Raw genomic sequence first — 144179 nt, 5'->3', positions numbered from 1 at the left:
TGGCCCTCTGCCTCCCCACCCCCTCTTCCTGCCACTACGCCACATGAACCTCAGCCACACCAAACCTATTCCAGGTCCCTGAAGTCATTACGTAGCCCACACCATGTGTCCTGCCTGAATGCCTTTCCTCCTCTCATCTACCTACACAACACCATTTTAGGTGTCCTGCCCTCCGGGCAGCCTCTGGGACGACCTGTCTAGGGTCAGCCCCACCCATGCTGATGTCAACACTGTGCTGAGTAACACATCTTCCAACTTCCTGTATCATTGCTGGACCATGAGTATCTAAAAGACAAGGGTCAAGTCTCTGATCTTGTTAACAAGCAAGTCTCAGCCCCAGGCAAGGAATTGTACAGAAATAACAGATGCTCAGGCCTCTCCTTAGACCCAACTCAATCAGATTGTAGCAGCAGAGTGCTAGGCACGCTTGGGGGACCGTGAATGACCAACTGCGGGGATTGATAGGTTTATGTAGGAATATGCTAGAGGAATGACACAATGAAATACGCACTTTAAGATGGTTAGGGTGGTGCAGTATGTGATATGAATGGGGAGGATGAGACCTTATGGGCAGAGGGTTGAGTGAGCATCCGAAGCGTTGTTTCACATTTGTATTTCTGGTGCCTGGTATCCATTTTGCCTGGTACAAAATAGATGCTCAGGAAATGAATGAGTGAATGAATGAACTGAAGTCATGATAGCAGGAATGGAGCAGAAAATTTTGTCCTGAGTGTCATTTCAACTGCACACAGAGAGCTTAAGGGTCAGTGTGAAATTTTCCTCAGCATATTTTAGCATTTTGACTTTTTTTAAACATCCAAGACTATACTGATTACACTCTCGCTCAATAGTGCCCTGACAAGAATGGAACATATGCACGTGTGTGGACACACACACACACACACACACACACACACAACCTCAAGTGTGACTAGTGGTTGTAGCTGAGCTCAGCAGATTTCTGCCCCACTTCCCCTGTGTCTGTGAGTCAACTACAGGGAGGAAGGAGTCATGCCTTTTCCTGGACATATATAATTTTTTTTTTTTTTTTTTAGGTCAGAGAGGAGTTGGAGTGTTAAGGAGTTAGGGGTGTTAAGGCGAGTGCTTCTTGATCTTGGATATGCCCATGAATCCACAGGAGATCTTGTTAGAAGGCTGTTTCTGCTTCAGCACATCTGGGGAGAGCATGAGATCCACATTTGAAATAAGCTTTTGGCTGAAGCTGCTGGTCCCCAACCACTGTTTGATTATCAAGGTCAGGCAGAGCTTTCTAACCGGTATTCCCAGTAAACAAAAGGATCCTGGGCGGATCAAGAGGCCGAGTGTCCTGGCTGCAAGTAGCTTCACCTTGTTTACTATGCTGAACAAGTATCATCTTCTGTGACGGTACAGCATGGAAAAGGTTGAAAAAAGCATGACACAAAATCATTGGTCCTCTAGTTCGGGTAGATACTAGAATCACCTGGGGAACTTGGTAAAACTACAAAGGCCTAGGCCCTATCCGACTTCAAAGAACCTGGGCCTCTAGATGATTCTGATAACACACTGAAGTTTGAGAGTCACTGTACTAATAGATCACTTCAGATGCCCCAGGTGCTGAGCTCTAGCCTATAAGAAAATAGCAAAACAACTAATCTGCTGGTCAGAAACAAGGAGGCTCATTCCCCCCCCCCGGCTTTATTGAGGTATAATTGACAAATCAGATTTAGGGAGGCTCCTTATGGTTCATTCATTCACTCATGCATTCAGCCATTCAACAAACACATACTGAGTACTTACTATGTATGATGCATGATTTTGAATAAGGGAGCATGGGTGTACATAGATTCTGCCCTCAGGAAGTTCACGGTTTAGTAGGGGAGACAGAGGCTAAACAGATCATTGGAGTACTGTTAACAGTACTGGGAGCTCATACTGTGGAACAAATGAGATAAGACATGCATGTTTATCATTCACCAAACCTTCAGGGAACAGCTATTCTGGGTCAATTGCTAAGGTGACAAAAGATGAGCAGGACAGATTCCTGCCCCCTTGAAACCCTTAAGCTATTGGCAAAAAAAAAAAAAAAGGAATATGAAAGGTTAGCATGTTGGGCTTCCCTGGAGTCCTGGGTGATAGAGAACCCATGGATTCTTGGAACTGATGCCTAGCAGGTCACTGTGGAAATAGGATGGGTTCTCATTCAAAGAGGCTAGCTTTCACAAATATTTTGAAGTGCCTTCTTAACACTTTCTCCAACTCCATCCCAGTTACGCCCATCTATGACCATAATCCACCTCCCACAGGAAACTGGAGGGGAGGGTTTTGATGTTTAATCTTTACAGGATTTCACTTTCTTGTGACGTTCTATGGCCCATGATGCCGCCAGGGTTGTCCCCAGCCACTCAAGCTCCAATGCTTGATTATGGATTTCAAATCCAGATAAGTCCTAAGTCCTAAATTACATAGACTTTACACACCAGAGCAAGGAGATGTGCATCTTGCCTTTCCTCATTAGAAGGCTGCAACCTACTTGAAGCAGAAATGAGTCACTTCCTCTGGCTTTCCTCTGCACTGATGTTAAGGACCAGAGCTACATGGCCAAAGTCAGGGTTATAAGAAAAGTTCTGTTGGTGGGACTCTTGGTGTGTGTTCAGCAGCAATCCCTCTTGCGATGAGCCCAGTTGTAAGGTCGTGCACCTGAAAAAGAATGTGTTTAAATCTCAGCCTTTGAATTTTTCACCAAATACAATCAAATGAAAAGAGGAAGTTATCTCCAACCTCAGGAATGAGGAACCAGTGTATATTACACATTCAATAAAGATTTAACACCAAACACTGGTGTATTTGTCATTTTCAAAAAAGAATGAAATCATTTTATATGTGAGATACCAAGCACACCATTTCACGCATTCTTTCTTGTCACATCTTTAATTTTCCCTTGGCTCTATCTGTACAAAATCTCTATCTTCCTCCCTCTTCTCTCATACAAAATTCTCTTTCTCCTCTTACTTTTTCTCTAAAATAATTCATGAAATTATTCTATGTTTTGTCTATGTAGTGATGGGTCAGCAAGTGCTGAAGACAGAGGGAGAAGCTCTGAGGAGGGAAATATTGCTATGTGTCCTTAAGAAGGATGCCTGCCAGTGGAAGAGGCAGGATTTAACACAACTGGAAGGACACTCAACAATGCTGGACTGCTTGTATTTGTAGAAGAGTAAAGTCCCAGTTTATGCATGGGATTATATTGCTTTTTATTTACATTCATGAGAAAATATTAACGTGTTGTTTTCTTATATTGTCTTTATATGGTTTTGGTATAAGGGTAATGCTAGTCTCATAGAATAAGTTGGGAAGTGTTCTCCCTCTTCAATTTTATGAAGGAGTTTGCTAAGAATTGCTGTGATTTTTTCTTTAAATATCTAGTGGAATTGAAGCTATCTGGGGCTAGAGTTATCTTTACGGGGTAGGGGTTAACTACAGTTTCATAGCTATGGGGCTGTTAATTTTATCTGTTTCTTCTTAGGTGATCTTGGTTTGTGTCTTGCAGATAATTTGTTTTATTAAGTGTTTAATTTATTTGTATAAAATTGTTCATAATATTCCCTTATTATCTGTGGGGTCTGTAGCGATATTACCTCTCTCATTCTTGATATTGGTAATTTGTGTCTTCTTTCTTTTTTTCTCTATCAGTCTGGCTAGAGTTTTATTAATCTTACTGATCTTCTCAAAGAACTAGCTTGTCATTGAATTTTTCTCTATATTTTTTGTTTGTTTTCTAGTGCATTGATTTATGCTCTTATCTTACTTATTTTCTTTCCTCTGTTTACTTTGGGTTCAGTTTGTTCAACTTTTTCTAGTTTCTTGAGGTGTAGGCTGAGGTCATTGATTGGAAACCTTTTTTCTTTTCTATTATTGGAGTTTCATGTTATCCATTTCCCTCTAAGCACTCTTTTTGCTGCATCCCACAGATAGATTGCAGTGTAAAGTAAAACAAAAACTAAACAGAAACAAAGAATTGTTATCTTTGAAAATCCTCAGGAAAGGGGCGCCTGGGTGGCTCAGTCGTTAAGCCTCTGCCTTCGGCTCAGGTCATGATCCCAGGGTCCTGGGATCGAGCCCCGCATCGGGCTCCCTGCTCGGCAGGAAGCCTGCTTCTCCCTCTCCCACTCCCCCTGCTTGTGTTCCCTCTCTCGCTGTGTCTCTCTCTCTGTCAAATAAATAAATAAAATCTTAAAAAAAAAAAGAAAAGAAAATCCTCAGGAAGACTAAAAGAAAAACTTTTTTTGTACTCTGCTCACAACACTTCAAATAAAGGAAATCCCTGTTTCCTTTTCTCACAGAATACTTCTCATACCAAATGTGTGGGAGTTTTCCCCACACCAACCAATTCTCCGGTACTCTCTGGACATGAGCTTGGTGTCCTACACCCCAATTCTGACACTACCTGGAGTTAGAGCAGACGCCACAGGTTAAGGGCTCAGTCCATTAGACTGTTTACCCTTCAGATAGATACTAACTGCAAGTTGGGTTCAATAATTTGCTAAAACAGCTCATAAAACTTTGGAAAATGAATTCTTACTAGATTACTGGTTAATTATAAAAGGATACAACTCAGGAACAGCCAGATGAAAGAGATGCATGGGGCAAGGTATGGGGGAAGGGATGTGAAGATTCCATGTCCTCTAGGGATGTGCCACCCTTCCAGCAGCTCAATGTGTTCACCAACTTGGAAGCCCTCTGAACCCCTTTGGTTAGGGTTTTTCAGGAGACTTTCTTAAAAGGCATGATTGATTAGATCATTGGCTATGGGTGACTGAACTCAATCTCTAGCCCCTCTCCCCTCCTAGGAATTAAGGTGTGAAGAGAGGGTAGGTGGAGGGTTGGACAAAAAGTTACAACCTTCTAATCCAGGGAATCATGGTTGGTTCCCTAGCAGTCATCACCCCATCCTTAGAGGCTTCCCAAAAGTCACCTCATTACCATGAACTTGTGTGTGGTTGAAAGGGGTTTGTTATGAATAACAAAAAATGCTCCTTTCAGCTTTATCATTCCTGTGCTATTTCAGGAATTGGGAACAAAAACCAAATGTTAGAACAAGAGATACTTTCTTATCTTTCTTATCACTTAGGAAATTTCGAGGGGTTTAAGATCTCTGGCCAGAAGCCAGGAGGAAGACCAAATATCTACATTCTTACTATATCACAATATTGCAGAAGACAAACTGAACAATATGTTGGTAAATGCAACATAGTCATTCAGGACCTTTGAGAATGATTGTGTGGTTGGCGTTCTGCTGGAAGCTGAGACACAGCTCAGCCTCTGTTCATCAAGCTGAATGCCAACTGTGTCTCCTTAGAAACAGTTTTTTCTTATTTGCCCAAAGGTGCCTCATAGCTGCTCCACCAATATTTTCCTTCACTATTGGAACAGATCTTTTTGATTTTATTTTTTTCAGTTTTGCTTAAAATGAAGTAGTTGGTTTGCTTTGAGGATCTATGTGGGACAAATTAAAGAGGCATCTTTATGTTGAGGTGTTCTTATATGAGGCTGGATAATCTTTGGTCTGTTAAATGTAAAAATTTTCTTCTGCTCAGTTGCCTTTTAAATCGGTTTATTGTGTCTGATGGTCTTCCTTTATTCCCTGATTTTATATTTTAGTTAGTAAGGCCTTCCCTACCCCAAAGGAATAAAAATATTCTTCTATATTTTTTTCTAGTACTTACAGAGTTTTATTTTATACCTTTCTATATTTAAACCATCTGGAAGTTGTTTCTTATATATGGTATGGACAGGTGAACTTTCTTTCTTTCCAATGTATAACCAATTTTCCCAACACCATTTATTGAATAACTCATCCTTTCCTTTCTCAACTGATTTGAAATACCCCTCTGATGATATACTAAGTCCCTATATGCACATGAGTTTGTTCTGACTATTTCTTTTCATTTGCTTGCCTACTTCTGCACCAGTATCCCCCATTTTCATTATTTGTCACGAGCACGGTATAAAGACATAAGTTGTGTCTTTCCACAATGTCAGCTTTATTCAGTCATAAAGTGAGGTTAACATAACTGTAAAGTAGTTTCGGGATTTTGAGCTCCATGACATTTCACTATGCATTTAACTTGGCTTCATACACGTCACACAAAACAAAGCACACTACAAAGTCAAACAAGAACAAAACACAACAAGGGGTAAGAAATTAATGAATAAATATGAAGTCAGCCCATGAAGGAACCATTTAGGTGAGGCCTTGGCCTAGTCTAGGTTGGCTCTAGGTGCCTACAGCTTATGATGTTCAAGCAGTGGAGGGTCTCTGTTATGTTTGGAGATCAGTCAGACAGAGCCTTTGCTTCAGTTGCCTTTTTAATTTTTTTTTTTTTTTTAATTTGAGAGATAGCATAAGGCGGGGAGGGGCAAAGGGAGAGGGAGAAGCAGACTCCTCACCGTGCAGGGAGCCTGACGTGGGGCTCAATCCCAGGACCCTGGAATCACGACCTGAACCGAAGGCAGACACGTAACCAACTAAGCCACCCAGGCGCCCCAGCATTCTCATTTTAAACATGAGGAACTTAAGGTTCAGATAGTTTACATAATTTGTCTGAGACCAAATACTATCAGAAGTAAGCTCTATCAGATACCAATACCTTTTCCATTATACCTCATTATCAGTCTTGTGTTCTTCATTTTAAAAATATTACTCAGATACTTTCCTGAATACTGGCTTTGATCTGGGGAGAGAGAAGAGAATGTGACCTCATCAGAGACTTCAGGAAGGGAGATACATAATTGATGGGGTACAATGAACATTTATTATTTTGGCTTCTTGGTAGGCAACTCTTTGTATTTTTCAGAAATAACTCAGATCCTACTTGAGAAGCCAAAGCAGGGAGAAATGTCCTTTTCTCACTGTCTGACACCTTGTGGATAAGCATGTGATCTAGGCTGAACCATATACTGCCATCTGGACATTTTCATCTGGAGGGAGTGGTGCTTAGGGGGAGCTCAGTGAGCAACGAGTGTTGGGCAGCAGCTGAAGTATTCGTGGCACCAGAATAAGGGATGTGCCTTGGTTTCTGCCCAAGCCTGGATTCTTGTCCCTCCATCGATTATGGCAGCCACTGATGCCCTTTCAATAAAATTCTTTGTTCCTATATCAATTACAGTTGTTGCAACTAAGAACCCTGACTAGTGTAGAAATTAAAGTCTGGAGGGGCACAGGCCAGAGACCCCTTGGGGAAATGGGGAGACTGGGATTGACTTCCTGGCCCAGTTGGGGCCAAAGCTGGTGAAAATCCAGCAGGCATTAAGGTATGGGCATTTGAAACAGCTAACAAAAGTATTGCCTGTGGTCACTGGTAATAAAGTGCTGTTATGTTGTCTGGGATTTATAACACTTTGGTTTTAGACATGTAATGTAGTGGTGTGTTATTTAGCTTTAATCCTTACCCTAGGGGCATCAGTTAACATTTGAAATACCCCAATCAGGAATACACCCTCCTGGGATTAGTTAACTTTGGAAGAATTTAGTTAAGAGCCTTACCCCCAAAAAATTATCCATTTTTCCCCGATGCCACATTTATCATGTATTAAATGATCTTATATTTATGAATCTATTGCTCTATTTTGTATTCTATTCTATTGATATATTTGTCTACTTTTGTACCAATACTACAGTTTCTAAAAAATGACTGGTGTTTTGATATGTAGTAGAAAAATATCCTTGTATTGTTTTAATTTAGGGTGGACTGAACTGGTCTTGGCAATCAGATTCTGGTTCCAGAGTGGGCAGAAGAGAGAAACCACACCTCTTATAAAATATCATCAAAGATTAGTCCTGCAGAGATGTGCTCTATCTAACGATGGCCCCTGGCTTGCATACAGTATTCCAGACATGACCAAGGCAAAGTAGGAGATTTTTTATAAACTCCCATGCCCAGAGTTCTATTGTGTAAATTTCTCTCAGTGTAACTCCTGTCTTTAGGGACCGACTCTTCCTCCATTTAAACATGCACTTTGCAGCCGATGAAGAGTATTGGGTATTTTATGAGCATAAACTGATATAAGGTTAGATCTCCCCCAGCCTGTCCTGTGCAGTTAAAAATCATTAATTTATACTTTATTATAATAACAGATATTAGATGAGAAAAATCACACAACAGCCTAACACAGAGATTACTTTCATTTTTCTGTTTTTGTGCAATTCTTATTAATTCTTGTTCAAAATATTCATAAGCACATCTAACTTTACAACTGTACTCATAGAATAGGAAATAATTAGAACACAGCTTCAAGTGAAGTTAATCTGAGGGGAAGCAAACAGAAAATTGTGGAGGTTTTGGTGGAATGAATCTGAAGCCTGCTGCAGTAAAACACTGAAGGCTTTACAATGTTTTCCTGCATAAAACTCAAACTTTAAGTAGCTGCTTATGAGGCTAGGGAAGGCAGGAGTCTAATGTGTGTCTCAGGATACAGGGCAGCTGTTTGCCCATCAACCTCAACTGTAATTACCAAAGTAGCCCATACAGAGAGCAGAGCAGCCAAGATTGGATTCTGAAGTGATTTGCCGTCATGGAATAAGAAAGAGGTGAGCAACAGAGGAACGTGGCTCAAGAAACTAATCACAGCCAAGTGCCTATGCTTTGTTCCACTGGCTGCGGATTTTATGGAAACCCTCGTACAAATGGCATGTGTTCAGTGTGCTATAAAGAACATCTTCAAAGACAGAATAGTAGTAATGGTAGAATAAGCCCACCTGCAGCTTCTGTCAGTAGTCTGTCTGAAATCTTTACCCATCCAGTGCACAGACGACAGTGTCCCGGATGCCCAGTCACCGCTATACTCCACGTCTGCATCTGTGCAGCCAAGCCCTGTATCAAATCAGTCACTTTTATCAGAATCTGTAGCATCTTCCCAAGTGGACAGTACATCTGTGGACAAAGCAGTACCTGAAACAGAAGACCTGCAAGCTTCAGTATCAGATATGGCACAACAGCCATCTGAAGAGCAAAGCAAGTCTCTTGAAAAACCAAAACAAAAAAAGAATCGCTGTTTCATGTGCAGGAAGAAAGTGGGACTTACTGGGTTTGAATGCCGGTGTGGAAATATTTACTGTGGTGTACACCGTTACTCAGATGTACACAATTGCTCTTACAATTACAAAGCTGATGCTGCTGAGAAAATCAGAAAAGAAAATCCAGCAGTTGTTGGTGAAAAGATCCAGAAGATTTGAACTCCTGCTGGAATACAAAATCCTTTGACCATCTGCAAACTAAAAATTGACTTGAGGTTTTTTTTCCTAGTCATTGGGAATGTAGAGCAATGTATCTTGCATAGACCTTTTAATCATGCATGTCATCAGAAGAATAGATTTTTGTTTTTGTTTTGAAAATGACTCTGAACATTTATTTCCATTGCAGTTTCTGTGGCTGAAAAGACTTAAGTAAACTTTACAAGGATCATCCTTTTAAGATCATTTTAATTTTAGTTGAGTGCAGAGGGCTTTTATAACAAACGTAGAGAAATTTTGGAGGCCCGTGATTTTTCCAGTATTAAACATGCATGCATTGATCTTGCAGTTTATTTTCTCATTGTGTGTGTACATAGCTTTTCTCTGCAGCACGATCTCTGTCGATGGAGCCCCTCAGGGCACAACTAGTTACCAGTCACTGAATGTATCTTCATCCTTACGGCTGCTTCTGGGTTTTCATTAACAAAGGTTCTACATATGTTAGCATATAGTTTCTTTGCACCCACTATTTATGTCTGAATCATTTGTCACAAGAGAGTGTGTGCTGATGAGATTCTAAGTTTGTGTGTTTTTAAATTTTTTTGAGCGAGGGAAGGAAAAGCTGTAAGCATTTCATTGCCGACTGCAGGTTTCTTTCAGATTACGTTCATCGGTCTGTGTGTATACAATATGAAGAATGATCTGAAGTAATTATGCTGTATTTATGTTTACCCACCAGTCTTTGATTAAATAAAAAGGAAAACCATAAAAAAAAAGAATAGGAAATAATTAATCTTGTGTTTTCATCTCATACTGCAAGGTCTTTTCCTGTTGCTCTATTGTCTTTAGAATAACACCCCTTCCTTTGAAAACTTCCTCCCTTTTAAAAGCTGCACAATGTGGTTGATATACATATCAAATTACTAAATATTATTGTTGTTGCACCTTTGTCTCCAGGTTTTTGCTATTATAAGTAGTGCTGTCATGAGCCTCTTTTTGCATTTCGCATTTTCCTCTTTTTTAGATTTTTTTTTTCCAGGATAAAGCCCTAGGAATGGAGTTACTGTGTCAAAGAGGAAAAATAGTTTGAGTGTTGAAACATTTGTCCAGTAATTTTCCAACATTATGCAATTTATGAAATACAAATGGGTCTTGTTTACTGCAAACTTATAAACATTAGCTATTATTATCATTTGACATTTTTGAAAGGTTAGTTCTTACCCCTCTGAAATCCAGGCTATGTATTTATTCCTATTACATTTTATCCTCTTAGTTTTCGCTAGTTATTTCAGGCTGTCAAGGTGTTTTTGAAATCAATCTGTTTCTGTTATTTAATTCATTAGCTCTCATTCCCAACTTTGTGCCAATTGCCACTCCAGTTAAGGTACAGCTTTAATATCTTCATTCAAGTAACTGACAAATCATTGACTGGAACATAGTTCAATGTGATACATTTTAACTTACCCCTAAGGACCTTCTTCAAGGGTAAGATTACCCACTAATCAACTCTTGTTAGAGACCAGTGTTGAACCAGTCTTCATTTCTCCTTTAGGCTATCCCATAGGCTATACTCAATCCAGTCCAATGCAATTAAATCTATTTCTTGTGATTTAAGCTCTAAATGCCAAAATGCGTACTAGGCAGCAGTAAGTCTGCCCAATAACTTGTTGTCTCTGAGGTTCATCAGGCATTCCTGGTTTTACCAATTGAGTAACTTTGTTAAAAAAGGGAAATGTGGTCGGCGTGGCATGAATTGTTGTTAGTGGATTTATGTTGTCCTATAGTGGAAGAGCTGGTTGCTCTGCTAGAGGAGGGGGGTGGCAATAGGCCAAGGGGTTAAGCAAGAACAAAACCAGGGGTGGGCAAGTGGGGTGGAACTGAGAAGCTATTGCTTAAGCACACACAAGAGGGGCTAAACCAGAAGTAGTTCATAAGCATCGTGGACTCATTGCGAGGAAACTTAGGTCAGAGGTTCGGGTGGAAATGAAAAAATAATATTCAAGAAGTTCACAGACTTACAGTCTAATCTTACAGTCTAGCTGTGGGAAAAAGACATAAAAGTAAACAACCAAAAACTTCCAAGAAGATGAAGCAAAAGTATTTTTCCCTATTCCTCCCCCTAAGTATGACCAAAACCCCGATCATCATATATGAAATATAAGATATGATATAAACATAAGGAAACTCTCAGAGGTGAAGAGAAGGCAGGCAAGCTTGAGACTTCAGGACTTGCAAGGAACAATACGGTGGTGAGTACTCTGGCTTTTCTTTGTGTCTCATATATACCTGGGTTCTGGAGAAGCTAGAAACCTGGAAATGACAACAGACAGAGACAAAAAATAACTCCAACAAAAGCTGGCTCTCTCTAGCCAGAGGACTAGAAAGACAAAAAACTTTTAGGACTTTAAATGCTCTACTCCAGCCAAACACCACAGAAAAAGGTGTGGCCCCGACCCCCCCCCCCTTGCTATCAAAGGTTAGTGGGGACCACAGATTTTCACCTTCCACGGGGTTTAATGAGACTGCCCAAACCTCTCCCCTCCTCCCATGGTGGTATTGTGTCAGAGAAGGGCAGCTAGAAAGCAGGGACTATGAAAGCAATAGTTTCTCAGTTCCACCCCACTTGCCCACCCCTAGTTTTGTACCCCACCAGGTGGTAATGAGGCTCATCCCCTCGTCCCTGCAGGGTCAGTGGAGACTATATGAGGAGCCTGGACTTCAACTTCCACCCAGCAGTAAAAAAAAAAAAAAAAAAAAAATCCCTCCCACTCCCCACTCGGGTGGTGTCAGAGGAGAGCTAGTGGGAAGGCAGGACTTTTGTCACCACCCATCAGTAACAAGGTCCCGTGGTAATGTGGTGTCAGTGGAGACTGCATGGGAGAACAGTAATGAGGCACACCCACCCCTCCCATCCAGAATGGTATTAACTGAAACCTGGTAGGAACTCCCAGTTCCACTTAGCAGTATAAGAGCCCCTCTTCCCCCTTCGGTGTCAGTGGAGACCAGGAAAATCTGTACTTCTAGCCCTACCTGACAGTAACAAGGCAGCACTCTTTTCTACCAGAACAGTGTCAAAGGAAGACAACTAAAACAGCGGGTTTAAATAAGACCCAGAGTCTTGTATTATGCTACTTAAAATGTCCAACTTTCATTAGATGGTCACTTGTCATACCACAAACCAGTAAAATCTCAACCTGAAAGAAAAAAATATGATCAATAACTTCCAACACCAAAATGGCAGTGGTGTTAGAGATACAAATATTTATAAGCAGCCATCATATAAAGGCTTCAAGGAGCAATTATGAACACACCTGAAGAGTATCAATAAATCACACATCTAAGCAAAGACATAGAAAGTCTCAGCAAAGAAAGGTGCCTGGGTGGCTCAGTTGGTTAAGCATCTGTCTTTGGCTCAGGTCGTGATCTCGGGGTCCTGGAATCAAGCCCCGCATGGGGCTCCCTGCTCAGCGGGGAGTCTGCTTCTCCCTCTCCCTCTGCCCCTCTGCCCCGCTCATGCTCTCTCTCTTTCTCAAATAAATAAATAAATAAAGTCTTTAAAAATAAAGTCTCAGCAGAGAAATAGAAGATATAGAGAAGAACCACATGACAATTCCAGAACCCAAAAATAAAACAACCACAAAATCTTGTTGGAGGGGCTCAACAGCATAATGGAAGGAATGGAGAAAAAGAAAATCAGTGAACCTGAAGAATGAACAACAGAAATGACCTTTGCTGAACAAAAAAGAGAAAAAAGATTGAGAAAAAAGGATAAAAGAACAGGTCTTCAGGAATTGTGGGGCAAAAAAAAAAAAAAAAAAAAAAATCTAACATTCACAGCATCAGAGTCCCAAAATGTAGGATAGAGGATAAGGCTTAAAACATACTCAAAGAAATGGTGAATAATGGGTGAAAGCTTTATAAATTTGGCAAAAGACCTAGTTAGAAACCCACAGATTCAAGAAGCTGAGAAAATTGCAAACAAGATAAGCCCCCCAAAATCCACACCAAGGCAGATCATTGTCAAACTTCTGAAATTTAAAGACAAAATATCTTGAAAGCAGTTTTGCTTATGAAGGCAAACAATTAGAATGATAGTGAATTTCTCATCAGAAATCATGAAGGCCCCAGTGAGTGGCACGTTTTCAAGTGCTAAAAACAAAAACAAATAACCAAACAACCCCCTATTAATCCAGAATCCTATATCCAGTGGAAATATCCTTCAGGAGTGAAGGAAAAATCAAGACGTATGATGAGAGGAAAGAGAGAGAATTTGTTACCAGCAGACCACAATAAGAGAATGACTAAAGGAAATTCCCTAAACAGAAAGGAAATAATAAAATAAGAAATCTTAGAACATTGAAAAGAGGGCAAGAACAATGAAAAGAATAAAAATATGGGTAAGAACAATACATTTTCCTTCTGATCTTGAGTTTCCTAAATGATGTTTGATGCTCACAGCAGAAACTGTAACACTGTCTGATGTGGTTTGAAATAATATGTAGAGGAAATATTTAAGACAATTTAAATATAAATGGGGAAGGATCAAGGGAAGTAAAAGGAAGTTTCTACACGTCATTTGAACTGGTGAAATGTCAGTACCAGTAAACTGTGCTGTTATGCATATATCATGTAGTAATTAGAATGACCCCCCACACACACACACACAAAACCTACACAAAAAGAGATACCGTCAAAAGCACTATGGCCAAATCAAAGTGGAATTCTAGAAAAATGTACAAATGTCTCACAGAAAGGCAGGATAAGAAAATAGAGAAATGAGAAACAGAAAAGAAAAACAGAAAATAAAAATAAATTGCAGGCATAATGCATTAATAATTATATTAAATGTAAATGGTGCAAATGTACCTATTAAAACACAAAGATAGCCAAGATGGATTAAAAAATATGACCCAGCTATCTGCTCTCCTAAGAATCTCACTTCAAATATAACAATACATGTAGATTGAAAGTAAAAGGATGGAAAAATATACATCATCCAAACATCAGTCAAAAGAAGCAATAATGGCTATCTTGATACCAGTCAAAGCCGAGTTCAGAGAAAGAAAATTAACAAGGACAGAGAGGGACATTAACAGGGACAGAGAGGATGGAACGACAAAAGGGACACTCCACCGAGAATACACAGAAATTGTAAATGTGTATGTACCAAATCAGAGCCACAAAATAAGTGAAGCAAAGACCAAAAGAACTGAAGGAGAAACAGATCTATCCACAGTTATAACTGCAGACTTCAACATCCTTCTCTCAACAATTAATAGAACAACCAGACAAAAAAACAGCAAGGTTATAGATGAACTTAATGACACTATTCACTTACCAGGATCTAACTGATATTTAAAGAACACTCCACTGAACACCTATAGAATTCACATCATTTTTTTTAAGCATCCACAGGGCAAATATGAAGGTAGATAGGTCCTACGCCATAAAACAAACCTCAACAAATGTAAAAGAGTTGAAATAATACAGGATGGGTTCTCAGACCACAGTGAAATCAAAATAGGAAGATAACAGGAAAATCAACAAATATTTGGAAACCAAGCAATACACTTTCACAAAAATCCATGCATCAAAAAGGAAGTCTCAAGGAAAATTAAAAAATACATTAAACTAAAAGAAAAAGTGAACACAACATCTCAAAATCTGTGGGACACTGCTAAAGGAGTGCCAAGAGGGAAATCTATAGCACTAAATGTTTATATTAGAAAAGAGGAGAAATCTCATATCAATTATCTAAGCTCCCACCACAAGAAGCTAGAAAAAGAAGAGCTAAATAAACCCAAAGCAAGAAGAAATAAATAAAAATAAGAGTGGATAGCAAAGAAATTTAAAAGAGAAAAACAATAAAGAAAATCGTTGAGACAAAAGCTAGTTCTTCTAAAAGATCAATACCATTGACAACCTCCAGTAAGACTAACAAAGAGCAAACATAGCACAAACAATTCTACAAACATCAGTTTCATCACTCAGATAAAATTGACCAATTCCTTCAAAAGCACAAACTATTACAATTCACCCACTATGAAATTGATAATTTGAATATCCATATAACTATTAAGGAAATTGAATTAATAATTTAAAAAGTTCCCCTCAAAAGAAATTTCCAGGTCCATATGATTTCCGTGGAGAATTAAAACCGATTCTATGCACTCTGTCAAAAAATAGAAAAGGGGGGAACACTTATAATGTTATATTGCTCGAATTACCTTTATACAAAACCAGAAAAACTCAATACAGTAAAAGGTAACTATAGACCAATATCTCTAAGGATTATAGACTTAAAAACTCTTAATAAAGTATTAAAAATAGAATTCAACAATATTTGAAAACAATTATACATCATGACTAAGTGGGGTTTATTGCAGGGATGCAAATTTGGCTTCATATTTGACAATCAATGTAACCCACTATATTAACAGACTAAAAAAGGAAAAATTACATGACCACATCAATAGATTCAGAAAAGCATTTAACAAAATTCAACATGCATACATGGAAAAAAATCTCAGAAAATCGGGAATAGGGCAAAACTTCCTCAAATGATGAAGAGCTACTACAAAAAACCTACAGTTCGTATCATACTTAGTGGTAAATGGCTTAATGCTTTTCCAGTAAAGTCAGGGACAAAGGCAAGAATGCCCACTTTAACCACTCTTACTCAGAATTGCATTGGATCTTTTGCCCAGTGCAATAAGGCAAGAAAAGGAAATTAAAAATATAAAATATATGGATCCAAAAATAAGAAATAAACTGTCCCTATTTGCTGATGATTTGATTGTCTACATAGGAAATCTCAAGGAACCTACAAAAAAACGCCTAGAAGTAATAATAGTTCAACAAGTTTTCAGGATACCAGATAAGGAAATAAAATGCAATTATGTTTCTATATACTAACAATTGAACGTGTAGACACAAAAATTAAGAGTACAATGCAATTTTACAATTGTTCAAAAATAAAGTATTTAGGCATACATAACAAAACATACACAGGATGCATATGCCAAAAACTATAAAATGCTGATGAAAGAGATTGAAAAAGATCTTCATAAATGAAGAGACTTACTGGGTTCATGGATTAGAAGGCTCAACATAGTAATGACCTCAATTATCCCCAAAATGATACACAGGCTTAATGAAATTCCTTTCAAAATCCCAGTCGGGTTTTTTGTAGATACGAACAAGATTATCCTATACTTTATATGGAAAGATAAAGGAACTAGAAAAGCTATAACGATTTTGAAAATGAAGAATAAAGTGGGAGAAATTAGTCTACTAGATTTCAAGACTTACATCACTATAGTATCAATATTACATGGAATTTACAGAGATATACTCACATAGATAAATGACACAGAATAGAGAATCCAGAAATAGACCCACATAAATCTAGCCAGCTGAATGTTGACAAAGGCACAAAAGCAATTCAATGGAGGAAGAACAAACTTCTCAAAGGAATAATGCTCAAATAGTCCCCCCACAAAAGACCTTTATACCTTATACAAAAATCAACTCAAAATGGATCGTAGACTTAAATGTTAAACACAAAACAATATAGCTTTTATAAAAAAAAAATCTTCGGGATCTAGGGTTAGGCAGAGTTCTTAGACTTGATACCAAAAGCATGATCCATAGAGGTAAAAAATTGATAAACTGAACTTTATATAAATTAAAAACTTTTGGTCTGCAAAAGACTTTCTTAAAAGGGTGAAAAGACAAGTTACAGAGTGGAGAAAATATTTGCAAATCTTATACCCCACAAAGGACTAACATTAGAATATACAAAGAATTCTCAAAACTTGGCAGTAGAAAACCAAACAATCCAACTTTTAAAAGAACAAAAAACATTAACAGACATTTCAGCAAAGAGGATATACAGATGGCAAAAAAGCACATGTTGCTTCCTGTTAAGCCAATGATGAGCTATCACTAAATACCTATCAGATTGGCCAAAATCAAACACTGGTGACATCGTAGAAACAGTGCTCATGCCTCACATTGCTGGTGAAAATGTAAAATTTCATGGCCATCCTAAAAAAATATTCTGGCAGTTTCTCAAAAAATTAAACATTAAAATACTATGTGATGCAAGTATTGAATTTCTAGGCATTTACTCCCAGACAAATGAAAACTTACGGTCATACAAAAGCCTGTACATGAATATTCATAGTGGTTTTACTCGTGATAACAAAAAACTGGAAACCACTCAGAACCTTCAGGGGTTGAATGTAGAAGCACACTGTGGCATATCCATACCGTAGAATACTACTTAGCAGTAAACAGGAATAAACTCCGCTACCACAATATGGATGAATCTCAAGGACATTATGCTGAGTAAAAGAAGCCATTTCAAAAGGTTCCATTCTGATTGACTTCATTTACATAGCATTCTTTAAATCACAAAATTTTAGAAATGGAGTCCTTAGCCTTGGCAAAGGACCATGAGTGAGGGTGGGATAAGGAGGGAAGTAGGTGGGGGTCTAAAAGAGCAACACCAGACCCTTGTGGAGATGGAATTGTCATGTATCTTGACTGTATCTATGTCAATATCCTGGCTGTGAGATTGTATTTGACTCTTCCTTGATGTTACCGTAAAGGAAACAGGGTAAGGGATACGTAAGATCTTTCTGCATTATTTCTTATAACTAACTGCCCATGAATCTACAATTATCTGAAAATAAAAAACTTTAACTTAAAAGAACACAGAAGTAAATGGATGATCGCAATATGTGATTGGGGGCCTGAAAGTAAAGAAGTGCTCCTTATTAGGATAGCAACTGACACAAAGTTGGGGATGATAGTGATTCAAAAAACAGGATTAAAATTAAAAAACCTGTAATAGGCTGGTATAATGGATCAAAATGAATGGGATAAAATATATTGGATTTTAAGGAAAAGCCCTGTTTTTATACACATAAACACTATCTGCTCAAAAGTTGAAGTAACGAAAGTCCTGTTCTCAACCTTGAGAATTTAGGTTTTTAAGTTATCAATTTTAAGTTATCGATTCTAATGAAAATTGTCTAAGAAAAATCAAAATTCAGAAAGTTTCCCTTTCTCTTTCTCTATCAACGCCGCCTCTCAGCAGCTGTAAAAGGCAAAGTTCTGAACCATAAATGTAGTTCAAGAGTCAGTTCTAATAATGTATTAAGTTACAAACATTCACAAGAGTATTGATCCTACCCCTTCATCTGTTAAGAAACAGGGTGAGAAAATTCATTAACTGTGATGACCTTTTACTTGTATCATAAAACGTCATTCTTGCTTTACATTTCTAACTGATTTTCAAGACATCTAGACTTTAGACATTACTATAATTGCTATGAAATGCAGCTTTAAGTATCTAAATGTCTGGTTTGTGAAATTGGTTCTCTCGCTTGATCATCTGTTGCCCTTGGTAATAATATTCAAACTGGCTTTTCTGATTTCGGAAGGTATGAATACTTGTAATGAAAAGGGCACATATAATTTCTTTACGAGCTAGAGGAATGTAGAGGCTAAAAGAAATTAATGACGCAGGTAGATTTATCTTAAAACATTGCACATGGTCGGTTACTGTCATGTCATTATCTTACCTCTGGACCTCTAGTTTCATGAAATAATAACCCTCCTTATTGTGAACCTCTTATTTTTTTAAAAGATTTTGTTTATTTATTTGAGAGAGAGAGATTGAGAGAACGAGTGGGAGGAGGGGCAGAGGGAGAAGCAGACTCCCTGTGGAGCAGAGAGCCAGATATGGGGCTCGATCCCATGACCCTGGGATCATGACCTGAGCCGAAGGCAGACGTTTAATTGACTGAGCCACCCAGGCACCAAAAGCTGTTATTTTGGTTGGCTTTTCTGTTAGTTGTGTCTAAAATTATGCTGCTTCAAATATACTCCTGATGAAATTAATTAATAATTAACTGAAGAAGGCTTTAAAATAACTATATTTAATAGTTCACAACAATATGTCTAGGCATATCTTGAATGGAACCAAAGTATGCCCGACCATATTATTATGAGAACATAGCACATCAACGGTCCAGAGAAACTCTTCCAAGGTGTCAGAGAGAAAAGATGGGTTTTAAGCCAGATGACAAAGGAATAATAGCATCCAAATGTTTACAGAAAATAACTGTCAACCTAGAGTTTTGATACCCAGCTAATTTATCATTCAAGAGTGAAGACAAATTTAAGAGATCTTAAGACATACAAGGATTAAGGAATTTTACTACCTAAAAACAGTAAAAGGACTATCCAATAAAAATCTATTGGTAAATTTAAATGCTGATGGAAGAAAATTTGGTTGTTGTTGATTACAAGTGTAAAACAACATAAAAACAACCCTCAATGCAGTGATTACATAAAAAGGAGGCAATGCTCGAAGAGTGAAAAAAATTGTACAAAAATCTACATTGTGTTTAGGAGGAAAATAAAAATGTTTAATAATTTTAGAATCTGTTGGAAAAATCTGTACTTAAATATGCACATTTAAGGGCACATGGTGGCTCGGTTGGTTGGGCATCTGCCTTCAGCTCAGGTTGTGATCTCGGGGTCCTGGGATCGAGCCTGGCTTCAGGCTCCCTGCTCAGTGGGGAGTCTGCTTCTCCCTCTCCTTCTGGCCCCCCCGTTCATGCTCTCTCTGTCTCTCTCTCAAATAAATACATAAAAATCTTTTAAAAAATATGCACATTTGAAAACATAAGAGGAATTGCAAAGAGAATTAAGTACAATATCTAGCTTCCAAAATAACACAGGAGAAACAAACAAACACTAAAGACAGGGAAAGAGATTTCAGGATGAGCTAAAGGGGAAAAGCTGGTAAACAGAAACAAAATAGGATGGCTAGAGTCAGTCTGATTATATTGGTAATCACAAAAAAAGCTAAAAAGTAAATGGATTGACTTCATTTGTCAAAAGACATAAATTATTGGGCACCGCTTACACAGAACTGTAAGAAAACCACATAGGCTGAAAATAAAGGGTGGGAAAGAGATATTCTGGGAAAAAATGAACCAAAAAAATGCTGAAGTAGAATATCAAAATAGAACTTAAAGCAAAACCCCTAAGAAAAGAAGAAAATTATATAATTTTAAAGGAATGATCTATTAGGAAAGTAATACTCATTTTGTTAGTATCATAGTTATAATAAATGTAAAATTCACAATATTATATCATTAATTAGAAATTATTGTAATTTTATAATTTTATTATTTGACTTTTAAATTTATTTTTATAATTGTATTATAATTATTACAAAATATTAAATATTGGCTTTTTATCAGTTTTACAAATAAGGTATTTTCCCATTTTTTAAATGAGAAATGAGGTTGCCCCTACAGACATAAGCTTTTATGGTATTTTATGCTAGAGACTGCTGGACCCCTTGCAGATCAAGACTTTTGATGACAATAATTTCAAATTCTTGATCATCACCCTCAATGAGAGACTTTATTCATTTGAGCAGGTGATAAAAATTAAAGCCAAACGTTTACAACCATACAAACTTTTGCAACAGTTGACATTATATTCGAGAAATCTAGCAGTTCTTTCGCTTTCATCAACACATGTAATGTTGAAATTTCTTGTCATACTGAAATACGAATGACTATCAGAGGCCACCAAATGTTTTATACTAGAGTTTAAAAAATGCTGCTGCTCTCTTTTACAAGTCATACACACATGATCATAACAGTCACCCCTGTGGTTGGTTTGGATGCCAGTAAAAGGGCACATCAGCCACATATTGGCAGAAGTGACCAAAAATGGAAAAGCAGAGAGTCGGTGCTGTTGCCTAAACCTGTGTCTGCCAGGAGGCCCAGCAGAGCCTCCCTGCCCCCACCAACCTCTACCAACCAGATGCCTCAGTTATGCTCTACCTCCTGGGCCCCTGGCGTATGAACGAACTCTCCTATAATTTCGTAGACCCCTTGTCTTTGATGGGCAGCCATGAGCTCTGCAACGGGCTAGTGACGTGGATGTCCACGGAGGGACGCCTCCTTGCTCAGGCTCAGCCCATGACCCTAAGCACAAAGGCTGCAGGGAGGGCACGTGCTTGCTATGCATGCAGGTTACCCAGTGAGCTTCCTGGATGAGGGGCTGCCTGCCAGGAACCCCAGATGAGGTTGCTTAGGATAAGGCCTCACCCATCTGTCCCGAAGGCTGAAGAAATCCATCTGTTGCGACACACCCACAGCCCATTCAGGGCTACTGGCTGGGAAGTTCTGAAACTGAGAATATATAGGGAACTTTGATAAAAGCTGACTGTGTGCAAGATCATAATAGACTTATTAGCAAATATGAATGAAATGGTATCACACAGACCACATTCCCTGACTTCAACTTATTAAATTAAAAACCACCCTTATATAAATTCTAAAAAACACAAAAAACATGTTTTTGGAAATGGAAAAATACATTTCTAAATGCATTATGAGGGATGCCTGGGTGGCTCAGTTGGTTAAGCATCTGCCTTCAGCTCAGGTCATGATCCCAGGGTCCTGGAATTGAGTCCCATATGGGGCTCCCTGCTCAGCAGGGAGACTGCTTCTCCCTCTGCCTGCCGCTCCCCCTGCTTGTGTGTCCCCCCCCGACAAATAAATAAATCTTAAAAAAAATGTATTATGAGTTAAAAATAAAAGCAGAACAAAAATCACCAAGTAATGAGAGCTGAATGAAAATGAAAGCATTGATCTGTAATCCATGTGGTCTGCAATTCTGAAATCCAAAAGATTCTGAAAACTGAAACTTTAGTTCATAACTCACTTGATGTCAAAATCTGACTTGAGACTATTTGGTCTTCATTTTCCCACCTCTAGCAAGACAACGAAGGAAACAAAGAAACAAACAAACAAACAAGAACAGGCACAAATAAGCAATATTAGCAACCACAACCACAAAATATACAGCTACACAGAACAGAGAATAACCATCCTAAGACAGTAGCTGGCATGAATTTATGCCAATACATTTGGAAATTTGGACAAAATGGATAATTTTCTAGAAAAATACATATTGCCAGAATTAACTCCTGAAAATTATAAAAAAAAAAAAAACCAGAGTAAACCTTTTAAGAAACTGAATTTCCTCTCTACCCCAGCAGATTTCCAGACTAGGAGCTCTAAATGGTCAATAAACATGCAAATATGCTTAATTTCCATCATAATTAAGAAAATATAAACTGAAATGGTATTGGGCCAACATGTCCCACCCGGCTGATTAGTAAAGATGACAAATCTTTCATAAGCAAGTGCTGCAGACGATGTGGAGAGCCAGCCCTCTTCCGTAAGGTGGGCAGGAGTGTAAATGGACAAATCCATTTGTAGAGCAATTTGGTAATATCTAGAAAATGTTCAGATGCTCTGATTCAGCACTTCCATTTTTACGTATATATCTGGCCTGGAGAAATGCAACAGTGGTGCCCCAGGAAGGGCCAGGTAGACCAGAGTAGCTGGCGCAGAGGGGAGCGAGGGGGCGGGTGGCGGGATCCACACTCGGCAGAGGGGCAGTTGGGAGGCTTGTCAAGTGGGGCCTGGCGGTCCTTGGGTGGGGCTGGGGAGCTATTGGAGACTCTGGGTAGTAGAGGGACCAATGTTTTAACGTGACTGCTCTGGCAGCTGCACTGGAGACAGAACGGGAAGAAACAAGTCCCACCCATGGTGGCTTGGCAACCATGGCGACACAGGTGCCAGGAAGAGCTCAGACCCTGGGTGCAGCCCGGCGCCTGCATGACTGATGCTGAGCAGCATAGCCCTGGCCTCACTCCCACACACTGTCCAGTTGCGTGGGTGAGACATTTTCGAATGTCCTCGTGGGACTCCTGTTTCTCCCGGGGCGAGCAGCTTTCCTTTCCTGGCCCCTGTGGAAGCGAGGAGGCCACTACGGTTTCTGTTTGCTTGATTTTGACCGTGTAAGGAGTGGGCGTTTGAGAAGGGTTTCTACGAGTGAAGTGGTCTGACAATTCCTAGTCCCATAAAGCATGGAAGTGTCTTGGAATGACGTAAGAAAGCAAATCCCGAAATGGATCATCAAAATCCGTGAGATTTTGAGAATATTAGTGGCAGAAATAAACAAGATGAAATTTAAAATAATAACAATAGTAGTAGTAAGGAGAGTTTTGACTCCAGCTCTAGAAGCAGAAAGGTGCCTCACCCTAGTTGGTGCTCCTTCCTTAGAGCAGATGTGGTCACTCACAGTGTTCTATCACTTTGTTCAGGCACCAAGATATTGACTCAAAATGGTTGGTTGTATCTCCTGAGTTTGGAACTTTATAAAGAAAATACAGGAATTATTTGAAAAGAGCCCAAGTCATGTTTTTGTTTTTGTTTTTGTTTTAAGTGAATGGGTAGCCAGATAGTTACTTTCCACATACAGACATCAAATTACAAATCTCAAAAGGCAACCCGGCAGTGTTCAGGGCACAACCTGCACAACCGTCCTTGCCCACCCCTCCCCCAATCTACTTCTTGGTAAAACCCTAGGGCTGACAGCCTCCAAAGATTCCTTGGCTTGGGTTCAGTCCGCTTCCTCTTTTATCCTTGTTAATTTTTTTTTTTTTTTTCTGTTTGTCTGCTCACCTCTTTCTGCATCCCACATATGCCACGCTGATCTACCCTAATTCAGACTGGACTTGCCACTTCCTTTTATTAAGGCTGACACATTAACTGCCAAGAGTATTTTCTTTTTGTAGTTTCGCAAAGGTCAGACTTTAAAGTAGATCATTTCCACTGTACTGTCCGCAGTGTTCTAGCTACTTTCCCCTGTGGGATATTTCACAGATCCTTTTAAATCTGAGAACTTAGAAGCTTAGTTTTCTTTTGCTGTGGCTCTGCAAAATACCTGTTCCTTCTCTTCTTCCTCTCATCCTTCCTTTCTTATGAAAGCCTTATGAATATTCTAATTTTGAGGTAGCCATGGGTTTAGGCTTGCTGGGCTTATGAAAAGCTCTTAAATACAATGGTGACATCTGAAGCTTGATAGTGGATGTCGGTTGATGATTTTGATGGGGGATTCCACAAAATGACACTGTAGATGCAACCCTTACACCAAATCCACTGGCTGGTTCTGCGTGGCTCTTAATTACTCACACCGGTCTCACAGGGCTCTGCTCTGATCTACCTTCTCAGTGACTTTTCTCTTTGACCGAGAAAAGTTCCATTTTTCATCATGATGGGTTGAAGCCAGGAGGCCTGAGCTTTGGTCTTGCTTCTGCCAATGAATGCAAGACATAGGCTGTGGCATGTGACCCCTTAGGACCTCAGTTTCCCCAACTGTGCAGAGGGCAAGATCAGTCTCCATTCCAGCTCTGCTGGTCCTTGGCATTGGGAAGTCGGCTCTTGCTATGCACACTGCATTAAAGCAAGAAAAATAAAGGTGAGCCACCCCACTGGATTGTTTTTCTTCTGGTGTCTTTTCTGCCTATTTCACTATGACTTTAAGGAAGTGGGGTGAGAGACAGATGAGGTTATAGAGATGATTCGTCTCTCTGATCAATGGGTTTTCGCACCTTCCCCGAGCCTGCCCTGAGAGCTTCTGGTTCCGTAGGTCTGTGGTGATGGGGCCCCAGACTGCTTTTCTAACAGCATGTGGCCGATACCACTGCTCTGTAGGACTGCGCCCAAAGCTTGTGACTCCTAAATTTCATTCCCTCACCTTGACCTCCCATGCACCTGATTGGCATTCCAAGCAAAGGAGACTCACACTCACTTCCATCCACTTTGGGGGGTTACGGGGGTGAAGGAAGAAAGGCACCTGTGCTCCGATCAAGTGAGCCGCTTCCAGAGTGACTTGTGTGAGAGTTGAGCCTCCGGGTCAGGCCACTCTCTGTGGCAGACACACCCACCCCCTGCCCCCGCCTGTGGAAGGAGACTCAGAGGAAGCTCCTTTGCAGCTGCAGGAGTGGGGGCAGAGGGGGAGGGGGGAGAGAGGAGAGAGGAGGCTCCTGTTGTCTTGAGCTCCCGTCTTGGCTGCCCGTCTTTGAGGTCCTGTTGCTCTTCTGTCCTTGGATCCTCTGAGGAGCCCCTGTATCCTTCAAATATATTCCTCTGTTGGCTGAAACCAGCAGTTTCGAGCTTTAACGCACCTTGGCTTCCCCAGAGGGCTGGTTAAAATGGACTGCGGGGCGCTGTCTCCAGAATTTCTGATTGAGTGGGTCTAGGGTGGGACCCTGAGAATCTGCCTCCCTAACAAGCTCCCAGTTAATAGGGTGCTGCTGGTCTGGGAACCTAACTTTGAGAACGCCTGGCTTAAATAGCCATGTCCTCAGTATTTCTGCTTGTGTGAGAATTAGTTAAGCCTCACGCCATTCCAGGCATCTCTGTGGTGCTTTACATACTGTAACTACTCGATCCCCCTAAGAGCCCCTTGGGAAAAGGGGACATGTCACTGCTATTTTACGGATGACCAAGTCCTGGTTGTGAGAGGTTAGTCACCCGCCTGAGGTTCCTCTCTCCGAGGATGCTCGGAAGCTCGTGTTCTTAACTAGGGCTTAATTTCACTTCCCACTCTGGCCAAACTTGAGTCTGTTGCCACCCTCTGGGCACAGCCCCATCTGGAGTGCTACTCTGCCCTATCATCCTCAGAGCCTGTTCCAAAGTCTCCCTCTCCCATGAAGCGCCTCTGGATTTCCTCATCTCTGCCCACTCACAGTCCAAACCCTGGATAACATCGTCCTCAGAGCATCCCTTACACTTTTGTAAAATTTAAATTCAATTAATTAACATATAGTGTATTGTTAGTTGCAGGGGTGGAATTCAGTGATTCATCAGTTGCCTATGACACCCAGTGCGCATTACACCACATGCCCTCCTTCATGCCCATCACCCGGTTACCCCATCCCCCTACCTACCTCCCTTCCAGCAACCCTATTTGTTTCCTAGAGTTAAGAGTCTCTTATGGTTTGTCTCCCTCTCTGATTTTGTCTTCCTCTCTGATTTCATCTTATTTCATTTTTCCCTCCCTTCCCCACCACCTCACACCAGTCAGAATGGCTAAAATTAACAAGTCAGGAAACGACAGATGTTGGCGAGGATGCAGAGAAAGGAGAACCCTCCTACGCTGCTGGTGGGAATGCAAGCTGGTGCGGCCACTCTGGAAAACAGTATGGAGATTCCTCAAAAAGCTAAAAATAGAGCTACCCTATGACCCAGCATTTGTACTACTGGGTATTTACCCAAAGGATACAAAGCTAGTGATCCAAAGGAGCACCTGCACCCCAATGTTTATAGCAGCAATGTCCACAATAGCCAAACTATGGAAAGAGCCCAGATGTCCATCAACAGAGGAATGAATAAAGAAGATGTGATACACACACACACACACACACACACACACACACACACACAAACAAACACACACTGGAATATTACGCAGCCATCAAAAAGGATGAACTCTTACCATTTGCAATGACATGGATGGAGCTAGAGGGTATTATGCTAAGTGAAATAAGTCAGTCAGAGAAATACAATTATATGATCTCATCCCTTGCACCCTACATTTATCTTACAGTATTTCGTCTTGTATCTTAGCTGCTTGTTTTCCCAGCTCCATTGCATGAGCTTGAGCCCGTGAGCTCCTTGAAGGGTGCTGGTGGTGATGCTGCTTCGTGTTTGTATACAGCACCCACCCCACACTCTCAGCACTGGCTCCAGGCCTCAGATATAACCTGCCTTTGGCAGATGCCTTTTAGGTTGAACTAGAGAAAGAAAGAAGGGGTTTGTTCTTGGTGCGGGCTGTACCCCTGGCAGCCTGCAGGGTGTTTATCAGGAGTGGATGACCCGGGGGGGGGGGGTGCGGGGAGGAAGGACAGGAAGCAGGACTGGGAAGAGGGAGTTGCTGGGCTGCCACAGAGTCTCAGCCTTGCAGATCCACGAAGGGCCAAGACAGTAGAGGTGTGCTGTCCCGGAAGGGGGTGGGACTCTTTTCAGCTAAGGATGTGCCAAGAAGTCTGACAGCTGAGACTGTGTTGGCAGAACTCCCCACACCAGGGGGCATAAACCCTTCAGCCCTGCAGGGAGCTTGGCGTGCAGCATCCCTGGCTGTGTCTCAGCCACCCTCTGGGCCCTGGTGCTCCCCTTCTAGTCCCTGCCATCTGCTTTCTGCATCTTGGACTCATTTGGGCACTTGAGGTGGGTTCCCAGTGTGGCAGAGCACCCCAGCTGACTACCCCAACCCACCTCTCCTTCTTCCTTGCCAACTGTGATGATGTTCAGGACAGCCTCCCTGGCAGCTAGAGGTGGCCCTGGGGTGGCATCCTGGCCCATGAGGACAAAGTGGAGTCCGATGGGGACCCCCCCCGGGAAACTCGTCTCTCTTCCTGTTGTCACCGGCCCATCTACCTCTCGTAGTTGATTTCTTCTTCTTCCTTCCTGCTCAGAATGCAGACATGAGGCTGGCGGTGGGCTGGCCCTCTGCAGCCTATGTGGCAGCCAGGACATGAAAACTTTACTCCAGGGCTGCAGGGCAGAGAGCTGACTGCTGCCAGCAGCTAGGGTGCCTGTATGAGCAAGACAAGGCCATAACTAGTCAAGCCTCCCCCCGCCCCCCGCCTGCCATGGCTGGGATTCTGTTGTGCGCAGGTGGAGAGGCTTGGTGGAATACACTGGAATGCTCTCCCCTGTTGTTCTGGCCTGAGTCTGTGCTGACCACTCAGGACATTGTCCTGGTGCATCCGGTTATCTAGAAACACATGGGCTGCAGCTGTGGGTCACAGATTATGGGTCTTGAACATGGGGAGCTGATGAAAAGTCTTGGAAGATAGGGAAGGGGTTCTACAAGGTGGGTGTGCAGGGGGCTAGGCAGCATTAAACAAGCATAGGGAGAGGGAAAGATTAAGTTCAATCATTGTGGTTCAAGCGTGGTCATTTCCACGGGCTCCACAGAGGACTAGGGAGGGGGCACGGGAGACAGTGGGCCTCAAAGATTTAAGGTGACTTGCAAACAGAGGTAACACCCAGAAAAACATCTCAAGTAAATGAATGAGGAAATGGAGGAGAACAAGCAGACACCAGCGAGTCAGGCCCCAGAGGCTGTGCTCTGAGGCTCCACACACTTGCTGGAGACCCTCCGACAACCTGGGTCCCAGTCCAGCAGCCAATAAAAAGAACCAAACACATCTGGTTTCAGATTCTCGGGACTCACAAAATCAGGCAAGGTGGTACTGGATTCAAGGAGAGAAATGTCTCCACGCATCTTCTTGGAGAAGACATGGGCAATGGGGAAGCCTGTTCTGAAGTATTTTACACAAGAACATCTTTCACAAAGTGGCTAAGTTTGGAAAGCCCCGTCTATCAGAGCTTCTCCTTGGAGAGTCCCACATCAATGCATTAAAGGCTCGGTAAATCTCACAGCAAACAAACTTCCAGAGCTTCTCGAGCAAGGGAGGGGGTACCTCTGGCTTCTTCCTCCTGTCCTTGTTTCTCTGTAGCACCTGCTAATTAGTGCATCATGTCGCACACCTCAGCAACTACGGGGGCAATGTAATCAACGTCCTTAACAAAATCTACGGAGTCCACAGGGCATTGCGCTGGAAGGAGCCATTTTAAAACGAAATGCTCCTCAATATAAGTCAGTGATGACACACGGAAACACAGATCAGGACAGGGCGTTCCAAGTCGGGGAGGCAGGGATGGAGGGCATCACCTGCCTCACACCTGCCTCATTAAAATGTGTGCAGATTAATTTCCCCTTTCTGGACCCAGAGGACAGTCCCCTGCTAAGGGATTAGGGCCATTCTTAGTGTATGAGCTCTTCCTTTCTTTCTGGATTACGTGAGTTGAAATTTGTCATTTGTTGCTTTCCTCAAAGCAAAAGTAACTATCTGAAACACCTTAGTGGAGTGGAAGTATACACTTAGAACCACACACACATTTTTCCCTACAGGAAGGTCCCATGAGTAGGAGAAAGAGAGGCCTCGTGTGGCGGGGTCATTCCCCAGGGCCTCCGGCAGAAACCCTGGGCCCCCTTCTGGAGCGCGGTCAGCAAGGAATGGCAGTCTACAGCCTTGACCTTGGCAGCCCAGCCCGGGTTCTTTGGGTGGGTCAGGTTGGGAGCTTCCACAGAAGCAAGAGGCTTCCTCTCAAAGTTGCCCCACTTTCCAGCTCATTATCTTCCCAGGCTTGGGCTATGAATCTTCTTCCATCCTCAGAGGGTGAGGATGCGGTGGAAGTCATGTGGCCCTCAGGTGGGAGAGAAGCCTGACACGAATCTCCTGGGCGGGGCTCAGTGACCTGTCTCATCCAAGGAATGAACTGCAGATCTCAAACTGTGAAGTATGAAACTCCTGGGGCTCCTGATAAAAAGTCAGATGTCCAGGCTGCACACCAAACCGCTCTGAATCTGAATTTTCAGGGGGAAGATCCTGGGTATCTGTATTTTAACAAGTACCAGGCGGTTCTTGCATCTTTGCCCTCTCTCGAAGCCTCTTTGCCCCTCTCTCAGCCCTGGGCTGCCTCAACTTTGATTCCTGTCTCTAAATCCCCTTACCCCACTTGTTCTTTGCCTTTCTGTCTTAACTTCTATAGCAGGCTTGAAACTAACAACCTTCGATTTTCGGTGCTTCAAGTAATTTCCTTCTTGCAGGTTTTAAATTATCTGTATGACTCATCTCTCCCTCTGCTTTTTGAAAGTCTACCTCTCCCTGTCCCCTGCCCATCCCCACACCCACTCACTCCCGGGATGTGTCACCTTGCTTTGTCATGGCAACCTCTTTTCCAGGGCACAGAGCCTGCTGATGCTTGCCCCATCCACACCTTGTTAACCGCCCCTCTTGGTTGTTTCCACACCCGGCCTCAGCTGTCACTCTCTTCTGTCACTTGGCTGTGCTTTCTGCAGAAGACCACACAACCTCCAGGAGGAAGGGGACAATTCACGGGTCATGGAGTCTCCCCATATGGGCTGGGACCAGAGTGCAGCTTAGAAACTCATGGATTCTTACCATTTCATTGCTGTTCACCTCAGCCCATGTCACCGGGCAGTGTCCAGGTTGTCCTAACTGGCATCTGTGGATCAACCCATAATGGGAGGAAGTGGGGACTGACTTGGAGCAGGGGTCAGGGAAGCGGCTGGGCTGCCCAGTTACACTGGAAGGAATGTGATATGGAGCATCCTACCCAGTGTCCACATGGGTGTCCTGACCCAAGTCCCGGATTCCACCCAAACTCAGTGCAGTGGTTGGTACCTGGTGGCTAAAGTTACAGACACCACCGAAATGTGGAACCCAAACCCACACGATCTGTCCTTTAGGGCCACACTGTGGATCGGGAGTATCAGGAGGGCTGGGGACATCCAGGGCATGGGGAGAGCGTCCTCCATAGCTCAGCAGGATTTCACGGCCCCACATGGATGAACTAGGATTCACAGGGTGTACTCTCAAGCCAAGCCAGAAAACACTGCTCCCGAGAATTAAGGGGTGGGTGCCAGTGTTTCTCTTTTCTCCGCAGTGAGGACAGTCTGGTACAAGAGAAGAGACTAGCATTTGAAGGCATACTATTTCAAGTGTTGTTGGTGGAGTTTGAAAGGAGATACATATGCTTTCCCCTTTATATTATTATTTTCAGTGTTATTTACTATTTGTTATATTACTATTTATTCTTACGTTATTATTATTTTTTAAGTGTGTTGAAAGAGGAGTTGTAATCTGATTGATGATCTAGCACAGTTTGCTTTGCTAGAAGCCACCATTTTGGGGGAAACCTGCTCTCTGTGGTAGAAAGACAAGCTCTTTATCTCATCAAGGTGTGACTTTCGACATGTGTTTTTGTTGGGTTGTTTATACTTTTCTCAAACATGTTTTAGAACTCTCTACGTTGTGGATTTCAACACTTTATTGGACGTGCTAGCTCAAGTGTTTTTTTCTCAAACAATTATGTTTACACTGAGTTTGCGAAGGCCTATTGTATTCTGCAAAAATTTGAAAAATTTATATCATCAGACATATTTATCTTTCTTTTATAACTTCTGAATTCCTGGTCCACTATGGGTAGTCTAAGGAAAGCTATTGATTTTTGGATGTTCCAGAAGTTTCTTTCTCTTGGGTTTTCTAGGTCCTGGACATGCAAAGTTTTACCAATATTTTTTCTTTTTGTACTCATCGTATTTGTTAGACCCTCTAAGATAATATTATATTATAATGATGGTGGCAGGCATCTATATGTGGTTTCTGAACCTCATTGAATTAGTTTTAATATTTTACCATTTGGGGGGATATTTTTTGAGGATTTTTGGTAACATATTTCATCACAAATAGTTCCATGATTTCCCTTATTTTGGAACTAACTGCTGCACTTTTACCAAATAGTTCCTCAATTATTGCAATCATTTGGGTATTGTTCTTTAACTTTTTAAAAGTTTTTACTTATTTATTCATTTAAGCAATCTCTCCACCCAGTGTAGGTCTTGAATTCACAACCCTGTGATCAAGAGTCACATGTTCTCCCAGCTAAGCCAGCCACGTGCCCCTGGTTTCTGTTCTTTAATTTGTCAATCAAATGTATTAAGAGAATGGAGCTTCTAATTTGTTCCACCTTTTAATGTTTACATAATATCACTTGACCATAGATTATTATTCTTTTGATGCACTGCTGAATTTTATTCAGTCGTGTTTGGATTTTTATGAACTTATATAAGTAAGATCCACATATAGTTGATTCTGTCTTTACAACAGGCTGACCTCAAAAAATTAAATAGGAAGTTTTCCATCTTTTTCTGTGAGCTGCAAACATTGAAATATCATAAGAAAAATCTACTCTTAAAAGGTTAGGTAGCACTTCGCTGTGAAAACATCTGGTTCTAGTGGGTTTTTTCGAAGTAGATATTACTTTACCTTCTAATTTTCTATTATTAATTGATCTCTTCATATTTCCCTCTTCTTGGCTGAATTTTGATAATTTAAAATTTTCCAGATAGTCTTCTGCATCTTCAAGATTTTCAAATGTATTGCTGTGATGCTGTATGTAGAATTCACCTGTAATTGTACAATCCCTTCCACATTTATGAGTATGTCTCCTTTCTTATCCCTGATGAACGGCCAGTTCAGAGAAGGGCAAATCAAAATGGCAACCCCCCCCCCCCCACACACACACAAGCACGTGTAAACACACACAGGCATTACATTCAAGGCAAAATACCACTTTATGCCCATCAGACTAACCACAATGGGAAGAGAGGGAATGCCTGGGTAAGGAGTTTGTGAAGCTCAGGCAGAAAGGGGGATCTTTCCTCATACACAGTCTGAGAAAAATGTAAATTATTGTAATGTTTCAGAAAATAATGGGGCAGGGTCCTTCTCTTTTTTTAAAGATTTTATTTATTTATTTGAAAGAGAGAGAATGAGTGAGAGAGAGCACGAGAGGGGGAAGGGTCAGAGGGAGAGGGAGAAGCAGGGAGCCCGATGTGGGGCTCGATCCCAGGACCGCAGGATCATGACCTGAGCCGAAGGCAGCTGCCTGACCAACTGAGCCACCCAGGCGCCCCAGGAAGGGTCTTTCAAACTGAGAACACATATTCTGTGTCCGCCCCAACCCCACTCCTGGCATTGATACCATAGAGATAAAAGTATCAGTGACTGGTGTGTAAGGATATTTAAGTGGGGGGGGGGAGGGAAAAACACCTGGAAAGTGATTAATTCTAAATACTAGAAAGGTTTAATCAATTAGGGCCCATCCACACCCTAGAAGTATTATTATGCCATTAAAAAGAAGGAATTCGAGCTAAACCAGCTGATTTGGGAAAATTTTCTGCAAGGTAGCATTGTTGGGTGAGGAAGTCAGTTGCAAAGAGCTATGTATTATGGGTTGTAAACAATGGCAAAAAAAAAGCAAAAACAAAACAAACAACACTGTGTATGGATGTGGCACATTGGGACAGAGAACGTGGTCCTCCATGAGAAAGGGGACTCGTAGGCAGGATGACAGGGGATGGAGAGACTGGTAGTAAAAAGAGAGAAACAAAAACTATGCTAAAAAGAAAAACATATCCTCACCCGTGCGTGTATAATGTAATACCATAAATGTGTGCAAATGTGTATTTTTTATGAAGAAACTAGGGGAAAGATGGAGAGTTAAGTATCTATCCATTGAATGGTGGGATGCCCATCATTTACAATAAAGTGAAAAACTAGCAAGTTGAAGGGAGTAAGTACCATACAGTTATATATCCATAAAAGCAAGACAAGAGAACTCTGTTTGCGTGGATATGCTCACGTTTCTGTTTGTATGAGCAAGGGCAGGGCGGAAGGAAGAGATGATCACCATTGCTATTAGCATCTTTATCCATCTTTATATTAAGATTTCATTTGCTACAACTTGTATGTATTATTTTGGCGATCTGAAAACCATCAAAAAAGGAAAAGAAAGCACAAAAAGAGAAAGGAAAACTAATCTGTAATTATTATTAACATTTTAAAATATAAGCTTCTGGTTCTGTCTTTATTATAAAAGGCTGTCAGGTACTTACTGAGAAGAGTAGGTTGTCCCCCTTCTTGTGATGTTATCAGCCACCGAAGACTGTTGCCTGCATGTACTGATTGATTATGGGTTACAAAGTGGTGATATTATCATCCTGTTGTTTCTTCTTGATTTATTAGCTGGACTCCTTCTATAAAGAGAAACATCCTCTCCTCTACTATTTGATTGCGATAGTAATTTTTCTTATTTTTGATTTTTTATTATGTTCAGTTAGCCACTGTATAGTACAGTACATAATTAGTTTTTGATGTAGTGCTTATGCTAAGTGAAGTAAGTCAAGCAGAGAAAGACAATTATCATATGGTTTCACTCATATGTGGAACATATGCAATAGTAATTTTAAGGACTCTACTGGTTAGATCATCTTGCTGTGGCAGAAGTCAGTATTTAGTTTTTACACACACACACACACACACACACACACACACACACACACACACACACATACACACAAGCACCCCATTCAACACTTGTTCCTCAGAACGTACACTTCCAAAAATCACTCTAGTCTGAGCACCATGTTGACCATGACCTCGTTTCTTATTCCACAATGATTCTACACTTTCTCTGAATTCACCGTCTCTAATCCAATCCAGTGTCCTCCGCAACCAGATCAAACTTCCTGAAATAACCCACCCTTCATGTCCACATCAGTTACGTTTCTTGCTGACACTTAAGCTTCAGATGGACTTGTTGGAAGGATGCACAGCAAGGTTATGGAATGGAAGCATGAGCTGGGCAGCCTGGCGAAGGGAAGGACAGCGACTGAAAACTCTGGGGGTCTCGGCCGCTGGAATTCATGGACATGCTCTCCAGAGCCTTGAGATAACTCACTTCTACCCACCTTTGGCCCCAGAATGGTTTCATTCAAAGGTTCAAAATGATTTGGTTTGAAATTTTCAAATCTGATCATGTAGCATGGGTCAGCTCCACAGCCAGGGAGCAGAGTTGGGTGACACATCCATGGTCACTGTGGGAATTTCTGGGAGCCGCCCAACACCTTTCTGGAAATTCATCATAGTCCACCTGTTGGCTACATGCAAACATACACTTGACCTTTCTTCCTGATTATCCAGAGGTGACCCTGGATAATAGGTTAACTGCAAAAGCACTCAGCCCCTCCATGGGGGTGGTGGGGAACCGCCTGAAGTTGTCACCCACTGCTGCACCCAGAAATATGTTCTTGAGTTCTCTGCCCATGCTCTCCCAGGGATGCCAATTTCTACTGGAGTTTCACTGTGAGCCTGTTGATAATCTGCAGCCTGGGAACCAAGTGTTAAGTGTAACCATAACCAACATTACTGATACACAATACTGTGAGAAGTAAAAAGGGAAGAGAAGCACAGGCAGAAACAAGACTTATTTTTGCAACTGGTATTTAAGACCCTCCTCCACAACTGTTTCATGTTCCCCTTTCCTTTGGCCACCACCTCCATGGGTGGAGTCCTTTGGAGTGGCCCAATCTGTCATTCCTCAGCCATCTGAGATATCCCCGGAGGGTCTACATAGTACTACAATAGTTTTGGTTAACTCTTATTTTGGGATATAATAATACAAGATGCATAAAATGTTCCCCTAGATTTCACATATGTAATCTTCCAGAATATATATCTTTTGGGGGTGGGGCATTTCTCTAGTTGTGCAAGGAAATGACAGCAAGGTCAGGTGGCATTCTCAGTTTCCAACGAAGGGGAACTTTTTGGGGTCACTTGGGCACTAACACCCTGATACCAGTGGAGCATGGAGGTGTGAGGACAGGAAGTCACATTTATGAGTGGATCATTAGGTAAAAACATGAGATATGTCATCATCTCCTGCTCTGTCCACCCATTTCCACCTGTGGTTCTTGGACCTATGCCTTCTGGCTCTGGTTCAGAGGCTAGGTCATCTCAATCTTCAAGATCCTGTCTCAGCTGCTAACTCAGCTGAATGTTTATACAAGTTAAAAAAAAAAAAAATCCAGTGATTTTTCAGGCATGGTAAGAAAAAGAAGAGCATTCTACCAATGCATCTTTAGGAGTCTCTTAAGACTTCCCGATATATCTATAGTTCTTGAAATAACCACACAGATGTTGCTCTCCTTTTTTCTATTTTAACTCCTTCTGAGTCACAAGAAACAAAACAACACATAGAGATTTTGATGGGTACCCAGGATGGATATAGTTTATGTGAGAATGCAATGCCATTAAAAAATGTGGCTGAGGGGGTGGGTAAAAAGCATGGTTACAAGCATCTAATTTTTACTTCAACTTTGGCCTTAGTCACTGGAAGGGCAAAAATCTAGATGCCTGCCTCAGTGTCATTTTGGGAGTTCTGAACCTATGGCTGCCTGGCGGTCATGTGATCCTGCTGGTTCCCACTGGAGGAATGCATGCAAGAGAAGCACAGGCTCATTGTAAATAATCGGGTACTCACTTCCAATATAAGGAAGCATTTAGGTGTCACTGAGAGTGAAAAATCTCCTTAACCTGCTTTATGTGTTGAAGTCCTATCAACCAATTGAAATATGAATGTATGTTGACTATTGCAAGAGCAAAATGTGGCCAAAACTAATAATAATACCAGCTGTCCCTTTTAGGCACAAAAATTAAGATGTTTCAAATGGTTAAACAAATAGACAAAATAGAATGAAGTTAAAACAAGTAAGAAGAGAGAGTGCAGGGCGCCTGGGTGGCTCGGTCGTTAAGCGTCTGCCATCCGCTCAGATCATGATCCCAGGGTCCTGGGATCGAGTCCCGCGTCGGGCTCCCTGCTCCTTGGGAGCCTGCTTCTCCCTCTGCCTCTCTCTCTCTCTCTCTCTCTCTCTCTCTGTCTTTCATGAATAAATAAATAAAATCTTTGGGAAAAAAAAGAATAAAAAAAAAGAAGAAAGAGTGCATGTCATCTGGACAATATAGTAAGCATGCTGTGTCAGCTTTGGGCAGAGAGATGTATATGAGCATATAAATAACATTAAAAGGCAGGGAAGAAAGAAAAGAGGTCATGGAGATTCAGTGGGATTACAGTGAGTTCCCTTATGCTTTTACTTTATTTGCCTGTCAAGAGATTTCTGGGTCTTCTATGGATAACAAAAAGGGAATCTGAAGGAAAAAAAATATGTATTTAATGGAAAACATTGACCGGTGCCAAGTGTTTTGTAAGTATCACAGAGAACAGAAAACACGGGGTAATGCGATGAGGGGTTTAAGGATCACAGGCATGCTGTGTTTTGTTCACACCTTTCAGAAAGCACCCACAACACAGCACAATGCAGCAGAATTGCTGGGTGTAAGCAAAAAGGTGGAAGGCCACTTGTATTATTTAGTTTTTAGCCGAAGGTAAACTACATGGCATCTCCAAAACAGTGAAACTGCTTGGATACACATTTATTCCAAATGCTCAAACAAATGGCATAGCATCCATGATGTGTTAGGAAGCCTGCTTGATCAAAAGAAGTGGAATCAGGGGTGCCTGGGTGGCTCAGTCACTTAAGTGTCCAACTCTTGATTTCAGCTCAGGTCATGATCTCAGGGTTGTGAGATGGAGCCCCATGTTGGGCTCCATGCTGGGTATGGAGACTGCTTAGGATTCTCTTTCTCCCTCTGCCCCTCCACCCACCCCCATCCCCCACCCCTGCTCTCTCTCAAAAAAAAAAAAAGAAAAAAAAAAGAAAGTGCAATCAAACTCTTGACAGATAACAGTACTGGCATAGAACCTGCTAACAACCAACAGTTGCATGTGGAAAAATAGCTGATTTACTGGAAGCCTTTGAAGAAGTCATCTTGAAAGCACAAGTATTTTGGACTTGACAGGCTGTAAGGTCCTGCTGTCCTTCCACTCCAGAGCTGTGTGTGCAATGAGAGCTGAAATGCAGACAGAATCTGAGACAATTTTTAAAAATATTGAATGCTGATCACACTGCTTCTTGGCACGTTATTAGATTCAAGGTTTAAGAACAAAGTTTTCTCAAGCACTCGTAGGGAACCCCAGCACATGGGGAAATATTAGAAATTTAAAAATGAAAGTGAAGGTGTTAATCATAATCCTGTGCCTTCACTTGGGTTCCCCAGAAGGCAGAGCCTGAGGTCCAGGCCTTTGTGCTAAAGCCTCATCAAGGTATGTGACCTCAGGTGGCAGAGGTGAGGGACGGGGTGGTAAAGCAGGGAGGGAGCAAGGAGTACAAGGGTAAGCTGTGACCACTGTCATGGGTGCTGGAAGCTGAGGCTCTTCTCAGGATTGTCCATCTGGGGGATAGAGGCAGACACATTTCTCCACCAGCTGCTCTCTCCTATTGGTCACTGGACACTGAGTCCCCTGCATTTCCAGCTTGCACATGTGTGAGTGCCTTGTGTGATGGACTCGTCCTGGGATAGGTGATAAAAGGCATGGCCCTGGCCTGGACCAGACACCACCAGGCTGCACCTGTTGTGAGGTGGACTGGAGTCCCCAGCAGAAAAAGCTGAGAAGATTGGAATTGGCTCTTAGAGGTGTTCTGATAGTTGGCTTCTGAGAATTCTGTTCCAAAGGTGTCTTCTTCAAACCGTGCTTGATGCAATTGCATTATTACCAGTGATGGTATTTTTAATTCCAGGAGTTGAGGAAGAGATAAACCTTGGTTGATGACCACAAGAGATAAAGAAAGGAAAGCTTAGTAATTTGGTGATGACAGCCCTTCCATGGGCGCATCCCCAAAATGGCACAGCAAACACAAAACCTTGCTCCTCCACCAACCTTGGTTGGAGGCAGTAACTGTGTAGTATCTTATATGAGCCATGTACTGACCACAAGAGCCACAGAATGCTGATGGTGCAGAGGAGTGATTATCTCTGCACCATGATGTCAAACGTTAAGAATTAGAGCACTCACTTTGAAGAATACAACTGCAGTGATAATTACACATTTTGATTTTTTCTTCAATTTCAGCAATTTTTTTCTTTTGTGGTGCCCATCCATTTGAGTCTTAGATGTGGCCAGGTATTGAGTTTTAGCTAACACTGGACAACTCAGCACTTACCTAAAATGTGCAGTTGGTTGGCCTCTAATTAAATATTATCCTAATATTCTAATAATATTTTAGTGACCATACAGGACACTGTTTGCTCAGTGTTTGGGTTACTGAGAAGCACGTGATCAAGTGTGTTTTCATCTCTGTCAATTGCTGGGGCCTTAGAGTAGGCAATAAGGAATTCTTTTATGGCTTAATCTCACTCTCCTACCTTTATTTTCTTTTTGCTCTTATTTCCTCATCTACTAACATCGAATATTGTGAAGGTACTTTTTGTGAAAGTTGTAACAATGTGCCATTAAGAAATACTTCTCCCCACTCCTGCACACGCCTCCAAGGTGACCACTGGGATTCCTACTGGCCATTTCTTCTGGAGCTTACCTACTTGGTGTATCATAGTGTATCAGTTTTAGACATTTTTGATTGATTTCCTGTTCTTGTAGGTGAGGGTTTTGCTCCCTCACACTTCCTTCCCCTCCCTGCATCTTCTCAGTAGAGTTATTTTCCAGTTTCTGGTTGAGTTGATACTTAGTGTTCATGTTATTTTGACTACATTAATATTATTCACTGTGGAGCCAAATGTGTTGTGTTCCTGGAATTGGTAGTATATTCTTCCCCACTCCCTCCCCGAGCTGATAAGGGTTTTTTTTTTTTTTTTTGTGGGCCTATCATCAATTTTCCAAAATGCTCCAATTTGATCTGTCGATTATTGCCTAGCAATAAATTTTCAGAATGCTCAAACCCCACAAGTTCTATGTTCTTTCTCAAGACTGGTATGGATTGCTCACTCCAGGGGTCCTGAAGTTCCTTTTGTTGCTCTCCTATGTTGAACCCTGTTTCCAGGATCCTGGGACCCCCTCTTTCTTGCTTACTCCCTCATTTTGCCAAAGCATATGTGTTGTCTCTTCTTGAGAAAGGGTAAACTGGAGGCAAATGTCAAATTCCTTACATGTCTCAAAGTATCCGTTCTCTCCCTTCATACTTCATCTTTACTTGGGCTCCAAATAGATTTCCAGATTGAACACAACATTGTCTCAAAACTGCTCAGTCACTGCCCCACCATCTTTCATCACACAGCATTGTTGAGGGTCTGACTCTAGGTCCATTTCAGTTCCTTTTTATTGCCCATTTGTCTCTCCTTGAAAGCGCTCAATGGACTTGTCTACCCCTGCTGTTCTAGAAGTTGGTAAGGGTGTGCTTCACAGAGAGTCCATGTCCATTTATTGAGCTGGGCACCTGGTGCCCCCTCATTCAAGAGAGTGCCGTACTTCCATTCTGGGAACTTCTCCTGGCTCACTACTACCAAGATGACAAGATAATACACTTTCCAGCATTTTTTTTCCTCTTCTATTCCAAACTCCTTTGGTCAAATTTTGGACACCATCCTACATGCCGCCCCCACTTCTTTCCTATGACCAACCTCTGATTTTTCCCTTTTCTCTCCCATGGCACAGTGGCTACTTGTGTGGTCTCTAAAGCCAGGTCTTTGTTCTGGTTATTACTATTGACTGTTCAAGGTTCATTTTTCTACGCAGCTTTATCCTCAAGCCTTTTGTTAACTTTTCTTATACAATTTCTGATATTATAGTTTTAATTTCCAAGAATGTTTTCTAATTTTTTTAAGATTTATTTATTATTTATCTGAGAGTGAGAGAGCATGAACACGTGCAGAGGGGGAAGGGACAGAGGGAGAGGGAGAGAATCCCAAGCAGACTCCACGCTGAGTGCAGAGCCCAGGCCCAAGAGGGGCTCCATGTCATGACCCCAAGATCATGACCTGAGCTGAAACCAAGAGGCGGAGGCTTAACCGACTGAGCCACCCATGCGCCCCATGTTTTCCAATTTCTACTTACCTGCCTACCTATTTATCTCTCTCTCCCCCTCTTTTCTCTTTGCTTCAAAATTCATGTCCCTCTTTTGTTTCTCTGAGAAAGTATACTATGTGGTTTTGTTTTTGTTTTTGTTTTTATGCCCTCATATTTCTCTCTCCTCTGAGTTCCTTTTCTCCCAAATGTTATTCTAGTCACTATCTCCCATGTAGGCAGTTGTCCTCAAATGTCTGGCAATGCTTGGTGTTCCATTTGTATTTAAGATGATGCACGACCGTGGATTGGAAGCACTGAGTGGGTGGGGCTTGTCCCCAGCTGGTCTTTACCCTGGGTGATAGGGAGCTGATCTTTATGTTGGGGGACCCTTTGAGTATCAGTACTTGTAGGTGTCTTTCTCTGGGGTCATTTGTTTCCGCAGAGAACAGTCCTCTAATCTCCTCATTGAGGGACTGTTGTTTGACTGCAGAGTTTTTGAAGGTAGGGCTGAAGAAGGGGGCTGGCAGTCTCAATATTTGGCACAAGGTCCATTTGGGAAAGGCTGGGGCGGAGTGGCAATATTGTAAAGCTCTTCCTCCAAGATATGTGGTTTCAAGAGGCCCTGGTTTTATGAAATAACTCACTTCTGAGAATTTGGAGAGGCCATATTCTCTACTAAAGCAACTCAAGATTGGTCTGCCTTTTTTTTTTTTTTTTCCCAGAACTGAAAATTTCTTGAGTAAAACATGATTTAATTTCTGGGGTTCCCATGATAAATGAACCCTTCAGTCCTAATTACCACCCTTTTCAGACAGCTTTTGTGTTGGCAAGACCTATTGTTTCTGGCAGATAGAACATACAGGCTTTGTATGCTCTCTACCTCAAGGTCAAAGGTTATATTTCAATTATAGCCCCTCCCACTACCATTCTGATGACACTCCATCTCTAATCTTGTATTCTGTGCTCTAGAGAGAACCAGAGTGAGGTAGATTGGCCAGAACCCACATGGTGGAGGTGGTATGTTCTAGTCTTCCTCTAGGTTATTCCAAGCGATCCCTGACCTTTCACCCTCACCTAGCATGGACCAGTATTGGGTCTAAGTCTGTATTAGTCCAATCAGTAAACTCTTAGAACCCTAGACATTGAATTCAGAGTTTTTATAATTAAACAAACAATTTCTGTAATTTCTTCTGGAATTTTCTTCCCTACTCTGATTCTGCATTTTATTTTCCGGCCTATGTGAAATTAAAATCCTACAGTGCACAACCATGAGGAGTGGGCCATGGGGCAAACTGTTAACTTTATCGTGTTAAGGAAAAATGGTTTCCTGAGGGGACACAGGTGTAGAAGGTGGTGTGCTAGAGGGCAGTGGAGGATCAGGGTTTCCCAGGTCCTCTGCATCCTTCCGGATATCCCCATTCCCACAGGGGGATCTGTCTGTCTCAATTCATACTCTAATAGTCACACATGCTTTTTGGCAAATGTGTGTATTCAACTCATAATTAAGACACCTTTCAATTTAGGCTCTGAACTGGTTTCCAACATTCTTAACCTGGCAGCTGCAAGTAATAAAGAGTTTCTTTCCAACATGGTCACAGAAAAGCTCTAAGTTTTACTCGAACTTGAAGATAAAAATTTCAGTATTTGGGTCCCCCCCCCTTATTTAAGGGGCTCGGTGCCTTCAGAAACACCCATCCTACTTTCTGGTTCTGCCAGGCTTCATCCTCTTTGGACTGGTGAATAACGGCATCTTCCTGCCCCCCATCATCCACTGCTGGCCGGGCTCTATCATTAGTGGACGACTAATTGTTTCATTACCAGATCACATGGGCTGCCATCTTCCCGCTCTGGGACATGGGTGTGAACCTCACCTCCATGAAAGTCTGTGTCTGCAACCTGCTCCCTGGCATTCACTTCCATTTCAGTTAATTTTCTTGATTTATAACCAGTCCCAGCTTCAGCTAAGAATGACTGCATGGGTGTGGTCTGGAGAGCTCCCAGAACGGAAGAAGGAAGGGAAGGAAGGGCCACCTGGCCTCAGGAGATCATGCAGCCTCTCTCTGGGCCACAGCCATGATAGGATCAATGCCTTCTGCCCATCTCTGCGTGTCTTCATTTGAGTTTTCGAAATCCAAGTGGCCTCACTTACGTCAGGCTAGGGTCAAAAGCCCTTGAATCAAGCAAGTCAAGAGGACCTGAGAGGGGCCTGGTGACAGTCGTCATGAGCCAGGCAAACCTCCCAGGTTGTGTCTGGAGCAGCGTTGCTGCTGACAGGGCACATTCAAACCTGTGGCTTTAAGATTCTTAATTCAGGCCTCACAGTGTCCTTGCTTCCAGACCTCTCACTCCTAATCTTCCCAATTTCTCCATTCCACAACCACTGTTAGTCTCTGCTCCCGGAACATTCCCCCTCATCCCAAGGCTGCCTTGTTTAGCCCCTTCCCCCAGCTCTCCTCAGGGGGTAGCTTCCTGCCTTTAAGATCCAGCCTCCTGCCTCCTTCTCCAGGAAGTCCTCCCAGAATGCTTAGTTGACACCCTATTTTTTCTCTTTTTGTCAGCTTCTTTTCCTGTGCTATATATCGTCTCCTCGTGTCACTCAGGGTCCCTATGGGAAACAGTCGACACACTCAAATTGGGCAATTTGAGGAGAGTTTAATAAAGAGGCCATTTACAAAGGTGATAGCAGGGTAAGAGGAGACTGCATCCCCCCCTGAGTAAGATGAGTAGCAGTGGGGCTCGTTAGCAGATGTAAAGGGGTCAGGGGTGAGGGACACAATATGGAGAGGTCCACCGAGGCTGGTTGGGGTGCACCCGGCCCCCAGTGCTGCCTCAGGAGGGGCTGGGGTCAGACCTCGCTCTCCCCCTCTCTTCCAACCTCCTGCAGGGGCTCTCTATGGGCTCAATCCAGAGAGCAAGCTAGAATGCTGGCCACCTCCATTCAGGGCAGCTTCTTGGGCGCAGGGCAGAGTGGACAAGGGCACAGGGTGGATCCGAGCACATTGGCCACGATGTCCTAAACACACTTTGACTAGGTAACGCATCATCTTCTTGTGGCCAGCAACCAAGGCTTTGTTTTATCTTCCCTTTCACTGCCCCTGCCACCCCCACACTCCATAAAGGCTAGGACCATGTAGATGTTCAGTAAATGTGACCAGCCAGGGTTTGACAGATGAACAGCCTCCAGACTGAACAACATAGGACGCGCTCCGTCCATTCTCCCTCGTCCTGGGCCAGAGGAGTTGCCGTTCTGATCGTCAGATTTCCGAACACAGACAGGGCCGCACCCACTAGCAGCCGGGGCCTCTGGGTATTAAGAGACCCCACGCATGCACTAGCAACTGTCTGTTTTCACCCCGCAAGCAGCTGTATGTTGAATCGGGGTGTTTCTCACAGGGGCAGGTTCTGCTCTTCTGCTTTTCTCTGTTCTCTTCTATTCACGCGCATTTTTTGGCATACGCATTGCTTTGGGCTCGGGCTTGGGCATGGCCCTCTGGAATAAGATTTGAATTTTGGTTTAGGAAGAGGTAGTGGAATTTCATAAGCCTTGAACTATAACCAGTTTACCAACATCCTACATCAAGGAACTGGGAATTAGCCCAGATCCTAATAAATCGGACCCGGGTTTCCTTCCTTCTGTTCCTCCTTCTGGGGCACTCACAGCATTGCACAATTCCTAGGGACATAAATGGCATCCCCTAAAGTTTTGCCACACAGTTGGACCACATCAGATATAGGCATTCTTGAGTTTCTTGCTGCCATATCAAGACCTCACCTCCCGCCTAGCACACGGGCATATTCTCCACTTACTGAACGAACGACCACCGGACGCTCTCTGCGCCTCCGGCATGGGCGGACGCCCCCTAGTGTCCACATTTCCCACTGCAACTGTGACCGAAGCTGGTGTTAGCGAGTAAAGCACGAGCTTCAGCTTATCGGGGTGAATTTGCCAGGACCTCAAACTAAACCAGGAAAAATTTTGTCCTCTCTGAAAACTGAGAGGCTTTCCTCAGTTCCAAAAGTCTAGAATGCAAGAGGCAGCCATTCTTTGGATGGCATGGGGCAGCGGCCGTCTTAGTACATAGTGTTAGCCTTTTGCATTGGAGACCAGCATTTGGCTGCTAGACCCCCTAACCCTATGTTGTGTATTTTGAACTGCTTCCAGGGTCAAGGTAAGACTAGCCTGGGCACTTATGCAGCTTGTCTACAGCCCTCACATTCCAAGTTCTCCTCTACAATCTAGTCTCCCTTGTTGTGGCATTGCCTGTCAGAGCCCCAGATCCTGTGCAGTGGCATGGATGATAAGGGGTCAGGAAACTTCTTCTGTAAAGGACAAGAAGATAAATATTTTAGGATCTGGAGGCAGTACAGTCTCTGCAAAAGCAGCCACAGACGATTTATAAACATAAGAGCGTGGCTGTGTTCCAGCGAAACTTTATTTACAGAGCGGGCAGTGGGCCGTTTTTGGCTCGTGCGTCACAATTCACGGACCCCTGGAAGAGATCAGTGGATGGAGAAAGATGACCCTGACTATGCTGGGGACTTAACCTGGGCAGAAATGGAAGAAAATCCCAGTGAAGTTCTTGCAAGCCCACAGCTATGGAGGACAGGAACCTGCTTTGTTAAGCATTGGACTTTAGAATTTTAGCTCTGGAATTTGAAGGAAATCTCAGAAACTCAAGCTGGAAAAGGATCATCTTCTTTAAACTAGCAGAGTGTGACGCTCAACACAGAGGACGAGGAGGACCAGGGAAGTCAGCACTGAGTCGTGTTCAAGACCACCTGCCATTGTCAAGGTCACTCCAGGCTTGCCGCAGAAAGTTCTCCCTGCTGCACCTCTGTGCCTTTGTGCCTTCCCACAAATTGACCCACCTGCCTGGACACCCCTCTCACGCCCACCCGTGGCGTCATGGAAAAGTTGTTCACAAACCTGTTCAAATATGCAGCCAATGTGTTCTCCCTCAAGCCTTCACTGAGTGTGCCCAGCTGGCTTCCGACATCCAGTATCCATGTTGCGACGCCTGGGAGCTTTTCCGCAAAGCTGGACGGGCCTCTCTGCCAGAGCCAGTCATGCCAGAAGTGCCCGGAGAATTAACATCCCCCAGGAGCCACCATCAGCCAATGACTCACAGGGGCACAATGCAAATATCCCATCCTCCTTCCCCCTCCAGTGGGATTGCTGAGTGTGATTACACTGTCGCCAGGAGTTTCCTAGTGGTGTTGAGCTCCGGTCACCCCCAGTGGAAGGTACTTCATAATGAACCCTTTGCTGGCATCTTCCCGTTCCTGTCTGACTTCCCTGTTCCCTACTGGAGTTGCCTGCACTTTCCAAATTAAATTCTTGGCTCTCAAATCCTTGCTCAGGATCTGCTCTTGGGGGAAGCCAATCTAAGCAGAATGTGACTTTCTCTGGGTACTTTTCTTCAATTCTCCCTCTGTTTCCTACTGCAGGAGAAAGCACCCATCGTGTTTCATTATAGTCATTGGCTTCCGGTTGAGTCTCTTCCACTGAACAGCGAGTGAGTTTTCTAGAAGTGGGTCTTATTCATCTTTGCATCACTGGTATGTTCCCTAGTCTGTCGTGCAGTGTTCAAATGTGTGTTTGCTGGCTACCAGAAGCTTGATGTGTAGGTAGAATAGATGCAAAGGGGCAAGGTGGCGGGGGTCCGTGCTTCATTGCTGACCCCATGTAGCTGCTACTAGCAGCTATTGTGGCTACTTCAATTAAAATTGAATACAAATTAAAAATCCAGTTCCTCACTCCAGTAGCCACATTTCAAGGGCTGCATGTGGCTAGCAGGGATCCTATTGGACAATACAGGTAGAGAACATTTCTATCCCTGTAGTTAGTTCTATTGGACAGCGTGGGGCTGGAAGGCCAAACGAGCACACTGAATCCATGATTTGGTTATGTGCCATTCTGTGTGGGTCACAAAGCTCCTAAAAGCTTTCAGGCACCTGGGTATATGACCCAGTACCAATATCCAGCACTTGTGCTCACCTAAGGACAGACACTGCTTCACAAGACAAGAGAAAACCAGTAGGTATAGTTAAGTCTTCAGATGATTGCTTTATTTACATTTTGACTGAACCACAAAAAAGACAAAAGGTACTTCAGGGTTTCCAATGCCCTTATGGCTGGTAGAATGGATACCACATCAGAAGAGCAGCCTAGCTTCTTTTTTAAAATATATAATTCTAAAGTTTTGTTTATGTTTTTAATTGATAACATGTTCCCACAGTTCAAAAGCCAAAAGGCACAAAGGTATTCAGAGAAAAGTCACACTTGTCCTACCCTCCACCCTTAACCCTCTCTAAAGATAACCAAACGCTACTGTTTTCTTTCCTAACCTTTAAGGGATGGGCAATGCACCCAAGCACAGTGAATAATCTGTGTTTATCTCTTTTTTATTTATTTTTTTAGCATAGGATACATCCTGTTTTGTCTTTTTTTTTTTTTTCAGTCAATTCCATATCGTTCCCTGGACTTTGACTCTTCCTTCAACGCTGTCTCTTGGTTCTTCCAGCACCTCTTTTATTAGCCATTGATCTCTCCTTGCCTCACACGTGCCTTTCTCTTTTAACTAACTCCCTGCATGGTTCTGGGGTCTCTACTCCATCCTGTGTTACCGGATTTATCTTCCTAATGCACCATGGTGATTATTCTTCTCCCCTGCTCTAGACCCTTCAGTAGCTCCCTTTGCCTCCCCAAAAAAGCCCAAGATGCTTGCCTCAATTCCATGGCCCATCCCAACCTGCCCACCCCACCCTCCTATCCACACATGTTCATGCCCTACCCCCTCACCTTTGTACTGGGCATTCCACTGGCTTCATGTGCTTCCCCCAAGTCCCCTCCCTTTCCAAATCCTGCCTTTTTTTTTTTCCAAAGACCTGCTCAAAAGCCACTTCCTCCACGAAGTCTTCCTCCTTCAGATTCCAGCTACAAATGGTCTCTCCCTTCCTGGCCCAGGCAGAGCATTGAGTATGTTTCTCTTTGTTCTGGAGTTACCTGTTTCTGTCTCACACCCCCTACCAGATGGGAGGTTTTACAGGGCAAGGATTATGTTTATCTTACACACTTTGTGCATCCTTCACTTAACTTAAATCAATGTTGGTGCATCCTGTCTGTATCATCTAATACACAGTTGTTGGATGAATGCTGAGCCTGGTATTTAAGAGGACAGTGTTTGCACATTTCAGGGCTCCAAAAAGTTTCTGCAAACAAGGCCTTTATTCTCTCTCCTGAAAATACCAAATTACTCTTCTTCTATTGAGTTGCTCATACGAAATCTGATCATTTGGTGTAAACAGGAAATCCATTCACTAATAAGCATACTTGGCGGTGGGGGGGGGGGGCACCTGGCTGGCTCAGTAGGTGGAGCATGCAACTCTTGATCTCCGGGTTGTGAGTTCAGGCCCCACGTTGGGTGTGGAGATTACTTAAAAATAAAATCCTTTAAAAAAAAAAAGAAAAGAATTCTCGGAACAAGGGTGACATGCCATTATGCTGCTTGGGAGTACATAGACACTGGGGGAAAAAAAGCGCCTTTTCATCAAGCAAGGAGAGAGCTAGGCACGTTAAAAGCATTGTGATTGATATATTGTATTTTGTGAAATATGTTTCATTTATGCAATAGCTGCCTGACGTTAAGGTTTAAATTTAAAAGGATTTACCTGTTAGTAGCTGCGTGTAGTAACTATCTAACATTCGGGGACATTACAATGTATGTAACTCTTCAGAGAACCAAGCAAAGCTCTGTCTTTCGAGGTCGACAGTAAGTGAACTGACTGGCCAGCGACCCCTGGTAATGCCTGGGCCACCCACATATACTGACACCATTGTGTATATATTTTAATGTCTTTAAGAGTTTCAGCATTGAGCCAGAAGTTTAAAGGGCCGGCGTTGAGGACAATGTGATTGACGTAATGCGTTTGCTTCATGGGTCCAGCACGTCGGTCTTAAAATACAAATGACAATTCCTGCTCCCCTGTTGATGGGGATACCGAGCTGGCTCTCTCTGACTTCTCGCTGGGAAAGAATGGGATGTATTTGCCCAGGTAGGTGGCCACGTGCCTGCGGAAGAAGTGGCAGAGGTGCTTCCGGAACCTCTCCCCCACGAAGGCGTAGATGATGGGGTTGACGCAGCAGTGCGTGTAGGCGATCACCTCCGTCACCTGCATGGCCACGTCCAGCTGTTTGCTCTGCTCACAGCTGGTTTCAAAGAAGATCGTTTGAAAAGCCGTGAGGAAGAGGACCAGGTTGTAGGGTGTCCAGAAAATGAAAAAGACCACCATGATGACAAAAATGAGCCGGATGGCCTTGTACTTTTTCTTACTGGGGCATCTCAGCAGGGTTTTAATAATTCCAGAGTAGCAGACAACCATGATGAGCAGAGGCAGAGTGAGACCCAGGATATTCATTCTCAGAGCATGGAAACGCTTCCATCTGTCTTCTTGGTTTTTTGGGTAAATAGGCAAGCAGACAAACTGTTGGACGTCTTCTTGGGACTCATGGAAGATAAATTCAGGGAGGGCTGCTAGCCCCGCCAGGCCCCAGGTGAGAACACTCATGATGACACCAAAAGTGACAGTCCGGGCTCGAAGGGCAAACACGGCATGGACGATGGCCAGGTACCGGTCTATGGTCAGCAGGCTGATGAAAAAGATCTCACTGTATAAGCCCATGTAATAAAGCCCGGAGAGGAGCTTACACATGGAAGAGCCAAAAACCCATTCATTCCACCCAGCATAGTGAATCCAGAACACCAGGGTGAATAGAAAGAGCAAGTCAGAAATGGCCAAATTGAGCAGGAAGATGTTGGTCATAATCCAGAGCCTCTTGTATTTCATGAGGATCACCACCACCACCACATTGCCCAGCAGACCAACCACAAACACCAGGGAATACAGCGGGGGCAAGAACTGGGCTCCCAGCTGCTGGATGTTGACTTTTATACACGGCAGTGAATACTCATAGTCGAACACTGTGGTCTCAACAGACTCATCCATGGTCTTCATCACGGCCGTGAAGGCCTCCATTATTTTGTCCCTGTGATAGAAAAACAACAAACACCAACCACACAATTAGGCACAATCACTCTTGGTGAGCCACACCCATTGATTTATCCTTTTACCCACAAAACCGCATGTGATTCAACAGCCTAGACATTTAAAGTTTCTTCAGCATGTATTTCAAAGGTTATGTCGGAGATGCTGGGGTGGAGAGAGGTGTCAGGGACAAAAGACGTGAAGTTCTGAAAGCGCAATTCACGATGGGAAAAGAAACAGAGATGTGACGGATGGTGGTGAAGAATGGGGATGTTGGTTTCTGCAAGCATTTGAAGGAGGAAGTACAGGGCAGAAAGAGCAGGCTGGGGAATGAGAACAATAATATTATGCTGATCATTATTGCTGTATCTTTCCAGGCATTTTGGATTTTATGTTTTATAGTTTATATATGACTTTCAAAATCAGCTTCCCTATTTAAAAACCAAATGCTTATAATAATAATAATAATAGTGATCGTTGTTATTACAAATAACTTCCCCTCTCTGTGGCCCCTTAACAAGGTTCTGTCCGTCATAGCTGATGGGGAGATTGAACCTTGGAGAAATTTAGTAATTGACCCCAAATCCTCTAACAAGTAGATATAAAAGTTCAGGCTAGGTCTTCAGTGTCTATGAACAACTTTTTTTCTCAGTAGATTCTAATGCAGTGATTTTCAAGTTTAACTTTTGAAGACTTCACCATCATAATTATCATTAACTAGTGTGACACTTACAGTTCTAAGCTGTTGCCCTTTACCGGCTCCTGATAATGTTGAGATAAGCCAGCCCTGTGCCAACAGCAAACCCCTTGGAGTTCTTACTTCATAAAGGGACTGGGGGGAGGGATAGGCCAATGGAATTTCTTCGCAGATTTGGTATTTTTTAAACTAGGACCCCTAGGGCCAGTGGCTGCTTTTCTTAAGAATACAGGCTTCACTGGAAAAGAAGGAGTTCCACGGAGGACAGTGAATCCCGGCACTGTTTCCTTGGAAGAAGTCCTACTGACTTTCTCCTTTCTCTGAGGAAGGGACAAGTGTGAAGACATGCATATAGGTCAATGGGCATTTCTCAAGGTAGGTCTTAGTAAAGCAATTGTTGGAGCCAATGGTAAGACATTATCTTTGATTCTTAATCGAATACTGGGACCCCAGTGGTCAGCACCTGTCAGGGTCTTGTGTAGTCAGAGAATGGATGTGGGCTGGAGCCATTCCCAGCCATTCTTCTCACCAGCTGTAGGACTTGGGCAAGAACTTAGCTTTGAGCCTTGTTTACTCATCCCCAAATGAGGATCATGAGACCACTTGAAGTTATGTTCAGGATCAAATGAGATTTAAAAAAAAAAAACAAAACTTTAAAACTGGTAGGAAGTGGGACTGAAAGATAAAGCAACGAGAAGCCATTTCATATAAAATTAGAGAGGAAGTTGGGTCTCTTGGATAGAACTTGGTCTATTTCCGTGACTCTGCCCTAGTACATCCCACTGATCAATAACACATCTAGGCCTTTGAGGTGGAAGATGGGACTGAAAACAACTGATTTGTATGATCTTATCAGCATTTTAATTCCTAATGGCATAATTCACAGTCGCTGAGAAAAAAAATGCCTATTATTTTGTCTGTTACATATTCACAATCACAGAAAACATCCCTCTCTAAATTTTAGTGGTTAAAGCAAAAAAAAAAAAAGAAAGAAAGAAAGAAAGAAAAAGAACAGAGCTGCTTGCTCCAGAGAGCAAAAGTATAGTAGCCTCCACTTAATTATTCCATTATCTTTCCTTTTATCTGAGATGGATCTAAAAACAAGTCAAAGTAAAAAAAAAAAATCACTAAGGTTTTGTTCGACTTGATGATCATGTCTTTAATTCATGTGTCACTTTCAACATGACCATGATAAAATTATAGAATCTTTTTGGGGACTCTAGAGTGCAACACACAGGGAAACATGCAGGTTCTCTGGCGTCAGAAGCCAAGTCCTTGACTACTAGTTACATGGGTCCAAGATATGAAAACTGAAATGGTTTTCGGTCCAAATCAAAATGAATATTTCAGTCTGCAATAGTCAAGAGGTTTGAATTAGGCTCTTAAAAATGTCTTTTTGCATTTTGGAAATATGGTACAATAAGAGTAAGCAGACAAACAGGCAAACCAATAATAAAGAAAGGCAAAAAACCTAAAAGTAAAAACCACCCCAAATTCCCCCATGCAGTTTACCACTAGTAATGTTTCTCTACAGATATGCAGACATGGATACAAGTTTTACCAAGAAAATGAGTTCACATTCTTTTAGCTGGTCCACTAAAATTGCTCACAGTACAACTCAGCTGTACCACACAATGAAGTTCCTTTAGTCTCCAAAACAATTTAGATCTTGCCAACTTTCCCCTGGGAAGCAGGGAAACGGATTCACAAATTTTAGTCCAAAGTTGTTTAATCTTAGCCTGACCCATTCATTTGAAGGATGACTTTAGTTTTGCTCATCCTGTTTACGTTCCCAGCTTCTTAATTTGGGTTTCTTATCTTCTCTCATTGGTCCTTTTTTTTTAAATAATTTTCTTCTTTATTGATTTTTTAAATATTTTATTTATTTTACCTCACAGAAAGACACAGCGAGAGAGGGAACACAAGCAGGGGGAGTGGGAGAGGGAGAAGCAGGCTTCCCGCGGAGCAGGGAGCCCGACGCGGGGCTCGATCCCAGGACCCTGGGACCATGACCCAAGCCAAAGGCAGATGCTTAACTGACTGAGCCACCCAGGCGCCCCCTCATTGGTCCTTTCTAAGATGGTAGTGGAGATATGAGGGAGGGACTGGCATGGGCAGAGGAGGAAGAGGGTCTCCTGTTGGTCCTATTTATGTGGCTGGTGTCTGCTGAGGAGGGACAACGCAGTCCCAACCCCGAACTTTTGGCTAGCATCTGTTGCTTTGTAGCTAACAGCCTCACGATCAACTCATTCTTAGTCGTGCCTGGGCATAGTGACCTCTCCAGCTCTGGCTGGAATGGAGGACCCTCTCTGTTCCTGCCACATCATCAGGCTTAGGGCCCAGGCTAAGCATCTTCTCCAGAACTGGCAGGCACCTAGACAGACATACTGCTCCTTGACTCCGTGTCCACGCCAGGTACAAACTAAGGGAACTTCAAGGGTACAAACTAAATTATTTTTCTGCCTGACCACCAGCTTAACCATGCTGGCCATCCATGAGAATAAGGAAGTGACTTGCAGAGAGACATCCTCTCGGAGGGCCCCCCTCAGTCTATCAAACAGCCCTTCACACCCCCCAACTCTGGTCAAAGCCTGGGTGGGGAAGATAGGAACCTATATGCATGACTCCTTCCTTCTGTGACCTCTGGCTCTTCTCTCACAATTCCTGGAGTCAGAAGGAGAGGAGCCCACCCCCTTCCCCCCAAATCTTCAATTTTTACTGTGTAATATGTAATGGATACCTCTCCATGGGGAAAAAGCAGAGTTCTACATTCACCAATTTAAAATTTTAATGAATGTTGCAAGGCTGAATTGAGAATAAACATCTAGAATTAGAAATAATTCTCTCTCTCTTTTTAAAGATTTTATTTATTTATTTGAGAGAGAGAACGAGCAGAGAGGAGGGGCAGAGGGAGAGAGAGAGAGAGAAGCAGACTCCCTGCTGATCAGGAAGCCCGACATGGGGCTCGATTCCAGGACCTGAGTTGAAACCCAGAGTCCGACCCTTAGCTGACTGAGCCACCCAGGCACCCCTAGAGATGCTTCTTTAGAAAACAGATTGAAGTTTGGAATGCCATTGTAATCATCAAAAAAAAAAAAAAAAAAAGTAAATGATGCCCCCCCAGTGCTGGTGAGGTTGGAGTGACCCCGAAGCAATTATGCATTCCTGATGCAACATAACTTGGTTCCGTAAGTTTAGGAAATCTCGTACAGAACAAGAACCAATAAGATACACATGGCTTTGATCCAGGGGTTCTAGAGCAGAGGAATTTACCCAAAGGGGAAGAAATCCACCAAACCAAAACAGGATGTTTATTGTGGCCTCATTTTCATGATGGAAAGAAACAACAAAAAGGCAACAGCTTAAATGTTTGACAAGTGAAGGAGACTTTGGATAAATTGTAGCCCACTTACGACAATAGATTATTATGTAGTCATTAATAAAACTAGTTTTGGGGGGGTGCCTGGGTGGCTCAGTCAGTTAAGCATCTGTCTTCGGCTCAGGTCCTGATCCCAGGGTCCTGGAATGGAGCCCCATGTCAGGCTCTCTGCTCAGCGGGGAGTCTGCTTCTCCCTCCATCTGCCTCTCCCCGCTGCTCATGCTCTCTCACGTGCGTGCTCGCTCTCTCTCTCTCAAATAAATAAGATCTTAAAAAAAAAAAAAAAGCTAGTTTTGGAGGGGCACCTGGGTGGCTCAGTCCATTAAGCTTAAGTGGCAGACTCTTGATTTCAGCTCAGGTCATGATTTTAGGGTCCTGAGATTGAGCCCAGTGTTGAGCTCCGTGCTAGGTGTGGAGTCTGCTTAAAATTCCCTCTCTTCCTCTCCCTCTGCTCCACTTTCTCCCTCTCTAAGAAAAAGAAGGGGGGTGCAAATAATGAAAACAGTTGTAGGAAGGAAGTGGATGATCATGTTTAAAGTTGCAAGATATGGAATTTTTAAATATTTGCTTAGCCATTAAACTGTAATGAAAAGCCAGTGCCTTCTAGCAGGTACTGCTGGAGATTTGGCAAACACATTTTCTCAAGGTAACTGGGTTGAAAACGTGGGCAAATTGCAAGCTGAAGAGTTTAGTCATCAGAACCTGAAACCGCAAACTGAGATCTAAGAAACTCAGAGTGGAAGTCACACTGGGTAGAACATTTGAATTTTGTTTTAAAGATCTTAATGTTTGGTTCTTGTCGATCCTGAGTGGAGTTAACGTGAAACCACCAGACTGGGGGAGGGGAGATTTCTCTTAGAAATTTCTCTTTAGGTCTTGAGACCTGAACTGGCCAGCCTCCATGGAACAGTGAGAAGCCCTTCAGATGACCTGGCGCGCACCTGCATGTGGATATGTGGGCTGTGTAGACACTGGCTCCCAGAATGTTTCCAAATTATCTGGTGTGTGACACTGTCACCCCCACACTTTCCTTCTTCTTACTCTGTGAGTCTCAGTGCTTTTGGTAGATGCTGAAGTTGCAGGATAACCACGGGGCCCTGCTCTTCTCTTGCTGCCCCAGACATTTCAACCTCTGTGACTGGACTCTGCGTTTAGATGTCCCTGAGTAAACATGGGTTTACAATAATTCACACCTCTTTGCCTTTGAAGAAGTGGAGACTACTTCCCTGCACCCTTGAACACCTCCCCAGATGCAAGCTGGAGCTTCTCCTAATGAGTCAACTCAGAGACGCTTGTTAAACTCCAAAGACATCCCAAATAAAACCAGTGAGCTGTGACCCCAATTCCTTCATCTCGAGCACCAGCCCACACAGTGCCTCTGAATGGAAGAAATACTCATTTTCAGCCTGGATCAAATAATGCATGATACGGACAAACTCTTTGATGCATTTTTTTTCCTTATTGTCGACAACCACCTGCGAAGATACAAAATAGTGGGAAGAAAATGGTCTCTGAGTTCAGGAAGTTTACTTTCTTTACACATAACCGATGTGAGATAAGAGTCAATGATAATTGAGTCTTCCTTAGGCCAAGCACCTTGCATATGTTTGCTTGATCTCACAAGTTTGCAAGGTAGGTTTGTATATCCCCGGATTTTATAGATGAGCAGACAGAGGCTTGGCAAGGCTCGGTCACTCACCTGAGGCTATTCTGTGCATGGCAGAGCTGAGACTTGATCCTGTGTCCTTTTGCCCTAAAGCCCACACTGTCATTGCCTTGGGCTTCCATTTAGTGAGGACCTCCACACCCCAAGATTGCATGAATGTTTATATATAGTCTGGTATTTTGTGGCTCAATATTTCCTACGTATAAATCTCTAATCCATTTTTTAAAGATTTTATTTATTTATTTGACAGAGACAGCGAAAGAGGGAACACAAGCAGGGGGAGTGGGAGAGGGAGAAGCAGGCTCTCTGCTGAGCAGGGAGCCCGATGCGGGGCTCGATCCCGGGACCCTGGGATCATGACCTGAGCCGAAGGCAGACGCTTAACCGACTGAGCCACCCAGGCGCCCCTCTAACCCACTTTTAATTGAGTTTGATCGATGGCACGAAAGGCATTTCCATTTTCCTTCTCTATAAATGGGTGAATAACCACCGTGTCCTCCTCAGGCTCAAAACATCACCTTTGTTATATATTTAATATTCCTGATTCTGTTTGTGTACTTTACATTCCACTCCTCTGATCTCTGATTTTGGTGCCAGAAACACTCTTTTCATTATTTGGATGTATTAGGTCTTTTATGTAGATCGTCTGATTATGCGGCTCTCTTTCATTATTTCATTTCCGAATGTGTCTTGTCTGTTAGAGCTTCCTGTCCTATTAGATAAACCTTAGGATCATTTGGTTAATTACTTATAAAGATATAATTTTGAGTGGAATTGTATTACATTTATAAATAAATTTAGGAAGAATTGGTAACTTTACAATATCAAGTTTTTGTATCTGGGAACATGATATGTGTACTTACTGTACTCACTACAGTTCTTTTAGTTATCAGTCTTGCACATTTCTTATTGTTTTTATCTGTCTGGTTTCGATTTTTTACTGAGGTTACTACGACTGAGATAGTATTTTCCCTAATGAGTTTTCTAATCAATGGTTAATATGTAGGAAAGAAAATTACTTTTTTTAAAAAAGCTTATCACCTTACTGATTTTTAAAAATAATTTCCTTTAGGACTTTTAGATAGATAATCACATTAGCTGTGAAACAGGGCTGACATTAATTATAACCTCCCCGTTCATATTCCTCCTTTGTTTTTCTCACCTTGTTGCTTTGGATGAAATTTACACAACGATGTTAAGTAACAGTGGTTCCTGATTTTAATGGGACATGATCCCCCCCCCAAATCTTTCAAAGACCCTGAAGCACAGACTAATTAACAGCCCCTTCACTGTCCTCTAAGATGGTCTAATGTTGATCAAAGCTCTTAAGAATTTCAGTAAGGCTCTCCAAGAGTGGATGGCAATTTAAAAACTCAATCGTTGGACATAAGCCTGAAAAAAAGTAAAAACAGGAGGCTTTCTGAATACTTGGGGTCTTTAGGGGATGAGAAAATTAACATTTCTTTTGAATTATACCTGTTTAATATTTTTCCCAGAAACTTATTTCATATGATTTACTTATCACGGCAGCTGTGGGAGGTAGATGTTTTTATTATTCTTATTTTATGGCTGAAAAAAAAAAAACTGAGTTCAGGAAAAAGAAAAACTGAGCTCAGAGCAATTCCATAACTTACAATCACACAGAGAGCAAATGGCTAAGTTGGGACTTAAGCCCAGGTGCTCCTGACGCAAAGAAACCTAGGCTCTCTGCAGCCACACCTGCCTGTCAGCATCCACCCACTGGGTGAGGACCTTCGGTGTGACAGTGAACACCTTTCTCAGTTTCGGCATCACTTCCTCACTGTGGACGTTTACTGTATGTGGAAGTCATGACCCCCCAAGTCCCACATCCCTGTAGCATCGATGCTACAGCCTGGGGTCTGTCTATGGCAGCCAAAGACAGAGATACTCTGAGCTGATCGTTGGCAATATTTCTCAGGCTTGTCTGATGCTTTTAGAAGTAAATGTCAACAAGCTCTAGTCAGGTGGGTGAAAAAAGATACTGCTAATTTAAGATCCATTTTATAACAAAACTCCACTAGTTGCAATCCGTTATGCTGCTAATGGAGAGTACCGATCCTTGAGAGTAGGGGGAGTTCGGTTAAAACCAGGCATGTCTGATAGAAAACCACAGGCCGAATGATATCGCAGTTTAGTGAAGTCACTAATCTGGATTGTGCGTGCGTGTGTATGTGTGAGTGCTTTGTCTCTTTGAGGGGATCAGCCTCTCAGGGGAACTTGATAAATCATCCAAAGAATATAGAGAAGAGAGCAGATGTAAAGTCACTGCCTGCCACTCTGACTCTACCTGCCCATCAGGAAGAGCCCTGCCCACAGGTGACTCCTAGTAGTGATCATTCCTGCAAGAACCACGTGGTGTTAAGATCAAGCCCTGTGCCCAAGACCCTAGATACTCTTGACTTCATTGGTGTCTGGTGCCAAGGGAATCCATAACTATAAGATTTCCTTTCCTGTGTACCCCTTGTCCTCCTCAGTGTAGGATAATGATTCATTACTGTGTCTGAAGAAATGACTATGTGACCTAGAACAAGCAACCTCTCCATGCCTCAGAATTCTTATGTGCAACATGGTGATGAGAAGAGTTACTGCTTCATGGGGCTCCTCAGCCGTTCATACTAGCACCTGTGATAGGCGAGGGGACACAGGAAACGTCAGGGAACAGAACAGACCAAACTTCCTGACTTCATGGAACTTATTTTCTAGTTGGGGACACAGAGAATAAATAACTAAAAACTACAGGGTCTCAGATGGCCATGAGCGCTACAGAGAGATAAAGTAGGAGATGGGGAAAGGGAATAAGGTGGGGTTGGAGGTGGGCACTTTTCAATTGGAAGGGGGTCAGTAAGGAGCCCACTGAGGTGACATTTGAGAAAAGACTTGGGGGAAGTGAGAGAATGAATTGGGGAGGTCTCTGGGGGATGAGAGCCCCAGGCAGAGAAATAGCAAGTACAAATGTCCTGAGATGGCAGAGTGCCTGGATATGTTCTTAGAAGAGCAAGAAGCCTAGTTGGTCAGAGTAGTGAGGGGTGAGTATCCAGAGAAAGTGTCAGAGAGATGTGGGTGAGGGGTGGGCAGGGGTTCAGTGTAGCTGTGCAGCCACTGAAGAATTTTGGCTTTTCTCTGAATGGGGTGGGGACCAATGGAGAGTTTCCATTAAAGGTGTGACATGATCCAATTTATATTTTATAAACACTGCTCTGGCTGGAGTGGAGAATAGACTATGGAGAATAGTCTATGGAGGAGAATAGACTATGGAATTAAGTTTGGAAACAGGGGACCAGTAAGGAGCTTGCCGTGATAATCTAGGCAAGATGTGACGCTAGATTGGACATGGTAATAGGAGTAGAAAGGCAAGAAGTAGACAGATACAGCATAAATGCAGAAGGTAGCACCAAAGGATGTGTTGACAGATTGGATGTGAGTGAGAAATGGTCAAGGCTTAGAGGCTCCAAGAGTCTTGACCTGCACAACTGGAAGGATGGAGTTGCCATCAGCTGGGATAAAGAAGGCTGGGGCATGTCAAGTCCGAGATGCCTGTGGGCCATCCCAGCAGAAATGTCTAGCAAGTAGGCAGATGATATATGGCTCCAGGGGAGAGCTCTTGGCTAAAGATCTAAAGTTGAGAGTTGGTGTCCTATCGATGGTGTTTAAAGTCATGAAGTGCGTGTGGATAGTAAAGGGTGTCTTTCTCAGGCATATCAAAAATCAGAGGTCAGAGGAACAAGGAGGACACAGCAAGAGAGGCTCAGAAGGAGTGGACGGTAGGAGAAAAACCAAAAGAACTGGTGTCTCAGAAACCAAGCAAAGAAGGTGTCAGGGAGGGAAGGGTGGTGTGAGGATAACATGAACTAACACATGCGAGAGCATCTAGAACAGAGACAGGCAAGTGTATGTCGGTTCCTCTCCCACGCCCACCCATTGACCTTCTGTATCTTTCAAGTTCTCAGGCCTTTCCAAAATTTCTTAGGTTCTTGTCCAAGGTAACATAATATGACTTCAGAGGAACAAGTGTCTCTTCCACCTAAACAGAAATGCTTGTCTTTGCACAAATATCTCATCGGTAGCCCATTGCCCAAGGTCCTAGGAAACCTACAAAGATTTGGCATCCGATAATTTGTTTGAACCAGGCTTTTCAGCCTTCATTAAAATCTTTAGTTACTCTAAATGAGGAGTTCGAATTTTTACAAGCAAGTTTGGATCTCAACCAAAATAAAGAACCTAATGGGAACTCCGAATTATATTAATCCATTTACTCACTGACATGTCCGATGGAAAGATAATCAGAGGTCGGATTATCTTTCACAAAGATGACAGGTAGTGATAGGCAGAGATAGATAGATAATAGATAGATGGATGAATTCCCAGAAAACTGAGGACAACCAGGAATCAGGGGGAGTTCTACTGGGCGCTTCATTCTGACCCCCTCAGGATGCTGAGAAATGATCACTTCCCGTAATCTGCATACAACACTTCCATTAACTTAATCTATATTTATAGGAAAGAAATTGTTTTCTTCACAAGAATAACATTTTTATTTCAAATTACATGCTATTTATGATTGAGTAGGTAATACACACAATCAAAGGGTTCAAAACATAATACGCAGAGAAGATACACAGTAAAAAGTCTCATCCCACTTCATCCCTGTACATCTCTTCCATGTCAAGAACTGTGAAGGGTCTAAGACCTTACCCTATCTGCAAGCTAACAAGCAAGACTGCCACTTTTTCACAGATACCAGAGGAAGGCACATGACAATTAGATAAGGACAAAGGACTTATAATGGCACAGCAGGCATGGGGCTGGATGTCCTCATTGGTTCTCCATGCTGCCAAGTTGCAGGGGGGCCATGTGCAGTGGCCCGCGGGGCCACTGCACACAGCAGGCTTGCCTCACAGCGGAGGAATCTGAGTGTAGGAACCCCCAATCTTTTACATTGGGTTGACCACAAGCCCGCCCACTCTTTGCCTGGGAGGGAAACATTTCCATATGCAACTATAATCGAATATAAATATATTTTCTAATCTTACCCTGTGGGTTGCATAAGAACAGAACATTACATTCATCATCATGCACCTTGCTTTATCCACCTCACAACATAAGCTTTTCTTATTCTTTGTTACTGCTGTCGAGAATCCATTGTGTGGATAGACCAGTTTATTTAGCTAATCCTCTATAAACAGATACTCTTTGTTATTTCAAATAATGCTGCAATTCATGATCTTACACAGGAAGTTTTTTTAAAAAAAGAAAACCCAAGGGCACCTGAGTGGTGCTGTAGGTTAAGCGTCCAGCTCTTGGTTTCAGCTCAGGTCGTGATTTCAGTGTTAATGAGCCCTGTGTCGGGCTCCACACTCATCTCAGGGTCTGCTTGAGATTCTCTCTCCCTCTCCCTCTGCCTCTCCCACTTGTGCTTTCTCTCTCTCTCTAAAATAAATAAATAAATCTTTAAAAAATACATAAAAATTTAAAAACCCCATTCCATGCTATCTTTATGGTCAACTAGAATTACAGGTTAGCACGTGATGGGATTTTCAAGTGGTCTGAGACTACATCCAGAGCACTGTGCTAGGTCCCAGTCAAGACATTTAATGTGAACGTTGCCTGACTGAAATGTAGGGGAGAGGAAACCCTACCCAATAAAGATGAGTTGAAGGAGCCAGAGGTGTCCATCCACCCAAGAGAAAAGACACTGCAGGTAGGAAAGAGAGCAAGATACTGGTGTGTAGATGAGAATCAGAATGTGATTCACATCAGTGCCCTCCAGAACCCACAAGAGGTCATTCCAAGAGGCAAGTTCAAACACTACATAAGAAAGAGCATGAACAGGATTACCCAAAATGAAATGGGTGCCTTGTGAGGTGCTAAGCAAACTGTGCCTGGAGGCATCCAAGCAGAAGCTGGGTGGCTGCCTGGTAGGGATACTGCAGAAGGAGATTTCCACGGTGAGAAGAAGTTTGACTCCAGTGGCGGTTATCAGCCAGGACCGCACATGGGAACCATGGGGGAGGTTTTGAAATCCCAATGCTAGGCTGTACCCCTGAGCAGTTAAATCAGAATTTCTGGAGGTGGCATCCAGGCCACAGTGATTCTTAAAGCTCCCCCACTCTTGGATGAAGTGACATGAAGTCTCTCCTAGATTTTATGAATCTGTTTTCTGTCTCTTGAGTTACATACCCTCCAAACTCCTTAAGCTTCGGGGAGAAGAACAGGGGGAATTTAGGGCTAGACTAAAGATTGTCAACACTGTGACACAGCAAGCTAATTCAGTTTTAGTCTGTATTAGTAGATCATCCAGAACAAGAGAAATCTACCTACTTGATTCTCCATCCACTTCTCTACCCAGCCCCCCTTCATTTATCCATCCAATTACCTATCCAACTAGCTACTCAAATTGCTTCCCACCTATACAGTTAAGCCAGGCCTCCCTCCCTTTTCACTTCGTTTTTGTTTTGTTTTGTTTTACAGAGAACCTGGAGTAGTCAGAAAAAAAATAATTATCTGGCACAGCGCTATCCAATAGAACTCCTCAGCAGTGATGGAAATGTTCTGTATCTGTGTTGTCCAACAAGGCACTACTAGCCAAGTGGCTGTTGGGCGTTTGAAATGTGGCTAGTGCTATTGAGAAACTGAACCTTTCATCTTATTGAAATTTAGTGAATTTAAATTTAAGTAGCCACATGGGGCAGGTAGTCACCATACTGGAGGGTGTGGAACCAGTGACTAGTGTCTACATAATGCCTGACAATTAAGAGGTGCTTAATAAAGACTTCTGAAAGGGAACAGAAGGATGGACCAGAATAATTTTCACTCTGCTTTTTACTGTGCAGACTGCACATTGGAAATACGATGTTTTGTCCCAGGCACCCCATTTTAAGAGGGTTAGTGTCCATCTTGAGCACGGGACAGCCTAAGATGATAAAGGTCCAGGAACATCTGAACATCAGCTATAGTTGACAGAACTCAGAATGTTTTGTATGAAAAATACAAGTCTTCTAATTCTCAGATTACTTTTAGTTCCTCTTTTTTGTTTTTGTTTTTGTTTTTGTTTGCCAGTATTTGTATCTCTTTGGTCTGGACCAGAGTTTTATGATCTTCTTCTGTTTTTAAAAGATTTAATTTCTTTATTTGACAGAGACAGAACGTGCGCACAAGCAGGTGGAGCGGCAAGCAGAGGGAGAGGGAGAAGCAGGCTCCCCGCTGAGCAAAGAGCCCAACTGGGGCTCGATTCCAGGATCCTGGGATCATGACCTGAGCCAAAGGCAGACGCTTAATGACTGAGCCACCCAGGTGCCCCTCCTTATGATTTTCTTTTTCTTTTTCTTTTTTTTTAAGATTTTATTTATTTGACAGAGAGAGACACAGTGAGAGAGGGAACACAAGCAGGGGGAGTCGGAAAGGGAAAAGCAGGCTTCCCGCCAAGCAGGGAGCCAGATGTGGGGCTCAATCCCAGGACCCTAGGATCGTGACCCGAGCCGAAGGCAGACACCCAACTGACTGAGCCACCCAGGCACCTGTCTAATCTTTTTAATTCAATTTAATTAACCTTTGAATTAGGCAATGTTTTAGGTCCCTTTGAGATGGAAGAGTCCCTTTGAGATAGACTGATGTGATAGCTTTTCCTGCAGAAGAGGAGGTAGACTCCCGCGAGCACAGCAATCTGACAGCATTGGAGGAGACCACATTCATATGCGGAAGGACTTGCCAGGAGCTACCAGGTTCAGAATGGGCTGCCTGGTGAGCCAGGAAGCTCCCTCCCTGGCAACATACAAGAACCTCCCAAGCTTGAAATCATGAATAAATGCAATCTTCGTGCTAGCTGCAGACACATGCCAGCGCTGTATATTAGGGCAGCAGGTAGACTTCCACAATGGCCCATCATTATCATGAGTTACTAGAGCAAAGGCTACACCCCATTCTTGGAATGTGGTCATTTCGTTTTAAGTGACTTGGTTATATCCATCTGCCAAATGATTTTGGATATTTTTACCAACTTCCTTGTAAAAGATTAGATTTACTCCTTATATTTCAACATCAGGTGTTTCAAATGTGATTGAATTTTCGTTGGATACAGGCTGACATGTTATTTAGTTGAAAGAGATGATTGTGAAGAGTGTTTTCATAGGGAAGGCATGACTATGTGGTCAAAATAACGTGGTTGGGGGGTGTTCAGCATGACTGGAGGGCTCAGCTTCCTGGCCACTGGTACTACCATCCCTACCTGGGTCGTGGAGAAAGAACAACCGACTCTGCCTCCTTTCTAGGTACCATGTTTGTTAGAATGGATATCACACTTTTATATCATTTTTTTGTATTCTGGTATTTTCAGTTGTATATTCTGCACCTTGTTCCATGTGGTTAATAATTGTTGGAAAATGTAATTTGTAGGGGCGCCTGGGTGGCGTCCAACTCTTAACTCTTGGTTTCGGCTCAGGTCATGATCTCAGGGTCCTGGGCTCCATGCTCAGCATGGAGTCTGCTTGAGATTCTCTCTCCCTCTCCCTCTACCCCTCTCACTCATGCTCTCGCTCTCCCAAATAAATAAATATTTTTAAAAATGTATAATTTGTAAAGACTCCAAAATATTGTATAGATATTCATGGTTATATAATCATTGCCTTATCATTGTGTGACCAAGTCGTTCCAGACATACACTTTTATAAATAATGCTGCAATGAACATCTTTATTATTTTTTTAAAATTATTTCCTTAAAGTAGATTTCCCAAAGCACAATTTCTACCTGTGATCATATTTCTAAGTCTGTTGATGCATTTTTGCCATATTGCTTCCAGAGAGTGGGTAACACTGTATATATTCTTGGCACTCATAGATGATGGTGTGGGTCTCAGCAAGCATCCATCAACACCAAGAAGACAGAAGAGAAAAAAAAAAAAAATTGGCCGATTATATGGGCAAACGAGATGTCATTATTTTGTAACTAATATTTATTTAATTACTGAGCAATTTTTTTAACTGTAATTAGTAGTCATTCGTATTTCCTTTTCTGTGAACTCTCGGTTTGTGCCCTTTACCCATTTCATTCCACTGGGTACATCTGCTTTTTTCTTATTGAGTCATACAATTCTTCCCCCAGGAGAAATAACTCAACCCACACGGTTCAATGTCATCCTTACCACCTTCTGAAAAGAGTGACAGACTAATACCCCTACCCCTCCCACATACCAAAGACGCCATTCTCTCATCACCCTTCCTGGAGACACTTGTCAAACAACAGTTAACTTCCATCCCCATCAGTCCAAGCTTTCCCAAAAGATTAGGAGGGATTTCTATCCCTGTCCTCTAGTTACAGGTCCAGGAAAAACAGTCAACCTTGTAAATCCAGACACAAAGACCAAATCCATTGATTAACTGGTTCATCTCATAGCCTTAGAGGGGATTTTCAACGAACACTTTAAAAATACACACACTCAAATTATATACAAATGTAATATATAAATGCATATGCACGCACGTACATATGTAAATTCTATCTTCACTGACTGTTTCTTACAAGGCAATATCCATAAACACAAAACTACTAAGTGTAATCCTTTTGGAGTGGTCACCTTCTCAACAGTTGAGAACTCATGAAAGCACAGGGAACACACCGGGGGCACAGCCATGGGCATGTTGGAAAGAGGTATAAGGGGCCAAGTTGGGATGACAGGGAGAAGCAAGCATATCATGGTAATGGGTGGGAGAAAGGAAAGGAAAATGGGAGAAAAGCAAGAAGAAAATGGACATATGTCACAACAAACTCTCCCACTTTGGCCCCACACTACCTACTAAATTGCAGTTGGGCCCCTCTCCTCAATCCAAGAGCACTCCTGGGAGGTACTGCTCCCCCCTGCCTAGACCCCTCTCTCCAACTCCTTGGTCCTAGAAACCTGATGGTTTACCCGGAAATAACATCTAAACTAACAACATCTATTGCATTTAATAAGTTCTTGCCCAGATGAGAACAGAAAGAAGACAAGCAGTACCTGCTACTTTAGCAAAGTCCGTTATGCATCCAGTGACAGCTAAGGTCTCACCACTCATGAAATGAAGACACCATCTATCTGATCAGAGACATTAATAAAGTAGGAAACAATACAGCTTCCTCTTTTAAACAGACTAGCTGCTCAGTTTTGCAAGTTTTCAGAAGATATCAAGTTTGGAACAGTTCTTCTTTTCTACCATTGACATGACATTCTAAAGCGCTTGGTTGAGTAATCCTTGAGATGAACGCTGTTGATGTTCAACAGATATTTCAAGGGTTCTGCATTCTCTTGGTATTGTTCTTTTTTTTTTTTTTTTCAGAAGGTGGAGATAGTTCTCAAATAAGCATTGCCTTGACCCAGGGAGGCAAGGTAAAAAGTAAAATCAATCAAATGACAGATGGTGACTACTCTGACAGACGGTGGTGAGCATTATAACGTATAGAATTGTTGAATCAGTATGTTGTGCACCTGAAACGAATAGTATGTCAATTGCTCTTCAATACTAAAAGGAATTTTTTTTTAAGATTTTATTTATTTATTTGAGAAAGGGAGCAGGGAGAGGAGCAGAGGGAGAGGGAGAAGCAGACCCCCTGCTGAACAGTGAACCTGACGCAGGGCTCGATCCTGGCACTCCAGGATCACAACCTGAACTGAGAGCAGATGCCCAGTCAACTGAGGCACCCAGGCACCCCAATACTAAAGGATTTTTTTTAACGAAATCAGAATTTTCCCGTGAAAGGAACCATGTAGACTGCGGGATAACCAAATTATTCTACAGAACTCAACAGGAGACTTCGATGAGTCAAGGTGGAGATGACCCAAGAAGACCCAAGAAGACCTTTCAGCTGTGGCCCCCACAGCAGCATAACTTTGCGTTCACCATTAGGTCTTGCTGGACCTCAGCCTTCTGATCTGTAAATCATAGGGTAGACATGGAAACAACTTGAATATGGGAAAAGGTTCTGTGGAATATATAGGGCTAAGCAAACATAAGCTCTGGGTAGAATACCACTGTGACACATGCCTGCTCTGTGTGCTGATGTGTCCAGGGGACCTGTTCTGATGCTGGGCACAGAGCACACATCACCCAACATTTGTGGGAAGAGCTCTGATAAACTGGCTAAGTGGACGTGTCAATGAAGTTCACCAAGTGTTTATCACATATCGGCTATGTAGGCAGGGCTGTGCTACATGCTTCAAAGGATAAAGATAGGGGGAAAAAGCAAGGACTCTGCCAAAGAGGGCTCGCGGGCATCCTGGAGGTTGGAGTCTGAGGGAGCTTGAGAGCCAGCATTCAGTGTCAGGTGGGTCCTAGAAGCCCTGCCAGAGACGAGTTAGAGGAACTGGAAGCTTCTAGTCTGAAGAAGAAGATAGGAAGTTGTTTTACATTACAATGGAGTTGGCCTTTCCTCCGGCTCTCTGGGGCCAAGGTGGAGAGGCTTCTAGGAGGCAGATTTCTGCCCCAGAGAACTAGAAGTCTCTGCAGGGTGTCCTGCCAGGGGGGCCCATCCTAGGAGCCCCCTGCAGGAGCTGGGGACACATAACCTGGGTCCCTGGAACCGGGGACCAGGCCCACCCACTTCTTGCCCTGCCCCCCCCTCACCTGCACACCAACGGCCTGGGTGAATACCCATTGAACAAGTCAAAAAGTGAAGGAAGGACCTCATTTTTGTAAATGTTCTGGGAAAAAGATTCACAACAGCTGTGTTTTCGGTTTTGAAAAAGAAAGAAAACTGTATTATTATTATTATAGAAACCTAATAGAAGCAGAAGAGGAAAAGAATCTACACATAGATGAAGGGAATAGCAGGTAATAAATGTTACATCAAATCGGTACTTACTACATCTCACCTCATCAGCTGAGGAAGCCACGTGGAGACAGCCAGGCTGGAGTCCAGATAGAGAGGCTTGGGCGGAGCATTCTCCCCTCAGGTGAGACTTCCCAGTGACCATCCCCAGAAGGTCCATATTTATAGGGCAAATGACAGGGTTTGAAGTTAAACATTTGTTGGCCTACCTGCAGTTTGGAGAGAGCTGCCTTTCTATGTTATCATGTTTTTCTAGTTTCAAGGCACCTGGTCTCTGTGTGTCTGTACCCCACTCTTGGATTCCATTCTGGGTGTGGGGGGGGGGCAGCCCAGCCTGGAGCAGGAGGGGATATGAGACCAGATTTGTAGTTCTTGGCGTCCAGAACAGAAGAGCCAGTTATGACCTGGAGGCCAGATAATATATTTTAAATAACCAGGCCCCCAAGGTCAGTGACATAGCACGAGTCTCATAAACAACATTTCTCAGCCTGCTTGTGTACGTGCAAGGCCAGGTGGTCGGTTATGCGGGACAAATCACAGAAACAGCCACCCATGTAGAACAGTCATGCAAATTTTATTTGAGAATAAGGACAACTCTCTCTGCGGGTGGGAAGCTGGATTGGAAAATGCCAGGGTTTACAGAGGTGCTTCTCAGGTCTTTCTGCCCCCCAAATCTCCCATTCAAGCCCCCTGGGGGACTCAGACCTGCCTGAGGCAGTCCCGCCCTCTCTCCCCTCTGCTGGTCTGCACCCACTCTTGCAGTCAAGGTCCAGCTCCCCTAGGAGGATGTCCCTTTCTGCTTAGAAAGCCTGGACTCGGAGTCCAGGTGGTTGGCATTGTGCTTGGCTTCCTCGTCTGCAAACAGCACACGTGGACGGGAGCTTCAGGCGAGGTGGCCCATGAAAGTGCCTTGCACGGTGCCCGCTTGTGGGAAAGGCCCAACAAGTGCTGACCAGGACTATAGTGTCTCACCCCATAGCACGTGCTTGGTCCTCGCCTCCTCCAATGAACTTCTGTGGCATTTATGGCCGACCTAGTTTTCTGGTGCTCAGCATCATCTGAAGAGAAGTCAGCACCCCTGCACTCCCCACCTGTCCCCTTTACTCTCTGGTTCTGAGCAAGTGAAGACATCGAGGGGCCACAGATGACCCTGTTCCCCAAACCGCAGAGCTGGATGCTTTATCTACTGAGGCAAAGGCAACACCAGGAGCCACGGAGCTGAGCCAAGGCCTCCCTGCTGTTCTTCCAAACTTTCCAAATTCAAAAGTCACTGCACCTCCTGCACAGGGAGGATGGAAGCTGGGTGTTCACCCAAGTGTCCCTCAGGAGGGTGGCAGGGATAGGGCTGGGTAGGGAGTGGACCCTCTGTCCAGCACGTGGCCAACTGCCCCTGAGCTCCATCTTCCCCCTTCCTTCACTGTGGACTTAGAATTCTTCTGGAATGATTTAAGCAACTGAAGAACTTCCTTCCCTTGTGGAACAAGCCGAGTGCTGGCAATGGTGGTAGAGGAAAGCCGACAGGAAGAGGTCTAAACAGTTTGGGGGGCATTGCTGGGGTGTGTGGAATCCAGCAGTGGCTTGGATCCTCCGGGGGGTGGACCCCGCAGCGTGCTCCATGGGCAAGAGACGAATCATGGGAGCCCTTCCACTGGGGGCTCTCATCAGGGGACTCTTTCCTCATCAACTGAGAGATTAAGCTTTAGAGAAAGTTATGATGGGGGCTAATTTATGTGAGGACAAACACAACCACATATGATGTTGATGGAAACAGGACTTGGGAGCCTGTGTGGGCTGTGGAAGGGCACGCGGTGACACTGGGAGATCTCGGTCAGATTCTTCACACATCAAGGATTCTCCTGGGCTTGTTTTGGTACCAAGAACCTCAGGTCCTACAAGTTGTAGCTCCTCATCACCCATCTGCTGGTTAAACTAACTAATCTCTCTCGATGTGTTTGATGTCTCCTACGATCCGGCATTAGCGTGAGAGCTGGCCCCAAATCTGACACCTATGTCCTCCAGGAATCGCTGTGTTATCTCATACGGCATTTCCACTAGAGGGTGTTGTGTGGGACCCCACGGGTTCCCACATAAAGAAGATCCTCTCATACACTATTGGAAAACACTCACGGAGAGCCACAGTACATGGAAGTCTCTGAGAAATCCTCTAGTGCAGAACCAGTCTAAATTTTGTTAACCGAGCATTTCCCAAACCTATTTTTAATGTAGAAAAAAAATTTTCTTTCAAATAACACCTGTTCACATTCTTCAAGACTGGGACTCCTTGGAGCTCTGGGAGATGCTGGTCTGATGATTGTTCAGCACAAGGACACAGCACGGAGCAGCTAGCTGCAAACTGCTTTCTGGCCCATTCTATCATTTTGACAGGGAGTCTCCAGAGCAGCCCATAAGGTTGGCAGGGATGCTCTTGTTACCCCACGTTGTAGACGAGAAAACTGAAAGACGTCAAGGGATTTGGCAAAAGCCACAGGGAAGGTGAAGGGCAGAGCCAGTCTCCACCCTAGAGTGTAGACTACCCGCTGAGTACTCTCTCTTCCTGCAGTCCCACCATCTGAAGGACAGGTGCCCACTGCACTTCAGCTGACCACAAGGATGACATTGTGACCAAATGTACAGGCAGAACCCAAGGAGGTTTCCCTGAGGTCTACAGGGGCTTGCTCTGTCTTGACTCTTCCCAGGAAGGGCAAGAGACTTTTGGTGCTTCCTTCAGGCCACTCAAGGCACTACACTCACAGGAAAACCTGACCCCAAACACTAATGCCCTGTGGTCATCCAGATTCTCAGTGCCACATAAACTAAAGCAGAAACATTTCAGAGGAAAAACAATCCAAACCACCACCCCCACCATAACAAACCCAACAGAGGACAGCTTAGGAGTATAGAAGCAAGGGCAGGAGAAACAAACCAACCAAGAACCTTCAGAAGCGAGGAGAGGGCCAGAAGTCTCTTGCAGGAGAGGTCAGGTCAACCTCAGCTGGGAAAGGAAGTGATTGCCAGAGCAGCAGAGAGCATGAGTTTCCTTGAATTTCACCCAGCTTCTGGTCACCAGCTCCTGGGTACAGGGTCTCGGGGCCCACCTGGGGCACAGAGGCTGAGCTCGGACCATGCACCTCTTGTCGCCAACATTTTCCCAGTGGGGTTAGTGGAAGGGCTGAGGTAGGCGGCTCGCTGGTGGCCCAGTGTTATCTCCGAGTTCCCTCCATCCACAGCACACCGCCCTTCTGTGAAGCTCAAAAATCTACCAAAGCGAGCCTTCACAGACATGACCTGCCCCTCCTAGACAGTTCCCAAGAAAGACTGGAGGGAGCGCATGGGAGCTGTAATTTGGGGAGGCAGTGGACTTGGCGGGTTGTGCAGAAAACAGAAAAGCAGAGTCTAGCCTCAGCATTGACCTCCAACTCAAGTCCAGAATTAAAGCAAAGCTGGAGCAAACCCCACCCCGATGCGGTGGCTGTGAGCATGCCCCTGGCGCACCTCCGGCTGGGGAATTGACCACGGCCGCCGGCTAGGCTCCGAAGCCAGCGCTGTGCTTGCCCCAAGGCCCCACGTCCCATGGTCCCCATCTGCCCCTGACCTAGGGCCCTGGGGATGCTGAGGCAGGCCCATTCCTGGGACACCTTTCTCCTCTGCTGGCTGACTTCAGAATAAGGGCTCCCCAGTGGGATGTTTACGTGATGGCCAGAGCGCTTCTACCATCCTGCGGGGGGACCTGAGAGCTCTCCCAGCCACCCACCCCCCAGTTCCCCTCATGGCGCCTCCCCTCACAAACCCTAACAGGTATAAAACCTCCTTGGTGTCCGCTTTTCAGGGATCTGGACTAGCACTACCTGCGTATTCAGATTAGCCTGAAAACAGACCCCGGGGCGCCGACAGGCCATTCCTGTGAAGCTCTGGGGTGCCGCTACTGTCCCTCTAACCATTTTGTGTGTTTTGCTCTGTTCTTTTTCATTCATCCGTGTAAACATCAAAACTCTAATGTGAAAATGAGTAAATAAATAGGATGGCGAAGAAACAAAGCATGCAATGATTCAGAAATGGTGCAGAAAATACAGTTTTCTCCCCCCCGGGGTATCGGCTACAGTACACCCCTGAATAAGCAGGAGCAAACTTGCATAATGTCAGTGGAGTAGAAAGTGAAGTCCTTTCTTCCATGTTCCCTTATACCCTGCGATGGGCTGCCCTTGGATCTGTGAGCGGGGGAGGGGAAGGGGAAGAAGGAGGAGGAGAAGGAGGGAGAAAATAGATAAAATGGACAAGGGAGGCAGGAGTTAGAAGGGATGGTAGATTATAGGTCCTCGTGCTCATTTCTTTCTCCCAACAGCAGCAGGAAATGCTTCTCGCATTCGAGAAAAGTTCACTGCTGCTTTGTTCACGACCCAGGAGTATGGCGTCGGGGGGTGTCTAGGCACCCCAGGGGCTGGAAGGACACCGAAGTGGGACATCACGGTGGAGAGGACTGATGGTTCGCTTTCACAGAACAAGATTTACCTGGATCTGTTTCTTAAACGTGTTGAGCTTCTGTTTGGCAAGGTGCGAATCCTGCCCGAGTTAAAAAATGTGCCCGAGTCTCTGCTCTGGAAAAGATAAAAGAGCCAGTGTGGGGGTTGGAGGAAGGGCCCGCCAGTCAGGAATGCAAGAGGACATAAGGGGCTCACGGCGGCCATGAGTGATAGGGCTGGGGAGCTGTTGTTCCCGGTGGGGAAGTTGGGGGAGGGGAGGAGGGGCGGAGAAATGATGGTTTAATAATAAAAACAGCTTTTCCTACAAAAGAAGAAGAAGAGAGCAGGAGGGGAAGAATGAAGGGGAATAAGTCAGAGGGGGAGACGAACCATGAGAGACGATGGACCCTGAGAAACAAACTGAGGGTTCTAGAGGGGAGGGGGGTGGGGAGATGGGTTAGCCTGCTGATGGGTATTAAAGAGGGCACCTACTGCGTGGAGCCCTGGGTGTTATGCGCAAACAGTGAATCATGGAACACTACATCAAAAACTAATGATATAATGTATGGTGATTAACATAACAACAAAAAATTAAAAAAAAAAACAGCTTTTCCTGAGCATCTGTGTCACACCAGGGCCTCTGCGAAGGGCTTCACGTGTTTGGTCGTGAGTAAAAGGTCTCTCCTTCAGCCTGTGAGGTAAGTGAGTTTTTTTTTAACATTTCTCAGAGGAGAACTGAGGCGAGTTGGTTAAGCAATGAGCCCAAGGTCACACAGCCAGAACACAGTGGGGCCGGGCCTTGACCCCACCCCTGCACCGGATCCCAGCCCCACCCGTGCCCCCCCAACACTACCCTCCCTGCCCGCAGTCGCTGCCTCCCTGGAGGTCAGGGTGTGGCACAGGGCTGGGCTGGCGGAGTGGGCACCTGGCCTGGACTCCCAGCCCACTCCAGCAGCCCATGCCCAAGATCCGGCCGCTGACTTTTATATCCGAACACCTATGCTTTAATTCTATATTCCTTAAAAAACAATCGGAAGAAAATGTGCACATTACGCACATGGGGTGGAGGGGGTGCTTTGCCTGCGGTCACTCGTGCTGACTTCCTCCTGACCAGTCCTGCTGTCTCACTCCCTTGCTTTCTGGTTGCTTCTGAGAGTGCTCAGAGAACAAGCTGAGGGTTGATGGAGGGAGGCGGGTGGGGGTGGGCTAGGTGGGTGATGGGGATTAAGGAGGGCACTTGTTATGGTGAGCACTGGGTGTTATATGTAAGTGATGAATCACTGAATTCTACTCCTGAAACCAATATTGCACTCCATGTTCACTAGAACTTAAATTAAAAAAAAAAAATTACTCACATGTGAATCCTCACCTCAAGGGTCTGGGAACCTGATAGAAGATAGGGAATTTACCATAGATGGCAGTTGCTTTTTTGCATCGACTTATTAAGATACCATTTTTGGACAATAAACTGCATCCGTCTGTTGAATTTTGACCCTCGTATATATCTGGGAAGCAACTGCCACAGTCAAGATATGGAACATTTGCAATCACCCCCAAGACATTCCTTGTGCCCCTCTGCTGTCCATCCCCCCCTGCCCCCAACTCCAAGCCAGCACATCTTTCCAGTTTTTAAGATCATATTCTCTGCAGCCCACCGCCTGAACATGAAGCCAATACTACATATTTGAGGTATTTGAACGACACTACTTCAAGGTACCAATTTCTACATCAGTTAAGAAAATGCTAATTAGGGGCGCCTGGGTGGCTCAGTCGGCTAAGCGGCTGCCTTCGGCTCCGGTCATGATCCCAGGGTCCTGGGATCTGGACCCACATTGGGCTCCCTGCTCAGTGGAGAGCCTGCTTCTCCCTCTCCCGCTGCCTACTGCTCTGCCTACTTGTGCTCTCTCACTATCTCTGTTAAATAAATAAATACAAATCTTAAAAAAAAAAAAAAGAAAATGCTAGCTACTCACAAACACATTCCAAAATGCGTAATGAGCTTAAACATGGATTTCTGGATCATGTGTGGCTAATCGGGATCACTCATTGGTGGCGGTCTGCCTCCAATCATTAATTCAGGGAGCGAGGCACCTTACATATCACTCTAGTTGGCACCAAGGTCACCATGTATACAGCCACCTCACCCAAGAGGTAGGGGAAAGAGTATGAAAGGGTTTTGTGAACAGGCCTAGAAGTTGCTCACATCGTGTTTGTCCAATTCCATGGGCTAGAACTCAGTGATACAACCACACGTAAATGCAAGAGAGGCTAGACGGGTATATCGGTGTGCCCAGGAGTTACTAACATTCTCGGGCCTGCATAGAGCTCTCTGAAGGTGAAAGGAAAGCGAGGAAGAAGAAGGAGCAAGAGGTACTGACATAAGGTGTGACAGCAACACCATCACACCTAAATAACACACGATGAGAAGAACTATCCTCTTTTGAACAGTCTCATGCCAAGTGTTTACCATGGTTTGTCAGGTTCTCATCACGATTTAGAGGTGTCCAAGTTACAGGTGAGGATGAAAGCCATGTGAGATTACATGACCCACTGTGGCAGCACAGCCATCCAGTGGCAGAGAATAGGTTTGTGCCCTGATCCTTCTGGACTCCTAAGCCTCTGCTGTTAGCATGAGGAGAACAAGTCAACAACAGCCTTTTCCCACTCCTGTGGGAGCTATGAAATAGCAGCAGCAGGTTTCAAAATAACCCAGATCATCAAGAATATCAAGATTCTATTGTTGTTCAAAGATTCTAGAAGGATTCTAGACTCTAGAATAAGCATCCCTCAGCTTAGACCTCAGGGCAAGTGGTCAAGAAGACAAGCGCACCACAGCCCCAGAGGTGGGGAGTTTTATTCGCTACTTACAGTCCCCTCTGCATTCTAAGGAGGATGAGTCACAAAGAAGGTTCTTAATGAGATGATGGGGGCAAGGAGGGCACGCATTTTTTAATTTGAGAGAGGAAAGATTTCTGTAGGTAAGAGAAGGATCGAGTGGCACGGGGAGTGGGTGTGATGGGAGGTCTGGGAAGAAAGATGCGGCTTGACACCCGGGGGATTGGCAAGGCCTTGTGGAGCCCAAAGGGAAGACACTCAGCAATGGGACAGCAGATTGAGAAGGAGTTTGGGAAAAGAAGACAGAAAGTGCAAAGGGGATTTCAGGAGGGATTGCTGTGTGGTGCGGGATAGAACCATCCTATATCGGTCAGGCTTTGCTCGTGAAAAAGGCCTCTGCAGGTAACTTTGGCCAGGAAGGGAATTAATATAGGATTTCAATGCCTTCACAATTAGTCAATATTTTCCAGTGCCCATGGAACATTTCCCGAGATAAACCACATCCAGGGCCTCAGAATTTTTTTAAAAAAAGATTGAAATAACACGGAATACATTCTCAGACCAAAATGGAATCAACTAAAAATGAATCACAGGAACGTTTCTAAACATTTGAAAATTTAAAAATGCACTTCTAAATCATCCATGGGTCAAAGAGGAAGTCTTAAAAGAAAGAAAAAAAAATACATAGAACTAGATGAAAACAAAAATATAATGAGTCGAGATCAGCAGGGTGCAGCTGAGACAGCCCTGAGGGGCCAACACGCAGCACAAAATGCTTAGGTTAGAAAAGAACGGTCTCAAATCGGTAATCTAAGTTTCTTTCTCAAGAAAGTAGAAAAAGGGCAAAAAAACCCCAAGGAAGTAGGAAGAAGGACAAAACAAATTGATAAAACTGAAAACAGAAACAACACACAAAATCAACAAAACAAAAAGCTGTTTTTCCCCCAAAAAATCATTAGAAGTGGTAAACCTCTAGCAAGACATGAAAGACAGAGAGAGAGAGAAAACACCAATCACGAATCCATGTCAGGACTGAAGAGGGGGTATCACTACAGATTTTTCAGCCAAAAAGGGGATCAAGAGAGAACACTATGAACAACCTTATGCTCATAAATGCAAAATCTTACAAGAAATGGGTAGTAACATTTGCCGAGTAGTAACACAGAGAAAACTTTTGACAAAATCGTTCACCCATTCATGGTAAACAGTGAACTATGAATATAAACTTCCTTGACATGATAAACAGCAACTACAGAGAGCAAGTGACTACACCACACTTGTTGGTGAGAGGCTGAATGCTTCCTTCTAGCATCGGGAACGAGCCGAGATGCCCATTCTCACCACTCCTACCCAACCACAGATCCTAGCCAGCGATAAGGAAGAGAAAGAAATAAGAGGTGCATCAACTGAAAAGGAGAAAATAAAACGTAGTCCCTGTTTGAAGGTGACATGGTCATCTGCAGAGACAATTCTGAAGAACCTACCAAAAAACTCAGAACTAGTAACAGAGTTTAGCTAAGTTGCGGGGGTGGGGGGAGCCCTAACAAACAAAAATCAATCACATTTTTATATATTAATGGTCACTTGGAAGCCAAAACTGAAAACACGATACCATTTACAGTTGCTCCAAAAGGCTTTTAGATTATACCTAGGTATCATTCTAACAACACATCTGCAGGACTTGGTGCTGGGAAGTGTAAAACGCTGGTGGAGAAAACCAAAGACCTAAATAAATGGAGAGAGACAGACTACGTTCATGGTTTGGGAGACTCAACATAGTAAAGAGGTCAATTTCCCGCCCCCCATTGATCTATAGGTTTAAACCAATTTAGATTAAAACCCCATCAAGGTCTTTTTGTAGAAAAAGACATAGATAAGCTGACTATTCTTACATTTACATGCCAAGTCACAGGACTTCGAACCGCTAAAAACAATTTTGGAAAATGAGGACTAAAGCCAGAGGAATCACTTTATCTGATTTTGGGGTGTCATATAGAGCTACAGTAATCCAGGCCGCGTGGTTTTCACAGAGGGACAGATAGATCAATGGAATAAAACACAAAATGTAGAATTGGACTCACAGAGATGCCCAACTGCTTTTTGACGAAGGCGCCAAGACAGCCTTTCCAACAAATGGCGCTGAAGCAAGTAGATATCCAAGGGCAGGAAGAAAATAATAAGCCTCAGCCTCAACCTCACATCTTACACAAAAATTAATTCAAGTCTATCACAGCCTTCACTGTAAAATGTAAAACTAGAAGACTCCAGAGATGACAAAAGAGAAATCTCTGGCGTCTGGGCCAAGGTCAAGCGTTCCTAGACTCAACGCCCAAAGTGCCAACCGTAAAAAGAAAAACTGATAAAATTAGCCTTCATCAAGATGAAAACCTTTCCTCTGTGAAAGACTCTATGCAGCAGATGAAAATATAAGCTCCAGACTCAGAGAAAATATCTGTAAACAACGTACCCAGCAAACTATTTGTATCTAAAATGTACAGCACTCTTAAAACTCAAAAGCAAAAAAATCCAGTTGGAAAACAGGCAAAGACATGAATGGGCATTTCTAGGAAGAAGACATACAGATGGCAACTCAGTGCATGAACACATCTTCAATATCATTAGGCATTAGAAAAATGTAAATGGGGGGTGCCTGGGTGGCTCAGTTGGCTAAGCGTCTGCCTTCAGCTCGGGTCATGATCTCAGGGTCCTGGGATCGAGCCCCGCATCGGGCTCCCTGCTCGGCGGGAAGCCTGCTTCTCCCTCTCCCACTCCCCCTGCTTGTACTCCCTCTCTTACTGCCTCTCTCTCTGTCAAATAAGGTCTTAAAAAAAAAGAAAAAGAAAAAGAAAAATGTAAATGAAAACTACCGCGAGCTATTACCACACACCTGTCAGAATGCCCGAAATAAAACACAGTGACAAAACCAGATGCTGGATCACCCACACATTGCTTTTGTGGATATAAAATAACACAGCCACTCTGGAAAAGAGGATGCAGTTTCTTACAAAACTAAAAACATGTGCTTACAGTGCAGCCCAGCAGTCACATTCTGGGTGATTTATCTCAAAATAAAAATTTAAAGATTTTTACATTGAAATGCAGGATGCATCTAGTAAAATGCCTGAAGCACACTAATCTTAGTTTTTTGCAGACGTATACACCCTTGTAACCAGCAGTCAGGACGTTGCCAGAAGCCAGAATGTTCCTTGAGTGGGTACTTCCCAGTCAGTACCCACGGAGGTAGTTGCTATTTTATTTATTTTATTTCTATCACCATGGATTAGTTTGGACTGCTCTTGAACTCAATAGAAAGGTAATATAGTATAGAGTAGCAACAGATTATTCTTTTATATTGTTGTGTAGCATTTCATCGTATGAATATACCACAATTTACCCATTTTATTGTTGATAGGAATTTGGGATTTTCGGTTTGGGACTGCTCTGAATAAAGTTACTAGCAATACTCTTGTGCATATATTTTGGGTTCATATGCACGTCTTTCTTTGGGGTATATAGCTTTCAGTAGCATTCCTGGCTCAAAGAGAAGCCCTATGTTTCCCTTTACGTACTGCTAAACAGTCTCCTAGGTGGTTGTACCGATTTGTCCTTTAGCCAGCAGTGCGTGAGAGTTCTGGTTGACCCACATTCTCGCGAACACTTGGTATTGACGGTTAGGAATCCTTCTCTCCTTCCCTCCTTCCTTCCTTCTTTACTTAGTCATCCCAGTGGGTATGTGCTGCTATCTCTAACCTACTTATCTAAAACTGTGCTTTTAATTTGCATTTCTCAAATGATTAGTGATATTGAGTACCTTTTCACGTATGTGTTGGTTAATTGGATATCCTCGTCTATGAAGTCTTTTGCCTATCTAAAAGAAAATTAGGTGATCATTTCCATACTGACTCTTAGGAGTCTGTAATTTATTCTGTCTCTGAGTCCCTCCTCTAAGAGAGGTATCTCAGCCTGTTTCTGGCTATGGGCATCCCTGCCCTTTTCTACCCAAAGGGTAGTCACACTTGACGCTGATTCTAGTTGCAACACTGCCCAGGCTGAAGCTTCTGGGCCCTGCTAGGGACACCAGTCATTCTCCAATACCTCTGCTAGGGTCTCAGCCTCGTGCCCACCCCTGCCCAGACAGATTCTGGGCCAGCCACGGGACACAAGTCTCTCCCATCTGTTCCTTCTCCCCTCACCCTCTTTCTCAGGAGCAGGAAGATTTCTCACTCCTGACACTGAGGCAGGATGAAAAGGGAAAATGAATTTATTCAAGCAGATGCCTGACAATGTCACTCTGAACAAGAGATGTCAAACTCCACCCTCAGCTGTGGTCTCGTGCACACATAAAAGCCTCCATCTTAATGAGCAGGTCTGGATCTCTAGCACCTGGGTGGGCGAGGTAGAGGGGAGTTGATGGGGGTGTCATGGGGACAGATGGTCTTCTAGCCCGGTTGGGCACATGAGGGATCCGGCATTCCAGCCTGGGATGTGACAGGGAGAGGGACTGACAGCCTGGCTGTGTTGCTTTCCTCTCATTGGTCTCTCTTGTGTGTGCAACTGGGTGCTGGGCACCGTGGAAAACCCACGCGGAAGGAAGGAGCATGGGTCCAGCTGCCGAGAAGCTTACAATCTAGTCGGAAAGAAAAGACGTAATACAGGCTCCATGATATAATAAAATCATGTGTCTTGGTCAATACATAAATAAGTTCAGAATCCAAGTTTTGAAACAAGGCATGCACCGCCATTAATGGTAATTTGGGCTGATGCAGGAGGGAAGTTTTTAAGGTACTTCCTTGAGATACTCTCTCCTTCCCCTTTTCGGCATGGAGGTGGGGGGAAGGGGGCCTTTGGATGGTTTTTTTGCACACAGGAGACACTCCGCCCACGTTTGCTGGTTTGATTGAGGCTTGGGTTGAAGACATAGAGAGCTACATAACTCCCATCGGCTGAACACCCACCAAGTGCCAGGCACATAGTAAATCACATTTAATTCTTGCAACAACCCAGAGAAAGAAATACTATTATCCCTGTTTTACAGATGGGGAAACTGAGGCTTGGACAAGTGGTAAAGAAAATTGCCCACAATCACACAGTTGAAATCTGATAAAGCCATCATTCGAATCCAAGTCTGGGATGCTGGGGTGCTTATTGCTTGCTGGGAGATGCTTGGACAATGAGGGGAGGCAGGAACAACGTGCAGTCAGAAGGTAGAACCCAGGCCCCGGGGAGCCAGTTCTCTGAGGCAGGGGCCCAGGAGAGGGGTACCCTGGAGACTTTTCTCCTGAGCTCTCCACCAGCAGCCTGGTAGCACCCTTCGAGGGGAAGCCTAAGGCTGCCTGACTGGTGCTCTGGATGGCAAGGCAGCAGCAAGAGACACAAATGAGATGAGAGCAACACAGCCAGGCTGTCAGTCCCTCTCCCTGTCACATCCCAGGCTGGAACGCCGGATCCCTCATGTGCCCAACCGGGCTAGAAGTCCATCTGTCCCCGTGACACCCCCATCAACTCCCCTCTACCTTGCCCACCCAGGAATGCCTGGGGCCACGCTTTGGGGCTATGGGGAGGGGGCGGGGCTGCTGCGTTGATGGGGATCCGTGGTGATGGCCCGGCACACAGTCCGGTCCTGGTTCCTCCAACCTCACCATTCTGAAACAGGAATTCTCCTGCCCAGACCTCAGGAGGACCTTCAATGTCAGGGCGCTGGAGGAAGCCTCTGCCAGAGTCCAAGATTGCTCTTGAAAGGACTGGGTCATGGCGGGCCCGGGAGGTCATGGCCCTTCAAGCCAGAGCCACTGTCCTCTCTACTCTTGAAGGAGGTTTGGAGGTCTTTGCCCCTTCTCCCGGGGAAAGTCCCTCCCCAGTGCTCCGGGTAACTGAGACCACTGAAATGAAAGCCCAGGGTAGAAAGGCCCAACGGGCCTCAAGTTCACCCAACCTGGGGAGGCCCCCCAACAGCCATCTTGTAAAGGCCTTTGAAGGGACTCTGGGTCCTCCTTATAGAGACATCATGAAACAGGCCTGACTGGAAACATCAGAAAGAGGAGAGGATGCTCCAAGTGGGAATTAAAGATGAGAGAGTAGCGCTGTGAAGTGGGGAGGGGGAGGCCCTGGAGCAGGAGGTGGGGGCATGCTGGGGGGGAAGGAGGCCCTGGAGCAGGAGGTGGGGGCATGCCGGGGGGGAAGGAGGCCCTGGAGCAGGAGGTGGGGGCATGCCGGGGTGGGGGAGGAGGCTCTGGAGCAGGAGGTGGGGGCATGCCGGGGGGGAAGGAGGCCCTGGAGCAGGAGGTGGGGGCATGCTGGGGAGGGAGGAGGCCCTGGAGCAGGAGGTGGGGGCATGCCGGGGCGGGGGGGGGAAGGAGGCCCTGGAGCAGGAGGTGGGGGCATGCCGGGGGGGGGGGGTGGAGGAGGCCCTGGAGCAGGAGGTGGGGGCATGCCGGGGGGGGGGGGGAAGGAGGCCCTGGAGCAGGAGGTGGGGGCATGCTGGGGAGGGAGGAGGCCCTGGAGCAGGAGGTGGGGGCCTGCTGGGGGAGGGGAGGAGGCCCTGGAGCAGGAGGTGGGGGCATGCTGGGGGGGAAGGAGGCCCTGGAGCAGGAGGTGGGGGCATGCCGGGGGGCGGGGAAGGAGGCCCTGGAGCAGGAGGTGGGGGCATGCTGGGGAGGGAGGAGGCCCTGGAGCAGGAGGTGGGGGCGTGCTGGGGCGGGGGAGGAGGCCCTGGAGCAGGAGGTGGGGGCATGCCGGGGGGGAAGGAGGCCCTGGAGCAGGAGGTGGGGGCATGCCGGGGGGGGGGGGGGGGAAGGAGGCCCTGGAGCAGGAGGTGGGGGCATGCTGGGGAGGGAGGAGGCCCTGGAGCAGGAGGTGGGGGCATGCCGGGGGGGGGGGGGGGGAAGGAGGCCCTGGAGCAGGAGGTGGGGGCATGCTGGGGCGGTGGGGGAAGGAGGCCCTGGAGCAGGGGGTGGGGGCATGCTGGGTTGGGGGAGGAGGCCCTGGAGTAGGAGGTGGGGGCATGCTCAGGGGGAGGGGGGCGGAGGCCCTGGAGCTGGGGCTGAGGGGCACCCTGGGGCCACTCTGGGAGAGGAAATGCTGGTGCGGGACAAAGGAGGCCAGAAGATGCTTCCCTTCATGGGATCTTCCCCTCGGCCGCCCTTGGGGACCTTGGGGAGGCGTGGTCTGTAAGGGGTGAAAGAACACAAGATTCTCAGATGAAAAAACTTAAACATGCTCTTCAATGATAGGGAAGCTGGCAGCTGGTGCCAGTGGGCAGAGTAAATACCAAAAATGAAGGCCAGAAAACAGAACCAAACAGCGCCATCCCTCCTCACTCCCCCACAAAACCCACAGAAGGAAAAGGAAGACAGGAGGGAAACTAGAAAGTGCAGAAAAGGGAAGTCCAGCGTGGGTACAAGATATTTTGACCAGAGGCACAAACCCCGGGCTAGAACTTCTGCGTGTGTGACATGACCCAGAGCCCCTCCCCACCCCGCACAGGGCAGTGGGCAAGGCCAGGGCCTCCCTCCATGCAGATGACCGGGCTGATGAGTGGCAGTCTTGTGGTGTGGGTGGGTGCACCTCCAATCGAGGGAATCCCCCTGCGATTAGGGAACTGGGCCCCAGCTAGTTGTGCAAGGGGCAGACATTCAAATAAAAGCTAGTTTCTGCCCAGACCAAAGGTCTGTATGCTCTGATACAAAATTTCTAATTAGGTCCCTATGTGCTCAAAGAGGTATAATTAAAGCCGTGCAAACATTCCCCCCCCTCCCCACCCCGTATGTGCATGGCTTGTCCTTGCCCTGCAGTGGTGAGCTGGTTCCGTATCAGCTCTCTGGCAGGGAAGAATGTAAAAGGCATTGACGTTGTAGTGTTGGCCAATTTCCAGTGTGAAGTCTTCGGTGGGGCCAAGGTCAAGCTGCCACCTTAATGTCACTGAAAGTGCAGTTGAGTAGCCTGAGTCGGCTGCAGGGTTTAGGGCCCCGTCATAACAGTGTTTTTTGAGTATATACCATGTGCTAAATACTTTATGTGCATCATCTTATTAAGGCACTCAGAGCAAGGCTCAGAAAAATAGTTAACTTGCCCTGGGTCCCTAACTACTAATGGGTGGAGTCAAGCATTTAGAAGAACATAACTGTACGGGTCTGCCCCGCACCTGCACCGGGGTTCTGTCTCAGGAATGTGTACGCTCTCCAGTGATTGCAGATACCAAAGAGCTTTTTGTTTACACGGATTATTAATATTTACTGTCACAGTAATCAAAACTGAGAACTTAAAAAGTTTTTAGTAATTCGCTTAAAATAACAGGAATGAAAACTGTTACATAATAACATAAATAATACTCTCATGAAAATAATTATATTTTCCCAGACCAAAAAAAAAATGTCAGTGGGAAGTGTGGCTGGATCCCCAAAGCTGCTTCGGCCCCCTTCTGTTGGGATTGCTTCGGCTGAAGTCTGTGGAGGAAAACCTGCCGCACACAGCTACATAGCTGGAAAAAGGAAAGCGTTAGGGGCCCCTTGGATGGGTTTGGGAGACCCTTAGGGGTCTTTGGACCACTTTTTGAGAGATGCAAGCCAAGGGGTACAAAATAACGTCCAGTGAAAACGAAGCTTCGTCTCTCCCCACGTCACCTGTTTCCCTCACCAGAGACCAGGAATATTAGCGGTTCTTTGTGCTTCCTTCCGGACACATGGCACCTGCCCCCACTGGCAGCATCCTGCACGCGACCTGCGCTGGGTCCCTCCAGCCTGGGAGCATTTTGTACCAACACAGAAGTTTGCACAATATTCCTGAACCAGCCCCCAGGGAACATCCTTGTCACCTGTGTCTTCTGCCACCAGTGTAAATATTTGTAAGATAAATCCCTACAAGTGGAATTAGAATGAAAGATGCACACATTTCAGTTCTGATAGACATGGCCAAACATCCCTCCCTGGAGGGGTACCCGATTTATACTCCCGCCAGCAATGGGTAGGCATGCTTCCTTCCTCGAACTCACCAACACAGTGTAGGGACCAGATGTGAGGTCAGGACCCAGGGGGTCCCCGCTAAGCCTCCGGGTGGAGCTCGGAAGTCGTGTCTATCTGGGCAGCCCAGCTGGTGTGTGTTCCTTCTGTGCGTCAAGCCGTCACCCAATGTTTACTGAGCGTCTACACCTTGAGGGTCATCCTTCATCCATCTCCTGTCCCTGGTTCTGCAACAGACTCATTTCTCTAGCCTGGATGAGGTGTAAACGTCTCTGTAGGATGCTTTTAATTCCATCCCCCTTCCTCTGAGCATCTCTTCAACCCTACACAGATATCCCACTGGACCGTGACGTCCTAGAACCAGGGTGTCTCACACCGTGATGTGCAAACAAATCCCTGGGGGGATCTGGTGAAAATGCAGTTTCTCCTTCAGTGGGCCTGTGGTCTGCATTTTCGGATGTGGGTTCAGGTCTTGCCATCACACATTAATCAGCAAGTGTCCAGCAACGATTCTCAAACTCCAACATGAATAAGACGCCCCGGAGGACTTACAGCTTCCTGGGCCCAACACCCGATCCTGGGGATTCTGATTCGGCAGGTCTGGGGTGGGGTCTGAGAATTTTTGTTCTTAACCAGCTCCCAGACCTCCCCTGGAGTGAACACGAGTTCCAGGCCCTGCCTCACTCACCCGGGGCCCCTAACCGCCCCGGGCATGATAGAGACAGAGGGCACGTCATGGGTGGGGCATAGATGAAGGCGGGAGGGAACCGGTGCCCGCAGGAGCCCACCACGGGGTTCAGCTTTCAGACGAGATAGAAGAGGCGACAGGTACACACACCTCACTGCAGCTTCAATCTGAGGTACGAAGGGTTATGATCACCTTCTTCATGCACCCCCTGCCTCCCGACATTGAGTTACTACTCAGTTCTCCTGGGCGCCGAGCCCTGCGACCTGCCGTGGTCTGGTCAGCAGCTTCTGCAGGCCCAGCGGCCAGGCTCCGGGGGCTCTTCACCAGCCTCCTCTCCCCCGGGGACCTGGCCATCGGGTGGGCGGGAAGGGGCGAGGAAAGAGGCTGGGTGGGGGATCATGGGCTCTTCCTTCCCATTGTTGGGTGGTTCTAAGCTCTCAAACCCTGCCCTCCAGTGTCTGCTTCCTGCTAAGCATCGCCCTGTGACAGAACAGCGAGGAGGTGCTCTCCCTCTTGTGGCCTGTGTCACCCAGGCCCTGCCTGGAAAAGGCCAAGGGAAGGGCTGCCCCTGGTTGCCCGGGAGAGATTCGACCTCTCCAGGGGCTGCTTTCTCACAGAACTCGTCGGAGCTTCCTTTCTCTTCTAAACTGACAAAAGGAAGAGGTTGCCCTGTCTTCTGGTAGAGGTCATGATGCCTGGAGGGGGCACCAGCAGCCCTCTCCGGGCCGGGAGCAGAGCTGGTCTGAGCACGTCAGAAAGTTATAGCGCCACCGTACTGTCCACGGGTGACCGTGGGCCCTCCCGTGGGGCCAGTCATTCCTTTAGCACGGTCCCAGGCAGGATGCCTGCGGGGTTCCCTCCGGCCGCGTTCAACTTTGCGGGTGGGGGTGCGGAGCTGGCTCTGCCCGGGCCTGGATTTTGGGGGGGTGGACACCACAGGGTCAGAAAGGAGCCCAGGACAGGAGGGGAGGCAGGGACTATAATGACACACAGCAAGGACAGGGGGAGGCAGACGGTCTGTGGAAAGCTGACAACCCACTGGGGTCCAGGAACCACCGGTGCCGAGTGGCGGGAGGGAGGAAAGACGGGAGTGGAGTCAGAGGCTGGGCTGCTGGGGACCGAGGTATGAAGGGCCGCGGATGGTGTGGTGGTGAGAGCCCGGAGTTAGGATCGCGGGGGTGAGCGGCTGGGGAACGTGGAAGACATGGCCGAGGGCGGAGGAGTTCAAGGAACCCGTTGGCCCCAGAGCTGGAGGAAACCCGCACTTCGGTAGAAGGTAAAATAGGGCTTCCAGGCCCTCCTGGTCCTGGGGCACGCACGGCCTTCTACAGTGTGACCCGACGACTCCAGCTGAAACAGTCTTTCCCTTCCCCGATTCCTTGGCTGCGGCTGGGCTCTGTGACTTGCTGTGACTGGCGGGTGCCTGCCGAGGGGACATCAGGTAACTTCTGATGCTGTGCCTGAAGACGCTCAGCAGTCCCTGCATATGCCTGAGACCTCCCCGCCCGCCCCCCCATGCAAGGAAGGGAGGCTGCGTGGAAAACTGGGGCACCCTCATGGAGCACCAGCACCTACTGCCACAAGGGGACACCCATGAGACCCACAGATTCACACCACAATGTCATCGTGATGTTTAGCCCCTACGTGTGAGGCGGTCGGGCTGCAGACAGAGACGTGTGGATTGTGAAATCATCGACAGTTATTACAAGGGAATGTTAGAGACTAATAATAAATCAGAGCTAAGATTTAGGTTTGTGAGAAAAGAATAGTTTCTATTCTTTTTTTAAATTTTTTTGAGCTACTTTGAGTGGACTGCCTTGCTGTTTATGGTCAAAAGTATCCAACATATGCAATTAGGTGTAAATAAAGGGACCTCCACTGCCCCCCCACGAAAAAACATAAAACTCTCAGAGCTCGAGCATCTGCCCCTTCTGGATGACTTCTTGCTGCAGAGTGGGAAGGCTTCAGGGAGGAGGTGACGTCTTAGATGACTCAGGCAGGACGAGAAGGGTCATGGGTGTGCCCAACACCCTCGTTGGCATTGGGACATGACCCAGCACAAGAGGGCAGCCAAGCAGAACAGAGGGGAGAGAAGACGAAGACGACACATTGTGCAGCAGAGAGAGCTCCGTGGTCCTGGCACTGCCATTCCCTCGTGGAAATTCACCTATGGATGTAGCACTTGGAACCTGAAGGGTGAGCCTCCATGAGAACCAGGCTCCACGCAGTCAGGGAGCCTGGCCTTGCCCTGTCTTGATTAAACAAAGCATGAGATTTCTGGGATACTGAGGTTGAGACAGGAAGGGAGCGGCAGGAACGGCCTGGTCAGCATCAGATGTCAAAATTCCACACAATGGAAGTGTGCGAGATGAAAGAAGAGGGTCGGCAGGCTAGGTCAGGGGTTGACACCAATTAAGGGGGTGCCAAATGAAGGGATCAGAGACCTAGGCGAAGTCAAGGTTAGAATCTTGGGGTGTGCGCCTTACTAATACTTCCACCTGCCCCACTACATCTAGGGCTACGGCCACTGCCTGAATGGCCAGCCCTGTACGTGGGTGGAGAAGGAGCTCCTGGGGATGATATTCAGGGACACAAGCCAGCGAGAAGCAGCCCTCCGCCAGTGGTGGGCAGATAGAGATTTGACACATACATGCCCGGTGCGCTCACCTCTGGCCCCACAGTGGGGGTGTCTCTGGGGGGCTCCCTGAGCTCCCTAGTAGGCCCGGGTGCCACTTGCCTTCTTCAGTGCGCCCCTCATCACCACACTTCCTTCCCTGGCCCACTTTCCCCTCCCCGGCAGTGCTTCCTGGGATCCCCTGTAAATACACTCCTTGCATCTGCATTCCACTCCAGGGTTTGCCCCTGACGGGGAAACCCAAATCAAGGCAAGCATCGATAATGTCTCAAGCACTCCACCAAATCCTTCATTCACAGGCATGTACATATCTTCCTTTAATCCTCTATAAAGTTGGCATCATTAGCGTCGTTTTACAGAAGAGGAAAGAGACGATCAAAAGCGTAAGTAATACACCCAAATTTACCAAGAGGTGGACCCAGGACGTGAGACAGGACTGTCTGATTTGCTGGGCTCATCACAGCGCTCTCCTCGCGCCCTGCTCTCTGCACAAAAGCAGCAACTTCTTAGGCCCTTATCCTTCGTTGTCGGTCTGGTCGCCTTTGGCCTCCCTCTTCCCCCAACTCTCTGTGGAGACCCGAGCCCAGAAAACTCGTGGGATGTTCCTTTGAAGACTTTGTCTAAAGTCTTCACTTTACGGATGAGGAAACAGCCTTGAAGGCACAAGTGACATTTCCAAAGCACATGGGCATTCCTTTCTGAAACGGTGCTTTGCACCATCTGTGAAGAAGGCTAGCGGGGTCCCATGTTAGGGAGAAGAGGTGGAATCCGAGGGAGGGGTAGGCAAGTGGCAGAGCAGGTGTGGGCGGCCGTAGGGAGAGTCGCAGGAAGCATCCTTTATCAGACAATTTCCCTTGGGCCAGGTGCTCTGTGACACACTTCACCTACAAGCTGACCTTGGGCATACGAGCGAAAGTGTTCAGCATTCTATGGGGCGCCTGGGTGGCTCAGTCGTTAGGCATCTGCCTTCGGCTCAGGTCATGATCCTGGGGTCCTGGGATCGAGCCCCACATCGGGCTCCCTGCTCCGCGGGAAGCCTGCTTCTCCCTCTCCCACTCCCCCTGCTTGTGTTCCCTCTCTCGCTGTGTCTCTCTCTGTCAAATAAATAAATAAAATTTTTTAAAAAAAGTGTTCAACATTCTCATTTGTTGGAGTGGGAGCCAAGACTTATGAGGTGTACTGATCTGCTCTTATCTCCAGGACAGAGCTGGGATTTGGCCATGGCCAAAGACTTATGAGGTGTAGTGATCTGCTCTTATCTCCAGGACAGAGCTGGGATTTGGCCATGGCCCCTAGTTGGACCAGCGCATAGAACAGGAACCTGTGATCAGAAAGGAATGGCTGGAGTGGTGGGGGGGTGGGAGGGATGGGGTGGCTGGGTGATAGACATTGGGGAGGGTATGTGCTATGGTGAGTGCTGTGAATTGTGCAAGACTGTTGAATCACAGATCTGTACCCCTGAAACAAATAATACATTATATGTTAAAAAAAAAAAAAAAGAAGAAGAAAAAGATAGCAGGAAGGGAAGAATGAAGGGGGGAAACTGGAGGGGGAGACGAACCATGAGAGACGATGGACTCTGAAAAACAAACTGAGGGTTCTAGAGGGGAGGGGGGAGGGGGGATGGGTTAGCCCGGTGGTGGGTATTAAGGAGGGCACGTTCTGCGTGGAGCACTGGGTGTTATGCACAAACAATGAATCATGGAACACTACATCAAAAACTAATGATGTCATGTATGGTGATTAACATAACAATAAAAAATTTAAAAAAAAAAAAAAGAAAGAAAGGAATGGCCGAAACCCAACCCAGAGACCTGGGCTCACTCCAGGCTGGAGGTTCCTTGAGGTGAAACTGTTCAGTGGCGTTTGGTGCGGCAGAGAACGGGGTGCAGAGAGGGACAGCAAATGGTCAAAGGTGAAAGACTTAGGGGGCGCCAAAGAGAAAATGTCGCCTCTCTTGGGCTATCAGCCAGCTCATTTTGAGGAACAGGATCTGGGGTTCTGGTTTAAACCCTTTCATTTGCAAGCTTTAAGAAAAAAAGGCTACTCACTGACCACGGTACCTCCATGCCCCGCCTTCCCTCAACCCTCAACACCCATGCATAATCTCAGCCTTCGATTGCTTCACAAATTCTGGGAACAGTTCATACCACCTCTCCCCCGCTCAGCTCCACCCAACCCCACCCACCCCAGTCCCCTTAAGGCAGAGCTCCCCAGGGAGCAGCACAGCTGAGTGAGCAGAGAAAATCCTTCGAGCAAACCCAGCCTTGAGGAACAGCCACTGGAGGGTGTCGTGGCCACTCATGGACACCCAACTAGATACAAAACGAAGAACTTTGTCCCCTTCTTGTCATTCTGAAAGACTGTGAACCCTGGAGTCCTCAATCATCACACAGGAAGCTGAGGACTTGCTGATCAATCAGGACGTTGAACCTTGAATTCATAAAGATTCTAAAAGCTCCAAAAACAAAGACTTCGTGGACAAAATCCCTAGGGACCAGAGTAAGTGGCACTTGTCTTTTCTGTCTTGTTAGTGACTATGAGGGCAAGCTGGTTTGCAGACATACATGCAGCCAGGTGGGACTGTGGTCCTCATGTTGTAGGACATTCTTTACTTGTCTGTCTCCTCAAAGGTGAAGAATTCTTCAAGGCCCAAGCAAACACCTAAGTACCCCATCGATGCATCTATAAGGCAATTAATTGTATAGCAATACTGACAAGGGGTGAATTTATAAGACTGGGTGCTCAGATGTAAAATGGGTTTTTTGGCTAAAAAGGGGAAGCTTTCCTGAATGACTGGTTGTTGGTGACTGGTTGAGAAAATCAGCCTTTCTAAAGTCAGTTAAGAAACAAGAGGATCTCTGTGAAAAACCGTTCAAGAGGAAATCACTTACCAAACTGCCCTGTGTAAACAAAAACCAAACATGGTGTATGAAGAAATTATAGCAAAAGGGAAATATTAATTAGAAAAAACGTTGCAGATGCCAGGATGATTTGATACTGGACCAATTTCTTGAGAAGACTAGAACCAAAGAGCCTCACAATCAGGCCTGATGATTTGTCTTTGGAGGAGGCAGGATTTTACCCTCCCGAAAGCAGGGAGATGTCCTCTTGGGATGCAAACATTCTGTTCTACTAACAAAGAGGCAGGTCAGAATTTGCTCTGAAGACAGAGGGGCATGCGGGCTACTTGGAGGTATCTATTTCAACTGTTCCTCCATAAACTCTGGAGTGGCCCAGATTTTCAGAGTTAGAAACTCACAGAAATTTGCATAGCTTGTCACCAGGCTGTGTACCACTCTCTCGCCCTTAAGTCCCCACTCTGACTAGCAGGATAGCTCTAGGCTATGCAGACTGTGGGGAGTGAAGGGCCAATAAATGTTTAACAACTGGCTCTGTTGGAAAAAAAAAAAAAAAAAAGAGCCCTGATTTCTAGTGTTTGTAGATTTCTATGGTGTAAATATCCGCACTATGGTTGATTTCAAGCTACTTGCCCCCTGAATGCAGAGTTGGGGAGAGATGCATACGATTGGTCTCTATGAACCAGGATAAACCAGCCCCTGTACACCACCAGGCTTGGGTGTCTTATTACTGCAGACTGTGCTTTTTCTGCTCAAAGACTTCACCAGCTCCCAGGCTAGAGGTTGCTGCCACTGCAAGGTTCTGGGGGGCGCCAGGGCTCCAGCTGACCGATGCCCAGTGGCCTTGGGGCAGACTTTGCAGCAGATTTCAGCGGGGCTAGGTGGCAACAGGGTCCTTCTGTCTCCCTCCGTGGCCCCATGCCAGGCCATCTCTCTCCCAGAGTTGTTGCGTGGTGCCTGGCAAGTTGGGAAAATAGTCAATGGAGTTGGAGGTGGACGGGGGGAGGGGGCTGGTGAAGGCGAGTCTCTATTCAAATGGCACGAGCAATGCTGACTGAGTTTGCCTTCACCTTTGCCAAAATTCCCCAGAAACCGGGCTCCTGGGCTCAGTCGTGCACCAGGTGCTCTTTGTGCTTCCAAGCTGCTTGGAGCTTCTGCTATAAACCTGCCAGCCTATCCAAAAATGCTGTCTGCCAAGCCGACCCATCCACACCGGCAGCGGCAGAGGAAATCAGAAATGGTCCACACAGTTTGGTTAAGTAACTGCCAGCCTGGGTTCCTGCACAAGGAGGGCTGGGGGGCTAGAGGCAAGTCCGGAGCTGGAGGAGTCAGCCACAGGGATGGACTTGACTGGAAATGACAGTCCCCCAGCCAGGGTGTTTGACCCTGTCCCCCTCCCCCACCCTGGGTGCCTTACTTTCCAACGGTCACTGCAGAAATGTGAATTTTGTAGGAAGGAAACATTCATTAAGCAATTTAGAAGGAAGAGTGCTAGAGACTCCAGACTCAGGGTGGGAATTATGATGTAGGTACCGGCTACTTTTCTGACTGGTGGCAACCTACTGAAAATTTCAAAAGTGCAGTTCTCATGGAAGCGACTGTCCCGGTCCACCACTGGGGAGCAGAATTCATTCGCCAGATTAACTATAGAAAGAACTGGTGGGGGGGACTTGAGGGAGCAGGTACATCAGCCGGAATAGGATCAGAGCCAGGGACTGGCCTCAGAGAAGGGTCAGTGCAGGGAAGGAGGAACCCCAATATTTACTGAGGGCCCAGTAGGTACTAGGGGGTGGCTTTTCTCATATATTACAGTAGCCCTGCAAGGTGTTACTTTCTCACATTACAGATGAGAAACTGAGGCTCAGAGAGGTAGGTTAACTCATCCATAGTCACACAGCTAGTAGATTGCATGAAAGCCCACGCTCCCTTTGGGGAGGTGTCTGTAGTAAGTGGAAAGGATTGAAAGGGAGTGCTGAAAATCGGGGGCTCGGGAAGTCCTATGAAGGCAAGCTCTCTAGTGGTTCTTTTTTGTTTTTCTTTGTTTCAAGGCAACTCTGGTTAAAAATATCTAAGAGCATATCTCAGCAGAACTCCAGCTGCCGCCTGGTTGCTTCACAATACCTCATGGCTCGAGGCTGTCCCAAGCTCTTCCCCTTCCCCCCATCCCTTCTTCTTCCCATCAGGTCACCCCATTCCTCCCAGACCGTACTGTCCTCTGAATCCTCCTCATGGCCCTCACAGGAGGCCTACTGAATGACCTGTGGATCCACGTGTATGGCATGAGCCAAGCTGACCCACTCTGGTGCCCTCAGGGTCCTCATCTACTAAGGGATGGGGCTAGCCTTCTAGAATTTCACTATGACAGCACTATGGGTCTCTGCGGGTAAGATAATTTTTGCATTACAGGACATCCTTGGCCCTGCTTACTGAATGACCTGAGAGTAGCATCCCCTAGTCTCTATGGCAACCAAAAAAATAAAAAAATAAAATAAAATAACCCTACACATTTACATGTGCCCCCACCATGCTACATCATCCCTGGCTAAGAACCTTTTTAGCTCCCCTAGCCCTGAAGATCCATTTGTAAGTTTTGGACTCTCAGCTTCCTTCTGGAGACCCCACAGTGCAAAATCATTGCTCCGTGATTGGAGACAGGGATGCACATGAAAAGAAACTCCAGCTCTCATTCTCAAAGATATGTGTCCTTACCATATACTCCCGCATCATCACCTCTAAACTGGGGAACAGCAGTGGCACCCCCTCTGTGGCGGGGGGGCGGGGGGAGTTGTCTAGCACTAAGTCCAATGTGAAGACCGTGGGCAGGACTGGTTTGGAGCAGTGTGGTGAGGTCTCCCTCCGTCTGTGCTCTGCAGCCAGTGGACTTTTCCTTCATGACAGTTAGTGCCAAGGTAATTGAGTTAACGATCGGTGGGCTCATGTGCTTACTGCCTATGCCTGCTGTTAAACTACAGGGTCCATGAGGGCAGAGAGGACCCCAGATCCCCCTTGCTCAAGGTTGCGTCCCAGGGCCTGGTACACAGTTGGTACTCGGTAGACAGTTGTCAGGTGGTTGAGGACCTATAATCACTGCCTCATCTTTGTTGTCTGCAGCCCACTGCCTTTCCTGGCAAAGTACACAGAAACCATCTTCCTTGACTCATGCAAGAAGCCAGGATGGAAACCTCAGCCCCCACAAAGGACTATGACATGACAACAGAATATGACTATGAGGGCATAACCCCATGCCAGAAGGGAGAGGTGAGGGCCTTTGGAGCTCAGCTGCTGCCCCCCTTGTACTCGCTGGTGTTCATCATTGGCCTGGTGGGCAACATCCTGGTGCTCCTGGTCCTCATGCAGTACAAGAGGCTCAAGAGCATGACCAGCATCTACCTCCTCAATCTGGCCATTTCAGACCTGCTCTTCCTCTTCACGCTGCCCTTCTGGATCGACTACAAGCTAAAGGATGACTGGATTTTCAGTGATGGCACCTGTAAGTTGCTCTCGGGGCTTTATTACACAGGCTTGTATAGCGAGATCTTTTTCATCATCCTGCTGACCTTCGACAGGTACCTGGCCATCGTCCACGCCGTGTTTGCCCTGAGGGCTCGGACTGTCATCTTTGGGATCATCACCAGCATTGGCGCCTGGGGCCTGGCCATCTTGGCCTCCATCCCAGGCTTCTACTATTCCAAGATCCAGCGGGAGTTCTCCCATAGCACCTGCAGCCTCCACTTCCCTCACGGAAGCCTCAAAGCCTGGAAACAGTTCCAGGCTCTGAAACTGAACATGTTGGGGCTGGTTCTGCCTCTGTTGGTCATGATCATCTGCTACACAGAGATCATACAGATTCTGCTCAAACGACCCAACGAGAAGAAAGCCAAAGCCGTCCGTCTGATCTTTGTCATCATGATCGTCTTCTTTCTCTTCTGGACCCCCTACAACCTGGCAGTGCTGGTCTCTGCTTTCCAAGACAGCCTCTTCACCGATGAGTGCAGGCAGAGCAAACAGCTGGACCTGGCCTTGCAGGTGACGGAGGTGATCGCCTACACGCACTGCTGCGCCAACCCCGTCATCTACGCCTTCGTCGGGGAGAGGTTCCGCAGGTACCTGCGCCAGCTGTTCAGCCGGCTGCTGTCCGCGCGCCTGCTTAAATGGCTCCCCTTCCTCTCCACTGATAGGCTCGAGAGGGCCAGCTCCGTGTCCCCCTCCACCGCGGAGCATGAACTCTCCGCTGGGTTCTGACTCGGGTCCCTGGAGGCCGGTCCGGGACCCAGCAAGGGCGACCTACCCGGCACGCTGACCCAAGCCGAGGCACGTTGGGACACCTGGCGCAGCACAGAATTGCAGACGCGTGGGGGTGAGGAAGTTTAATGGCGGTCTAGACGGAATAATTTCCGGGGCGACTGAGTCCTCTCCAAGAACTCCTCCGTGGTAGAAAGGAGGTGAAGGAGCGGAATGGGACATTCCAGAAGACCGGGACGGAGGGTGTCAGGGAAGAGCTTGGGCCCAAAGGGGAGTTCAGACTTGTGAGCATCACCATTTGTAAATAGAGCCACTGAGCATCCCGGGGCCCCTGACCCTCCCCCCGCCACCAGTACACTTGGAAGTAGTGATTTCCTGCGGACTGGATTCTGATCGGGGAGCCATCAGGAGCCAGCAGCCTCCTCCCCAACCTCACCTACCCCCACCCCACGGCAGGGTTTAGGCTCTTGGAAACCCCGAGGAACCGAGAACTCTATGATGGAACGACTCGAGCCCTAGAGGGAAATAGGATTAGGGAACTGCCCTGGGCAGTGGAACGGAGAAGGCCCTTGGGGAGAATTTTTATATTTGCAAAAATCAAAACAATTCGGGCAGTGGGCTAGACACAGATCGCCCGCATAATACGTTTGACTTCTTGAAATAGCCACAGAGGGGAGGGAGTCTTTATTTCCATCTACCAGTTTCTTCTTTCTGAGTATTTTCCAGAATCTCCCTTCCTTGTAAGTTGGATGAGGCGGGAGTACATTCTGATGGCTTTATTGCAGAAATTAATATCAGGCAAAAGGAGACAGGGTCAGCTTCCCTGCTCTGCTTCCCCACTGAAGCCTTCTGGTTTCACGGATCAGAGTTCTGGCTGTTACGTTGGACCCATCCGCAGGAAAAATGACCTGGTGTGCAAGCTGACAGTGTCTGAGGCTGAGAGGGAGGGGGGCGGTGAGGTGGGAACTCACCCACCTTGATGCGGAAGGTTGAGAGGACCCTTAAGTAAAAGAAACATATTTCCCCTAAATGTCCTTAACACTTGATCTCTCACCAGGGACCTCCTGGTCATCACGTCTTTCTTCCCTTTTCCCTAGGATGTGTATTTCTTTAAAATCATTTTCCCAGTAACAAAAACACAGCTTAAAAACTCAAAGGGAAAAAGAGAACACCCAAAGCACCCAATTCTCACTACCCAAAGACAACGACTGTGCGCTCTTCTATGTATTCTCTTTTAATTTCGTGTCTGTTTTCTCCTGTGGGTATTTACAACGACGACAAAGACGGACTTCGACTGTACTCTTGTAGTTTTTGTTTTTGAGTAGAAGTATGTTGGGGGTCTCTTTCCCAGGTGAATAAATCATATTAAGGCACTGTTTCTGAAGGCTGCGCTGAATTACACCCTCATTTATTCTACCCATTTCCCCATTATTGCTTGCACAATTCAAGCAATTCAATTCAATTGATTGATTCACAAATCAATTCAATCTAGCAGTGACCAGTGTCGACCTCTCTGAGTTCTCTGAGCCCTGGGAGGCACACAAGCATAGGGACGCACAGAGACCCCAGGCGGGATGGATGGAACTGCAGTGGAGCCTGTGGCCCTGGGCAGCAAAGGGGAGGAAGGACCCCATCAGTCAGAAAGTACCCTTAGTGAGTGGGTGTCCCATCTTACAACACAGGGACATCATTGGGCTGGCTGTTCTCTTTTTGGACCCTAGAATTGTGCTTTTATCCAGCCACCCTCCCCTTCAGTCAGGGACCTCCTATGTGTGCATGCTTTCTTTGTGTAAAGAGGCTGGTATCGTGAAGGTTTAGACAGTTTTTGTCTGGGGAAGGAGGCGGTCACACTGCCCTGGGCTTACATTTCCACACAGAACATGGGGACAAATCCAGACTTCGGGAGTCAAGGGGGAGGTTTCAGCTTTCCATTCAAACACCTGCCAGTTCATCTCTGCAGTGTGGCGAAAAGGCATAATGGAATTAAGAAATATTTGTCTACCACTTTGGTCAAATAAGACTGCATCAAGAAACACTGTTTGATCCCCAAAAATATCCTAATGAGAAAGATTGTCATTATAATATCCTCCGGGTCCATTTTTGAAATAATGATTATGTTTTAACTTGTCACAAAGGCAATAATGTTCACCATAAAAAAAAAAAACCAAAAAACAAAAAACTGAAAACAGATAAAAAGGCCAAAGAAGAAACTGGAAGCATTTGTAGTCACTAGCCACTACCCTCATGCAGCCTCTCTTAGCACACTAATGTCGCCATGCATCTCCTTCCCGTGTGCATTACACACACACGTCTGCAATCACACTTAACATTTTTTGTGTAGCCGTGGTAAAACTGGACTGCAGTAAGCACTTAGTAAATGCTGGTTGAATGGATGAAACTCTGAGCCCCCAATTTCTTTATAAAGTGAGGATAAGAAAAGTATCTACCCCTGTGGGGCAGATTTAACCTGAGGATTAAATGAAGCAAAGCAAGGAAAGTGGGTTATTACATTTTTATTTTAAGTCCAGTCAGTTAACAGACAGTGTAATATTAGTTTCAGGTGTACGACAGAGGGATCCCACACCTTCATACAGCACCCGGTGCTCGCCCCAACGAGTGCCCTCCTTCATCCCCCATCACCTATTTCATCCATCCCCCACCCACCCTCCCCAGCAGTGTGTTCTCTGTAGTTAAGTCTGTTTCTTGGGTGATCTTCCTCCAAGTCTATCAGATAAGAGATCTGACGGCCCCTGACAATGCCTCTCCTCAGTTACACCTCTGGCCCTTCCTGAGCTGCCTTCCTGCCTCCAGCTCCGCTCCTTGCTCCTGTGTATGCGAGTCACGCCACGCCTCCTTGTTATTGCTGGTTCTAGCATTTCATCCTTCAGAAAGGTTGCCAGAAGAGCCCAAAGAACTTCCATATCTCATCCAGACTCCCCAGCTGTCAGCATCTTACCACATTTGCTCTAAGTCATCATTCTCTCTCTCCTTCCCTTTCTGTCCCAAAAGATAGACGGGCAGACAGATGGTTATAAGTCTACCATTTTTCTCCAGGACCACTTGAGAGCAGGGTGCAAATACGATGTCTCATCAGCCTTTTGTAGTTCAGAATGACTCAGTAGCAACAAGGATGCTCTCCCTCCTAATCAAAGCAGAAACTGACACAATATCACCAGGTTATCTGTAGCCTTCTTTCCAACTTTGCCCACTTGGCAAATAATGTCCTTCATAGTCCCAAGACCTAGACTCGTTTACTTAGTTGTGATGCCTTCCTTTCAATCAGGAACACTTCTTCAGACTTTTCTTGTGCTTCCTGACCTCAACATCTTGAATGCCACAGTTACCCGGCGGATGGTTCCCTGTTGTGGGCTTCCTGATGTTTCCTGATGACTAGGGTCAGGTTATGCAACTAGGAGCAGGAATCTCACAGAAGTGATGCTGTGTTGTTCTCAGTGCATCATGTGGGGAGGCACTTGGTGCCAACCTGTCCCATCATGAATGGTGTTAAACTTTATTGCTTGCTTTAGAAAGTCTCCACCAGGTTTCTCCACTGTAAAGCATATTGTACTTATAAATTTATAAGTGCCCACTATTAGTGGGCATTTCACTGTATGATAAAAGCATCTTTTCTCCTTCACTTATGTATTTATTCATTTATTTATTTATATCATCATGACCTCATAGATTCCCTTTTTACTTAATGGGATAGAATCTAATACTATTTTTACTGCTTTGATGCACAAATTGTCCCAGATTTATCTAGTGGGAGCCCTTCAAGCTGGATCCTATGTCCTTTTGCTGTTCTTTCTACCAGTTTTTGAGTCCTTTCTTACTTTTCGGCACATAAGGTACTAGGTTCTGCATAGCGCAAGGAAACATCAACAAAATGAAAAGGCCACCTATAGAGTGGGAGAAAATATTTGTAAACCACATATCCGTAAGGGGTTAATATCCAACATATACAAGGAACGCATACAACTCAAAAGTAAAAAACCAAATAACCCAATTTAAAAATAAGCAAAGAACCTGAATAGACATTTTTCCAAAGAAGACATACAAATAGCCAACAGATACATGAAAAGGTGCTCAACATCACTCAGGGAACATCATCATCAGGGAAATGCAAGTCAAAGCCACAGTAAAATATCACCTCACACCCATTAGAATGTCTGTTATCAAAAAGACAAGAGATAACAAGTGTTGGTGAGCATGTGGAAAAAAGGGAACCCTGTGTACTGTGGGTGGGAATGTCAGTTGGTACAGCCACTATAAAAAACAGAATGAAGGTTCCTCGAGAAATTAAAAATAGAGCTACCATATGATCCAGCAATTCCACTTCTGGATATATATCCAAAGGAAACAAAATCCTTATCTCAAAGAGACATCTGTATTCCCCTGTTCCCTGCAGCATCATTCACAATAGCCAAGGCATGGAAACAGCAGAAGTCTCCATCAACAGATGAGCGAAGAAAAGGGAACGACCCAAAGCAGAAGTCCCATTCTAATGTTTTTTCCCCCCAGTTTTATTGAGAAATAATTGATATATAATCACTGTATATGTTTAAGGCACACAGCACGATGGTTTGATTTATGTATATTGTGAGACGATGACCACAATAGGTTTGGCCAACATCTACCTTCTCATACAGATACAGTTTTAAAAAAAGAAGAAGAAAAGAGGGAAAAATTTTCTCCTTGTGATGAGAACTCTCAGGATCTACTCTCTTAACACCTTTCCTATATATCCTACAGTAGTGTTATCTATGGTCATTATGTCATACATCACATCCCTAGGACTCATTAATCCCTTACCTGCAAGTTTGTACTTTTTGACCCCCTTCCTCCGATTCCCTCTTCTCCACCCTCTGCCTCTGGTGACCACAAGTCTCATCTCTTTTTCCATGAATTTGTTGTTGCTGTTGTTTTTAGATACCACATATAGGTGAGATCATGCAGTATCTATCTTTCCCTGTCTGACTTATTTCACTTATTGTGATGCCTTCAAGGTCTATCTTTGTTGTCACACATGGTAGGATTTCCTTGTTTTTAATGGCTGAAATATATATATCACAATTCTTGATCCATTCATCCACTGATGGACACTTAGGTTGTCTCCATGCCTTGGCCATTATAAATAATGCTGCTACGACCATGGGGGTGCACATATCTTTTTGAGCTAGTGTTTTCATTTCCTTTGGATATATTCCGAGAAGTGGAATTGCTGGATCATATGACAGTTCTATTTTAATTTTTTGAGGAAATTCCATGCTGTTTTCCATAGTGGCTGTTTCCATTTACAATCCCAACAGTGCACAAATGTCTTTTCTCCACATCCACACTAGCATTTGTTAACTCTTGTCGTTTTGATGATGGTTTTTAAAACAGGTGTGAGGTGATATCTCATTGTTATTTTAATTTGCATCTCCCTGATGACTAGTGATGTTGAACATCTTTTCATACACCTGTTGGCCTCGCATACATCTGTTTTGGAGAAATATCTATTCAAGTACTTTGCCCATTTTTTAATTGGGTTGTTTTTGGTTTTTTTCTTGTTTTGTTTTGTTTGTGATTGAGTTCCATGAGTTCTCTATAGATTTTGGATATTAACCCCTAATCAGACATATGGTTTGCAAATATTTTTTTCCATTCTGTAGCTTGTCTTTTCACTTTGTCGATGGTTTCTTTTGCTGTGCAGAATCTTTTTAGTTTGATGTGGACCCACTTGTTTATTTTTTATTTTGTTGCTTATGCTTAGGTATCATATTAAAAAAAATCACTACCAAGACCCATGTCGAGAAGCTTTATTCCAGTGTTTTCTGTTCCATGGTTCAGGTCTTATATTTAAGTCTTTAATCCATTTTGAGTAAATTTTTGTGAGTGGTGTAAGATAGAAATTCTGTTTCATCCTTTTAGGTGTGATATCCAATAAGTTCTGGTATGTTGTTTTCATTTTTGTCTCAGGAAACTTTTTTATCTCTCCCTTTAATTTCTTCCTTGATCCATCGGATGTTCAGGACAGTGCTGTTTAATTTCCATATGTTTGTGAATTTTGCAGTTTTCCTCTTGTTGCTGATTTCTAGTTCCATGCCATTGTGGTCAGAGAAAATATTTGGTATGATTTTAATCTCCTCTCATTTGCTAAGACTTGTTTGTGTCCTAACACATGGTCTGTCCTGGAAAATGTTTCATGTACACCTGTATTCTGTTGTTGCTGGATGGAATGTCCTGTATATATGTCTGTTAGGTCCATTTGGTCTACAGTGTCGTTCAAGTCGGCTGTTCCCTTATTGATTCTGTCTGGATGATCTATCCATTTTTCAGAGTAGGGCAACAAAATCCCCAACTATTACTGTATTCCTGTTTATTTCTCCTTTTAGCTCTGTTAATGTTTGCTTTACATAATTAGGTGTTCTGATGTTGGGCACAAAAATATGTACAATTGTTTTATCTTATTGATGTATTGACCGCTTTGTAATTATATAATGACCTTCTTGTCTCTTTTTGACATTTTTAGTTTAAGATCTATTTTGTGTGATAGAAGGATAGCTACTCCTGCTTTTTTTTTTTTTTTTTTTTGGTTACCATTTGTTTGAATGTCTTTTTCTGTGCCTTTACTCTCAGTCTGTGAATGTCTTTAAGGCTAAAGTGAGTTTCTTGTAGGCTGTATATTGTTCAATCTTGTTTTTTTATACATTCAGCCATTCTATGTCTCTTAATTGGAGAATTTAATCCATTTAAATTTAAAGTAATTATTGATAGGTACGGACTTGCTATTGCCACTTTGTTTTCTGGGTTTTTTTTTATAGATCCATTGTTCCTTGTTTCTTATACTGCTGTCTTTTTTTGTGGTTTAATGTCCTTGAGTATCAGTATCTTTGATTTCTTTATTGTGTTCTTCTGTGTAATTACTTTAGGATTTTCCCTAGGGATTACCATAAGGCTTACATAAAACATCTTAACCTAACAACACCCCATTTTAAACTGATGACAACTTAACTTCAATAGAATTCATAAACATTGCACTTTTACTTCTTCTCCCCCTCACATTATAGGTTACTGCTGTTAAAATTTACATGAATTTACATGCTTTTTGTATTGTATAACTAAAAACAAATTATTGTAGTTATAGTTTTTTCCCTACACTTTTTTTAACTTTTGTAGGTGAGTTATGCACCACTATTACCATATTGCAGAATCTAATTATATCTTTACCATTACCATGAAATTTATGTTACCTTTTTATGTTTTTATGATGTCAATTAGCATTCTTTTACTTCACCAAAAGAACTTCTTTTAGTATTTCTTATAAGGTAGGTCTGGTGGTAAAGTTTTTAGTATGTATCATTTTCTTTTCTTCCCCATTTAAAAAATTGTGGTAAAATACACATAAAACTTACCATCTTAACCATTTTTAAGTGTACAGTTCACTGGTATTAAATATACTCATAATGTTGTGTTAGCAATCACTACCATCCATCCCCAGAACTCTTTTCATTTTGTAAAAATGAAACTCCAAACCCATTAAACAACAACATCCTATTCTTCCCTACCCCCAAACCCTCATATATCTGGAATCATGCTGTATTTTGTGTTTTTTGTGATTGGCTACTTCACTCAGCATGATGTCCTCAAGATTCATCCATGTTGTAGCCTGGGTCAGAATTTCCTTCCTTTTTAAGGCTGAATAATATTCCCCTGTATGGATGGATTTCTTTTGCTTATCCATTCTTTTTTTTTTTTTTTAAGATTTTATTTATTTATTTGACAGAGAGAGACACAGCGAGAGAGGGAACACAAGCAGGGGGAGCGGGAGAGGGAGAAGCAGGCTTCCCGCTGAGCAGGGAGCCCAATGTGGGGCTCGATCCCAGGACCCCGGGATCATGACCTGAGCCAAAGGCAGAGACTTAACGACTGAGCCGCCCAGGCGCCCCTCCATTCATTTGTTGACAGACACTTGAGTTGCCGCCACACTTTGTTGTGAATAATGCTGCTATGAACACAAATGCACAAATATCACTTCGAGACCCTGCTTTCAATTCTTTCAGCTATATACTCTGAAGTTGAAATGTTGGTAATTCTGTGTCATTTTTTTTCTTTTTATGTATTAAGAATGGGTATTTTTGGTTTTTATGTACAATTTTTAACTTAGGCAAATGATATGTTTATCGTTTTTCAACATAGTATGTGGTTTGCAAGTTCATCTATGTTGCTATGTAGAATATCCAGTCCATTTCTTTCACCTGCTGCACAGTTCTCCACAGAGTGTAACTTGCATGTTTTACTGATCTACCCTCCTAGGGATGGGTGCCAAGATTGCCTCCAACTCAGTGCTCTCACAAATAAAGCTGCAGTATCCTCATACAGACTTGGACTTGAAATGCTGGATCATAAGGAGACATAAAAGAGTTTGGTCTACATTGCTACTCCCTGTGCCTGAAAGTTCCTCTCCCCACATCCTTACCAACACTGTGTTATACTGCTTTCTAATCTTTCCTAGTCTGAGTAATGGGACACGCACAGTTGTTTCATTTTACATTTCTCCAGTCATTGATGAATTAGAATATCTCTTTATATGTTTGCTAAGCTTTTGAGTTTCTTCTGTAAATTCCTTGTTTTTATCATTTTTTCAATTGGGTTTGCTGTCATTTCTTGTTGATTTGCAAAAGTTCTTCGTATATTCTGGATTTTAATTTCTTATGCTTTAGACTTTGCAAATGACTCCTATCATTGTCTCAGCTGTATTACTTTATGTATGGCATCCTCCATTGAATAGATATTCTTAATCTTGATGTAATAAAAATCCATGAAATTTTGTCTTCTGGTTTATGCCATTTACATGTAGTTTAAGAACTCCTTCTCTCCCCTTAAGTACCAATGTTTTTCTGTTTTGTCCTATATATTTTTTCCTTCTAGCATAATAGCATAATATATTCCTTTAGCATAATATATCTTTTCCTTTTAGCATGATAGCTAAAATCCTTTTAGCATAAAGACCTTATTTAGGTCTTTAATCAGATGTGTGACTATGGCAAGTTGCTTAATGTCTCAGAGACTCCACCTTTGAAATGGAGATAATAGTCGTATCTAGCTAATAGGGTAGTAATGAGGATTAAATGGGTCAATGCATTTGAAGTGCTTAGAAGAGTACCTGTCACATAGTACCATATAAGGGATGGCTATTATAATGAAAATACATTTATTTATTTATTTATTTATTTATTTATTTATTTGCCACATTTAGTAAGTTATTCAACATGTGAAAATGTAGTAAAAAATTTAAAAGGTGATTCTAATAACTAAGTGTTGGTGAGAAACACCAACAAGATGGAATACATTTTGATTTTTTCCATATGTAGAGGACAAAGTATTTGCAGGGGCAAATAGAAACCCTGATATTGGCTGATTTTACATTTCTCTCCCTGTCACACTCACTCCTCCTCTTAATGAGGCACCCCAAACTTAGTGCAATAACTAACACCTTCCACCATGAAATTCTCTGGATAAGATTTTGAAAAAAGAAAACGGATTTTTAAGTCCATAGCTGTCACTCTGTTCAGACATAGTTCAGTGCAATCAGATTTCTGTCATGCAAGAATCTGGACAGAGCAGGGTTTTCCTGCTCTGAAGTTGTCTGATCTTTATTTGTCCTTCATTTCGCATTCCCACTTTCTGTGGTAGGAGCTGAGAAATGGTGTAAAGACTGATACCTGGATGGCAGTAAAGGAACAAGGGGTCATGACTGTCTAAGGAGATCCAGTAGAGCTTCCATTCTGTCCCCACTCCTGGGCACTGTGCTTCTTGGAAGAAGGAAGGGGTTATTCAGGTTCAATCCCTGGAATAGGGCATTGAACGGGGAAAAGAAGGTCTACCAGTAAATCTCATTTATCCATTTATGTGTTTATTCATTCATCCAAATGCCACTACTCATACATGCATTCATTCATCCCTTCGTTCAGTACAAGCTCCTTGAGCCAGACCCCTAGGGTACATAGACCACTGGAAGAAGCACCTGCCACCCCCACAGGCACTGGAGCCTTCTGTGTACCAGGATGGGACAGGAGCTGCATGATGTGGTCAGTTCAACAGGGGGAAAACAGGCCCAGTGAAATGATTTTGACTAGAGACTTGGAAAGCCAGCACCAAATTACTTTGTAGCTTTTGTTCAACCTCCAGAGCATTTTGTCTTGGTTCTTGATTTAACTAATCTAAAATTCACTTGGAGATACAAGGTGTGAGACAGTCTAAGTAAATTTCAAAAAAGAGAAGTATTTTACTGAGGGAGAAATGTGCCTGCTTGTAGAATGACACACAATGCAAAGCATGTGATACAAAGATGTTATGCAAAAATCAAAAACAAAAACAAACCCACCAAAACTAAAAATTAAGACAAAGATGCCAAAGGTCAAAACCCCTAACACATAAGGCAATCTTACAAAATCAATAAGAAAACCACTGAGATTTTCCTATCACATAATTACTCCATATACCCAACTGTTTTTGAAATGAACAGAGATATAAATAGAAAGGTCATAGAGGAAATTCAATAGCCATTAATATAAAAATACTAATCACAATAGTAACAAGAGAAATGTTAATGAAAATGAGATATTTCTTTTGCCTGATAAGGCAGTGGAGAGAATTTATTTCATTCCGTTAAGTGAAAATACCCAGTGCAGGTAAGGATGTGGCAAACGATGTTTAACAATCATCTATGAAAGACACCTGCCCCAGAGCGTCCCCTTCTTTTCTTTGCACTTCTTACAAGTTTTCCTCAGAAGGAAGTCTTGGTGCATTTTCTCTGAAACGATGTCACACTCCAGTGATTTCCTCCTGTCACTTTGATGCCTGAGACACCTTCAGGAAGCTGCCTGAGCACTGTGGCGTTCACACTTGACCTCACCCTGGTACCTTGTCAAGACAACTCTTTCACCCTGCAGCAAATAAAGCAAATGCTTTATTTGGTTCCCAAAAGGGAGAAAAAAAAGGAGAAGTCACTCCCATAATTTAAATTTTGAACATGTGTCTTTATAAAATTGCAGAAGTTCAAGCAGCTTCGTACTTCTTCTGTTTTGTCAAAATTCAGTTTTCTTTATCTTCACCAGGAAGCAAGGCTCAGAGTTGTCCTGAAAGTAAATATAATGGGCATCACTAAATGTGACCACAGAAAAACTGCAAGGATGTTGTCCACAGCTGTGCTCATCATGAGGGAGAACTAGAAACTCCCTGGAGGGCCAGCATTCATTTATAGCAGTGAATAAAATAGACTGCTTCTACCTGCTTTTGGGGGGCACCTTTTGTATATTGATGGTAAACAAGGGGACAAACAAGAAGCAAACAAAAATGGAAACCAAAAAACCCACCCCATAATGTGCTGTAAGTCAGCTTGTAACCGTTCACAAGAACCAACTGCGCGATCTCTTCCCAATTCCATGATGAGTTATGTAACATCAGTACCTTGAAATCAGACATGGTTGGAGCACTTACACCAGGGAAATTGGCAAATGCTACAAATCAGGACTTACTTTGAAAGCCAGTTGTTAAACACTTCCTAGGCCCCCAGTGTTTGTAGTATGTTTGTGAAATGGAATATTAAGCTGATACCGATATTCACATCATGAGAAAAAAAAGTCTCATCATAAAACAGTATGTGCATGCAAAAAAAAAAAAAATGAACTTAGACCCTCACCTCACACCATACACAAAGATTAATTCAAAATGAATCATAAGACTTAGATGCAAGAGCTAAAATAATAAACTTGTAGAAGAAAACACAGAAGGAAATCTTCAGACTTTGGGCTAGGCCAAGGAAATAATCCCATTTACAATAGCATCAAAAAAGAATGAAATACTTAGGAATAAATTTAACCAAGGAGGTAAAAGATCTGTACATTGAAAAGCACAAGAAACTAAAGACACAAATAAATGGAAAGATATCTTGTGTTCATGGATCAGAAGAATTACTAATATTAAAATATTCATTCTGCCCAAAGTCATCTACAGATTGATCAAATCAAGCCCTATCAAAATCCCAATGGCATTGCTTACTGAAATAGAAAAAAATTTTTTTTAATTTGTACAGAACCGTAAAAAACCTTGAATAGCCAAAGCAATCCTGAGAAAGCAGAATAAAGCTGGAGGCTTCACAATTACTGATTTCAAACTTTATTACAGAGCGATAGTAACCAAAACAGTATGGTATTGGCAAAAAAACAGATACACAGACCAAGAGGACAGAATAGAGAGCTCAGAAATAAACCCACATATATGATCAACTAATATTTGACAAGGGAGTTAAGAACAGTCAATACTTTAATAAGTAGTGCTGGGAAAACTGGATATTCACGTGCAAAAGAATGAAACTGGATCCCTACCTTACACCACTCACAAAAATCAACTTGAAATGGATTAAAGACTTAAACGTCAGACCTGACACTGTAAAACCACTAGAAGAAAACATAGGGAAAAATTTCCTTGACGTTGACCTTGGAAAAATGTTTTGGATGACGTGAAAAGCACAAGCAGCAAAGCAAAATCAACAAGTGGAACTACATCAAACTAAACAGCTTCTGCACAGCAAAAGAAGTAGTCAGCAAAATGAAAAGGCAACCTACTGAATGGGAGAAAATATTTGCAAATCATCTAACTGACAAGAGGTTAGTATCTGAAATGTACAAGGAACTCATATAAGTCAATAGCACATGAATATTCATATGTAAGCCGTATCTGCTCAGGTTATTGACAGGAGCCTTTAGTTAAAAGTGTGGAGCCCTTTGCTTCTTATTCTATCCTGCTGCCTCCCTTTCTGAGAAGGATGCATCTCACCTGCCCTTTCTGAGAAGGATGCATCTCACCTGAGCTGGGGGTCCACGTGTCCCCTTCCTCCCTTGACTGATTTGGATTTACCCACATCAATTTTCATGCCTCTACTTCCCCTTCTCCTTGAGTTGATCTCTCTGCAGAGGATCTCAGAGTTGCAGAGGCTCCTCCTCTCCTTCATTCTACAGGACCTGAAAAAAACCAGACTCCTTTCCAAAGACTATTACATACCAGAACACAAGGAAACAGCAGATAAAATTAACATTGTGGATGACGAGCTGATAAATAAAACGTGGTATGTCTATACAAAGCTATATTATTCAGCAATCAAAAATGAAGTTCTGATACATGAAACCTTGAAATATGCTAGGTGAAAGAAGCCAGTCAGAAAAGACTACTTATCGTATGATTCCATTTATGCTAAATGTCCAGAATAATTGGCCAATCTATAGGGACAGCAAGTAGACAAGTGATTGCCTAAGGCTTGGGCAGGGGTGGAGGGTTGTTGGTGAGAGAGGAGGTGCTAATAGGTACAGGGCTTCTCTTTGGGATGATGAGCATGTTCTAAAATTGTGGAAATGGTGGCACAACACTGAATATACTAAAAGCCACTGAGCTTTATACTTTATATGGATGAATTATATGGCTGTGAGTCATATATCAATAAAGCTGTTATATGGAAGGAAGGGAGGGAGGGAGGGAGGAAGAAAGGAAGGAAGGAAGGAGGGAAGGAAGGAAGGAGGGAAGGAAGGGAGGGAGGAAGGAGGGAAGGGAGGAAGGGAGGAAGGGAGGAAGGAAGGAAGGAAGGAAGGAAGGAAGGAAGGAAGGAAGGGAGGAAGGGAGGGAGGGAGGGAGGGAGGAAGGAAGGGAGGGAGGGAGGGAGGAAGGGAGGGAGGGAGGAAGGGAGGAAGGGAGGGAGGAAAGAAGGAAGGAAGGGAGGAAGGGAGGGAGGGAGGAAGGAAAAGGCACCAGCTGGCAGGAGCTGAGATTAAAGAAGAACATGGCAGTAAGTGGGGTGGAGTGAAGGATGTGTCAGTCACATCAGCAGATGCAAAGACTTGGAAGTGAGAGGGAGCTTGGCTCATTTCAGGAACTAGAAGTAGCAAACAAAGACAGAAGCACACAGTGGAATGGGATGAGCCAGGAGAGAGAGGGGACCAGGGGTCCAGCAGGAGCCTGACCACCAAAGCCTTGTAGACCAACTGAAGGTTAGGACCTTACCCAGTCAGCAAGTGAGTCTTAAGCTTGGGAGTGCCTTGAGCAGATTTGCATTTTAGAAAGACATTTTGGTTATAAAAGGATTAAGAGAGGGTAAGACAGGGGATGGGAACTCTTTATCAAGAGGAGGTTGTGGTTCCCAAGGGATGAAATGATGGTGGTCTGACACAGGGAAGTGGCACTGAGGACAGAGCCAGATAGATAGGAATTTAGGAGGAAGGATCAGCAACAGAGTGCTGATGAGGCGGGTGTGAAGGGCAGGGAACCCCAGGTGTCTGTTTCTAGTGGAGGGTGTTGCCATTTGCTGAGACTGTGAACCCAGCTGGCGGGGGGGGGGAGGGGGTTGTACTGATGAATTGAGTTCTGGATGGACACGTTTCCAGTGGCTGCAAGATGCTCTAGGGGATACCTGAAGACAGACGCTCCCAGATCTTCTAAATGTCAGCATCTGGTAACCAAAAGATTTCAAACAAAAACTGGATTTCTGGCTTCTCTGGAAAATCAGAAGGTCTAGCCACCATGGGCTTGCATTCACTCTTTACCAGGGCTCAGCAAACTACAATCTGCACACCAAATCCGACCTTGGCTTGTGTTCGTATGACTTGTAGAGCTAAGATTTTTTTGTATATATAGGGTTGTTAAAACAAAGAACAGTGACAGAGGTGACACGTGGCCCACACAGCCTACAGTACTTGCTCTCTGGCCCTTTAGAAACATGTCTGCCTACCCTGCTCTTGACAGTCATCTGCTCATGCTGAGTTGCTGACACCAGCTTCCCAAGGCTCTCGGGCTCCCCGATTGCCCCGGTCCCCACTGCTCCCTATCACTCCCATCCAGCCTGACTCACTCGTGTACGGTTTCTTCCTGGCCCCCGGCTGGACCCTGACTAAGGTATTGTGACAAGTGAGAATAGGGCCAGAAGCCAAGGCAAACAACTTTCCAGAAGTAGGCAGGGAGAAGCCTGAAGAACAGAGAGGTCAGAGGAACACGAGGAGGGTTTCCTAGGTAAGAAGTTAGAGCATTTCAGGACACGAGTGGCAGACAGGGTGTCGGGTCAGCGGAGAAGCTGGGCTGGGGGAGGCTTGTGGAGGGAGTGTGGGGCCATGAGCTTCTCTGGGATGGGGAAAACTGGGAATGCAGATGTCAGATTGGACTGGGCTGGGGAACAGGTGGCTTGAAGTGTAGCTGTGAAGAAGAGGGCAGGAGATGGGGCAGCACCTGGAGGGATCGAGGGAAAGACTTCATCAAATGGGACAGGCTTGAGCCCAGAGAGGGAGAGGCAGAAGGTGGGGGGCAAAGCTGATGGGGCGGAGTCTGGAGAGGGGACAGGGACAGGCAGGACTCGCCCTCACCACGAGCCTGGTGAGAACAAGGCTGGGCGGGGTGAAGGTGCAGGTGAAGTGGGCGGATTTCTAGCAAAAGTTAAAAGAGTGTTTTATCCTGATGGCCTCTAATTTCTTGGTGAAATAAATGATGGGGCCACCTGCTGATGAGGGCAGGGGGACAGCTGGAGAATTCTAGACTGAGAAGGTTTGAGACACACGTGCCCCAGAATGGGGAAACTGAGAAGCGTTGCTGGATGGCTCTGAGAAATCCACCAAGCCTGGAGGCTGTGGCTCATGGGGACTCCAACTCTTCTGGCCTTCTCTATGTTCCCCTGTGCCCAGGGAGCAGCCTGGGCATGGTGGACAGGAACCTGAGAGTCACCGAGGCATGACCGTCTTCCCCTCCAGGGACACTGTATGCGTGAACCGACAGGAAGTCAGAATTCTTGGCCAACACAAACATTTGAATCACGTACTCCAACCAGAATTTTCAGCAGAACAGGAGATAGAAGTTCTTTCTTTGAAATGTGCTATGTTTAACACTTAAAAAGCAGAAGAAAAGAAAAGCAGAAGGAGCCCTTTCTTAAAATCTTGCCTTAAAACCAATGCAATTAAACATGAGTTCCAATTTATCATTTGCCAAGTAGCTCAACATTTTTCTTCAGTTTGCTGTATATCTTTTAAATTGGTCTTCCTATGTACAAATGGTTGCTTGTATTTATTTATCTGTAATTCAAGTATAATTGATATACAGTATTATATCGGTTTCCAATGCACAGATAGTGATTCAACATTACATACATTAGGAAATGCTCATCACGGTAAGTGTACCTACCATTTGTCACCATGCAAAGTTATTACAGTAGTATTCATTATATTCCCTACTCTGTACTTTACACCCCTGGGACTTAATTTATTTTATAACTGGAAGATTACAGCTCTTAATTCCCTTCCCCTATTTTGCCCATTCCCCCCAAAACCCTCCCCTCTGGCAACCACCAGATTGTTCTGTCTGTGAGTCTGTTTCTGTTTTGTTTTGCTTATTCATTTATTTTTAGATTCCACGCATAAGTGAAATCGTACAGTATTTGTTTTTGTCTGACTTATTTCACTGAGCATAACGCCCTCTAGGGCCACGCAGATTGTCACAAAGGGCAAGATTTCATTCTTGTTTATGGTTGAGTAATATTCTGTGGTGTATATACCACATCTCCCTCACCCACTCATCCATCGATGGACACTCAGGCTGCTTCCATAATTTGGCTACTGCAGATAATGCTGCAATGAACATGGGGGTGCAGATAGCTCTTTGGGTTAGTGTTTTCATTTTCTTGGCATAGATGCCCAGAAGTGAAACTGATGGTATTTCTCTCTTTTTCGAGGAGCCTCCATGATCTCTTTGCTTTAATGACAGTGGTCACACTTACTGACAATCACACAGATCTTGTAGCAACGACTTTCCCATGTCACCTCACAATGGCATTGTAAGGCAGAGAAGGTGGGGGCGGGGGGCACAGGTGGAAGGGGTGTGTAAATGCCACAAGTGATATGCCGCAGCCAGCTATGTTACGCTTCAGATAAACCCAAGTTATCCCAAGCTACCCTGTGAAATCAGAATTCTGAACCGCCCCACCCCCCCCCCCCCCCCCCCCCGCTTCTTGTGACATAGGAAAAGACGGGCGGGTGCCGTCGGCACTGGGAATCCCAAGGTCAAATTCCAGCTCCACTTTCTTAACTGTGTGACCTTGGTCTGAGCCTGGGTTTCCTCATCTGGGAGGTGGGTATTGACTGCGGGGTATTGACTACAGAGCGTACAGGGAGGTTCAAAGATCCTGGAGTGCACAACGTGTGGCAGTCAATAATAGGACTGATGTTTCGGATTATGATATGGAGACAGGAAAGGGGGACTTCAGAAGGCCTGGCCCTCATGTAGCTTTAACACCAGCTTTGTGACCTGAGGGGGTCCTTTTCCTGCCCTGGGCCCCCGTTTCTTCATTTACAAGAGGGAGCCGCTGGACCCAGCACTGACACCGGTGGGTCTCTGAGCCCCAGGTTCGGGAAGCTGCAGATGAGGGAACAGAGATCAGGGGTGTCCTGAGCCCTTGCAGGTAAGTAAACTGGTGCAATCTGTCACCGAGCCTTAAGTGGCTCTTGCTGACCTCTTCAGTTAGGCTTCTTTACGTTCTCTGTCTCACTCACCGGACCCACTTACAGTATGTGCTGTCAGTCGCTGTGCTAAAACAACAACAACAACAAAAAACCCCTAAAACTTCATGGCTTAAAATAACCAAACTATTATCTGTCCGGATCCTGCAGGTGGCCGAGGGTTTCTTCTGCTTCGTGAGGTACCAGCCAGGGTATGGGGATGGCTGGAAGGTCCAAACTGGCCTCCCTCACATAGCTGGCAAGTTGGTGCTGGCTGTCCACCAGGAGGTCGGTCCCCCGCGTGGCCTCCCTGTGCGGCTAGCTTGGGCTTCTCACAGCAGGGCACTGGCTTCCAGAGGTAGCAACTAAGAGCAAGTGTTCTAGGAAGACGAAAGCAGAAGTTGCCAGACCTGCAACCCAGGGCCCAGAAGTCCCACCACATTTGACCAAAGCAGCCACAGGGCCAGCCTGTGTGTGAGGCAGGGGAAATACGCTCCATGCCCTTGATGCGTGCGGGGAAGGACATACTGACCTCCTTTGAGGATGAACCGCCACCTGGGACATATGCATTTCCCCCATTAATAGTCAAGAAGACTCAGACACGGCGTCTCCTGTCTGAGGCTCCCCCTCGGATCAGGCACAAACTCTGAGGACTTGAAAGGCTTTCGTCCTTCTTCCGAACCCAGGCTGGGAGAGAGCTGAAAGGGTCACACTGGCCGCACCGCATCTCTGTTCTAGAGATACCCCACAGGTCACTGTGGGAGCCCGATGGGCTCAGCCCCGGGAGAGCTGCCTGTCCATGAAGGGATGTCCCGACTGCTCTGGGTCCATCTAGACCACTGTACAGGGGCCACACACTGGCCTCCAAGACTGTGGCTCCTTCCACTCACATGTGCTCAGCCATCATTCCCAACACATGACGCTGTCACCATGCCGCAGTCACCGGTCCCCAGGGCCGCTAGTCTCAGCGGCATGCTATTCCAGAATCATACACCACACACACACACACACACACACACACACACACCAGAGCCTTAGGCTCTTGCATTAACCTCCGATCTCCTTCCCCCTGGTGAATTTGCCTTTGACCTTGGAGCTTTTGTCTCAGCGGCATGTTATTCCAGAATCATACACACCACACACACACACACACACACACACACACACACACACACACACACACACACACACACACACACACACACACACACACACACACACACACACACACACACACACACCAGAGCCTTAGGCTCTTGCATTAACCTCCGATCTCCTTCCCCCTGGTGAATTTGCCTTTGACCTTGGAGCTTTTGTCCTTTCCTGTCATCCTGGGCCACTCTGCCAGATCTTCTCAACCTTCAAAATCTGCAATTCGTCCCCTCCCAGGACTAATGGCCCCTTATGTGTACTCCCTACAGCTCCAGGCACCAAGGAGTCCCAGAACAGGCTGCTTTCATCAAGGCCTACAAAGCACATGTATGTTGCACCTTCTCCAAAAGCAATGCTCCTTGTGGGCATAAGTTTGCCCGACTAAACAGGGACACTCCAGAAAAACTGCTCCCAGTTCATCATTCTGGAAGCCTCTGGTCAAAAACTAATACATAACGTAAACTCTGTTAAAACGATAGCATAAACAAAACTACATGGTAGTCAGTAATTATTAATATCTGCAGAATACATTTATGTTTTTAGTTTTATTATGTTATGTTAGTCACCATACATCACCAGTTTCCGATGCAGAATATATTTAAGTTGATCTTCTACAGAGGAGGATTTTTAAGAAAACAAAGCAAAAACAAAACAAAACAAAAAACCCAGCACTGGTTCTGTCGTCCCCTCATAAATTTAGCTTATTCTCAGCTAAGTTTGAAGCCCCAGCCATAAACAACCCAACCCCAAGCCTTGCTTTGTTTCTTCATAACTTTTACACTTGATGTAATTTCACATTTACACCCAAATTGCAAGAATAGTTAAAAAAAACACTCATGTTTAAAGAACACTTGGTCCAGATCCACCAATTGTTAACATTTTGCCTCCCTTTGTGTGTTCACTCTCCTCCTCCTCCTCCCTGTTGGATAGGCATAGGATTTTCCTGGACTGTTTGAGAGGAAGTTGCACACGTCGTGTCCCCAAAGACTTTCTACCCACTCCAGTGTGTAGTTTCGAAGAGCAAGGACATTCTCTTACGTAGGCACAGCTCATGATTAAAATCGGGCAATTTAACATTCATCCCATGTGGCTTTCCAACCCATAGTCCATATTCACATTTTGCCAGTTGCCCTAAAACACTCCTTTGTGACGGGCATCTCCCCACTATCCAGATTTGATCTGGGACCATGCTTGCATCAAGCTGCCCTGTCTCTGCAGCTAATGTCCATCTGGAAGAGCCCTGAGCCTCTCTTGGCTCACACCTTGTCTTAGGCAGGTGGGTTTCTGTGCTCAGAGCCCCTCACCTTCCTGCCACACCTGCGGCTGACCCCAGTTAGAGCTGATGCACCTTCTTGGTCCCCTAATCTTTCGTGGGGCATGGCAGGAAATCCACCTAGCAGGCTCCCCTTGGGGTGAGAGGAGAGATACAGACCCAAGTGTTCTGCATTTTGCTATGACTTTTTTCCAGCCAGGAACATGTGATTTTGGTAACCCTATGCTTGTTCCTTTTTTACTTTAACCACATTTTGTTGTAAAAACAATGAGCTGGCCATGATGAAGGAAACTTCCTGAAAAGGAAAGAGAACATAATCCTCCTTTATCAACCGGTCTTGCATTTTACATAGTTGGTCCCTGTGCTTCTTCATTGTTGTTGTTGTTGTCTGCTTTTTTACATTTCCTAAAATGTACATTGCTCCCTGTTCCTCCCTCCACACCCAACACTCAGGCTAAGGTGCTGACATGACCTAGGTGGCTTGCGACAGCCGGTCCTCATCCTCCAGCACGTGGCTCCTGCGCAGGGCACAGCCCACAGAGGCGCTGGGACTGAATGGTACAGATGTGAGGTCCAGTCCCAGTACCACCCTGATTTCACTTCCCAGCACTGCTTACAAACGCGCCTCACTTTTGAGAATCTCCATCGGCCTGTGCCTCCCTCCCCTGCTCTCCATCATTGCCACCTGCTCTTCATCTTCACCCTTCGACAGCTTTTCCTGGATTCCCAGTGGGGTTTAAATCTGACAAAGACTCTCTCTCTGCTTGACCGGATTTTGCCAGGCTCCTGGACTTCCTCCTAGGCCCATCTGTGCCCTTCCTTGTAAGATCCAGTTTGAGCAAGAACTGCAAAGTCATTTGAGTAAAGACCTCCACCCTCCCACAACTGATTGAGCCCCTCTGCTGCATCGTTCCCCGGGTGGCATCTGATCACCTTGAACTGCCTCAGCAAGAACCCCTGCCCCTGATGCTTCCTGTTCGTAACTTTCCACTCACCCGCCCCTGCCCTGCTCCTCCACTCTAAACTCCCACTTGCCCATGCTGTATTTGGACTTGAGCCCTATCTTTCTCCCTCACCGCAAAATTCCATCGCCTCTCTCTGGATAGCCTCCCCTGGAGTAAAGTCGGCCTCACTATGCTCAAATAAGGGTCATCGAGTATTCTTTATCCTCTCCAGCAAACCCCATCTCTCCCAGTGAGTGGCTGTGTTGTCTTGGGCAGGTGACTTTGCCTTTCACCCTTGAGCTTCTTGACCTCAAATCCTGTGCCTCCCCCACACTCAGCCACCCACACTCTTAAAACCTTGTCACCTCCAGGATCTGCCTTACCAAGAAATCTTTAACTTAACCTCTTCTCTAACCACAACTTCCTATGGTTCCTGTTCTCTCATACACGTACCCTTACCCTCCCACTTATTTCCTACGCCATCAGGAGTTCTGGCCGTTCGGACCCGCCATCTTCCTTATTATCATCCCCTCACTGTCTCGACTTAATTCTTGATCCAACCAGGACACACAATCACTACCTCAGTCCATCTCTTCGCAATATCCTCTGCACACTGTCCTTCTGACACATCTGCCTGGAAGAACCCCAACCTGGACTCTGTCTAGCAATTCCACTTCTGTTTTTATGCCCAGCCTCCTAGAGAAATTCACCCAGGTGTGAGGACACCACAGCTTCATGGTGTCTAATGTCAGCTGGGCCCTCAGCACCCAAGGGAACTGGGTCTATAATTAGAAACCATGTGGTCAAGTCCAGGCTCGGCCATTTCAGGCCATGAAATGCTTGTTACCTCATCTCTGTAGGGCTTGGTTTCCTGACCGCCAAGGGGGAATCCCCCAGACGTGCTCCTCTCTGGATCAGGGCCTGGCACACAGCCCACCTTTGGTGATGCCAGCATCCGTGACACCGTGATCACCGTGTCTGGCCAGCCTGCTACATGTGAGCAAGCAGAGGTCTCCTTGAAACTCGTCACAGCTGTTTCAAAGCTTCATCATTGTTCCTCAGGCCCTCAGCCCATCTCTGCCTTCATCCTCCACCATCAGCCTCTGCCTTCATGGAGGAGACAGAGCCACTAAAGCAAGGTTTGGCAATCTGTCTCGTTCCTGTTTCCCTGCACCCTCTGCCCATTCTTATTTCCACCTTCAGGGTTTATCCTTCCCCTGCCCAAGGTTAATCCCTTCTCACGGTCTGCAGATCCAACCTGCCCATTTCCCCCGGCATCGGCTCCAGCAGCAGACTCCCTAGTGTCTTGTGCCTTCAAGCTCTCCCTCTAGGACACGCAGTGGGCTCACATCTCTCCTAACAAAAAGCAAACACCTAAAGAGATTTCCACGTCTATGAAGATGGAGTCAATATACTTTTTCCTATTCTCTTTTCTAAGTACAATGGAAAGCCCAGGGCGTGGTATATAAGACAGACATAAGATTCTGGAAGGTGTAGAGAAGAAGGCAGACTGACCAGGGAGGCCAGGACTCCAGGAATGACATGGTGGGGTGAGCTCTTGGGTTTTCTCTTTGACTCATATATCCCCAGATTAAAGCTGAAGAAGCTGGCAACCAGGAAACACCAACAGGCAAGGAGGAAAAAAAAAAAAAAGCCCCGGCCAAAGTCTGCTCTCCCTAACTCCCCTACCGGGGTGGGGTCAGAGGAGGCCAAGCACGGAGCAGAGGCTCTCATCCCACTGGGCTGTCATATGAGATGCCCCCCCCCCCTTAGGTGTCAGTGGAGACCGTGTGGGGATCCTGGAATTCCACCCCACCTGACAGGATCCAGGTGGCCTTTCCACTCCCCACCATCCTGACAAAGGGAGCCTCCTGGAGAGTCAGGACTTTCATCATTGCCCAGGGGTAAGGAGGCTACCACCCCATCCTCCCTGCTGTCGGTGGAGGCCACATGGGGCAATAAGGAGGCACTTCTATTCCTCTGGGCCAGGGGTATCAGTGGAAGCCTCTCAGAGGGCTGGAACTTCCACCTCTGCCCACTAATGAGGAGCCTCACCCCCTCTGGTATCCACAGAGGCCTACCAAGTGGTGAGGTTCCTAGAATAGTCATTTTCATAGAGACAGGAAAGTAGAATGCTGGGTGCCAGGGGCTGGTCATGGGAACTTTTAAAGTTATGTTATGTTAGTCACCATACATCACCAGTTTCCGATGCAGAATATATTTAAGTTGATCTTCTACAGAGGAGGATTTTTAAGATTTTTAAGATTAAGATTTTTAAGAAAACAAAGCAAAAACAAAACAAAACAAAACAAAACAAAAAACCCAGCACTGGTTCTGTCGTCCCCTCTTGGTAGAAACCAGGCTGTGTCCTCCTTCCCCCTGCCAAAGCCAGCTCATACAGAAGGTTCAAATAAGTTCCAAAGTCTCCTAACATAACGCCCCAAGTTTTCAGGTTTTAGAAATATATAAGACTTACCACTTGACTATTTTTATGTGTAGAGTTCAGTGGCATTAAGTACCTTCACATGATTCTACAACCATCACCACCATCCATCCCCAGAGCTTGTTCATCTTCCTGATGAACTATATACCCATTAAACACTAATGAGTAAAACTTTAAAAGTTCCCATGACCAGCCCCTGGCACCCAGCATTCTACTTTCCTGTCTCTATGAAAATGACTATTCTAGGAACCTCACATAAATGGAATCAAATGGTATTTGTTTTTTGTGGTCAGACTTAATTTCATTCAGCATAATATTTTCAAGTTTCAACTATGTTGTAGCCTGGGTCAGAATTTCCTTCCTTTTTAAGGTTGAATGATATCCCATCGTATGTATATACCACATTTCATTTATCCATTCATCCATCTGTGGACATTTGGGTTTTTTCTACTTCGGCAATTACGAATAATGCTGCTATGAAGATGGCTGTACAAATCTGAGCCCCTGCTTTCAATTCTTTTGGACAGAAGTAGAATTTCTGGGTCACAGGGTGTTGCACACCCCTCCCCCTCAACCTTCCCACGAATCTTCCTCTTCCTGTAAAGGACACCAGTCATGTTGGATTAAGGGCCCACTTTAAAGACTTTCATGTTAACTTGATCACTTCTTTAAAGACTTTCTTTCCGAATATAAAGTTACCTTCTGAGGTACAGGGTGGGGGGGGGCAGTTAGGACTTCAACATATGAATTTGGAGGGGCTAGAACTCGACACTCTTGTTGAAAAGTCTTTGTGAGAATTTAATCTTAGGTTCTCTACTCTATTCAACTGATCTATACAGCTGTCTTTATGCCATTATGGTCCTGTTTTGATTATTGTAGACTTACAGTGAGTTTTGAAATCAGGAAGTGTGGGACTTCCAACTTTGTTCTCCTTTTTCTTCAAAATTGTTTGGCTATTCAAGGTCCCTTTAGATTCCATATGAATTTTAGAGTAAAATATTCTGCTTATGCAAAAGAAGTCTTTGGGATTTCTACAGGGCTTATACTGAATCTGTAGATCATCTTGGGTAGTACTGATATGTTAACAAAATTAACTATTCCAATCCATGACCATGGGATGTCTTTCCATTTTTTTGTATCTTCTTTAACTTCTTGCAGCGATGTTTGTAGTTTTTAGTGTGTAAGTCTTTCGCCTCCTTAGTTAATTCCTAAGTGCCTTATTCTTCTTGATGCTATTGTTAAGGCAGCTGTATTCTTAATTTCATTTTCAGGTTGTTCATTGTTAGTGTGTAGAAGTGCAACTAATTTGGAGGCGTTGATTTTATAACCTGCAACTTTGCTGAATTCATTTATTAGTTCTTACAGTTTTTGTGTGTGTGGGATCTTTAGAGTTTTCTACATATAAGATTATGTCATCTGCAACAGATAATTTTAATTTTTTCCAGTTTGGATGGCTTTTCTTTCTTTCTTTGTCGTGCCTATTTGCTCTGGTGAGGACTTCCAGGACCATGTTAAAATGAAGTAGCAAAGGCAAGCATCCTTGTCTTGTCCCTGATCTTTGAGAAAAAACTTTTTTTCATCACTGAGTCTGATGTTAGCTGTGAATTTTCATACATGGCCTCTGTTATGTTGAGGTACTTCCATTTCTAGTTTCTTGGGTATTTTTATAATGAAAAGGTGTTAAATTTTGTCAAATGTTTTTTCTGCACCAATTGAGATGATTGTGTAGGCTCTTTACTTCATTCTGTTAATGTGATATATTATTATTGATTGAGTTTTGTATCTTGAGCCATCCTTGCATTCCAGGAATAAATCCCACTTGGCCGTGGTATATAATCTTTTTAATATGCTGCTGAATTGAGTTTGCTAGCATTTTGTTGAGGATTTTCACAACATAGATACACAGGATATTGGTCTATAGTTTTCTTGTCTCTTCTTCTGGCTTTGATATTGGGATGATGCTGGCCTCATAGATATGAGTTAAGAACCATTCCTTCCTTGGGCTCCTGGGTGGCTCAGTTGGTTAAGCGACTGCCTTCGGCTCAGGTCATGATCCTGAAGTCCCGGGATCGAGTCCCACGTCGGGCTTCCTGCTCAGCAGGGAATCTGCTTCTCTCTCTGACCGTCTTTCCCTCTCGTGCTTTCTATCTCTCATTCTCTCTCTCTCTCAAATAAATAAATAAAATATTAAAAAAAAGAACCATTCCTTCCTCTTTAGTTATTTTTAAATTTCAAGAAGGATTGGTGTTACTTCTTCTTTAAATGTTTGGTAGAATTAACCAGTTAAGCCATCTGGTCCAGGGCTTTTCTTCATTGAGAGGCTTTTGATGACTAATTCAATCTCCTAACTAGTTATAGTCTATTCACATTTTCTATTTTTCCATGATTCAGTTTTGGTACTTTGTGTGTCTTTAGGAATTTATCCATTTCATCTAGGTTATCCAATTTGCTGGCATGCAGTTGTTTAGAGTACATTCTTATAATCCTTGTATTTCTGTAAAATCGGTAATAATGTCCCCACTTTTTTGTCTGATTTTAGTTTTTGAGCTTGTTGTCTTTTTTTCTTGTCAATGTATTAAAGATTTGTCAATTTTGATTTTTTTTTAAAGAACTAAATCTTGGTTTTGTTGATATTCTCTATTGTTTTTCTATTCTCTTTTTAAAAAATTTATCTTTACCCTAATCTTTATTATTTCCTTCCTTCTACTAGCTTTAGGTTTAGTTTGTTCTGTTTTTTCTAGTTCCTTAAGGTATAAAATTAGGTTGTTGATGTGAGATCTTTCATCTATAGCTATCAAAACTTGTAGGTTTTAATTAAAAATCACTGATCCTACCAAGGACCAGGGAGATCTGAAACTGAATTTTTAAAGAGATATTACAATTATCTGACAATGATTTCAAGCAGCTATCATAAAAATGCTTCAACAAGCAATTATGAGCACCCTGGAAAAGAAGAAAAAAGAAAGTCTCAGCAAAGAAATAGAAAACATAAGAACCACATGGAAATTTTAGAACTGAAAAATACAATAACCAAAATTTAAAAAAAAACAAACCTCAGAGGTTGAGTTCAACAGTAGACTGGTGGATATCAAAGAAAAATTGCCAGAGATAGAAGCAAGAAAGATTTTATTCAAGACAATTCTGCCAGAGATCAAAACTTTTGCACTAGGGAAGATTGAACTCAACTCTATTGAAACAAAAAGCAGGTGAGTTTTTAAGTGCTGGAGTGAGACAGTGAAAAAGTACTGGAGGATGTAAGTTGGGTGACTGGTCAATGGGATTAAGACCATCTATGTTTGCAATTGGTGCTTATCAAGGTTAGGTTCCTCCCCTCCCACAGAGACTGGGAGATGGGTGCCTTGTCTTTCTTGATGATAACATTTCAAAGGGATGGCTCCCAAGTCCTCGAGACAGACATTCCTGGTTTATAAAACACATGAGGCTGGGAGAAGATTTATACAAGAAAGTTTGTCTATGTAGTTTGTTTCAGCATATTTCTGTTGTTGACGTACTCATTGAATCATGTGTTGAGACTTAACAATGCAAGAAAGCAGGCATCAATGGGGGGGGTGGTTTCTATGGAAAGAAAAAGAAGATTAATGATTGGAGCAGTATAAACCCAGTTTCTGGGTTCAGAGGACAGTCAGTTGAGGAGATTTTTGGACACTGGACTCAAACAATCTTCGGACAGTTGAATGAGGGGGGCAATGTGACAGATTTCCCTATTTGCAGCTTGAATGCTTTTGGTGATGCCATTGACATTACAGGAGTTTTGATAAGATTGTCCAGAGTCATGAGTATTTCCTGGCACAGAGCATGGATGAGATGGGAGGTGACCTTCTTGAGTGGCACACAGAGCAGCAGATCCAGGCCCAAAGACTATCCACAGGATCTGCTGTGGTGATGAGTCCTATATCAAGCCATCCAGCTTCAGCTCGTGGGGCTTCTTTAGATCCTGAGGGGAAAGTCCAGCTACAAGGCAATCGAGACTCCCAGTAAAGATCTGGGCAGTCATGTTTGAGTTCTCATCAACACCAATTCAGGAGGATGGGAGAAAAACTGGAAACATTAGTTTGGACAGCTGTATCCAGACACTGAAGTATAGCAGAAGAATTGAGAATTTGGTAATGACTGACAAAATGTCTAAGATAAGAGGCTCCAGTCCAATTTACAGGGAGGTAACAAAGCCACTTAGTTTACAAAGAGGTAAAATATAGCTCAAAGACAATGAACAGGATGAGGCTCTGATAACCCATAGAGTGTGCTATAGTTTTCTATTAAAACACAACATTTTTATGGTCACTTCCCCTTTGGATCAGATAATCAACATAAGATTATTCCTGTTTACAAGAAATATGTACGGTCTCATTAGATAGCCTGATTATTTACAAAAGTGCAGAAAGAAAGTTATTGACCACATAGGCTTTTTAAAGCTTGTTTTGCTATGAGAAATCTCAGATTGAACTTTTAAAAGCCTCTGAAGGCTAAAACATTAATCCAAGAACTCGACACTAGACTTCACCTGCCACACCTACAGATTTAGGTGAATTCGTCACTTCTTGGGCCCCCAAAATATCCTGGGCCTACGAGGAAGTGACCTTTTTCTCACTCATATGGCTTGAGAACACTGTAAGCCAAGTTTTCCCAAGGAAGTTTTGTAAACCAAGACTGTTTTCTCAAGAGGGCTTTGTAAACATGGATTCCATAAAGTCATCCTTCGTTCCTTAAAACCGTCAGGTCATATCTGATTCTAGCCATCCTTCTTAAATATGGCATTCCAGTCCAAGTCTTGGCTGTACATTCATTTTTTTCCCCAATGATGACAAGGAAGACAGATTCTTATTGAACCTATGCAAATAATTGTATTGCTATGAAAATAAGAATACTCAATAAGAGTTTCTGAATTCTGGTAAGGAGAAAAAGATACATGTTTCATTTCTGCTTACAAAAGTATAATCTACTAAATGGTCATGAGCTATAGGCAGTTTAAGAAAAAAGAGAAAGGAATTCTTTATATCCAGAAAATAGAACACTTAAAGCATCGCTGATATTCCAAACAAAAGTGGGAGATCATCCTTTATCAGTTAATTTAGTCTTATGTTATTAATTCTTGCTATGCTTGATCTTCAGTTAGCAGGTTCATGAAACCATCAGTTTCTGTTTGAGAGTTCTAGAAATCCTGATTCAGTCCAATGGTACGGGTCAAAGTTATTTAAGTAACCATCAGAAGCCTGTGCCCCGGAGTACCTTACATAGTTCTTTCCATGTGTTTCTGAAATGAGACAGTTCCTTTTGGCTGATGACAAGCACTTTGGCCTATAGTTGATTGTAAATGTTCTTAGGGAAGCATCAGAGTAAAATAAAAACTGTCTGTAGATAACAGAAGACTTAAAATGATGTGATTAAAGATCTGATTAGTGTTCCTTTGGCAAAGAAATATGGTTGTTTCTGTGGCATTCAACTTTTAAAAATAAAAGCCGTAATTATGACTGGCAACTGTTGTCTAATATCAGACAAAGCAGCCCATGGATGTATCATGGACTGAGAGGGCACTGACAAATTTCTAGGAACTTCAGACCATTTATACTATATATATATATATCTTAAGATTTTATTTATTCATTATTCATTTGAGAGAGAGAGCACAAGTGGAGGGGAAAGGCAGAGGGAGAGAGAGAAGCAGACTCCCCACTGAGCAGTAAGCCTAGCATGGGGCCCAATCCCAGGACCTAGAGATCATGACCTGAGCTAAAGACAGACATTCAACCATCTGAGCCACCCAGGTGCCCCCAATATTTATATTAATAATATTTTACCCATATAAATATAACCTAGTGAAGTTTAAACATTTCTTATTTGACAATGCTTCCCATGCAACTCAACATATCAAATAAATCTAATTATTTTTAACATCTCTCTTTTTACAAAGTGAAAGAACAAATTCTTTTTGATTTCCCAGGGACCCTCTAGGAAATCTCAAGGTCAGTTTGAACCAAGATTTCATTTAGGACTTGATTTGGGAAAGCAAAATATCAAAAGTTGCAAAAATATAAAAAAAGTTTGAATACTTGGAAACTAGGATCATGGGTCACTAAGAAACTACCCGGCTATCTATTTAATCAACTTGATGATATAAAATTTCAACATCCGATAAAATTCAACACTTGTTCATGGTAAAAATTCTTAGGACAATAGTAATAGAGGGAATTTTCAACTTTATAAGAGCATCCATGAAAAACCTACAGCTAACATTATACTTAATGGTGAGAGATTGACTGCTTTCCCTAGAAGTTTGAGAAAAAGGCAAAAATGTCCACTCTCACCACTTTTAGCCAACATAGTACAGGAAATGCTACCTGTGGACTAAGCCAAGCAAAGGAAATAAAATGCACATATATTTGACCGAAAGAAATAGAACAGTCTCTACTTGTAGATGACATGATTGTCTATATACCCAAGGAATCTACCAAAAAACAAACACCTCTAAAACTAATAAGTGACTTCAGCAATGTCACAGGAATCAAGACAAATATACATAAATAAGTTCTATTTGTGCATATTAGCAATAGCAATGGACCCCAGAATTAAAAATACAATACCATTTATAATCACTCAAAAACAAAAAAAAAAACCAGCAAATACTTAGGAGCAAACCTAATAGAACCTGTATCGGATGAGTATACTGAACACTACAAAATACTGAGGAAAGAAATCAAAGATTTAAATAAATGGAGAGACTTACCATGTTCATGGATTGGCAGACTCAACATAGTAAAGGTGTCAATTCTCCCCAAATTGATATATAAGTTTAACATAATTCCTTTCAAAATCCCAGAAAGATTTTTACAGATACAGACAAGATTGTTCTACAATTTATATGTAAAGCAAAGGAACTAGAATAGCTACAATATTTTTTGGGGAAAAAAAAACCAAATGAGAGGAATCACTCCACCCTATTTCGGGACTTATTATGTAAGTACAGTAATCAAGATCGTGTGGGACTGGCAAGAGAGACACATAGGATAATGTAAGAGAGTAAAGAACTCAGAAAGAACCCACCCAAGTATAGCCAACTGACTTTGACAAAGGTGTCAAGGCAATCATTAGAAGAAGGACTGTCTTTTCAACAGACTGAGGTTGAGTAATTATATATCTATAGGCAAAACACTAACTTCAACCTAACCTCACATTTATTTAAAAAATAACTCAAAATGGATCCCAGATTTAATGTAAAACATAAAACTATAAAACTTTTAGAAAATAACATAAAAGAAAATCTTTGAAACCTATGACTTGTTAAGAGTTCTCGGGCATGACATCAAAGCATAATTCATAAAATGAAAAACTGAAAGGCTGGGTTTCATCCAAATGAAAAAACTCTTATTCTTCAAAAGACCCTGTTATGAGGATGAAAAGTCAAGCTACAAACTGGGAGAAAATCGGCAAACCACATATCTGATAAAATTCCTATCTCCAATATATAAAGCTCTCTCACAACTCAACATTAAAAAAAAATCCAATTCGAAAATGGGCAGAGACATGAAGACACAGTTCACTGAAGAGGGCACAGAGAGAGCAAATAAGCACATGAGAAGATATTCAACATCACTAGCCATTAGGGAAATACAATTCGGACCACGAGGAAATATCCCCATACCTCCTGCTGGCCAGGATGGGCAGAGAAACTGGATTACTCGTATAATGCTTGTGAGAGTGTAAATGTTGCAACCACCCTGAAAAAGAGTTTGTTAGTTTCCTTAAAAACAAAATATGCAACCACCTTACGGCATAGCAATGGAAATACTTGGCATTTATCCCAGAGACATAAAAACTTATGTCCACACAAAAACCTATATATGATTGTTAATAGCAGTTTTATTTGTAATAGCCCCAGATTAGAAAATGAATGAATGGTTAAACTGTGGTCCGTCCACACCATGGGGTGCTACTTAGCAATTACTAGAAATGGGCCACTGATACATACAACTTGGATATATATCTCAAGGGCAGTATGCTGAGGGGGGAAAAAAAAATCTCAAAACATTCTACGCTCTATGATTGCACTTGTATAACTTTCTTGAAATGAGAAAATTATACAGATGGAAAACAAATTAGTGGTTGCCAGGGGTTAAGGGTAGAGAGAGGGATGGAGGGAGGGGGGCTCAGTGTGATTATCAAGGAGTAGCCATTTTGTGGTTTGTGGTGATGGAACAGTTCTGTATCTTGATTGTGATGGTGATTTCAAGAATCCACACAAGCAATGAAAATGACATAAAAATGTTACATAATTTAAAAAATGAATATAGGGTTGTACCAGAATCAGATTCCTGTTATTGCTATTATACAATTATGTACTATGTAACCACTGGAGAAACTGAGTGAAGGGTCCTTGGACTTCTCAGTACTTACTATTCATTATCTGGGAATCTATCATTATCTTGAAATAAGAAGGTTTTAAAAAACTCTTTTAAAAAGAATAGTTTTGGAATCAGGTAGACCTAATTTAAAAAAAAAAAAATCACCTTTCTTTTCCCCTAAGTTGCAGCACAAACTTTGCTTTCAGTGTTTCTAAAAGACTTGCCCACATTCTGCCTCCACTTCATGACCCACCGACTTTTCCACTCTCATACTCAACATTTCACCGGCAACTTCCTTATTGCAAAATGGGACTGAGACTGCTTGGTACTTGTTGCACCCAACTGGTACAGTAAGAGAAAAGAAGAAGCAAGCCAGGGAGAACTGTCTAGAGTGCAAATGCAACTGTTTCTCTCCAAACTAGAATCTCTTCAATGGATCGTCTTTATGACAAAATTCACCCTTTTGTTCAACAAATTTTTATCAGGCACCTACTATGCATCAGACAGTGTTGTAGGCACAGGGAATAGACTATTTGGTAGACTTTATTTGGTTGAACAATGAAAAAGCAAAAGCCCCTATCTTCGTGGAGCTCCCGTTCTAGTAGATGGTAGGCATGGGAGACAGAAAAGAAACAAGAAAATTAAAGCAGGTTTAGAGGACAAAGAACAGTAGGGTAGGGGGCTAGAGTGGCAAGCTATCTGATATGCTTGTCAGAGGAAGTGTCTCTGCTTAGGCGATGACATTTGGGACAGAGGTCTGAGGGAAGTGAGGAAGAAAGCCTTACATCTCCCTGGGGGAAGAGCATTCTGGGCAGAGAGAAGAGCAAGTGCAGAGGTCGGGATGGAAGTGTGCTTGCAGAATAGCAGAGACACCAAGGCGGCTAGAGAGGGCTTTGGGGGGTGGGGGGGGGTGGTGCACGGTGGCTGAGGAGGGATGGGCTCAGAAATGTGGCGGGACCAGATCAGGTAGGGCCTGGAAAGGATACAGGGGAAGCCACCGGAAGCTTCTCGTGACCCAGCCTCTTCCAGCAAGCTCTCCACCTTATACCCTGCAGTCTGGCTGTCCTGTAGTTACCTCAAACACCTGTTCCACTCTTGCCTGGCCAAGCCATACTTAAAGATCCACCTGGACATGCACTCTTCTAGGAGGCTGTCCCTGATGCCCATGCTATGTGGGGCACCCTTCCGTGTGCTTTCTTAGTCTCCTACAGTTGGATCCTATAAGAGCTCTCATCTCTGTGACTTGGAAGTTTCTCTCTAGGCTAGTAACTTTTGTGTTCCCAGCCTCTGGTGCAGTGATGGCTAATAACAGACACTGATATGTTTGAATGAGTGACCATTTGGCCCCTCTGGCCTCTCCTGAGCAGAGAGGCAGATGCCCCAGTGCGTTCCTTTTTTGCCCTGAGCAATGGCTCTGTCGGAATCCTTCCTATGTCCCAAACATCCATGCCTGGCTCTTGATTCAGACTACGTGTAGCAGGGTGTTGCTCCGGGCAGGAATAGCCTCTATGTACTGGTGCAATTTTTTGTTTGTTTGTTTGTCAAATAAATCGAAGAGGAGGAACTGAAGCTGCTATGTTAACAAATTACTACAGGCTTTTCCTCTAGCTATGTGCTTCTTCCAAATTCTGTGTTCTCATTAGCATGTGATCCGTTCTGACTCAATGAATCATCTGAGATTGAATTATTCCTTTATTTCAGCAAAAGCATGAGGATGAAGCATGGGGCTGAATGGATCTATTCATGCACAGCTGGTGGAGGCAGATGGCAACTGGTATGCTCTCTCTAGATAGTGTCTTTCTCTGAACTGCACTTTAGATCTTAAAATTGTTCATACCTTTTGACCCCAAAACTTCGTTTCTAGATATGATCCTAAAGAACTAATCAGAAATATTTGTACAAGACTACTTAGTGCTGTGGGGCGCCTGGGAGGCTCAGTCAGTTAACATCCAGCTCTTGGTTTCAGCTCAGGTCATGATCTCGGGGGCTGTGAGATCGAGCCCCGGGCCAGGCTCTGTGCTCAGCGAGGAATCTTCTTGAGATTCTCTCTCTCCTTCTCCCTCTGCCCCTCCCCCCACGCGCACGTGTGCACTCTCTCTCTCAAATAAATAAATAAAATCTTAAAAAAAAAGAATACTGCTGTAGTAGCATTCATACTGAAAAGTAGGAGGCAGCCTAAGTAAGTGCCTCACAGTAAGTACCTGGTTAAGTAAATATGGTATACCCATGGGACAAACTCTATGTAATCTTTAAAAATTAGCTTGGATAATTTGGCGATGGGGAAATACAACGTGATGCTAAGTGAGAAAAATGGAAAACAGTTTGATCTCAATTTCACCCCTACCCCTTCACAACATTGTAAGCGGTTACTGCTAAGTGGTGTTATTGGTGAAATTTTGTTTCTATTTTTGTTGTAAATCTATAGCAGCTACATCTTTTTTAAAAATGACTGTTTATTATGAAATATTTCAAATATTAAAAAATACAGAGAAAATAAGATTAGCAGAAAGGCATTAGGTCTCTACCTCACACAACAAAAAAATTAATTCCAGACCGATTATAGTATATAAATATGAAAAGCAAAATGGAGAAACCTTGAGAATATAGAAGATGTTTTAGGATTTCAACATAGGGAGGACTCTCTTTAACAAAACATGTCTTGGGATGCTTGGGTGACTCAGTCGGTTTAGCATGTGCCTTTGGCTCACGTCGTGATTCCAGGGTCCTGGGATCGAGCCCTGAGTCAGGATCCCTGCTCAGTGGGGAGCCTGCTTCTCCCTCTCCCCCCTGCTCATGCTCGCTCTCTCTCTCTCTCTCTCTCAATTAAACAAATAAAATCTTAAAAAAAAGTCTTGTTTAAATATTGCTGCCTTAGCAAACCAGCCCAAAACTTAGGGGCATAAGAGCCATTTTTAATTGTTGGTGATTCTGTGGGTCAGCAATTTCAGCTGGGCTTAGCTGGGCAGTCCTTACAGTCTTTGCTGGACTCATGCAGGCAGCCATAGCCAGCTGCCAGGTTGGCTGGGAACCGGCTGTTGGCTGGAGCCACCGGGGTGACAGGGCCATATATCTCATCATCCGGTAGGTTAGCTTGGGTTCATTCACGTGGCAGCTGGCAGAGCTCCAAGAGGGAGCAGCACCAAGGTCCTCAGTGCTCAGAACAGCCTCACCATCACTTCTGCCGCCTTCCTTTGGCCCAAGGAAGTATGGAGACTCAAGGATAGAGAAAAACAGTACCTCCCAACAGGAGGAGTTACAAAGACACGTCGCAGGGACATGAATACCCACAGCAAAAATATTGCAGCCATTTATGCAATCTACCGTAAGTAAACATACAGACCACAAAGGGAAAGATGGATATAGTCAGATACATTAAAATTTAAAACGCTTGTATGAAAAATGATACCATGAACATATATTATTTTTATAACCTTAAAACAAAGTTAAAATCAAGATTTCAGGATGCTGTACCAGACCACATTATTAATTTAAAAAAAAAAAAGAAGAAACATCTATGTAAACATCTGAAGAAAACATCTATGTAAATATTTGAACTTCAAATGGGGGAAATTATTGGATCCCAATAACTTCATTATACCTGGATGCTTTCTCCACAAACAGGTATATCATAAGACTAAATTAAATAGTAAAGCCCACTTCCTGCATTTGAAAAAGGATTCCTTCCACTGAGATTGTTACTCCAGGGTATATCTAATTTACGTAATAAGGTATGCCTGTTCGAAATTGTGGGTTTATCTTAAGTCTTCCAATCACCAGAATCTCGGGATGAAGTTCTCTTTTTCGAGAAGCAGAAAAATAGAGGGAATGGATGTTTTCTGTCTCCAGGAGAGAGGGAAGAGCAAGGAGCTGAGTCAAGGAACAGATGGAGGGAGCCACGATATTTTTTCCTCATCTAGTACTTAAGCCTCCAACCTCACCCGTCTGTATGACTCCGCATATGTGCCCCAAACACCAGACCCCCAGTGGCCACGCTGAGGCCAGATATGAACAATTTGGGATCAGACTGTGTAATGAGTCATCCTAATGGCTTATGCCCCTTAACAGTGTGAGGAGAGGGGGAGGAGGTTTCAAGGACATTCACACAAAGGCACCTCTGTGGGGTAGCAAAAAGCTTCTAGGTGTGTCCGAATGACTAGAAGGAAAACTTCTGGCTGAGAAAAGCAGCCTTGGTTCCCATTTGGCTTCTCACCACAGCAGAGAAAAGAGAAAGGGGAAAAACAGAGAATGAGAGGCGGCCGGTGGGGGTGGGGGCCACTGAATCTTCCAGACGCCTCTGTTTCATCTGCCCTCCCTTCCTATTGACCCCCTGCAACAGCCAGCATCCTGGAAAGAGCCAGGTTTAGGCTCAGAGACCTCTACGTAAAGAACACACAGGGTAGTGAGTCACCTCTGACTCCGAAGGGCCAACAAAGGTGACAGCTTAGAGCCAGTGTGGTCTCTTTGCGCAGCTGTGCACAGCCCCACCCCGCCAAAGTGGGATGTGACACCCATCGCACGCCCTTGCTACCTGCAGGCCCAGCTCTCCTGAGCGGGTGGGGGCGGGGTGGAGACGGGCAGGTGCTGCCTCATTTGTATAGGTCAGGGCTCGGTTTGCAGGGATCCTTGGCAGCATCGTGGCTCTAGGACAGCTGGCTGACGCACGGTGGGGAAGGCCTGGGAAACAAAGGAGGGCCCGGCACAGAGAGCTGCTCCCAGACACACGGTCTTGTCCCGGTGGGGCCAGGAAGTAGGGGCCCAGGGCTGGCCCCAGGGGAACAGGCAGGTAGATGGATAGAGGGATTCACGTGCTCAGAAGCACAGCGTGCTGGAGAAAATTGGCCACAAACTGTCACTGTTCGTACCAGCTCATGGACGGCCTTTATGCCCAGCTAAAAAGCTGGTGCTCATCGGTGTCGGGGGCAGTGTAAATCCTGCCCACCCAGAGAGCCTTCTCCACAGAGTGAGAAGAGAAAGAAAACCGTTTTATTATTGAATAAGCACTGAAGCAGATAACAGCGCGGGTCCACATAATGCTCTGACAAGATCGCAAAGCCAGGAAGAGAGTTTGCCATTTTTATGCCACCAAGCGGCCACAATCCATTATGAACGTGTGCCCGAGACTAAGGGTAACCTGTCTTCCCACAGGAGGGCCTGACAGCGCCATGTGGATCTCCCCTGGTTCACCTGGGTTCATCTGCCAACGCGGGGGGGGGGGGGGCCGGGGGGGGGGGCGAGCGGCTGTGCTAGGGAATTGCCTTTGCCTCTATGACAGGCAGCTTGCATCGTGGTGACAGGCAATGTCTGACCACAGACACTGAGGTTTGCATTTCAAAGAGATATAAGAAACATTAAGCCCTTAAAGAATATGCCGGGGTTTTAAAACTAGCAAGAAGTTTACCAAGATTTACCTACATGTCAAAGGGACAGAGGAAGAATTCACAAACACTAGGTTTCCCCCGAGAATGCTCTGTAAAAGAGAAGGGGAGGCTCTCTTTCCCTTTTGGCCACCAGGAAATGTCAGTTTTACAAATTTACTTTTACACAGCTGATGGCAATGTTCTGAGACATGGGTGAGGCTTGGGCCTCCTTCCCCCAGCTCTGGGAGATTCCACAGCCGGCTACCTTACACATTTCCAGAAGCAAATGACTGGGAAGCATGTGATGACCAACAGCTGACACAAGGGGAATTTCTTCTGACCTGGGAGGTGGGAACTGCTTTCCTGCTGGAGAGATGGATGCCGCTGGTTTGGTTAGCAGTGATGTTTTTTTTCCAAGGAACTTGCCAGATACAGTTCAGTGTCATCTCTGTGAACAATGCCTATAGTCCTCTATGGGGTTCAGGGTTGCTGAGATGATCTTGTGGGAACTCTGTGCCCCAGAAGTGCTTGGCCAGGTGTGAAACTAACTCTCATCACAGAGCCAGCCTCAGAAGGACCACTCCATGGGCCCCTAGAGGGTCTCTTTCTGTGGGCTCAGAGTTCCCATGGCAGGGTGTGCTCTTTGACATTTAAGCCATCCCACTTCTGCGTGGAGTGCAGTCATTTCCAGCAATAGGAAATTGCGGACGTTTCTCAAGTGGCTTCTGCAAACCACAGACATACCCCAACCTACCACCTTGAATCATGGGTGTCGTGGAGACCACCGTGACCTGAGCAGGGAGAAATATTCTCTCTCAAGGACCAAGGGAGTCCCCACCCCCCACCCCAGGTAATTATGGAAATCACTCTCTTGCATCCTGGGGGCCCCTTCCCCAAGGGAAACCATGCAGACTTGGCAGCAGAGACACTCAAAGACCCCAGGGGGACAATATGGCCCTAGCACTCCTGAAACAGGAGGATGTGTTCAGAAGCAGCAGAAAACCATCACTCTGTCCTTGGTTTTCTTCCGCATTAATTTCACACCACTTCAAGGCCCAATTCAAACACCCCCTCCTCCCTGAAGTTCTCCTGCTTCCCCCATCTCCCCACCCCCCCCACCCCCGAGCCCACATTTGCCCTCCTCTACGGCACCCTCGTATCAGCTGAATAACTGAAGGTCGGCCATACTTTAAAAATTTTCTGACTTCAAAAGCAAGAAATGGTCATTATAGAAACATCTGGAAAAGCACAAAGAAGAAAATTAAAATCGCAAATAATCCCCCCATCTTGACAGATGTTTTCTTTGTCCTGTGCATTTTATATATACTTTAAAGAAGAAAAGTAAGAAAGAAAAAGAGTAAGAACCAAACTGAAGTATTGCTTTACAAGCTGCTTTTGTCCTCTTAATCTTCCTATGTACGTCTTCCTGTGTTCTTCTGTAACATCATTTTGTTGATTATGGACCACAGTTTATTAGGGCAGTAGAGCAGAGCAATTAAAAGTGGGGGCTCTCGAGTTTGATCGCCTGAGTTGAAATCCTGGCTCAGTGACCTTGAGCAAATCACTTAATGTCTTTGAGCCTCAGCTTCCTTATCTGTAAAATGGACATAATCCTCACGGCAAGTACAAAGAAGAAAATGAGCGCTGCTTACAATCTTTTTTTGTACAATATGCATTACAATATGGTATGTGCATTTTATCAGCTTATTAACCTCTACTTTCATAACAACATGAGCGTCCTCTCTCTTTATCAAAATCTACAGGGAAAGGCGAAGAGAGAAGTGTATCTCTGGAAAACCACGGGTAGGACACAAAGTGGTTTACTGATGAGTTATTTATAATATTGAAAAATCAGGGATAATATCCAGCAATAAGGAAATAAGTAAATCAAGGTATAGTCAACGAACACTACATAGTTCTTAAAATGATGTTTGTGGATAATTTCTAATGACGTGGGATAATTTTTAGGATGGACTACTCAGTGAAGAAAAGGATATAAGATTGTATGTCAGGGCGCCTGGGTGGCTCAGTCGGTTAAGCGTCTGCCTTCGGCTCAGGTCATGATCCCGGGGTCCTGGGATCGAGCCCCGCATCGGGCTCCCTGCTCCGCGGGAAGCCTGCTTCTCCCTCTCCCACTCCCCCTGCTTGTGCTCCCTCTCTCGCTGTCTCTCTCTCTGTCAAATAAATAAATAAAACCTTAAAAAAAAAAAAGATTGTATGTAGCACATGATTTTGGTGATGTGAAATAACACATGATAACCCATTAATGCTATCAGTGAGGGAAGAGATTACAGGCAATGCTTGTTTCTTCTTTGTACCTGCTGTGAATTTGTTTTTAACCTCAATAGGCTGGTAGGAAGGGTGTCTACTCTAGAAACTGCCCTTCCCTGTCTGCTGCCTTAAAGTTGGGGATTTCAGTAATCCTTTTCAGAATCTGTGTGCTCAGCTTCCCGTCCACAGCCTCCTGCTCCCCCATCCCTCACCTCCCCCACTCCCATTCATACCATTTCTGGGGGGAAGCCACTCGATGGTGTCAAGAATTTTCCAGCTCTGCTTTTGACAGCACTTTGCAAAGTACCATATACTGTGGCGCTTGCACCTTCATTGGTTTGAGACCGGCAAGAGTACTTCTGCCTGTTTAAAAAAAATAAAACAAAATAAAAACCTTTGGCGCTTATTAGACTCGTAGGCAAGGGAGAATTTCAGAGCTGTTTCAATTCCCACACCTTCCCTGCCACATCATATAATTAATATTGAAAAGCATAGACACCTCTCACTTCCCTCTTTCAGTGAAAAGAAGCCTTTCTTATGTTCACTTCATTTTGTTTGGTTTTCTTTGTGTGTCATAGCTGTTTACCCAAGTGTACTGGCCTGAATGGGGTCTTGATTTGACCTATAAATAAACAGGTGCATGAGCAGGACACTAAGCACCTTTCTCTTGATTACAATAGGACTTGGTGGGTAGGTCTGTCTAGAGAGTTGGGCCCTTGCTCTGGGTCTGAAAGATGACCCGTCCAGGGCAGGAAGTGATGAAATGGAGTGGCATCGATCTGGTTGCCTGGAGACCTGGGTTCTAGTTCTGTGTCACCTGTTTATCAAGTGTGCAACAGCAGGGGTGAGGGGGCCATAATGTCAGTTTCCTCATCTGTAAAATAAGTAGGTTGGCTCTGATGTTCCCTTAGATTCCTTTCAGGTTCTAAAACTTCATGAGTCCTTCTCAAGCAAGAGAGTAAAGGAGCAGGTATGGGGTGGGAGAGGGTGTGAAGTGGAAGAATTTGAAGGTCTTACTTTGTTTAGTAGGGTTTCATTAATAATGGAAATAACGATTACCATTGATGAGAACCATTTATGTTTCTGGACCAGAAACAATTCCTACTCATGGAGTTATTGCTACCAAGGGAGTAATTTTGCCTGGAGTTAGGGACAGGGAGCTCAAATAAGAAGCAGAGAGAAGGGAGTCCCAGATTATAGGACACTATTGTGATTCTTTTTCTATAAATATAAACTATTATTAAATGCATGAATAAGGCCTGTTCTGATCAGCTATTGCCAACGTGTGCTAATGTGTAACAAACCATCCCAAACGGAGGCTTAAGGCAAAAGCAATCTGGAGTGGACTGGGCTAAGCAAGGTGGTTCTTCTTTGTCTGTCATGCAGTTACAGAAAGACAGAGGCTGGGCCAGAGTCATCCTGAAGGGTTCTTCACTCACACGTCTAAGAGCCTGAGAAGACTGAAATAATTAGGGGTTCACTCTATTCATCTAGCCACCTATGGATCTATCCAGCCACCGAAGGATCTATCCATTTCTTGATCAATTGATCTACCTACCTACCTGTCTTTCTATCTGGTCTCTCCCCAAAGAGGTTTCAGCGTAGCCAGACCTCTTAAGTGGCATGTGGAGCCCTGGAGTCAGTGTCCTAAAGAGAAACTGGCAGAAACTGCATGACCTTTTCTGATCTGACTTCGGAAGTCACACAGCACCACTCCTGTCACATCTGTTCACTGAAACAGTCATAAGAGCTTGCCCAGGTTCAAGAGGAGAGGACACAGACTCTACCCCTCCTGTGAGGAGTGTCAAAGAATTACAAGCATGTTTCAAAACCACCACAAGGTGTAAGGACGAATTAATCAGTATCAACTAATATCAACATTATAGATTTATAAAATGAAACCTACAGATTCTGACAATCATGTAGCAATTACGCCAAAGGTGAGGCTGGAAAAACAATTTTTAAAAAATAAACAAAAAGGGCGCCTGGGTGGCGCAGTCGTTAAGCGTCTGCCTTCAGCTCGGGTCACGGTCCCAGGGTCCTGGGATCCAGCTCCGCATCGGGCTCCCTGCTCGGCGGGAAGCCTGCTTCTTCTCCCTCTCCCACTCCCCCTGCTTGTATTCCCTCTCTCGTTGTGTCTCTCTCTGTCAAATAAATAAATAAAATCTTTAAAAATAATAATAAATAACTAAAAATTTTAAAAAATAAAAAATTTTAAAAAGCGGCAAGGCTGGGGTTTACTGCACGGTGGGGGTGTGGTGTGGTTGAGTGGTGGGGGTGGTTCTGGAGTGCGGTGGAGGCCACGTGCCTCTGCCCACTCTCCAGCTTACACTGAAGCCTGTTGGTCAATGCCTCCTCCATGGCTGGAGAGCTTACAATCAGTTCTCTTACTCAAAGAAAAGGAAACACTCCCCAGTTACCCCAATTGTAACACCCAGCCTGGCATATGTAAATAGGTAAGGGCTGCCCCAAATCACCATTCACACAGGAAAATAAAAGACAAGGACCAAGATCAGTAAGCAGAATAAATGAACTTCAAGGAAGTAGAGCTAAGTATTGGAAGAATTAAATAAAAAACCCAAACTCTAATTATCCTCATGGAGAGTCAAGATGATACATCCACAACAGTCTATTTAAAAGGAGCAAAAACAGTCTATTTAAAAGGAGCTCCCCCCTTGGAAACTAAGAGCCTATTTTAAATCCTTTTTGAAATGTACTTTTAAATTATTATAATAAATTTTATATTTTATTAAATAATGTATTATAAAATAATGTATTTTAATTAATTCAAATAAATTTAAATAATTTTAATTATATAAAATAAGTTATTAGCTTCATTATTATAGTATACTTCATGCAATTAAAAAAAACCTCATACAATAGAAAGATGACACCAAAACATCAAGAAAATCTCACAGAATAGATAGTAAAATGACAGAAGGCAGATAATTGGAGAAAAAGAGACAAAGTGTCAGTGGAGGTGGGCCAACATTTATGGCACGGGGCTTCAGAGAAGGAGAAAAGTGAAAACGGAGAGCAGGAAATTATTGAAGAATTAATTGAAGAAAATCTCCCAGTATGGAAGGAAGACAAACATTTTAGATGGACAGGACCCAGGGACCCAGCACGGGGAACAGAGAATGATCCACAGAAACCACCTCATGGAATTTCAGAGCACGGATAATAAAGATGATCCTAAATATTCTCTGAGAGAGACAAGAAACAGATAACCAACGAAAGAGTAAGGACAAGGTTGGCATTATTCTCAGCAGCAGTCCCCGATGCTGGAAGCCAATGGAACAATTACCTTCAAAGGCCAAAGAAATCATTTTCTACCTAGAATTTGACATCTTGCCAAACTATCCATCCAGTGCAGAGGAGAAATAAAAGCTTGTTAGACATGCAAGAACTCAAAGAATTGACTCCTATATATTCTTTGTGGAAATAAATAAAATTACTTGATGATGTGCTACTTAAGAAAGAAGACGACAAGAGAACTAAAGGGAAAAAAAAAGGAAAAAAAATTAAACCAGCCTAGAAATACAATTAAAAGAAACTCAAACTTCAGTACAGGTGTGCAGTTGGCGTAGTCAAAAGTCTGTATATTTTGGAGCACTCAATAAACGATATAATTAAAAAGGTTTAAGGTATTGGTGATATTATGAAGAAGGCATATGCTTCTATTGTCAACCAACTAAAAATTTCAGAAAACAGTAAGCTGTGGAAATATATATATGTTTTATTTATAGTATATAATAGATACTTATATATAATATATATTTATATATTAGAATATAATGTATATACCTATGTCATGGCCCAAATATAAAACCAACCCCCCCAAAATCATGATTTTGTGTAGCTAATGGAGTCTAAGAAGACCCACTTGACCCTGATATTGGAACAATCCCCTCTACAAATCTCAACATAACACCTGCTTCTTAGGGAATAATATTTACACTATCTTTGTATTTTTTTTAAGGATTTTATTTATTTATTTGACAGAGAGAGAGAGACAGTGAGAGAGGGAACACAAGCAGGGGGAGTGGGAGAGGGAGAAGCAGGCTCCTGGCCGAGCAGGGAGCCCGATGTGGGGCTCGATCCCAGGACCCTGGCACCATGACCTGAGCTGAAAACAGGCGCTTAACGACTGAGTCATCCAGGGGCCCGATGTCTTTGTACTTTAAATACTGTTTGTGCACTGGCTTTCCATGATCAGAATTAACTTACTGACAAAGCATGAAGGACAAATTTACTAAAGAGAATGTCTGTGTTATAAACTTGACAAGGTAAAAGAAGTGGTATAAGTGAGGGCGGGTGGGCAGCAGAAGAGAGAGAAGTGGAGGGAAGTAGGGAGTATTAGTTAACCTGTCTTATATTGTGAGGAGCCAAGAATTACTACCTGAAATTAGCGGGTCAGTAAAGAGACTGAATGATGTATAAAATCATAAGGTTAACCGTCAGAAAAAATAAAAATACACACCTATCAATGATTTAGAGGTGGGAGAAAGGGATTGATAAGTGAATAAGTTATTCACCTGTCACAGCTGAAAGTCTGTAGACAGTGCTTAAAACTGCCATATGAAGCCTTGGATGGAATATGTTATTTAGCATTATCAATCGAGGTAAACACCTAAAGAAACAGAAACAGTCAAAAGAAGGTACCAATCGGAAGGAAAACCAGCAAAGGACTGGGGAAGACTTACTTTATATGGCAGTCTATATTTTTGGAATTTTTATTTCCAAGCACCTATATTTTAATAATTAAAAAGCAAAATAAGAAAAATAGCAAAGGATTTGAAAGTAATAGATAGGCATCGGGTCAAAAAGAGATTGTGTGGGTGATTTATTTCCCTCCGTTTTCCAACAGACTGTAATATGGTTTGTGTTATTTCCATAATGGAAAAACTCGTAAAAAAAAAAAGAGAGAAATGGTTACAACATTACCCTTATCACATGGTGGCTAGAAGTTGTAGGAAATGGGGGTGACCAAGCAAAGAAATTCACGTGAAATATTTGTGGAGTGATTATAAATGACCATGAAGGCCAGGCTAGCTGTGTGACCTTGGGCAAGTCACTTGACCTCTCTGGACTTCAGTTTCCACCTCTGGAACATAGAGGAGTTGGCTTTAGAAGTTCTCAGGTCCTGTTCAGCTCCAGTAGCTTATGAATCTCTGAATTTCTAGCAACTGTGAGCACTGCCATTGAAATCATGTGACCCAGGCAATATCAACTACAAAAATGGCTGGCTTCTACTTTCTGTCATCCTTGAGGGGCTGAGCAAGATTTCCACTTGAGATCTGAAGCTGTGAGGTGCTGCTAACTTCATGTTCCTCTAACAGAATTGCAATCATTTGCTCCAGTAGAAATTAAAGTCCATGCTAATCTTAACCCCGTTTTCAACTAGAAAAAGCCCAAAGGCCTCACACACTGAGGACCAAGGATGTGCCCCCCAGGCCCTGCTCAAGCCCTTGAGGAAACCTGTAATCATTTGGGCTTTGGCCACCAACAGCGGGGTAAGCAGTCTTTGTTTTGCAAGAAAAGCAGGAAGTGTGTTGAAAGACAAAACCACAGCAAAACTGCCACATCAAACTGAGAGGTAGCCTCTAAACATGAGGAAATTGTGCACCACAAGAAACCCAGAGAGAGCCAAATCCTGCTGTCGTCACTCCCTGTCTTAGCCAGGACGTAGGCATTTTATCCAAAATGAAGTTCTACCTGTAGTAGGTTATTAACAACAAAACAGAAACAGAAAGTTTGTGGCGGGCCCCAGCAACAAGTGGCAGTCCTTTGCTTTCTATAACTATAGAGTCTGAAACTGCAGGGCCAAGGTTTGAAGAGCCGAGGAGCCGAGACTAAAGAACACCCACAAGTCACTAGTAGAGCGTCTACAATCTTGCCACCTGTGGTGGGGTCGCCAGCAGCAGGGGGGAAGCTTTCAGATGTCCACGCCAGACTGCAGAATCAGAAACTGTCTTTTACCGAAATCTCCAGGTGAAGCATTTGGGCATTACTGTTTGAGAGGTGCAGGTGTACCAGACCTGGGAAGCTAACACATCTGCCCCTAAAACTGAGGATTTAACAACGCACAGGGTCAAGTACCTGAGCCCACAACAATGATGTTGTTATTTTATCATTGTTATTACTCCGTATACAGATGAGGAAAACCAGGCCAACTTCTGCAGGGCTGAGATTTACTGAAAGGCTACCCGGTGCTCAGAGAGAAGGCTTAGTGAAATTAGAGACTTGTCCAAGGTCGGAAGGGAGTCTTTACTCCCTTCAAGCCCTGGCAGAACCAGGGCTTGAAACCAGATCTCCTGGAATACTAGACTCATGTTCTTAACCATTATTTTCAGTAGCCTCACTAGAGTTGGATGCCCTTGAGTGATCCATTTGAACAGTTGCATCCAGTTGGTAGCATGTCAAGGACCATTTTCCAGAACATCATCCTCAGGAGCTTCCTTTCCATCCCTCCCCTGCCCATCTGGGCAGATATGGATGAACTGGGAGTTCTGTACCAGAGGATTTGACCCTCCCAGGCAATCAAGTCTGAGTCACAGAGAGGCTGAGTGTGACGGCAGCCCCAGAAACAAAGCCTAGATACGCCTGTGTTTAAAAACAGAAGGCCACGGCTTCTGGGAAGGATGATCTATTTTGTGAAGCTTTAAGGTTTCAGAATGACTGTGGGCCCCCTCACCTACCTCCTCTGAGCTAACACCATCATCTGTCCTCCAACACCCTTTGGTCTGGAGACAGGAGGTCGGGGTGGAGGTAAGAGCAGCCGACAGCACCCGTGCTTTTCAAGAACAACCTGGTCAGAGCTCCCCGAGGCCCTCATAGTAAGACTTGGGGAAATGAGGGTTTTTCCGGAAAGTCTTGCATGCTTTTCCTGGAAGCAGGGAAGGGACGAGTGGAAGAGCCCTGTGGTGAGCTTCCCAGCAGATTCATTCTTCGGCCCCATTTTCTTGGTGACCGTGCTTGGCAATCATCTTCTCTATCCACAAGAATGAGATTCAGCTATAAACAACAAGATAAACACTAATAATAGTGGCTTAAACCAGTGCTTCTCAAGCCATCATGTGCTCATACATGAATCACTTGTGGACCTTGTTAAAATGCAGATTCTGATTCAAAAGGTCTGGGGCAGGCTCTGAGCTTCAGCATTTCTAACAAGCTCCTGAGGGATGCCCATGCTGCTGGTCCACAAAGCACACTGCTTAGTGAGGGCTTCCACAAGATAGCAGTTTATGCCTCACTTAGGTATGAAAAACCTGGAGGCCGACCCCCAGGCTATGTGGGGCCCATAGCAGCATCAGAGACTCTGACTCTGACCTCTCTGTTCCTCCATCTCAGCGTGGGGCTTACATCCATCAGATCACCTTGTGATCCCGGACATCGCCTGGAGATGCAGCCCACCCATCCATGCTCCAAGCCAGCAGCAGGAAGAAGTGGGAGAGGGAAAAACAGTGGTTCTACCAGCCAAGCCAGCTTCTCTGAAAGATTTTTCTAACAGGCCATTCCTTCTACTTCATCCCTTGGCCACCCTGAGCTGCAGAAAGGCTAAAATTGGGTTTTTCTTCCTAAGAAAGAAGAGAATGGGTAGGGCTGTTGGGCAACTGGAATGTCTGTCCCATCTCTCCACCCTACTCGTCATCATTTTGAAACCTTAAGGTACAGAAGCAAGAGAACTTAGCAGCCTCTCTGTTCCAGCAGTTACTCTGAGGAGGAGGAAGCTGGACTCCACTGTGCCTTGTCTGGGTGGCCGGGGAACCATGGTTAGGAGCTACAGTGAGAATAGGTGAAAAAACACTGGCAGCAAGGCAAGAGGAAGGATGAATCCAGCAGAGTGGATTGGACTCTTCTACAGTCTTGCTTCTGAGACTTAGACATGTCTTGTACTCCAAGGGGTGGGCCTTTTTCCCTGGGCCTGACAGCCTCTTTAGGTCCCCCTGGGACAGAATGCCTCCCTGCAGTGTTCTAGCTAGAATCTTCCATCCTCTATCCATGCTCAGAGACAGGGCACTACTGTGCATGCTCCAGCTGAAGCCAGGGGCTTCACTCTTGGCTCATGCCACGGACACCTGGCCTCATCCACTCCCGGGTCACTTCTCTTGCTTTGAATAGAACCTGCTCAGTGCTAAAACCTGCCCGAATCACCGGATGTGGCTGCTGCCAATTCCTTGATGCTTTAGGTATTTTTCATGCCCAATGTCTCCTTTAACTGAACTACCTGGCCTATAGCCCCACCCACCCAGAGAAAACAGTTCTGGGATGACGTCTGGACAGGGGTGCCCACTGAGGGGACCTGGAGTGGACACCCCACCATAAAGTGCTAGTGGCTCATGACATGACCTGATGCAAAAGGAACCGACCAAACGAAGGTGACAGCATTAGCTACGCCGATCAGAGTCTCACCAGGCAGGACGACATGGAGTTACAGGACAGAAAGAGGCAGACATGTGGCGGCCACGGAGTCAGATTAATGATGCCACCAATTCCTGTTGCTGATGTCCCCAGCCACCGGGGCCACTAGGCCTGCATTGCTGGATGTCCAACCTGATGGCGTTTCATCCTGCTTGCCATCTGGGAACTCCAAAGATTTGCAAATAAGCCCAGTTGACATCCTTTTCTAGTCACCTAGTGAAAACGACCCATGACATCTTGCAATGTGTGACTAATGCCACGCAAGGTTCTTGTTTGAATGCCTGTCCTGCCACGCTATGTATGCCTTCCTGGCCAAAACTGTTCTTCCCACCACCTCTACCCCAGGAAGCCGTGCTAAACTGTTCTCTGTGCAAAGATGGCCACTGATGGGGTCAAGGGTGGGTATCAACCCAAGAGAGTCCAACTGTAGGTTTTCCAGTTGAGGAAGCCAGCTTGAAGGCAACAATGATTTTCTAAATGTAACAGTGGCTCAACCGCCCAAACCAAACCCCAATGACATGGCTGAAACAAATGTACACTTATTTTCTTCCCATGTGAAGTCTAAGCTGGTATGGCAGCTCTATTCCGCAAAGATGTCAGAGGCCCAGGCTCTTTATATCTTGTTGCTCTGCCAACCATGGTATTGTCCTCATCTGCATGGTCCAAGATATCTTTCCACAGCGTTTTCACTTTCTGCCAGGTGGGAGAGGAACAACGACCCAGAGGACATGCCTCTTCCCTTTAAAAGCACAGCCTGGAAGTCACACAGATAACTTTCACTTGTATGAATCACTGGCCAAAATGTGGTCACAAGGCCACACGCAGGCGCAGGGAAAGCTAGAAGTGTTGGTCCTGGGCTAGGCAGCTATGTGTCTGGCTAAAAGCCCAAGACTAGATCATATAAGAGAGAATGAATGGCAGGGGATATCTCCAGTGTCTGCCGGTCAGACCACCTCCCTCTGGGATGCAGGGCTGGAGAAACCAGAGATGGTTGTCTTCCTGGGGGTAAAAGGAGAGGGAGGGTGACAGGCAGCCATGAGTCCATGAGAGAAGTCAAGAGCATGGATGGGCTCCAAACCACCTGCGACACCAGACACTGCTGTCCTCTCAGGAAACCCCTTCTTTCAAGGGCCCTGAGGCACTCCAAAGTTTCTGTTGCATGTCCAGGATATTCAGTCCTGTTGGAGGTGAGGTCTGAGCTATGTTTTCATAGTGGTTCCATTCTACAGATGGGAAAACTAAACCCTAGGTTCTTCATCTGCTGTCCTGGGGCCCCTGGCCCTAATCCATTGAAAGAGAAAAGTTGTAGCAGAATATGTTGCTTTCAACCTCTTGATCAGCGAGATAGAAACAAACCACTGACACACGATGCTATCTGGCTTCCTCGGTGTGGAAAGTACAGATACAGATCGAGAGGGTCCTGCTTGCTGAACCCACACTTCAGGGTGGGTTAGCCATGTACTGCATCAGTGGCAGAAACGTGAGGCTGGGGTGTTCACATGGGCACAGAGCACCAGACACATGGGCCTCACTGATCTTCCATAGTATGAGGCCTCTCTTGGAGATCACAGACGAGTCAGCCATGGTGCACACACTAGAGCCTGGGGCCACATAGGAAAGGAGAGTAGGCTAGCGCTGAGGGGATAGAATTAGCCTCAGGTCCTGGGGGGAGGACATCCCTCCCAGGAGGCAGGAACGGTTTCTGAAGAGGATGACAGGGTGATACCTTTTCCGGCAATAGAGCTTTCGAAAATAAAAAACCAACATTGCTAATCAGGACTTCATGCTCCCCCTCGCCTGCCCTGGCAAGAGCTCTGCTTTGCATGAGTGCCCGCGGGTGCAAGGACAGTGAGGGCTGGGCTCTCTTCCTCCTCTTGGAAGGGCACTAATCCCCTGTTGGGGGCCCCACCCTCTTGACCTCATCCAAACCTACTTACCTCCCAAAGGTCCCGCCTCCTAAAACCATCAGTCACCTTGAGGATCAGGACTTCAACATGTGAATTCGGTGGGGAGGACACAAACATTCAGTCCATCACCACCTGATTCTCTCTCTGCTTACTGGATTCATTCTCACAACGTAGCTGACCCCACAAGGCCAAAGTTCCCCGGGACAGGTAACTCTGGACCCGAAACCCAGCCAGGTGGCCATTTTCTCCAGCACTAGGCTGAGAAAACCAGGACCTCTCCTGATTGGCTTTGTAGACCACATGCCCTTTCCTGGCCAATCACTTTGGCCAAAAGGACGAGGCCCCTATGATTGGCTGAGACAGGTCATGTGTTCATGTGGTTGTGGTCACTGGCCACAGGAAGGATTGGAGTGGGAAAGAAGCAGCCAGCCTCTGAAATGGTGCTTGTGCTTGTAGGCGCTTCCTCCAAAGCATGCGGGTTGCAGAGGGGAAGGGGACGAAGTGGGGCGTGCAGAGCGCTAGCTAGTGGCACTGTTGGTGAGTCCGTGTGAGACTCTTGGGGGGAGGGGGCAGGGCGGAAGGAGGCTTAGAAATAATTCAGGCCACTTAGTTTGCAAGGGCGGAACGCCGTGGCATGGCATCTCGTAAAGCCAGAAATGCTATTTATTATTATTAATATAGAGGCCGAGTGCCCTATTACCATGGTATCTGCAATTTACTTTAAAATGCTTCGGCACCAAAAGTGTGATCTAAACGTGAGTCTGTCCCGTTTAATCTACACCCTCGAGGAGGCCAGTTGCCCCAACGAGGGCAA

At 44.5% G+C, this 144179-nt stretch overlaps 2 protein-coding genes and 1 pseudogene across 6 annotated transcripts; 2 read left to right on the top strand and 1 right to left on the bottom strand.

Moving 5' to 3' along the window:
- Positions 1 to 4620: 4620 nt before the first annotated feature.
- On the top strand, positions 4621 to 9432 carry LOC113916077 (annotated as a pseudogene). The gene is made up of 3 exons (XR_004819988.1): positions 4621 to 4630; positions 8306 to 8326; positions 8570 to 9432. The product of XR_004819988.1 is annotated as an AN1-type zinc finger protein 6-like (transcript).
- A 37426-nt stretch (positions 9433 to 46858) lies between these two features.
- On the bottom strand, positions 46859 to 143551 carry LOC113918189 (C-C chemokine receptor type 3). 3 transcript variants are annotated; one of them, XM_027586439.2, is made up of 3 exons: positions 143396 to 143551; positions 133268 to 133397; positions 46859 to 49507 (listed from the first exon to the last, which is right to left on the bottom strand). In XM_027586439.2, exon 3 carries the CDS (start codon positions 49495 to 49497, stop codon positions 48418 to 48420), a length of 1080 nt encoding a protein of 359 aa, XP_027442240.1. In that variant the 5' UTR covers positions 49498 to 49507; positions 133268 to 133397; positions 143396 to 143551; the 3' UTR covers positions 46859 to 48417. The 3 variants fall into 3 exon arrangements, with proteins under 3 accessions (XP_027442240.1, XP_027442239.1, XP_027442241.1); XM_027586438.2 differs by lacking the exons at positions 133268 to 133397; positions 143396 to 143551 and adding an exon at positions 65254 to 65334; XM_027586440.2 differs by lacking the exons at positions 133268 to 133397; positions 143396 to 143551 and adding an exon at positions 64011 to 64107.
- CCR1 (C-C motif chemokine receptor 1) lies at positions 88818 to 95117 on the top strand. 2 transcript variants are annotated; one of them, XM_027586436.2, is made up of 3 exons: positions 88819 to 89132; positions 91540 to 91874; positions 92603 to 95117. In XM_027586436.2, exon 3 carries the CDS (start codon positions 92651 to 92653, stop codon positions 93731 to 93733), a length of 1083 nt encoding a protein of 360 aa, XP_027442237.1. In that variant the 5' UTR covers positions 88819 to 89132; positions 91540 to 91874; positions 92603 to 92650; the 3' UTR covers positions 93734 to 95117. The 2 variants fall into 2 exon arrangements, with proteins under 2 accessions (XP_027442238.1, XP_027442237.1); XM_027586437.2 differs by lacking the exon at positions 91540 to 91874 and having other exon boundaries at positions 88818 to 89132.
- Positions 143552 to 144179: the final 628 nt, after the last annotated feature.

Source organism: Zalophus californianus, chromosome 1 (genome assembly GCF_009762305.2).
Source record: "Zalophus californianus isolate mZalCal1 chromosome 1, mZalCal1.pri.v2, whole genome shotgun sequence".
Classification (NCBI taxonomy): Eukaryota; Metazoa; Chordata; class Mammalia; order Carnivora; family Otariidae; genus Zalophus; species Zalophus californianus.
Note: the sequence above shows the minus strand (reverse complement) of the source record. Positions and strands in the feature narration are given on the sequence as shown.

Coding starts and splice junctions, on each gene's coding strand:
- LOC113918189 (XM_027586439.2), bottom strand. CDS start 49,497: ATGGAGGCCTTCACGGCCGTGATGAAGACCATGGATGAGTCTGTTGAG.
- CCR1 (XM_027586437.2), top strand. CDS start 92,651: ATGCAAGAAGCCAGGATGGAAACCTCAGCCCCCACAAAGGACTATGAC.